Raw genomic sequence first — 144,179 nt, 5'->3', positions numbered from 1 at the left:
AATCATTTTTGTATTAGTAATAAAAATGGCAACAAATTATTTGTTATTATGCCTAAGAGCCTGTTATTAAAATCCTTCGGAATAAAAATGTCAATACCAACCACTCTATATACAACCTATTTCTATAAAAATAGCTATTATAACTCTATAAACTATTGAATACTATTATATTTCAAAATATAAAATAGATAATATTCATAAGACAAGTAATTATGTACAATAATGGTTAATAATTAATATTCAAAAGCTATTAAAAACTTTATATATCTGTAAATAATGAAATCAAACATACTAGTTATTTGGAAAAGTTTAGTGTCGGGGCAACAAAATTCTATAGCCTATGTCTGCTATGATTACAGATTAACCGTTAATGTTTTTATAGCTACAAATATGTTAATTTATAATTTAAAACTAATAAATTTCAATCAATTTATACTTTCATGAAATATGTTAATACTAACATTAAGATCAATATGTATTATTGATGTTATAATAAATACAATTTTACTATGAAAAAAACTAGTTAGTAAAATTAATCATAATTGATAATTAAAAATGGATAATTATTAATTTTAAATTATAGATGTAGCTTAATAAGCTTTAATTATCAGTTTATCAGTGTCCATGACTAAATTTACATAGTCATAAAATATATATTTCAATTATAATAAAATTAATAATTATATTATATTGACCCATATATGGCCGTATAAGAATTGAAAATTCAATGAATACCAGAACTTAGAATAATAGTTATTGAAATGTATTAACTTGAGTCATAGATTTGTACCGAGTAGAGGTTTCAATGCTTTAAAAAAAATTTAGTCGATCATGAACATTTTTGTTATTAGAACGAATCACGACCCAATTCTAATTATATTCTTTTTAATACTAAACCTATTAATAGATCCACTTAACATTGTACACGTTATATGTAGGCAATGACGTATCCAAGGGGGTGGTTAGGGGGTTGTAACCCACCGAAAATTGTTAAATAATAATACAATTTTCATTATTAAATTATTTTCAATAAAATTCGTCAAAAATTAATTTTAACACCCCTACCCCACCACCAATCAAAAAAAATGCTATTTTCCATTATCGGGGTGAAGCATAGCATTTTTATCTCTCGCTGGAACATCAATTATTTAAGCTTTTTCCTTTTAAACGAATGAACTGATTTAAATGAAATCTTAAATAAACAATCGCGATAGTCTGAAAAGTACACGGATTTAAAAATTATCTTTGTAGGTCAGTTTTTATATATATTTTTTTTGGATCACTGGTAGTTTTGACAATATAGATAAATCCAAGCTTCTGTAGTAACAAACAAGTTATAGGCAAATTATTATTTAAAATAAAATATTTTCAATTTTTGCTAAAACATGTTGTGGTTTAAACTGTTTTTTGTATATTTATCAATTAGAGATTGTGTATAATAATTTAATTTTTAATACCTAATATATTATGTCTAAAAGAATTTAAAGTGGTGGTGGAACAGAACGACAAACCTATAGCAAATATTATCACCAACAACAATAACAAAAACAAACAGAAATTCATCAGAGGGCTCATGAGTCATGACTATCCGATATGAACAATGATAATTTAAAATATAATATAATCAATGACGATAATATAAAATTCAGCCACTTACAACAACAGTATATGAATCATAAGTTGGAAATCTCAAATTTACACGTGTATAGAAAATGTTTGAGATAAATCATGGCGATCAATAGTTTATATTATATTTTATGATATACCTAACCTATATTATTATCACCTAGAGTCACATAAAATATTATGTTTGAGTACTCAATGTGTCAATCTTGAATCACAGTATAAAGAGTACTCTTTATACTGTGCTTGAATCAACACAACTGACAAGTGTCAACACGGTTTGATGGCAAGCAAGTACCTATAATTAAAATTAAATCTGAGAATTACGTCCTATTTACGGTGTGTGCGTCTACCAAAAAATACGACTACCTATTATTAACATATTTATGATTTCTATTAGACGGCATTGCGTGTACCTGCTTCACAGGGCCTGTAGTAATTATTGTTAGAGGACATTTACCCATTTCAGGTGTACATTTAACATATCCGTGATGAATAATATATTATAATTAATATAGCGTGAATGTCTCGGGCGAGTCGTTGCGGTATCATCATAATATATTGTATGGATGACAGGTTATTTTATTATTTTTTATTTTCTTTACGTACGATCATTACGAGAAAACAATACCGGAGACCTTGAACTTGTGTTTACATTCCGTTTCTATATGAGCACGCGTTAAAAATAATTACCTCTCCTGAGTGATGGTTTCTTGTTTCGGGGTCTCACACCCACTGTCAATCTTACGAAATGTTGTTTTTGTGCTCATGTCCGAACGAAAACAGTAAGTTGCTACTGGAATCATTTATACAGTGTTGAGTGTGACTCGGCAGAATGCTTTCTTAAATTTTCACTCAAAGCCGTTAAAGGTGTACCTACTTATACTTTTAGTACCAGGTTGTCAACAAATATTTTACCAGAGTTTTTTTCTTAACCTTGTGAACAAATTGATTATCACACGTCCAGCAAAAATATGGGTGTCTGTATATCTTAGTTTTTTATTGTTAAATTAACATGACATTTCGAATCATATACACACAATAGGTCGTTGTAAATTATATTATTCGCGCAAATAAATCTTTTTAATTATTTTAGTAGCATATATTTAGAGAGAGTGTTGAGGGAGAGAGCATAGAGGGAGTGACTGAATCGAATTTATTGAGCCTGGCGATGAAGGATTAATCGTTTAAACACTTAAACTGTTATCGTGTCCGGCAACAAAACGTTTTACGTTAAATTTCTGGGATTGAGCCTACATTCATAGTTCAAATTAATAAAAGTACATTTTAGATTCTGAGCGAAGCGATGTATGTATTGATTTTACAATGATGTGTGTTTTTACTTTCATCAACTTTTGGGAGAAAAATGCTTCAATTTTCGTCAACAGCATGTTTTCTGGTAGGAAAGTGAATCTAGTTGATACTTTGGAGGATAAAAAGTAATAAATAGTTTTCAATAACGTCAAGTAATACAAACAAAATATTAATGTAAATTGCAAATTTTATGTAAACCCAGTTTTCAAAAAAATCGATTTTGTTTATTAGTGTAACTCTAAAAAAAAGAACCGAATATTGATACAATTTTTACTGAATGTTCATATTAGTAATTTCTATACACCATAACATTTTCGAAATATAGCAACTCTTTTTGAGCAACTATTTTTCATAAGAAATAAGTCATAAGAAAATTTCGTGTTTTATTAGATTTTTTTAAATGTATTATTGTTGATACAAAATTGTTCACACTGTCGAAAATCTTGAAAATGTAATACAAAGTTGCTCCAAAAATTTTGTTGGTGTAAATTAAAAAAAAAGTTTATCGTAAATCCACAATAATTTTTATGAGCGTGTGAAGTTAAAATGTTGACAAATTTCGTCAACATCACGAGAATGGGCAAATTATTTCAAGTTAGAAATTCATAAAAACTTTTCTTTAAAAGCTTTGAAAATGTAATACAAGAAATTGTCAAGAATCCCCTTAAGTTTTCCTGCATTTTAACAAAAAAAAATGTTTATTGAAAAGTCCTATACATTTTTACGAGCGTTTGAAGCTGGACATAGGATATTCACTAGTTATAATTAACAAATTCTCATATAACGATTATCTTATATTTTATCGTTATTCAAAAACTAATAACCGAAGATACTTGAAATTTTCATCAAATGTTTATTTTATAATTGTGTATACCTACGTCCTACATGATCAAACTTTCTAAATATTTAGACTTGTTTTGTGTTGTTTATAGACATTTTCAATTTTCAACTTTTTCAACAATATTATGTTTATTGGGTACAAAAGCTTAAAAGTTTAATACAAGGTAGAAAATTTTAAAGATCCATAGGTATGATTTATTTTATAAGTATTTAAAGTTCTAATTTTGACAAAATGATTTTGAATATTTTAAAACTATTTTGTAGTTAAAAAATTAAAAAATCTTAAATTTTTATAGCTAAAGATTGAAAATTTAAAACTACGATTCTCATAAATAATTTGAACTATAAACAAACAATTTAAAAAAAATTAATATAAACACAGTTATTTTTTACAGACATTTTAAGCTCAAATTCGGACGAAATTACATAATAAAACCAATAATAACAATTTTAGTTATTTTGTTGTATCTAATTTAAAAATATTATTCGTGGGTATGATATGTAACTTTTAGAGTATATAATTATATTTTATACACACAATCACATTTTTAAATGTAATTTTTTTCGGCAAAAATAAATTGTAACTTACTGTTGACTAGTTGACTGGTGTACTAATGCCTAGTAGTAAAATAAATTACTTTTATCACAATAATATCATAAAATATACTCGGTTATATTATAGGCTGACAGACTAGCCGCCTTCGCTTAGAATCGTTTTTCGTATACAATGATTTTATATCATTGAATTCAAATTTAACATCATCAATTACAGTGACTCACTTCTAACTTGCTGTACAGCAGAGTGACACCGACTTACCAGCTTTTTATTTATAAGTCTAGAAACTTGAGAATTTAATAACAGGTTAACAATAATTGATAAATTGATAAATTTCTCTTTCAGCAATATAATCATTGAATATATAGTCGCAACCTTTTTTTTTAAAGCTTTTGATGTTATAATTTTGACGAAATTTGATATACCTAACTCGTACAAGAACGATTATTATTTTTATTCGACTTAGTTTTTATACAATGTTAATGTACAGTGTACACTGTTATTATTTATTTCAGAATGTTTTGAAAGTAGGTATATCATTCTATAGTTTCTAAAAATGAATAACTATTAATTGTAGTGTTCAATTTATCGTTTGAGACTATATAATCAAGAAATCTCTTATTTGAACTTTAAAAGTCAAAAAGAAACGCGCGTCTGTCCGGAAACACAAACCTCTCATAGTATATTACTCTTACTCTCGTGCATATTATTATTATATTGATATTCTGATAGTTGATACCTATACCTACATGACCACTGTACAGCGATAGACAGAAAACATTTTACACGATTTACTTACCAGCAAGTATATACCTATATTTACGTAACCGTAAACATTTTTCATTTTATAGCGACTAGCCGGAAACATTCGACCGCGTCATGGCTTTTTCCCAAATGCGCAAACCACACGCCGACTACTTTCTCCCAAATGCGCAAACCTCTCGCAGGTCTGTAGCTTCAGGGTCAATGGGGGCATTGCCACACCACACCTGCATCCGTTGCTCCCCTTAGCAGATTTTTGAATTTGAAATTTATCGATTATTTCTCCATAACGAAACGCGTAAGCGATGTTCTAGGTACGTGATAAGACGATGTATTGTGAAACGTATAAAATAATACTATACGTGTAGGCACGAACGTACCGCGAGTGCTTTCATCATACATTTTTATAGTTTTTGCCTCTTTGATATTGATTAATTAATGCGATCATAAACTATGGGAACTATATTTCAATACTATGCAAAATTTAAATAACAAATTGGCACAGTTACTTATTTTGAGTATTTCCACTCCCCAAAATTCGGTTTTACCCTCCTGATAATTTGGTCTGACCCCTACGATACGGCACTCCAGACTGATAACGTTCGCAGTTCACACTTCACTACAGTACCTGGATAACCTATAATATATATAGGTAACACCTTGTTATCGTAGATTTCTGGTATTGCGACACTCCGATGATGATATTAAATATTATATGTCATAAATTCCCGGTAATGGAAAAACATTACAAAAAAAAAAAAAAAAATCGGTACAATAGTTTTTCCTTGCGCACGTTCTCCAAGAAGCGTTCGACATCGCGAGACCGTCCGTCCACCGGACACGCGTCATGTGCGCTGGAATGTCGGCGCGGTGGGGGCGCGGTGGAGCAGCTAACCGGTCTTCGGACCGTCGGATCTCCCCCACGCGGGCCGAGAGCGCGCCGAGTTATTAAAAGACTTGGCGGGCCACCGACGAGTTGCAGTCAAGTCCAAACGCGGCGGACACACGCACACCGACCAATCTGTATAATATCGTCCGATATCCTTCGGCGACGGGCCATTTACGACTGCGGGACAGGACACCAGCTACAACACCCGTGAATTCCGAGGATCAACAGGTGAGTCGGCCGACGATGTGGCGAACTATACATGTATACCGGCTTTGTGTATGACGTGAATTCGACAATTGCCGCTCATTCGATTTGACCCATAGGCACCTCTCCCATATTGAAATATCGTAAAATCATCCAAACCACTCGGAAATAGTTTTGTGTGGATCACTCTCGACATTTCGCGGGCTACTGAACAATATAATATTTCGTGCTCACCGAAAGATTTATTATTATTATTTTATACGCTGGAAGTTAACTATGTTACAATATATTATACAGTCAGTGTACAAAAAAACAGAGTAAAAATATTTTTTCGCAGTCTTTTTACCGGTTCGTTGACGGCGACTTGCCCGAACAGTGTATACTGCCACTGAAACATATTATTATGCCACTAGACGATTATAATATACGATTCGTTTAATCGTTTGTTACTAATATAGAGGCAAAAGCTTTATAATATGATTATGATAGGTAGGTAATAGTAATATTTTCGATTTTTAAACCTCTTCCAGTATGACAAGTTTATGAGTCGATAAGATTTTAATAAACTAATTCACATTTAATCGAAATAAAAAAGTTCAACATTTAACTCGATCGTTTGATCGGAAAAAATTATTTGTACTATCGTATTTAAATGAAAAGTGACCCGGTGTTCTATATTATTATGTATATTGTATATTATCTACAGTGCTGTAAGTATACTATCAGATGACAGATTTATATGGTCGGTACTTCTGCGGGCGTTCGTTTATATAACTGTCAGGAGATGGCTCTTGCGGAACTTATTTGAACTTTGACATGGTGCAGCTGATTGTTATTCTAAACATTTAAATAAATAAATAAATAATGTTAAAAATGCACAATAAATGAACATACGCAATAAGGAACAAACGGTTTTTATATAGTTTAATCGAATGCAGTTGTTAAAAGTTAAGCGACTTGATCCCAATGAAAGCTATTTGTACCGTTACTTGTAATTATAAAACTATAACATATATTATAGCTGATTACTTAGAAACTATAAACATTAGATAGGTAGGTACTTTGAAAATATAAATAATTACATTTTTTTTATTGATATTTTTTATAACTACGTTGGCAATTACCATTAGTTGCATTGTATTTACAATTGATGTTTGGTTAGATAATATATTAAAATACTAATACTTAATACAGTGGAAAAATTGTCATTTAATTTTAAATTACACAACAATAATATATTTTGTATTATTTGTGAAACAAGTTTTAAGTTGATAGTTTCTAGCACAGTTAGGTATGAAAATAACCTCTTTTACTTCAAGTTTTTATTATACGAGTACCTACCTATATTTAGTAGTATTAGTTATTTACATACATGTTAATATCATCTATTATAATATAATATATCAATACAATACGTGTATAATATAAATAAAACAAAAGGATTACTGAATTTGTTACTATAATAATTATTAATTAATAAGCACCTAGATTTAATTCACTTCTATTTATTTCTTTTTTTTTTGAGAAACTGTAAAGACAAGAACATTTTTAAACGGCGAACATAAGCGAATACCACAATTATTAGTCTACATAAAGTCTAATGGCATTTTTAAAAACATTGGATTTTCGAAATCAACACTTAATATGTATGACGTATTGACATGTTATAACTTATAATATATAAATAATTTATTATATTATATCTTTATAAATATTTAAGCAATATTAATTAAAATGATCGGTGTGACTTATAAAATCAAGGTTGTCACGAAAATTAATTGTCCTTCTAACTTAAAAAGTTGAGTTTTCTGTACAGTCGTACAGGTATAATAATATGGTGTACCTATACCATTATGCTATTCTTACAACTCCAAGCTTTGCGGACGTTGTCCCTCTTATTTCAAACATTTTTCGTATTTTATTATTCATATATTTACTAACCTATATTATTGAAATCTCACGACACAGTGGCATTGAACTAAGTCAGGTTATATGCGCATGACCTTAAACGGTCACTGGGTCGTCTACAGCATCGTAAACAGGTCGGTGATGAACACTATACTCTCATCTAAGGAAATATACGCAGGTGCGAAACATATTGCGTTGAGCACTATATTGTATACAATGTACCTATATGAAAAATTATTTCTATATAACAAACATTCAACTATTGTGCGTGTCAAGTTTTGGTTTACAAATTCAAATTTAAATCGTTAGAAATTTATGAAAATAAAATATATTATGATCATAAAAATTTCATAAAATATAGTTGTATGTACGTGTTTGATATTTTACTATATCAATCAAAACTATAACAACAATACTTATAAGTTATGATGTATAAATGAGATATTTATTTACATTCATTATACATATTTATATCCACGACACTAAAATGTTTTAAAATGTTGAAAAAATAAAATAAAATGTGATTTATATAACTATAGGTAAATAACCACCTCATGATGGAAATGTGGAAATCAACTTTATTTTAAATATTATAATAAAAATATTTTATGACAATAATTTATATTATTGTATTATTATTATATATAGGGATTCACTACGTTTATATTTGTTTTCTTCAATATTATGTAGATAATTGTATAACATTATTTAAACCATATAAACATTCAAGTTTCTGACGTTTCTGTACATTTAAACGTATTTTTAATAAAAGCAAAACGATTTTTATAAGACTTTCTGTTATATACACATCACGTGATTTTTTTATATATTCAATGATTGAGATTTATAAATTTTAATTTTTGTTTTCCTTTCAGAAATGCATATCACTCTGCACTTGGCATTAGCCGCAATAATTGGCTTTGGACTTTCAGAAGCCCGACAACAAGAACATGACATAGGTAAAAATGTTTTTACAATATTATTTTACCGATTTTAATAGGCTTTAATCATTCGAATGTTTTGTGGACTGTGATTAATAATTGCTGATTAGTGATTATCAATTACCAACTACTATTGCATCGATTTAATTGAAGTGGAATTATATTTTTTTTGAATATTTTACTTTCTGTCAAACATATTTTAATGTCAACGATTAAAACACTGTTGCGTGTTTTCAAGCTGCGCCAAGCCGTAATATTGTAGTATTTGTAAAACGAATGACAAATATTGACGACTATTAATATTTTAATAGTAAAATTATAAAATAATTAATGGATTTGCTTGGTTTGTGTTGCAGCTTATTACATTCATCCATGCCAAAAGTCTGGGCCAAACATAAATGAATGTTTGACTTATTCAGCCAACCATTTGACCATGCACCTCCGGAAAGGTGAGTTTTTGTAACGAGATAAACCAACAAGTACTTATACTACAACTGCACAGGCCATGTCCTCAACATCGCAGTCAGTTTAGAATATCGACGCGATGATGAGTTTTGTATTTCGGTCGAAACGTCACGGTCGTTTGTAGCGCAATAGGTGGTTTCGCCGATTTATATATTTGTAACGAGGGCGTATAATGCGTACCTATTTAAGTGTTTAAAAATGTAAAAGTGACCCGTGGCGACTTTCTCAAAACTCGACAAACTGTTACTGGCCGTGATTATAGATACGGGAAGTGAAATTCGTGCCGGCGCGTGAAGAAAATCTCCGAAATACATATTATCTAGCATCACGTATTTTGTCTTTACTTGGATCGTCTGTGCCGATATAATATGTCGGGATGGTCTTAACCTGTAGCCATCTACCACTCATACCACATCACCGCTATATTATTATATTTTACTATAAAGCCGGATTCACAGCTATGCGTCGTGAGTGGTGTCAACCAAACCGCATTGTGAATTGTGATTGGACGTTATACTTTTTTGGTATCATGTTATAACCAAGTTGCAACCGAGTATACCAAGAATTGACTACAGCTCAACTTTTAAACCAATATATGGTTACCAGTCGTAACCATATGATTACCTACCACACCATTGTACGACACGACACTACACACGACGTAGATGTGAATCCGGCTTTGCACGCGGTACAACGAAATGTATTGTATGCGGTCACGATGAGTTAGTACAACAAACATTACATAATAGTGTAATACCTTATAATACAGGCTTAATAATATAATAATATTACATGTGGGTGAAACGAAAACCTAACTGCGGAAAACGCTCGAACGGCGGACAAAAGTCTGTCCACTACAGAATTCAGCGCACGCACCGATGGTTCTTTTCTCTCTCTAAATTCCGCTCACGTAAGAAATGAGTATAGGCACACCCTAGCATACCGATCGGGTTCTACCGTTCGGTGACCAGACTACCTAACCGCGTATAACACGCGCGATATTCGGTCGTATATTATATTATACGACGCGATGGTTAGGCAAACGCCAATTTCTAGGTATAGGTAACCTATAATATATACTAGGTCAGAGTTTCCTGCAATAACTGTTTTGTATGTATAACGTGTACACTTACGATACGTCTCGTTTGGTCCGCAGGAATTCCCGAGTTGGGCATCGAAGAGGTGGAGCCCATCGTGATCGACGAAATCAACTTGTCGCTGGGCTCCGGCCCGGACGGGTACAGGGCCACGTTCAAAGACATCCAAGCGTTCGGCGTCAGCAACCTGACCGTCAACCAAGTCAGGTATATACCCATCGAAAGCCGCATTAATAATTTATTTTTATAACTACCGACCGACCCCGTGCCGCGGCCATCGAAACCATAGACGTACACAATATGTTTTATTGATATACGAATAGTAATATTGTTATTATTATTGTGACGCTACACGGTTTTCATAAAAGACGCAAAAAAATAAAATAAATACATTCGTAGGTACTAGGTTAATGTTTGAGCGTAAACAAACGCGAAAAATCGCAACTATTTTATAATATATATATAACGGAATAACACGATCGGGTGGGATATTTAATTCGCAAGACTCGACGTAGGTACAACAATGCTACGGTTTACAACAATTTATTATGCGCCCGAGTGATTTGTATGTGTATCCAATATCCATAATTTATTGCGTCCAGTCACGTTGTCACTGCCTCGGTTGAATCGAAGTGATGATATTAATCGGAGTGGAAACAATATAGTAAAATGGCCGCAATATAATATAATGACGTCTTGTTTAATCGGTTCGATGATGATGCCAAGTACTTTTGCATGACGCGTATAGCTGAATTACTTAAATCGTAACACGGACGCGATTTCGTAACGCATATTTCACTGAGACAAAAACTGTGCGAGTTGATATTAATATTTTACTGTCCTGTCCATCCGTTCGTGTGTAGGTATTATTGATTTTATTGCAAATTCTATACGAAATGTTTAGCAAAACGAAGACCAGTCGCTAGTCGTAACAAACCGTTAACCTACGCGTACTATATTATTGAAATTGCATGCAAAACATTTTCTCAGAAACTATTGACTATACGTTTCATTGTATGTTATAAGCTATAATAATTCTCAACGTCAATAACTGCTAAGTAAATAAAATATATTCACTATTCAGTAAATTATAATCAAGAACAATATATAATGTTGGGGGGACGAGGTGGCCGAGCGGTCTAACGCGTCGACTGCGGCGCTGGCAGTCGCGGGTTCGACTCCCGGCCACTGGGCGGCATTTTTCTTCGGGCAAGTCACGGTGTCCGGAGAACAAGTGCCGCCATCCCCCCACCCCGGGGCACGGCAGAAACCTACGGGTGCCCCATTAGAAATTCTGCCAAACACAACACACACGTGTACCAACCTACCCAATATAAAACCTACCAAACCTACCCAATATAAAACCTACAGTGCCCTCCCCACACCCAATGGCCTATGTTGCCGCGGGTTACCCAATAAAAAAAAAAAAAAAAAAAAAAAAAAAATATATAATGTTGTATTATGTTGCTCTCAGATCTCTAATATTATTTTCGTTGCGGTTATCATTATTATATGCATTAAATTATAGTTCGAACCAAGCAGTCAGACAGTTTTAGACATTCCGTTACTTTTGAATATAGTAATTTTATATTATTTTAAATAATTAATTTATGCTAAGAAATAAATAATAAAAATTATAGTTTTCAAAATACTCATTGCCGCGTTTTAGGTTATTTTAAATACAGCCTATTTAAGACTTTTTTTGTATTTTATTATATTTAGTTTGCTTCAACAATTATTAGTATATCAAAGAAATTCAAAGAGCAATATTATTATATAATATTCATGTCTTTGTCTTATAGATCTGATTTAAATACACTGCAGTTCCAACTCACCTTCTCGATCCCAAAAATTTCAGCTATTGCGCATTACAGAAGTTCGGGAGTTCTTATTATGGTCCAAGCTACCGGCGGTGGTGAATACTGGGGCGAATACGGTAAGGAACACACGGCGAGAAACTTAATACTTATACCATCAAAATATATACTAACCATAACCTTACATTGTTTACAGAGGGCGTTAAAGCCAAAGTCTACATCAAGGCCAGTGAAGTAGAACGTAACTCTCAAAAATATTTGCATTTAGAAGATTTGAAAATGGACTTTAGCGTTAAAGATATTCAAATGGGTATCAAAAATGTCCACAACGGAAATGCTGTCTTAGGTAAAAGCAATATTTTAGTATGAGATTTTTTTTTTACAAACCAAAGATGGATCTTGGGGAGGGCCCAAGACATATAAAAGCGCCTACTACTGGATACTATATGCATACTAATCTATAATAAATGTATATTGTATTTGATTTATTGTTCCCTCCCCCCCAAAAAAACAACTGTGATCTGCATCCGTGCCTGATACACATACAGATTTAACAATTAGAATACTTATTTTACCGATACATTTTTTTTGTGGTTAATTACAAAATAAATGTATATGATATAACTATATACTATTATATAGTATATTATTTACATTATTCTTATTTAAAAAAGTTAACAATGAATCGGTTAGATAAATGTTCATAATATTTATTTTTATAAAGTGAATTACGAGTAAATTATACATAGTAACAATATTAGTCGTTATTAGTAAAGTAATATACTTACGTTTTATGTACTTATTATATTATAATAGAAGCCGCATTGAACTTGTTCATCAATTCAAACTCACAAGAACTGCTCAAGGAAATGAAGCCACACATTAAAAAGAAGCTCATGGTTGGCATGAAGTCATTCATCGATAACTTATTCAGCAGAGTGCCTTATGACAGTTGGGTCATTGATTAAATACCTGGACACAGCACCCAAATGGCGTCCGACTAATAATTGTTACTTAGTGCTAACGTCGTTTCCGAAATGAAAACGCATCTCTTTGCACATTGCAACGCTCAATAATATGTCGAGTGCAATATAATTTATAATTTATCACGTAATATATTTTTGTATAATATTAATTTTAATATGTATGACCTATACATTGTGTATAAAAGACACATAAAAAAATAAAAATAACAAATGCTTGATCTCGACTGCACATTTATATTTTGTATTATGTACCAAAGCGTAACCGAGTATTGTATAGGTACGCATTGAATATCAAGCATTTATTTCTAAACACATTGTGATCCGCTTTTTTATTTTTGTAAGTTAAACATTTAATCTTGTACACTTTAATACAGACTTAGATTTTATGCTTAGGAATAATTATCATCCGAGTTTTTAATTATATAATTTCAATATCCGTTAAAATTAATTACGAGCAATTGTTTCAATAATTGTTTTTATTTATTGTATGTTCCTTTTCTTATTATGGCTAAATGAAATAAAATCATTTAAAAATATTTATAAATATCTTTTTATTACATTTTATGTAAATAAAACACTGTTTATGTAGAACTCTATTTGTTCGCCTACGAAAGACATATTTGCTACTATACAACAATGTAGTATTATAGATAGGTACCTAAAAGCAGTAATGTTATAAAAATAAAATACAAAATTATTCAAAAACTCTAGTAGCATAATGTGTTTTTACGAAATACTAACTAATCGATTTGTTAAGTATTATTTTGTATTGTTTTTTATTTTTTGACTTAAGTTTTTGAAAAAGTGTATGCCGCTAAATATTAACCTTTATACAGAATTGGTACGTCATTACACTTTTTTAGATTTATTAAATGTATTGTGCGTGTAACCGTTTAGGTAGATTTGACATCTTAGAAAATGATGTATAAGTATTGTATTTGTATGTAAGGAACTTATTTGCTTAACTTTTTAAATAATTGTAACGAATGATTTCCGTTTACTCCTACGTATTCCAAATAATGAGTATAAGTAGATAACACACAGATATAATAAATAATGCAAATATAATTATTACAACAATGTAAATCGAATAAGGAGAATAAGTAATTAACAGACAGGTGTAATAAGTAATAGAAATAAGATACACAACTAAGATAGTGAGGAAGGTTAATTGGCAATCCATTATAAACCACCAATTACATTACCTAAAAAGTAATATTTAGAAAAAACCACATCAGATATACGAAATTGTCAATCGCCTATAAAACAATGGGAAATGGGCATACATATATATGTACATGACGCATAAATAGAAACAGGAAAGTAGTATCTAATAAATGATTGACAACCATGGACACAGAGATAGGACTTTTTGCACAACTAAGCGTGCAGGATATAGATAGCACTCTGTGAGCAATACGGATAAGTCGATAAGCAAGGGGGAAGGTAGGGGAGTAGGAGACCCCTATAAAAGACCTAAAAACGGCCTGTAATCAGACGTGTTCACCCATTTCCATTACAAGCATCTTCACGACACTCAGCACCAGAATTATATAATTTGGACTTATAATTTATACACCAGAGTAAATTTCTTAATAAACGTCTTTTACAATTCAACGAGTTTAATTTTATTCAATCAACAAGAAGAAATCCTCATCACAACGGTCTTGCTACCTACAACCCGGTAAACCACACAATCAACCCGATTGTCAGTTTACCACATAATTATCAAAGCATTAAATGTTTTTAACAATAGAATATTGTCTACTTATAATTTTACAAACATTAATTATACTATTTTAACATAAATATGTTTTTGATAGCGGGATAAACACGTTTTTTGTTTCTGAACGATTTTTGTAAGATTTTTGTTATCAGCGTACTTATTAAGAAAACATATTCATGATTCATGGATTTTCTTTGTAGATGAAAAATATCGAGCGTGCTAGGGTTTTATTTAATTTACAAATCGTAAATATTGAGAATATAGATCAACAAAATGCTGTGTGATAAAATAGTTAAGTAGGTACTAGACAATAGCCTCTCGAGTTTGTATAGATTCTTTCGGCACAATATATATTTTAAAAATTTCACTGTTTTTGGCCGTAACCCCATTCAAAATAAAAACTTAAGTCTAAACTAATACAAATTACTAATCGATATAATCTATGAGGTACTGTTATTACTACTACCCACACATAATTTGTCAAGTACCTATATTCGCATGCATTATAATATATTATATTTCCTACCCATTCATATAATCATATAATAGACATATTGAAACCAGCTCATATTTTTAATGTTATCTATGTTCACCGACCATTATTGCAACAACTTAGAAACTAGAAGATGAACAAGCATTTTTATTTTGTGCATTTCAATTGACAGTTTGAACATGAGTACAAACAATTTCACACAATATATTCACAGTCTCCGCTCAGAAGCGTTTTTGCGGACCTGTACAATGATATTTTATCATTGAATTCAAATTTAACACATACATTATAATATTGTGACTTACTTACTGATGAGGTACACTCGACACCTACTGTACAGTAGAGCGGTCACCTACTTCCCCTTTTTCAATCATACTGACTGCAAATTGGCACATTTTCATTAGTAATTTCATCATAATATTAACTCTAATATTGGTTATTACCCGTATGCAGTAGGTGCCTCAATTCTATCATATGCAAGAATTCCCCCGGTTGAAAATTATTGCTCTAAATAGTACATTTTAAATTATAAAGATATTTACATTATTAGGTTCACGGGGATTACTTGCATTATATTACCTATATTTTATTATAATTCCATACGATTTTCAAAAAATATTCTATAAAAAATATAGTCAAAGTAGATAATTAAATATTCAACTAAAATACTTATGCAATACAATAATTCCTGTGCTCACTTGCCTAACAAAAATAAATTATCATGTTTCACGAAATTATTGTAATCAATTTTTTAAAAACACACCTACACATTGGTAAATCATTTTGAATATATAATATAATTTTATTTAGGTAGGTACTAAACAATTTTTTTAAATACAATAAACAAAACAAAAAATACTTTAATAATATTATGCTTATTCATTTATTATAAATAGTTGTCTGTTTTTAATTCTTTGACAACCAAGTATTTGCTTAAATATTTTACAACACTGCATGCAAATATGCATATTTCCTTATGTGTATGAAAAAAAAATACTATCATCGTCACGCTAATTTATTTTCTTTAAAAATGATTATTCATTATATGTTTATTGAACTCTAGTAAACTGGTAAATTAAACATTAAAAATTACAATTTAATAACAATAAAATGTATATATTGTACTTACTACTTGTAAAGCAGGGAAATAGTATTATGCTTATAAATATTATGTTGTTGCAGTATTTTTGAACTTGAAAATGCGTTTATTTGGCTATACCTATTATATTTTAATAGTTAATAACATAGGTTCAGTTGCATACAGAGTATTTTCAAATCGTATCACGAACTTAATTCCCACCTAACCACCCAGCTCAAAAGTAATTATATTAATATAATAAATATATAGTTTTATATAACAAGGGTTCGCGACCGGGACACAATAATACATGGGATGTGCACCACTGCACAGGTTATATACCTATATATTATTATCATCAATATATTATTATATAACCAATGATAATACCTAATCGTCGTTTCAAAAATCTATAAAAAATTCATAATGTTTCAGAACTTGTATGAAAAATGATATCCAGTGTGATTGGGCCGAACTTACAAAAACCATCTGCACGTCTTGCTGGTTATAAACCATCAAAGAAAAATAGTATAGTGTAGAAGAATTATGCTGCGTTGATGTAAATATTCACAATTCACATTCAACCATACTCATATCTCATAGGTATATAAAATATAAATATAACTTTTAATAAATGTATAAGTACATCAATACGTCATTAATATGTTATGATAGAATAAGTGACAATGTGATTTTAAAATTAAATTATATTATTATTATTATTATATAATCAATAATATTTGCAGTCTGTAGCCACAATTTTAATAGGCAATTTTCTCATTTCTGTGAAGGGTATTTAAAAATTCGATAACATTATCTGACAAGAAGTTAAGATTTTTTTAGTTAAAAATAATTTAATATTCTAGACACTGGTATGTGGCAGTGTAAATCATTTTCGTCCATCCAACTCAAAGGTCATGTTAATTTTATAAGACCGCTCCCGCACAACCGGGTGTTAATCTGCGTGTAGACAGATTTTATAAATCGTATCAAAGCTCTATGGCTATTCTGTAATTATTGACTATATAGCTTTTTTGTTGTATGATTGTTATTTAATTAATAAAAAACAATTCTTATGAAAATGAAAGTAAACATTTTTCAATAATTTTTTGACAGTTTAACTACTTACTAATAATAGCTAAACGTTTACAATAATTGCATTAAATTCTTAAGAGTAAGCAAACAATGGATTTGTTAGACATTCGATTTTCCATTATTTTCTTATCATCACACAATAATATTATGTTCTAAGAAGTAAGAACAATTGACCAAAATCGACACCGACAAGTTTTTCATTGTGAAACCTGTCCAATACGATCCTGAATTGCAGTTTCTTAAATTGTCTACAAAGATAAATATTTGTGCATTAATTGTATATTTTAAAGTAAACTCATGACTTCTTATATGGAATTATTAAACTATACCTACTGTGGTGTTAATATTGTGTTATTAAAACTAATTAAATGTTTTATGTTGTATGAATACCTATAAATATTTACACTGTACGTCTGTACAGTACATACCTATACCAACCTACCTATACTACAGTGTAGTGGTAAAATAATAGTGATTTGTAAATTGATTGAAAATAAAATACTTCAAAATCAGTCCCAATTGATTTTATTAGAATATTTTACTACCTATATAATACAAGGACAGAACACACAGGTGAATTATAAAAAAATATAAGACAAGTAGTTAGATGCAATCACGAACGATTTTATGGATTCTACCTAATTTAGTAATTATTTTATTGTGATCCTCTAAATTCTGTATTATCTATGGTTACAACATAAAATGTTAGTTTTACACACTTCACCATACAAAACTAATGGCAAACCTATGTAAAAGGTATTAAAAGAAAATATTAAATCTCTATTATAAACAATATAAGCTATTATATCTAGATATACTCATATTATGTGGAAACACAAAACTTACGTAAGTAGGTGTTGGTCTGCTAAAAATAAAACATGTTTTATTGCATATTATTAATATAAGTATTATAATTAATTATAATTTACAGTATTATTATTTGCAATAAACGTGTATAAAACTATGAACACTAAAAATGAATTATACAAAACTCATTTATTAAGTAACGTTTCAACATCAAATCGATGCCTATCAAATAAATGTATACAAACAATTTGTTGTAGGTAGTCAAAAATCTAAATTATGCACATGCACATGCACCATATATCCTCAAATCCCAATATCAAGAATATTAGAATATCTATATATTTTAAAATATATGTATACATAAGTATAGTATCTATGTATCTATAGTGCCTATAGTATACATCTATGGGTATTGTCAATTTAACACAAAGGAACTATTTTGATTTTGAAAAATAATTGATGAAGACTTTAAATTAATGGTTAATAGTGTTGTTCTCTATTGGTAACTATAATTAATATTGTTAAAAATACATTGTCAGTAATAAATCATTGCATGATTAATTATATTTATAAATAAACAAGCTATTAATTCAATTTATGCGGAAGTAATAATTTCAATTATAAACATCCGTCAATAGTGTTACTAAATTTATCGACGTGTCTGTATTGTATAACTAATCGATTGATTTATTTTGCTTATTTCACTGCACTCGGTCGATGGTACAATGGTACTATGATTTATGTTAAAATCGAGTAAAAATACAATTGAATGTTTGCAGAATACCATTTGTCATCACGTATTTCCGGAATGGCCTGTCTTCATCGTAATTTGTAAGTACAGAATAGTTCTGATTTGGATGTAGGTATCCTGCACGCACTACATAGTATATTCTTACCTATTTTTAAGTTTTAACTTCTGCAGTTTGTCGTTTTTAACAACATGTGCAGTTTTAGCCAAGAATTTTAGAAATATTGATAAATTTCAATTACTAGATTAATGCTAAGTTTATGTATAGTACATTATAATTCATACATAAAAACACACGTAGTTAATTTTTCATAATATTTGTATTTTATCTACTAAAAATTTAAATTTATAAACCTTACTGGTTGATGAAATTTCATATAAATATATAATTGTAAATGTTCCTGGCTATCTTTAGCAGTTTTATAATAAAAGTTAGTTGATTTTGTCTTTCCACATACAACATACATTGTATTTACTATTTATACTTCAGCTAAATTTGCAGTATTATGTAAAACGCATATATTATACTATATAATAAAAAACTGAAGGTCATTATAACAGTGCGTGATTTGTAGATTAATTTTTAATTTCTTTTAATGATAGCATGTACAGTGTTTTTATTTTTCAGAATTTAATGTGAGGAATGTAAAAATGGCTGCTCATCGATGCCTATCTTCATCTAAATTATAGTCATTTGGCTTCAAGTGACTTAATTACCTTCGAACAATATAATGTTGAACCAGAATACTGTGAAATGTTGTATTTATGTATAGGTACCTAATTTTGAACTAAGTATCGAAGAGGCGAGACCTATCAATAAGATCGTTTTGTCACGTACAAATAATCAACTTTATTGAAACATTATTTTATTTGTATATCACAGATAACGTGTTATACTTACGTGTTTGTAAGATTCGAAGCTAAAATAGCTAAAATATGTATTATTATTCATTAGAGTTGCTGAAATGAATAGAAATTAACAAAGATTTTTTCCATTTGAATGATTAAAAAAGTGTATTTTTTAATACATCACTTTCAATATTTTTAGTTATATTTTATGTTTTTTTTTTCAGTTTCATTTGTTGTCGAAGTGTGTGATTTCAGCTTTTTTTATTATTCTATTCAAATATATACAATATATTATATTACAATCAGTTTCTTTCACCAGCAATTTTAATGCACCGAGAAATGAATCTTGCATATTATATTAAAAATATACGTATAGATAGTACCTACAATCATTGTGGAATAATTGATCAACAAATGGCTATAAACTGAATGCTATTTATTCATGTCGTGATTTATGTATAAAATTTAAATTGAGAGCTGAATAATAAATACAATTGATTATAATTTAATACAATATAATACATATTATATTAGTATATTTGTAATTTTGTAAGTTTAGTGGAATTATTAGGTAAAATTTAAAACTAAAACTTGTTCTTGACGTTGTTTCTGTATGTACCTTACACTGTACATATATGAGATCATGTGATTTCCTCGTTCACATACTATAATAATAATATACTCTTATACCAGCTTAATGCTAAATCGTTAATACTTACTTAACAATTATTTGAATAATAAGCAAATAATAAATTTATTTTAAAATATTTAAATAAATTAGCTTTATATAAATGGGCTATATTATTATAGATTTTCAAAAGACATGAAGAGTTGAAAACACCTATCTAAATTTGTGTTAGACGTAAGAGTTTACAGTTCCGTTCAGTATAATACAGGTATACTGTCGTATGTACAAGGATGTCCTGTTGTTTTTAGACTCTCGAGCGGAGAGATGAATGTACCTATTTTCTTTTAAATGTGTGCTAGCCGTAAGGTAGTATCTAATCCTTAATATAATTTAATGTTAGGTACAATATTATTTATTTATACTACAATAATTATACATTTAAGGTAAGTTATTATGCGTATTAATTTAGTGTTATAAATAAGTTATATATTATTAACTAAAGATAATATTGTAATTCCAACATTAATATTCACATATCGCATATTATACGCGATTCGTTCACATCTCAAGGGCACGTGTGGCCGCGGGTTATTAAGATGATGTTTTTCACCAGCATGTGTTGTCTCTGTCTTTACGTGAAGAAAAATCTGTTTTACTCTGATATATTTAATATTAGAGTGAATTGACCATTATCGAACAAGATAATGGCATCATCTAAGGTACCTAGGGAGAAGTTTTTTGATGTTTTAATTTTGAAACAAGTCGTGAGAATTTTAAAAATTACAAAAACTACAATTGAGCCGCAACTACCAATTTTGTATGAAAGGTTTATTCTCTAATAAGAAACCGTGTAAATATCAAGCAATATTATAATTAGATTTTTTTTTTTTGCAATATTCTTTTACGCATCAATTAAAAATATAGACTGTTTTTCCTCTTAAATCCTGAGACATATAATTAATTAAGTCTGATGCTCTGATAGATATCTTAATAATATATAGTAATGAACAATTTAGTATACATAAATTATTAACGGGTGACAAACCGATTACAGTGCTACCTAATCAAAAATATTCATCGGTATTAGGTATACCATAGACGTATAATCAGTGGCGTATATAGGGGGGAGGCCCCCTAGGCTACGTGGCGGATCCAGGGGGAGGGCAAAGGGGGAATTTGTCCCCCCCCTAATCACCGTAGTTTTCCTTCGTTTTACACTGTGTTTAGCCAATTTTGGAACTTTTCATACTTTATAGGTACACCTGTGATCTAAATCGTATACGATATACCACACCTGTATCATTTCAAACATTACATTTTATGAAAATGATTTAATATAATATTATCTTTTATTCGATTTTAAATCCTCGTGATAGTTACATATTTTATATTAATAACGAAACACTGGCCGATCAGTTGTTTGGAAGTCCAAAAGCTGGGTAATCCCAGTCGTCCCTATAGCTGCTATTGTATCTAAATGCTCTGTTAGTTACTACTGTAATTTTTTAGGGAGTTTCATCATTAGGTACTTGCTGTGTTCAACAATAGGTAGTTGTGTATACCTACACACTTTTTAAATGTTATATAATATATACCTAATTAAAATGTACAAATTGTATAAATATCTTCCTGTTACGGCATGGTTTAATGGTTATGTACCCAATATGATAATAGGTAGGTATACGTTTTTTGTTTTTTGGAATACACTTTTTGGTAAAGTACCTACTTTAAATTATTATTGCTCTCAGATAAAACGATTTGAAATTGAATAGGTACATATTAAACTTTTAGTGGGTACCTTAAAATATGCTTAAAATACTGTGAATAAAAAATACTCGAATCTCTGTAACTTTTAACTGTGAGAGCGTGCGGAGCTTAGAAACAGTTAGATCCATATTAGAACGCCATACGCTGCTTCATTATTGCTTTGAATTGAGTAAAAATAACAGTTTATAATTGAGCTAAGCATCTGCAGAGTTAATGAATATCTATGGATGTGGGTGCTTGTAAGGACATATTCCTGCGTCAGCGGCTCCACTCACTTAAAAATACACTTAAAAATCGTTAAAGAATTGGCGTAAAGATGCAGACATACAGTAACCATTAGTTACAGTCTTAGACCTAAGTAAAATATGATTAGGGTCACAATAGCGTTCACACATATGGCTATAATGTATTAAAATATCGTTGATCGCTACCTAAATATTTACTTACTTATAATAGTTTTGACCAAAATTACTTAAAAAAACGGTTTTTATAAGCGATGAAAATGTTCATCAAGAAACGATTGAAGACATGTTGGAATGTAATTTCTAGTAAACTAAAATTGTCTTAATAGTTAATTTATAAAAATAGTTTTAATAAAATATTAAAATATATTCAATTATATAAACATCTACAAACAATATTTTGTTAAATAACATAATATCTTTCCATTTTTTTTTTATATATCTGCAGCTGCTAATGACGTGATTGCCATTATATTAAAAATATATGTCAATTTTGACGTGGTGAATTTAATGACACTATACAACGTAATAATATATTACTGTTTTCTGTTGTATATTTATATTATTATATTTCATTTTGGATTGACAAAGCTGACCAGGAAGTAAGGTGCTTGTCGAGTGTGGTTGTCGTTACTTGTTTTTTTTATAAAATTATTTTGTATAATTCTTATTGAACTGTACAATGTTTAAACATTATTTATTCGTTCGATATGTTTATAATGTAACTTTTTATTAACCTTGAAATTACATTTTTTTATTTCCTTGAATTATATTTGTTAACGTCATCGTGAGAACTGATTCGATTAAATAACAATAATTACTAAAGACTAATCAATATATAATTCTTAGGTACAAACATTTTAAGAAAACTACAATTACAACTGTCCTTAACCATCAAACTTTGAGCTTATATAAAAGCGATGGTTCAATATTTACTAGTTAGTAACGTAGGACACTTAGGCGTCCAAATCCTATTTACAATCGAACTATTTGAAGTTACTATTTGACCGGTATATTATTTGTTCGGTAGAAATGGCAAATTCTGTGTATGGCACCGTTATTATTATAGTTTTTTGTGTGAATAATGTTTTTTCAAAATTGAAGCCCATACGTAAGTTTTAAATTAGAGTAAAATACATCTAAAAATAATTTTATAAATACAAGAATTAATTTATCTTTTGTAATTAAGAATGATGATTTAATTGTATAACGTGTTGATGGACCAAACATAGTTTAACTATTTTTTATTTAAATGCCTTTTTTTTATATCTAATTAACGTATGGTTTAAATTATTATTACCTACGTATTTTAATAATATGTTACCCATTTAATATTTTACACGTTGTACAATAAATTATAGGCTATAATGTATTTTATTTACGCAATATATTTTTTAGTTACTATTATAATATTTGATAAATAAAACTTTTAGGTGTTATTTAGGTATATCGTACAACTTTAATAGTTTAATATCATATCGATATTTGAATAGGCACTTTAGTCTTAGACCTTAGTACAACTACTGTAAGACATTTTTAGGTATAATTCTTCCGAATATTCAATACCTTCGAAGTCTTATTTTATTAGATACCTATACTATTTTGCTAAATAATTTTTGTTAGCCCTTGGGTATATAATACTGTTTATAACTAGGAATTTAAACAATTCTTATAGCCAATTTCGAAGCTTTTGAAATCATTCCAACCAGCTTATTTAATTGGTTTATTTTTAAATTACATTCTATTATTATGCCAGTAGCTTAATGTTTTTCTTTAATTATTGATACCAAATTATTATAGCATGTACCTATCATAAATACTTAAATAATAAATCTATTGATCTTATCAGAAATTAGATGCTTAGTATTTTCATTTCGTTGTTGATAAATCGAAATTTGTTGTTTATCTTACAGTTTTTTCTGCAATCTGCATATAATAATAATCTTTAATACATCAACCAAACCTAACATAACCAAATAGTAATTAATCATCAGATAAAAAATTCGGTAAAACTGTAACCGATAGACGTTTACCATGTAAAATTTATTGTATATAAATATCAAATGATTAAGTGTGGTTTAAAAAACAAATTTACTCGATTTTAGCTGATTACTTACATATTTGTCATCGCTCAGATCCGGACATTCCAAAATGTATTATAGAATCAGCATATTTTTTAAGACCTAAACTTGCAGAAGGTAAATAATAAACTTATTTTAAAATTGTATTATGCTATTTATTGCATTTACTGTACTTTCCGTAAAGCGATCCATACACGATCAATATTCGATATTGATTATATTATTGACCCTGTATTGGTTATATTTAAAATATCAAAACCGTTTGGAAATTTATTGACGGGTTTTTGTTGATATCAATAATATTGACCGTGTATGGCTTGAGCGTTGTTGAACAAATCATTTAAAATTTTATCAAACGTTTATTTAAGGAATTCCCGAATTCGGCGTCGCCCCTATGGACCCAATGTTAATTAACACTCTTATTCCAACGGATGGGAACGGGCTGAAAATAGAGACCACCAATTTATTAGTCACCGGAACCAGAAATTTTACAATTAGCCATCTTATGTAAGCATAGTACAGTAATTAAACCACACATAATTTTTCCCTTGTCCATTGCATTTATGAGAATATACAAATATTTACTAATTGTTGGGATTAAAGAGCTGACATAGACAAACAGAAGTATAAGTTTCAAGTGAGATTTCCTCACATGCACATACTCGGTAATTACAGCATCGACGGAAAAATCGCAAGAATGATCATCAAAGGTCAAGGAGATTTCGATTTGGACATATGTAAGTTGTGGTACTTTTATAGTTTTTTAATATATAATTAATGTATAATATTCATTCCGGTGTATTGTGATGTTTGGGAAGTTAATTTTTTAATTGATTTTTTTGGAGCTGTTTTTTTTTCTTCAAAAAACTAAAATGATTTGGATTTAAGATGGGGTGAAATGCAACGTAACGCTACTTGGAAACGTAATCGATATCGACGGTTTGAATTATATACGTTTCCATCATATATCACTTAGAATTGCAATAAGCAGAGGCAGTATAGAACTAAGAAATTTATTCGGCGGCGATAAGAACTTGGGTAAGATAATATTGAATTGATTATAAAATAATCTGTAATTCGCACAACTCATAGGATGTGAACTAAAACAATATTGAATACGCATCAAATCGTTTTAAATATTAATTATAAATTGTATTTATTAAATCATCGAATAATAAGGTATTTGAAATACTAAACTCACACAAAATATTATTTTAAACTTATTGACGTAATGGTATAAAAAACATCCCATAATTATATAAACTGAAAAAAATATAAATATTATATAATGAAATATTCGATATCTATTGATATTGAAATAAATTAAAAATAAAGTACCTGACTTAAATCCTATTTATAATTAATCTTTAGTATTGATTTTCTCTTAGGTGAAATACTCAATATGGCTATAAATGCCAATTTCGTTATGTTTTTCATGGAGCTCAGGCCAATCATTCAAAAAGTGCTCGAAGAGTTCGTGTTAGACACTGTGGAAAAGCTTACGCAACACTTTACCTACGAACAACTGTTTCCAGATTAACAATATGAAATCACCAATATTTTGTTTTTTATAAGTCTGATATATGTTGTAAAATATTTTTAGAGGGCTAGTAAATTTGCCATTTTTAATATGATCACATTAATTGGTAACAATAATATATTATACTATTTATTAAAAAAAAATACATTTTATACGAATAAGCTCGTTACAATTTTCTCCTTAAGCTACTAATACACAGAACAGAAAAAAAACCAAGAATAATTACATTGAAGGTGAACCATTAGATTATGGTATAAAACCAGACACTACTCTGTTACGAAAATTTCCTCAAGCGGTAAACCAGTCAAAATCTGATTTATCATAGAGAGCACCATTTTACCGGCTAGTTCTTCAATCATTGGCATCGTTAGTTTCCTTAGCTCTGCTTTTTGGCTCTTCATCATATCGTTCAATGCTCTGTCTAAACATTCAAACATCATTCGCAAACGTTAAAATATTTCAATAAATAATGTTATTTTCATTAAAAATAAAATAAACAACAACAAGATAAAATATGTTACTTTTTAGTTATCGTGATATGAATAAATAAATAAATTAATAAATTATATTATTCACTATCTAACTTACTTAGGTTTTGATCTTTCTTGAACAAATTTTCAATCACAATTGCGTAGTCTTTGAAGTTAACTTTGATGTCAATGGTGTCGAACAGTAAAAGAGACTCGTTCTTCCTCTTTATCGTCTTCCCGTTCAATGTAGCTTTGACTGTAATGTCAGCTAGAATATTATCATAAGATTTGTTTTTATTAAGGAACAATCATTAACCCTAATAATACCACATAAATCATAATATATAGTTATGGCAATAGTTCTAACTACTGGTCTATAATATTAAATACTGTAGACCGTAGATACAATAAAAACATTGGTGTCATGTTAAATAAGTCATGGGTTATTTTATTATTTTCATTATTGGACGATTGTAAATTAAATTTCAACTAACTAAGATAAAGAGTGTTTAAATTTAAAAGTTATTTGATTCATGCAGTATAATTGTAAAATATCTAAGTTGCAAGTTTGCAACCTTATGAGATTTTCATCACAATATTATCTGGTCAATTTTTTGTTGGATTTTTAGTTGTATGATTAGCAAAAAAAAATTAAATCCATAGTTGGTTAAAATGTTTTAATACTTACATAAAGTTTTAATTACTACTTAGGATTATTGTATTTCCTCGTTAACTTGACTATTGTTTAATTAATTCAAGGTTTTATATGGGTTCAAGGTTAGGAATAGTAAATTACTTTGCACAAGTGGTTGATTACGTAATTTATACTTTTTACTGAATTCATTAAAAATTGATCTGGTAAATCACGTAAATTATAATTTTATTTAATGTTGTGCTTTTTGTCATTTAATAATGCGAAAAAATAGTTCTATCTACCAACTCAAGATTATTGACAAAATTTTAAATTGATTTGATTTTTGATTTTAATTTTAAATACCAAGTATTTTGTACAATTTCCGTCTTATGAAGTTACCTATTTATACATTTAATTTAATTTGAAACCATAAAAAAACTATAATTATTTTGTTTATTTATTATAATGCTCACAAACAATAATTATGAAAAATATTATTTCTGATATCTATATATAAAAATATTTAATTGAAAAAGTATTGATATAATAATATATGTTAAAATGAATTATGTTTAATGTGTGGGAAAAAGTGCTTATGAACTGATTGAATTTGAATTTATACAAATTAATAGTGAGATTTATTACAACCACTATAGTAGTGTTGAAGATTTCTTTAATTAAAATATAATTATCAATAATGATATTGAATTGTGCAAGATCTATATATTTAGAATTTTTTTAATTTAGTTATTTCACTATTCAGTATTCACCAATGGTGAAATACTCTTCATTTAAGCAATATTTATACAGTACCTACATGTAATGTTTTATTTATGGGGGCTGGTAAAAATAATGAATATATATACCAAAAAGAGAAAAATATTGAAAACACTTAAGAAACAAAATATGGTGTGTAAGAAAATTATACTACCTACTGAGGGTTTATAAAAAGAGTACGACAGATATAAGCAAAAGCATCGTAAAAAAGTTCTGTTTATGATTTTTGAAAATTTTGATTTTTTTCTTTTTACCAAATTATTGTCACGGAAAAATAATGTAACCTACTCAAAATTTTAACTTAAAACCATGTATCAAATCATTTTTGCCATTTTATGAACCATTATAGTGCTTGGTGGTTAGAAATATAAAAATAGCGTAAAACACAACATTAATGTCTCATTGTTTTTATTTGTTCATAAATTGCTATTCATAACTTTACTTTTAAATTTTTGAGTTTAAAAAAATATTTAGATAATCTTATTTATTTTCATGTATATTAAAACCACAATTAAATTTATTGTATTCTAAAATAATGAATTCTGATAATCTTTATAAATTTATAAAAAAGTTATTTTAAACACAATTAGTAATGATTTAGAGTAAATACAATTTGTGGATATTATCCTATAGGTACAACAATTTAAATTATAGTTTTACTAAAATAATTTAAATTAAAAAAATAATCATAATTTTATAAACCTATTTTTCGTAAAATTTAAAACTGAAAACGAAGAAACGTATAATAGCACGCGTAGACAATTTTATCCTAAAATGTTGCGACACAAAAATATTTAGTTTTGTTATTACCTATAAAGACGCAGAGCAACGTATCGCTATGGAATTTAATGGTTGACTACCGGAATAGAGCTATTATCATAGGTATTAGGTGATATTGGTCTAAACTCTATTTGTATCAGAACAACTTTTGGACAATTTTTTTTCTAGAAATGGCAATTGGTAATGGAAATAATATACTAAAGTTAAATATTGCTGCCGTAAATAAATACTAGTAATAATAATAATAACAATAATAATAAATGTAATTCTGATGCATAAAAAAAACTTTTTAAAATGTTTTCAGACATTTGCAGTTCTTTCAGCCACTCACCATCATCAGTATACATTATATGGAACAGTTATTTAAAAATTGTTACTATTTGATATTTTGGATCATCCATAAATATATAACAAGTATTGACTTTAGTTTTCCTCAACAATATTTAAAAATTACTTTACAATATTATCATACTCACTGGCATTTATGTACACAGGTCCTGTGCTTTTAATTGGCATATTAAACATGATTAAATTTACGTCATACTCTCCTTCTATTTGAAGTTTTGGGAAAGAGAGGTCGATGAAGAATTCGTTCTTTTTAACATCCACCCTGGAAATGAGTAAATAAAATATAATACAATAATATATAACTATAATATATGGGTTATGATATTATAATAAGCTATTGGTTAGTGGTTAAGTTTCATGTTTATAAAGAATCACTTAATGCGCTTTTATAAGATGTTGATACTTACTTAAGGTCGTGAATATCAAATTCAGATGAATGATGGACAACTAAGTTACGTGCAAATGCCCTAGTTTTATTAGATTTTTGAACAGTGCCACCGAATAATGTGGCACCCAGGCCTTGGAATATTTTTAAATCAATTTCTGGAATTAAAAATGGCTCCAACGCCGGTATGTTAAGTTCAGGTATACCTATGAACAATATATTATTATGAATTATGGTTAAACGTGTATGATCAATACAATTTATGTAATTTAACAAATACCAATATTTATATATATACAAATATACAATTAATTCAAGTTAAACAAACATTATTACAATAATAAACTTATAACTTATACATATAGTTTGTATTATTAGGATAAGTCTTATAAGCGTTATTATAAACGTATTAAGATTTATGATATTTAGACCTATAATTATATACCTATAATATTTTGCACTGTTTTAACTAAATAATATGATTACATTGCCCCTTATTAATATCGTGTATTTTAAATTATAATTATAATATAAGTTTACCTGTTTTAGAATGCTTTAAAATATCTTTCATTAAGCTAGTTAAACATTGGCTTAATTTTGGGTCCGAAAGCTTGCATAGCGTCGTGTACTTAGCTGAAATCATAAATTACATCACGATATAAAGATATATTTAAAATACATCAATTCAATATACTAAACGTATATATTATATTATATATACGAAGTAAAATATAAATACAAAGTATCACATCTAGTCTATTTGTATGGGAAAATACGGGTTTCTATTCTACAGATTCTTTTGGCGAAAAAAAATCTGATTATTATTTTTACTGTGGTCATATAATAATAATGTGGACTGAAAATATTGTTGATAATTCGTTTTTTTTTACTGAGGAAACCAGCAAAATATTATTAAAACGCATATTATAGGTGTCATTATTGAACTGGCGGGTTTCTATTCACAGGGGTTGAAAAGTAAGCCGTATACAAACATACTATAACATAGCCATTAAATGATAATATTATAGTTGCATTGATGAATCGAATACTTCACATGGATCCTCCAGGGAATAGCACTTCGGGTAGCACGTCCCGCTATAAGGGCTACGATGTATAGGTTTATAATAATATTATATTTTATTAATAGTCGACACGTGTTTGACGCAGACATGAAGTCGTGTCGAAAGTGCCATCGGTTCCACGAACCGTTAGTTCGAAAGTGTTTTAAATTCAGCCGGACACGTGCTGGTCAGGAATTCTAAATAATTGGCAGACGATTCAAAACCCTCGATGACGATTCGAACCTCCCGACGACAATTCGAAATCTCCGATCGGTGTATAAGTATATAACCACCAAACTCGCACTTACCCAGTCTGCTGGATTTCGCGGGCTTTCCCGCGACCGTGCAGACGATGGCCGCCAGAACCACGGCCGTCAACACAAACTTCATCGTCTTGGAGCTCACGTGCATGGCGGTGACGATATAAAATACTATCACGAATATCGACTATATGTGGGTATACGAAAATACAGCAATCGCCACAAGATACTCGCAACGGACGCGAAAACGATCGGATGGATACCCACGCGAAAAACTTACTCTCCCGGGACTGACACTGCGTCGGAAAAACAAGACTATGATAATATGCGACGGGGGGTCGGATCGGAAACGACCCAGCAGAGACCGGAAGACGAACCGCCGCGAATTGTGTACAATGTGCGGGTAGCTTATAGGATATCGTCTAATATAATATAAAGTTTGTTTTGTAATATTATATTATATTATTACGATCTACAGACCACCACGAGCACACGACGACACTGCGGCAGCGACGGTTTTCGGCGTCGGAGTGTTGGGCTGCCACCCGGCGACCGGCCATTTCAACTGCTGCAGAATCAGCGGCGGGGCTCGATTTCGACCTTGACAATCGCGCGCGTCGGCCGAGACACGCGCTCGGATTCGGCGAGAGCGAGAAAAAATTTAATTACAATAATAATAACGACCGGCGATTACCGTCGCCGCCGTCGCGATGATTATTATAATAAAACAATTGTGCCACCCGCCCACTCGTAATAATATTATGAATTATGATAGTATAATGATATACATATTATAATATAAGCAGGTGCGTAAGACGTTACGACGACGTCGTCGTTGGTGTTGTTGCTGTTGTTGTTGCCGGGAAAATCGGTTTTATTTTTTAAATATTTTAAATTGTTTTTCCCTCTCGCCCGAAACTCGTAATAATATTTAGCCAGCTGCGGTTCATCGTCAGACGTATATAAATTGGGTGCGCACATTATTGGCAGGGGGTATACGCCGCCGGTCGCGAATTCTTCCGTGCCAAAACGCGTCGTAATAACCGTCAATTATTTTATTTTCATTCGCCCGAAACCGGTTGTTACAATATTATTATTGACGTCAGTACTACTACCCGAGCGATAATATCATATCAGTCTCCGACCATGATGGCGAAAATAATAATAATAACATTGTTGTTGTTTTCGTTCTGACGGTCGGGAAATTCGCTCAGCAGGATGCACCGGATGAGGCCGAGAGGTTTTCTTGAAAAAAACCGCGAGACGATGATTATGATGATGATGATGATAATAATATGGTGTAGCACTGTAGCTGGTATAGTATGGTACGAGTCGCGGTCAGGTTCTGGTCGGTTTATCTCGCACACGCGTCATCAACTTACAGATCGGCAGTTACAACATTATTATTATTATTGTTATTATTAATCATGATTCATGGGTAGTAAGCTGTAGGTATAAATGCCATCGCCGTATATTATTGTATTCCGGTATAACGACGGACACTTAATTATAATAAGTACATATAAATTATTATTATAATTATAATACACATGACGTCGTTTTACTCGGTGCTCACGACCGGTGCTCGGTGTATTATAAACAAATTAAACGTCAGCCCAAAACGCGTATAATGTAGGCGCACACGTCTTGCCTTGATCACTGTGCGTTTTTATTATTCTACTGATTCGTTTTCGTTAGCTACACGGGTAATCGTTTTATTTACGACGATGAGTCCTATAATATAAATATGGTGTATACACTATAGAGTATAGATATACACTAGCCAATATAATATTATAACGTACAAACGACTATGTATATTATTATTATCTCGCGCATCACGGGTAGGTACTGCCGCTGTATTAGATATACCTGATGTACAGGGTGATTCACCGATTGTGATCAGTGCTCACCCCTTCTTCTTCTTCGGAAATGCGCAGTCTTACAAAATCTGATTTTTAGAATTTTTAATATACTCACCTGAAGATATTAATGATACTCACTCTCAATTTCTAGAGATTTCGGTATCAATATTATGAAGTGTCAACTGGGGAGACACAAACTTCTGTTTTTCAAACGACGATCCTTCTTTTATACTGTACATTATTCACCGGATAATGTTTCTGAAAATTCAAATAAATAGTAGTTTGAGTTATTTAACTTAAGTCCATGGTAATGGGTTTGGAAAATATGGGGCCTATTGTAGTTTTAAAATGTTATTTATTAATATTGTTATATATTAATCTATCAATGTTTATAATTTATAAAAATGGCTCAAGTACCTATATTTTAAATTCACAATTCTAGATACAAACATAAAATTTATTTTATATTTTTGTAAAATCATTGTTATACAATATAAACGTTTTAATAACTGAAAAACTACTCATTCAAATTTTGAATTAAGCACCTACATCGAAATTTTCATAAAAATACACAATGAATAATATACAGTAAAAAAGAGGTTATCATTTGAAAAATAGAAGTTTACATCGCCATAAGACACTCCTTATGTAGTAGGTAAAGCAAAATCTGAAGAATTTGAATAAATTCATCATTAAATGAAATAATGGTGGTGTCGTGGTGATCGTGCTTGGTGAATCACACTGTACATACGATCGTAAGGCCGTGACAATATGGTAAATCTTAAAACTACCGTCTTTCGAATAATTGTCTATCTCTTCAAAACAATATAATCTCAAATCATAAAAAACTCAGATTAAAACACATCATCACGATAGTGATTAATATAGACGCTTTAAATTTGTTATAATACGTAGGTATGACATACTGATTATATGCAGTGGCGCAGTGCATTATATCCGACTGTCCCAGAAGGTATTTTGTTGCAGGTTGAACCACATAATATGAGGCTTCATGTGTCTGAAAACCTCTTCGAAGCCCTTAGCTCAATCCAAGACAACACCAACAAAATCATCATATTTCAAAAACTTATTGATATATGCACAACATAATCTAAGAAAACTATTGTATTATTTATATGTAACGAATCTTTTTTTTTTTTTGCAAGCTAATAACCTAGTAGTTGATGCTGTACAATGAATAATAAAAAAAAAAAGCTGATAAGTGTACTTATTAATTATATAGATAGTTCTCTGAGTGTGTTGTGGATTTATAAATGCCTCTGATCGCCTTGTACTGCATGTCCGCTGTTCAACAGGACATACTTATTACCTAGTCTATTACGACATACCTATACATTTCAAGTCTGTGATTAAGTGTGTATTTTATAAATGTTTGCTTACACGGAATAATTGACGGAGTTTTAATAATTAGTATATTATTTAATTACTTAACTGACAAATTATTACAAGAATAATGAAAATATGGTAAAAATACAAGACGATGGCCTAAAAGAGATTTTCACAACATCATATACATTAATACATATACCTAATAAGTAATAATATAGTTTGATCTAAGTACCTAACCTACCTTATAACGAGATTCCTTAAAAATTATTTATTATTGTGTAGTACCCGTACCTATCCTTTTTATTGTTTCTTTATTAACACTAAGTTGAATTATTATATGTTAATTTATACATTATACCTATATTTTAAATTATTACTATGGGAAAAAACATGCCTGCAGCTAACTGTAAAGGAGTTAAGAATCAAGATATTCAACAAAAAAGTTATTCTAAGATTGTTACGTTTATTTAAAAGTAAATATACTTAAATTCTGTTGAAACTATTTTGTCGAAAAAACACCGATCACTAATATAGCATCAATATTGGATAGAGTCACACTATTTTGATCAAAATATGTTGCCTACCTATAATAGATAACAGATATTTTATACAATTTATCAAACACAATATTGTGTCTATTCAGTTAGTTTTGTGGGGGTCGCCATTTTCCACCAAAATCGACCTTTACGTTTACCGCCAGTATAATCAGTATCATCTAACGATGATAACCTCCCACCCACCACCAAAAATTTGGCGTATCATGTAATTTTGAGCCTATTTAATGTGGTAAATTTTAAACTCCTGATCTTTAGAAACATTTCTAGAATTTCTAAATGTAACAATGAAAATAGGTATCTAATTATATAATAATGCATACATATAGTAAAATTAATATAATAATTTATTATATGAATAATACCTACAAATATAATACTATGTATTAAGTTTTAAAACATTTTCATATTTTTGGATCGTTTTGTATTTTGACAGTTGTATCGTACTACAGAACCCTCTTGCTTGCCAATTATTTACATTTGTAATTATATTAATACTCCAGAATTAGTATTTTATTATCTACTATGGATTGATAAATCTATTGTAATATTATACTAAATACTAAAACGTATCATAAAAATATATAGCTAGGTATTTAAGAGTTTAATATTTAGCTATAAATTATTTAGACATAGGTAATATTAGCTGAAGGTCGTTCGAAATACGCACCTAGTAAACTCGTAGTTTAATAGTAGGTACCTATAAATATTATATAATGATTATACAGTGACATTAATTTCAGATTTGAATTACTGAGTACATTCCTTTGTTAATTTAAGTTCCTCTCAATATTAAATCTACGAGTACTTAAAATTCAGCAAAAGTACCTATAATATACCTACCTACTTAAATTTTTAGAAACAATAAAATTATTAATATTATATTATTATCAGGCATTTTTGTACGATGTTACCTATGCAAATGTATTTATTTAACCAATTGATTTCCCATGTCATTCAATTTTGTAGCTTGCAATAACTTTATAAAATCCAACTATCTGTGTTTAATTTATAATCGATATTAAGGCAGATTAAAATACTCATTTAAAAATATGAAAATATTATCTCCATTTCGGTATTGCACGTTGGAAACACTTGGTAAAATATGGATGGATAAGTCCGATGATCATTTACCGTGTTTTGGTAAGATCACTTGGATATAAAATCTTCCAAAGAATTGTTAGAGCTTTCATTGTACACACACTCGCCTGCACCCTTTATCCGATAATAAGACTTTACTGTTCAAAGTTGGGATGGTAAAAAATAAAACCATACCTAGGTAGTATAGGTAGTAGTCATTAACGAATTCATCAGAAGTGTGCTACCACATACTTTGTACCTATAAATGAAAATCTTTTTAATTGTTAAAACCATACTTCGAGTCATAGCTGTTGCAATTAACAATGCATCGAAATAATTGAAGGTAACATTTAAGAACAATATAATTATTAATATAACCATTATAATATTAATCGATAATAATATATCGTCTTGTATCAAGTGATTTTATAATGCTTAAGTATTCTATATGAAGCTTAAAGTGAGCATGTTGATAGCATGTCATACTTGGAAAATCAGTAAATGTATAATAATGTGGAAGTAACTTGTGGTAGTATTACATTTCTTTTTTAAATATTCACTTCAACATAGAGTAAACATCGTAGATTCGTAGAACATAATACGTATTATACGGACAATTATTTGTAAAAGTCTACAATTTTATTTTATGATTAATATATTAATACTCACCGTCGAAAATGAGAGTTAAACTTTAAAAAAATCACTTATTGTATGTGTCAATAAAATGTTTTTTTATTTTGAGCACAATACCTACATTTATAATTTATATATTATTAATATATTTTATTGGTACATGTTATGAGTTTAAAATACGTACTATTTCCTATATAAATATACAGCACGATTCATCAAGCAAGCTCACTACCATTTTTTCACTTAATGATTAATTTATTCAAAATCTATGGAATTTTAAGTATAGATATTTGTACCATATTTTCATATACTTAATTTTTTTATACCATTTAAGGTGTGTCCTGTGTTGATGCCAACTTATTTTTGTAGATAAGAATCAGCCTTTTATACATTAAAGTTTAAACTGTCAATCAAATTAGTTTTTTGAAAATTTATCCAATGAATGATATATCTTAATTGAAATTCGAACAAGGACTTAGTTTTTGAGTTATTTAATTTTGCGGACTAAGGATTATAGGACATTTTCACTCCACGCTAATAGGTTTAGAAGATATAGGGGCTCTCGGCTATGATGATTTTAAAATATTTTTAATTAATATTTTATAGATACCTATTAATCTATTTGCATTTTACATACTTTGTTTAAATTGTAAGTAGTATAATAAATACTAAGAGATCCAATATTAAATATATTTTTATATTTTTTAAACCCATTTTGAAGCAATACCTATTATCATTAGTGTGTAGATAGGTACACTTAAATAACTTAAAACGTATACTATTGTTTGAATTTTAAATTAGGTACGTCAACATTAAAAAAAAACACATCTGCTTAACAATTATGTATTTACAATTACATTCTCAACAGATCTAATAAAGGTCGGTTATCATTTGAAAAAAAGAAGTATATTATTTAATCTTTTGATCTAACCTTTCAAATTTCAAGGATTACTCAAATAGGTAAATACTCGTTTTATTTTTGAAAAACTATTATTTTATATATTACCTTGGTCCTTGACACTTGGTCCATGGAATTGACAAAATATATCGTCGAATAATATATTATTTTTCATTGTAATTTTATTTATATTACCTTGACAACCAAAATGATGGCTTTCTGCGGAACACTCGTAATTCGTATTTAGATAGGTAGTTTTAGTTCGGTTAGTGCCAATATATGTTTATTTGATTTTGATTTTTAATTCAATAAAAATATACTCAACAATAATATATATTTTGTATATAATATTAAAATAATATTCTCTACCTATAACCTATAAAGTGGAAATAATTTTGTATAATTTTAATGAAAATTCTTAGTAAAAATAAGTACATAAAGTTTAACAATTTGAAACTTGATTTGAAACAACTAATACAAAAAAAAATAATTATTGATTCCCCCGAAATGAACATTGATACAATTTCATAACAATATAATAAAGTAAAGCATGGTGTTATTTGCAGGGGTGTAGACGTGTAGTTATTGGCACCAAGTAATTTTGTTTTTCGTATATAAAATGTTTGATTATGAATTTTAGGGATACTTATACTGTCTTATTATCAGTCTTGATGTTATCATATTTATTTGATAATTTGCTATTCGATTTCGTAATGGAGCAGGTTAGGTTCCAATAACTACCAAAAACGAATTCATAAGGTCCCAATAACTTTACTCATGTATCACAAAAATACTACAATCGTATTTTTATTTTATAGTATCAGTATTTTTTATATCAGTAGGTATAGGTCTATCATAATATTAATATGTTGTTCAGGCGCGTATCGTAGTGATCGACTATAGTTTTTCTTCTGTACCTACTTAAGAATCTGATCGGAGCAAGGGATGTAAACATATAGTACATTAGTGCCCAGTTGTTGTAGGCAGAAGTAGTTTTACAAAGATGCATGTTTTTTATGCCTGTATCGTTATCACGTATTACGTTTTGCAGCAATACCATGAGGGGTACAGTCATACGTATTGTATGTATTACAATACAGTTAAACAAAGAAAATATTAGATATAGTACTACTTTTCTATGGATATTGTGCACAATAGGTAGTATACATAATATAGGAAAATATTACAATAATTATTTTATTCGCTTTAAGTGTGCTTTTTTTCTAGGGTGTGGGGAAAATCTATTTCCCACCAAGCGCTAACTTTCTGATTATATGGCATGTAAAGGAACTACACGGTGATAAAATAGAAAGTCAATAGTCCTATATATTATAACTCACAGGCTGAAAAATTTTGATTTAACATTCTTGTAACCTACGTTATAGCATATAGTTACAATATAGTAATCTGTAATATTGATATAATAATTAATAATTTGAAGTTGGGCTGATTATAATTAAATGTAGGTATGTCTGACATACTGTTAATCAATCAAATTAAAATATTCGATATTAATTAATTAGTAAATTCGTGGATTTAATAAATGTTCTAAAAAGTTAAAAATATAGTAGGCAGACAAAAAAAACGAACAGCTGTTAAAAATAAAGATTAAAAGTCTTTAGTAGTGTTGTAGGTAGTCATTAAATAATAGCAAATTAGAAATAATTGTGACATTGTTATAATATACTCGTAGTTTGAACCATTATTCGTAATAATCCTATTATCATCTATTATACTCGACCTTCTATAGAGTACCTACAGTTCACACTTTCCTTAAGTAATTAATGTATTTTTCATAGTTTTTCCTTGAAATAAATCAAAATTTTTATGTCATTACTAATTTTCCAAATTATTTTTTCTTTAAAATATTCTATATATATATATATATAATATATATAAATAAATGATTGTCTGTGTGTCCTTATGCATTCCTAAACGGCTGGACCGATGTTGATGAAATTTGGTACAGGGATAGATTAGACCTCTAGGCAGAAGATAAGATACTGATAGGCTAATTTAAAAAGGGAGAGGATCAACCCCATGCGGTGCTCAAACAGGGATTTTGATATTTCCGATGGAAATTTTTGTTTATAATTTGTTAAGTAATATAGTTATATATAAACTATAAAGTAATATATTACGTTTAATTGAAAAATATATACTATATAACGAAAAATAGTAAAATTGTTGTCTTTGTTCGTCGATAAATTTAATGTTGTATGAAATTATTATGATAATGTGACATAATAATGACATCTTTGATTATGTATATTATGTTCTAAATTCATTGTTAGCTAGTAAATTAATATAAATGTATTATGATCGGTACCAGTTATTTATAGAAATCTGCAGTAATGACTATTGTAGAAGTTCATAAAATACATTATATTTGTGTTCTATTCAACAAAATGCATATGATAAATTAGGGAAATTAGGTAATATTCGAATATCCTTAGTCATTGAGTTACTCAGTGTAATAGTGTATCTGTTGAATTTGTATTTAATTTCAAATCATTGCATACGAATAACAATTCTGAGCAAAGATGGTCGGTGGCCCGGTTGTATTATTATAAATATATTTTATGATACATAATACACATATATATTGATATATTGCTTATTATTTCTATTTCCAATAGAAATGTATATTACTATTAGTACTAGTATTCATTTTATCCAATACATTGGATTTTAAAATGTCATTATATAAGTTAATAGTTTCAATTACCCCAGATTGTATTCTTAAATAATAACAAAGTATCTAAAACCGTTATAATTTGTCGTTTAAATAGCAAATGTTGGCAATTTTCAACGTATACTTAATGTCTATAAAATAAAATTGAGTTTAAATATAGTTTTAGATTTTTTGGTTACAGTATACTACTTATAAGAAACCTTGTAATAAAATGTCAATCCTTAGTAATGATAACAATTTATGAGAAAATTTTTATTACATTTTTAAGCTTTTTAACCCAGAGAAACTTTTGTTATTAACATTTATAGAAAAAACTAAAAAAAATTGTTCGTGTATTTATGCTCCACTTTTTTTTTTAATTCCAACAATAAAAATGTTTGAGGAACCTTGTATTTAATTTGAAAATTTAAGGTGTATAAATAATTTTCAAATGTTGGCAATTTTTACAAAATTTGTCAACATTTTAAGTTTAAACGCTTATAAAAAATATTGTGACTATGTGTTTTTGTTTTTTTTTTAATTAGTATATAAAGAACTTATGAAGAACCTTGCATTAAGTTTCAAGGTTTTTGGACCAGGTTTGACCAGACAAAATAATTTTTATCCACATTTATACAAAAAAAAGTCAAATGTGCATATATAAATTGAAAAAAATCAAAATATTTAAAAAATATTATCTCATCATGTACATAAAATACAAATATATAATATTTACATCTGGTGAATAATTCAAGTATCTACGATTGTTAATTTTTGAATTATATCAAAAACAAATTACATTTTGTCAAAAGCTGTTTTTCCATAATTTATTTTATTTTTTTTTGGTTATAATATTTGGAAAGTACTATGATTTTATTTTACATTTGGCTCCTTCCTTCAATTAGATCCTATTCACTACCAGCAACCACTATCAATGTTTTACTACCCTAGAAAATAATGACGGACAGAAAAAAAACACGCATCTTTGTAATATTAATACATTCATCACTCCGCTCAGACTCTTAAATAAAAACAAAATGTGGAACGTGTTTTATGATGACTGTGCCCACTAAGGACATACCGTTTAAAAGACTACCGTCATAAATAACCTAATATAAACTATTAGAAAAAAAATATATATTAAAAAAACATCGACGTCAAAGCGTTAAATTATATAACAACTTTTAAATGATTCACTCTGTGTATTTCATATGCTCAGAAAAACATATTGAATAAACCAGATTTGTTATTAACATTGATGCTGTACGTATACCACTGTGTTTTAATATTTCTTAGATATCTTACAAATTTTTTTTTTTATAGACTCTTTATTATCTTTATCGAATACCTAAAATGTTTGCACAAAAATTAATTAACCAAATAAAACTATTTTATGAACAAGTCCAGATGACAGGTCCCGGGGCCGATATTTAGTTTACCACTTCTCAGTTCTCCCCTCCCATCAATCGAAAGAAAAATACAGTCTGGTGTCCTTATCCCTGTTTGAACATTATAATAATATTGGCCACCTAGGCGTATACTTATAAAGTTATAACGCGTTACTTTACTCACTGTTACGAAATAATATTATCATTGATTAATTATACATAATAATAAGTAAATGCAATCAGTGATACCTATTGATCTCATTTAATTTATAAATAAAAATACTAAAATATTATAATTTATTAGGTTGGATACGTTGTTATTGCTTTAATAATTATATATAATTTTACTTAAGTGTACTACATATTAAAAATTATTTTATATGATTCCATTTTTATAGCACTTCCTATATCATATAATTATTATTTTCTGTAAGATAGTATAATTTAAAAGTTAACATTTCCGTAATAAAAATATAAGTATAAGATATCATAGGTATGTGAAATATCACAAATTAAAAATGCTCATATATCGCTTGAATATTAAATATCAAATAAAAGCCGATGCTTAAACACATATTATAATGTTCTTACTTAAAAATTTAATAACATGTCTCTCTAATATAAAAACTAATAGCACGTTATTGAAACTAGTGAACGAAAATTTGCAATGTCGAACATGTGTAAGACAGAGAAAACAGATGTATGGGTAGCGTCCAGTTACGATTTTTATAGTACAATAAGGATCATTTAACAATAATAATATAATATTATCGAAAATCATTAATTTTGTGGTTTTGTTTAAATGGACATAGTACCTTTGGCAACTGTTTGACCCATATATTATAATAATATATAGGGCTTACAAATACAAACCATAATATGTTTTTCTTATTGTACAACAGACAAAGAAATTTGTTATTTTTATTTTATTTAAAATTGTAATATTAATTTGAAATTTCTAACGCCAATTTTATAATATGCGAACAGAATATTGTAAATTTTTAACCAAAATATGAACTTTTATATGTTGGTCACAGATGTAAATATTCACTACCATATTTTTCAGCAAAACAGAAGTAGCAGCATTTTATGGCCATAAAATATATTATATTATTTTGAAACTGTCTACTTCGATGACTGTCAACTATGTCTTCTTAAAATGTTTTGATGCTGTACATTTATATGTATTTTATGTCATCAAGTTCCAACTTATATACATCCTTAATATATTTGAAATTAAGTTCACCAATTAATATTGTATTATCATTTTAATTTCCTGTTGATTAACTTAAAAGATAATTTGATTTAAAAAAAATTATCTCTTAATTAAATATTATATTTAACATACGTCACATAATTAAATGCAAACTATTTTCTGATTTGTATAAAACATTTTGTTATGAACAATAGTTCATGTATCAATTAAATTAATTTAATTTTAATAACTAAATTTGTAAGTTGTTGTACGTTAAGTAAGTTTTTTAATGGTTATTGATTGTTTTGTTTTTTTTTTTGCAGAACAATAACAACTTGTAAATATTTATTTTGTATTCCAAAAAAAAAAAAAATGTTATTCATATTAAACAATATAATTTAAATTTGTTACTAACGTCTGATTATTTTTCATTCAGTTGTAACTTAAAGATAATAACTATAATATTATGTAAGTTAAATTATGATCCTTGTTACCTATATTTTGTATTTCTTTTCATGTAAATTGCTAGTACCTAATATTTGATATCCGTTCAATTGTATGGGCTTGGATCCATAATAGAACGGAAAACACTGGTATATTTTTTTTGTTCTATACAGTTAGAAAAACAGTTTTTTAGAAAAATAAGTCACTAAGGTACCCTTTAGTAATATAAGTAAATTATAAATGATAACACTTCCTTAGAAGACTCACTGCATGAATCTGCTCAGAATCTTTTTTCGTATTTAATGATTTAACATTGATTTCAAATTTTCAAATAATTTAACATCTATTACTTATTACAGTAAATTTTTAATGAAAGGTACCTAAACTCAAACCTATACTATAATCAGCCTTGGGTAGTATTTCGATGTCCGAATACAATATTCGGAATATTTTTAAGTATTCAGAATACTTTTAATTTTAAAATGCTTTTCCTAAAAGTATTCTGAATAACTATTTAGAATACATTATAGAATACATATAAATACATTTAAATGAATAGACGTCTAAAGTGATTATAGAATCATATAACTCTAAATATTGACATTATAGTCATATTATAGTTGTTAATGTTATAATTTGGCGAGGCAGTTTTATTTGATAAATTAGGAATTTTAGTAAGACATGTTGTGTTCACTAGATCTATCTTATTTGAATTTACTGTTTTATCAAATAGCAAATTTAATTGAAATGCACTGTTTTCGCTTTTTTTATTCAACGTCGTGTTTGTTGTGAAACTAGACTTCTGTAAAGTAATTTGGGATCAATTTGTGTATAATATATTATTTGTCATATCATTCAAACTTTTGAATTTTTTTTTTAGGGGGGGGAGTAAACGTCAGGTGATCAGGTATGGGTCTGTGCAGTGGTATAGGCAGGATTTTTCAGTGAGGGGGGAGGGCTTGAAAATTAGCTAAATTTTTAAAATATTTTGATTTCTTTTGAACTGTTTAGGAACATTTTCTGTTTCCAATTTTATTAGTCTTTTTTCCTATGAATGTCAATAAATCTTTATTTGTTGGGTAAAAAACTTGAAAAATTAATTCAAGGCTACTACTATATTGTTACAATAATTTGAAAAATATTAAAAATCCTTCGGCACAGTTTTTATTTATAAGCATTTAAAGTTCAAATCTTGACAAAATACTGAAAAAATTAACAAATTATTTTGAGTTGAGAATTCATAAAAATTTTTCTTTTTAAATCTAAGATTTGAAAATGTAATACAAAATTCCTCATAAGTTTGTGTATCTTTAGTAAAAAAAAAATGTCTACGAGGAAATCAAATTAAATTTTTATGAGCGTTTGAAATTCATATTTTTACAATACTGGATATTCACTCGATTCTTCATGTAGCGGTTTTGTTATTCAAAAACAAATAATCGTAGATACATGGAAATTTTACTGAATGTTTATATTTTAATTTTCTATACACCATTATATTTTGACTCTTTTTGGGCTGTTTACGGACATTGTCAGTTTTCAATTTTTTTAATTTATTCTATATATATCAATAAAGTTTTATTTGTTGGATAGAAACGCGTGAAAATTTAATGCAATACTCCTGATATATTGTTACAATAGCAGTTGAAAAATATTAAAAATACATAGGCACAATTTTTTTTATAAGCATTTAAAGTCCGAATTTTGACAAAATTCATCAAATTTAAAATTTAATAATTATTTTGTAGTTAAAAATTTACAAAATGTTTAACTTTTATAGCTAAGGATTGAAAATTTAAAACAAGATTCCACGTAAGTAGGTTATTCTGTAACCAAAAAATCTCAAAAATATAAATCATGGTTTTTTTTATAGTTATTTTATGTTCAAATTTGGAGGAAATTACATAGGAAATAACCAAGAATAACAATTTTAGTTATTTTGTAGTAATTTTATAATATTAATTCAACTTACCAGCTAACGTATTAATAATAAGTTATAACAACATAAATCTATATCTATATACTTATATAAAATTAAGTGTACATTTTGAATAAATTTTATAACTCAAGATCCACCAAACCGGTTTTGATAAAAATTTCAGGGCATATTAATATTGATGTGTAGATGGTTTCTGTGAAGTTTGTACGCTGTGCAATTAGTGGTTCCGGAGTTATGGCCTCTTAAGTGCACACCTGGCGACATGGCCAAAAACAACACCAGCGTCTATATCACGAAAACGGTTGCTCCAATCGGATAAACTCCGAAACTACTGAACCGATTAAAATTATTTCACCAATAGAAACCACATTCTTTGTGAGTGTCATAGGCTAATTTAAAAAGGGAATTAATCACCCCCGGTAGGTGCTCAAACAGGAATTTTGAGATTTACGATAGAAATTCTTGTTTATTAATGGTTGTTATGGGTTATATATATTTATATATAAATTAATGTTTGTGTGTAGATTAGACTTCTGGGAAGAAGATGGGCAAATTTAAAAAGGGTTAAATTTGTTTTTTTATATTCATCGGATTTTAGTACGGTTATAGGTTAGGTTAGGATTTTTTATTAATTGATTATATTAATCCACCTTAAGTGAAATTAAGTAAAAACGACAAACTCGGTATAACTTTGATACTTTAGAGTTAAATCCATACAGTTATGTACAAACAGCACGGGGTCCGCGATCTATTGCAGGTAGATTGCCTACCTGATAATATACTGCTGTGAAACAGAATTTTTATTCCAGGCAACAGAAAAGTTAAGATAAATTTTGAACACCGTACACCGAATATTAAATAACGAATTGAACAAAGTTCATATAGAGTTGGTACATTTAACGGGCAACGAAGTGCACGGGATCAGCTAGTATAATATAAAATATCCACACTGACAAACCGTCACCGCTTAGAATCGTTTTTCGTATACAATGATATTATATCGTTGAATTCAAATTTAACACAATCCATTACAATAACACACTTATAACCTACAACTATATAGCAGAGCGACATCTATTGACCCACCTTTTAGGAGTATTGGATTTTACCTATTATATTTTAAAATAAACTCGATGAATATCTAATGCATAAAAATCACATAATAACATAATTAAAATACTGCAATATACTGAGTGCATATTTGAGACTTGTATATGCAGTACCTACAACCTACCTAACTTAATTTTTATTAATATATGATGATTTTAAATTATGCCACACCGATTTTACATTGATTTAAATATGTAATTTCCATGGATGAAGTTGAAATAATTTATGAAAAGTAAAGAGGCACACCAGAATTTCAAGTTTCAATTTATTTATTTTAATAGGTATCAAAAAAGCATGGTACCTACTCAACATTTTGCAATAGTTTTTAAGATTAGCCATATTTGATTACTGAATAATTTTCAAGAATTTAGAAACCGCACTGTTGTTGTCGATAATTATTTATATTTTTAAACCTCCTCGTGACTGTCTCGATTAGGATAGTACATTAAACAGTGTTTTTATTGTTATTAAGCAAAATTATGTGTCTTGTACTCTTGTACAGAATCAACCTTGGTAGCTTAACATTGGAAATAATAAATTTTTTGCTCGTAACTATCCATGTATCAACATATATTAATAAAATGCATTCATAGTTAATTCGGTGGATTTAATGTCTAGTGCCTAACGCCTATCATAAAAAATATATTATGTAATGCAACTTGCACCTATGTAAAAATCATTATTTCAAATTAATTGTTTTATACCTACTAATAATATATTTAAATTCTTACGTAGCCTCTTTTAGTCTTTATAGTTTATTTATTATATTTTTATGCCACAGCTATAACAATATATCAAACAACAGGGGCGGTGTTAAACTGTGGCCAAGGGGGGCAAACGACCCTCTATATTTTGTTTTGCCTCATACCTTATGTCACACATATAATTTGAGATATTGAGCTTATATAGTTATATGCTTATAACTTATAAGTTATAACATTTTAATTTGTCAACCTATATTTTAGAATATAAGATAGGTACTAGCTGTTTAACCTAACACTTCGTCCGTGAAAAAATGAACTAATGTAAAATATCTCGTAGTTATATAGGTGACAGGTCTATCTCGGTCTTATTGTAGGTACCTGGCAGTTCACGGGCAAATCGGCGTTGGACTTTGTGAACAAATTTTACAGAGATGGACTATCTGCTTATCATGATGGATTTGATATAGCACTTGATATATTTTTGATCGTGGTTCAAATTACACTACATTTTCCTGATATTTTTTTAAGAACAATTTTAAATTTTATACAATTTAAATTTTATACTCAGAACAACATTAATATTCTATTCGGAATTTTACGACAATATATGAAAAAAATTAAAAGCATAACTTTATAATGTTGCATAATATTTTAATGAGTTATTGTAGGTAATGTTGATTTAATATGTTTTAGTTAAACTAGTACAATAAAAAATTTGAGAAATGATAGCCACCGCACGGTCTGTTACCTCTACAACATTATTTGTTTCATAAAAATGTTTGACATTGTTGTTTAAGCCTGCAGACGACTACCAGTCGACTGCTATTATAGTAGGTACTTACCCAGTACTCCGGAAGTATCAGTATCAGTATACACCGATGCTTAGCTATTCAAATTTAGTTTTAGATTCGTATTTCTACACATCCAGACACTGAGATATGTCACAAAATAAACGTCGTAAACATTTCTAAGAAAAAAAATATGAATATAATATTACATTATTTTGCTGAATGTATTTAAAGTACATAGATACTATATTCTGTGCTTTTAAATTCAACAAAATAATGCTATTTCGTTTTATATGGTTGGAAAATGTATTCCCATAGATTGTGTCAGCTCCGAATAAAGTAAAGTCGTAACCAGTGTATTAATCAGGTGATAAATTACGTCTTGGTCGTAACAATCTCTGACCATGCGTCCATGCCCCACATACATGCCCGCCTATCCCTTATCGGTGTCCTGTATATCATAGTTCACGAACATGACTAAACTAACTTGAACAAAACAGTTTATCGACACTTCTCGGTAAATTTTTTATTTTGCTTTAAGTAGAAAAACTTGTTAGGAATCTTCTATTCAAATTTATAAAGTTAGTTATAAAAAGAAAAACATTTATGAATTTTTAACTGAAAAATTTTCAAATTTTCTTTTCACAACAAATGTCTTTTCCATCTTTCTTTGCTACTCACTCACTCGCCATGTCTTTGAGCTCCCTGTAAGTAGTGACTCCTGCATCTTTCATTATTTGGCTAATGTATTTTGTTCTTGGTTTTACTCTTGATCGTATTCCTTCAATTACACATACCTACATCAGCCACATAATTTTTAAAATTTGAAATAATTATCATGGTTATAAATAGCTCAATAAAAATTTAAAATAGATTAAAAATAGCACGATGTATGGAAAACGCTAGTATAAATATTTGGTGAACATTTCAAGAGTCTACGGTTATTCGTTTTGGAAATACAACAAAATCTCAAAAACCAGTTAATGGGAATTCAATCATTCACCCCTGAATATTAAATATCGTATACAAATTATAAGTTCCAAAGTTCATAAAAAATTAATGTTTCGTTTAAGTACACTTTTTTTAAAGGTAGAAATACTTAAGTGAACATTTTTTTAATCTTAGCTATGAAAAAAAAACTTTCATGAATTTCTAACTGAAAAATAATTTACAAAATTCGAACATTTCTCATGGGTAGAAATAGCTCAGAGTCAAAATAGTTTGAAAATGTTATCATGCATGAAAAATAGTAATTTTAACAATTGATGAAAATTGCACGTATCTAGAATATTATTTGTTTTTAAATTACAACAAAATATCAAAAATTGATTGATGAAAATTCGTTAATTTACCAATGAAAATCCAATATTGTAAACATTTTTAATTCAAAACACTCATAAGAAATTAATGTTACTTTCCGGTAAACTTTTTTTTTTTTAGGTAAGAACAATTGTGGTGACTCCCTATAATAATTTATTACTAGATAAAATATATTATTCTTATTTGATTATTTTAAATTATCAAAAAACAAATAACTATATGAAATCAAAAACCCACGATAAGTGTTATTAGACAGATTCATTTCATTGAACTATGAGTTATTCGAATCACTTTTTTCATTAGAGTTTTTACTGTTAACTGTAGCTTTCTTTTCCTTAGACTTTTGGTCTGTTAAATTATAAATTAATAAGTATTAGGTAAGTATTAGTAATAAGTATTAGTTTATGTATTGTCAATACATAAAAATAAAAATGCAACACAAATATTTAAAAAAAAAACTGTACTAAATATTAATCCAAACTTACTTTTCATAAAATCTGCAAATTTCGATTTTACCACTGGACGTTTATTTACTGTTGGTAGTCTATTAATTACCTGTTTAGCAATTGGTTTCAAATTTTAATGGAACCCAATTATTTTTTTCCAATATGTCAAGTTCATTAAATTGACCTTCTAATTTCGTAAAAATTCGTACTTTAAATGATTATAAAAATACTAACAATACATCAGGAGCCTCGTATTAAATTTTCACTCGATTTGACTCAACAAATAAAATTGTATTTACTTTTATAAAAATCATTATTGAGAATTGAAAATGTCTATAAACTGCTCAAAACGAGTCAAAATATTTTAAAAATTGTATCAAGTATAGGAACTGATAAAATAAATATATGGTGTAAATTTCAAGTATCTACGGTTATTTATTTTTGAATTTCAACAAAACACGAAAATCGTTACATGATGTTGTATTTTACAATGTTGTAAAAATTTGAACTTCAAAGTTCTAACGCTCATAAAAATTTAATTAGAATTTCCATTAGAGATTTACGGTTAGCGTAAACCTTATAATATTATTATTTTTTATTCGTTGTTATGGTGATAGACAAAGCGTTAGAAATTAATATCCCATTTTTAGCAGTTTTTGTAATTTGTCAGTAGTTTTTCTCGACGCTTTCTGAAACTACTTGGAATTTTAACTTTGACCATTTAGGGTCACTTTTCTATCAGAAAATATGCTGATTTCAAAAATCGAAGCATGCGCTTACTATCCAAAATGTTGCTGACAGACACACACATCATTGTAAAACCAACACACATCGTTGTAAAATATTATTCGTCACACCGCTCCGAATCTAAAATTATTATTTATTTTATATTTCAGTGTAACGTTTTTTAAAATATTTTCGTAGGTAGTTAAAAATGTCGCTTACACGTAATATAAATTGCATATGCTAATCTCCTTTTAAAGTTTTTATTTTCTCTCAAATAATAATATGACTTTTTTTAATAGGTACTTGCCTATTAATTTTTGTAAAACAAATTCTGAAGTTGTAGGTTTGTAAAACTGTATTATACCTTCTGAATGATAACAATTTAATTATAATTGTTGAACATTTATCTTACGATATTAGATTTATTTATTTATAGTTATTTAGTCTATATACATAGACTATATTATATACTATATTACTATATAATATTATAATGTTTAGTATATAATATATATTATTATATATACTGAATATGCCATTGTTTAAACCACTATGGTCATATGCAGGACTTACAATATTGTGCACAGATGACTTTAATATTCCATTTGGAATTTTATGACTATATGAACAAACGTATAATTTGTAGCATAATTGTATAATGTTGCATAATACTTTAATGAATTGTAACGATGATTTAAAATGTTTTAGTTCAGTGCTTCAGAACGTTATTTATAACGTTATAACGGAAAATAATGAAAAAAAAATAAACGAAAAACGAAAATAATATAATATTATTAAACATAATATATCATTAATCATAATTAATTATAAAAATAAACAATAAAAGTAAAATAAAAAAAAGGCGGGTATAAGTGCCAAGTGGATGTCGCTCTTCTGTACAGTAAGTTACATGTGGGTCACTGTATAATGGGTGAAATCAAATTTGAATTCAGTGTTATTATATCATTGTATACGAAAAACAATTCTGAGCGATGACGGTTTGTCAGCGGGGATATTTTATATTATATTTATATTGTTATTACTTATTATTAATATGGTATATTCGGTAAGTTAATATATAAAAAATCGTTATTCTTGGTTAGAAAATGCTATTATAAATGTTAAGTAAAAATGTCATGTATCTACGGTCGTTTGTTTTAGAGTTCTGAGTTACGCTAAAAACCAAAATCGATTTTGTCGAAAACCGATTTTACGTAAAAATTTCAGATTTTCCTTAATTTTGATGTTGTTTTTCCCAGCGCTTTTGAAAACTATTGTGTGTTAATTTGACCTCCAGAATGCACCAACTAGATTCACTTTCCCATCGAACAAGATACTGTTGAAGAAAATCGAAGCAGTTTTACTTCTCCAAACCGTGATGACAGACAAAAAAAAAGTAATTGTAAAATCAATACATTCATTGCACCGCTCAGAATCTAAAATTGCAAATAATTATTGCAATGTACTATAAAACATAAGAATAATTAGTTATATTATTATTATAGTATCTACCCATTACTCCGGAAGTACCTATTATTAGAGTCTAAGATAATAATAATATAAAGGCAAGAGAACGGCATTTATTTCGACTCATCAATGTTCCACTGTAATAACTTGTCTTCTATATTATAGACTTATTACGTTTGTTTGAAACGAATTTCCCAACTATAAAGGTATTGCAAACAAAAATGTATTATTATGAACCCGAATTGTGCATAGGTATTTCGTGATATTTCAATATAATATAATTATGTATACCGTTCAAATCTAGATGATGAAACTATAAATCGATAACCAAACAACTAAAACTGTTTTCAGTCTATTACGGTATCAGATAACGAGTTAATAACAATGAGGTAATCTATAGCTGTACTACCACGGAGCACGTAATTTTATGAACAAAACTCCGGTTGGCGTAATCCCATTTGTCACGGGAAATGAAAGATTTATTTTTTTTACCAAAAGAAACTGTGTATTATAATAACACTTCACTGTCAATATGTGATGTTGTACGACATAATATTATATTGTATAGCTCATAGGTACGAACTATGGTCTATGATAAGGAAAACGTTGGAGATTCAAATATTGTCCTATACTATAGTATAGTATCCATGACGTATGCATGAGACGTATGAATATTCCTTTAAAATACTTCCTTAAAGTTTATTAGTTTATTACAATAATACCCGTTTTGTAACGGGAAAAAAACAACAAATGTACAGGACAAAGAATGACAATGTAAATCTACATAGAATATACTCATTCAAATTCAAAATATTGGTGAATAATTCATCCAATAGATAACCAAAATTTATTTCTTTAAAAATTAAATCATTTTTTTTTAATATTATTATTTATTTGTAATTCTTCCTTAAACATTTGTTAAAATCCTTATGGAAATTAAATTTTTACCCGATTAGGTTAGGTTTAAATTAATACAAATTACAAAAGTAAACCAACCAAGACACCACTCCTTCAAATCATATTTTTTTGGGACATATAATTCAAGACATTATTGGAAATCAATTGCCTAAATAATTGGCATCGAAATAAATCCAAACGAAAGGAAATCAAAGACGTAATATACACGACTGGCAAAACTCTGAATTAAAAATAAAATAAAAACAATACTTAATTAATTAAAAATTGGACACATCAGAATGGTTTTGTAATGTTAAATGAAGATTCGTCTGTTATATGCGAAATCTGCGGAGTAACACTGACGGAATGTCGCAAGTTCAAAGGGCTCTATAGAAATACAAAATAAAGACCCAAGCTTGAAAACAATCTACGTTTACTTTTATTATTTTTATTCTTAAAAAATCGTTCTGTGAGAATTTGTAAATTTATGAACTGATTATCCAATGTCTAACTTCAAACGCGCATAAAAAATGGATTTTACTTTCCAGCATACTTTAATTTTTGTTAAATATAGGAAAGCTTATGGGAAATTTTGCATTAAATTCCCAAACCTCAGATGTAAATAGAACATTTTTTATGAATCTGTAACTCAATATAATTTCCAAATGTTCGTGATTTTGATGAATTTTGTCAAAAGTCTGACTTCATACGCTCATACAAAATTATTGTGTATTTACGCTGAACTTTTATTTTAATTTCCACTAACAAAAACTTAAGGAGGAACTTTGTATTTAATTTTCAAGTTTTTTGACAGAGTGGAAAACTTTTTATCGACAATAATTTTAAAAAAAAACTGATGAAAATCAAAATTGTCTTATGCTTATAAGAAAGTTAATAACTAAAAAAGTGACATTTTTTTGATAGTTTTTTGGTGAATATAAAATGCTAATATAAACATTCGGTGAAGATTTCATGTATCTACAGCTATTTTTGTTAGAGTTACACCAAAAAATCTCTGTTTTTCCTTAATTATTTTTTTGTTTTTACTGACGCTTTCCAAAGCTACTAGAAATGTTTTACTTTTATTTTTATTTAGTGATTTTCTTAAAATATTTGCTATATTGCAAAAAATTAATTTTATTTTAGGCACTTGTTTTACCATGATATAACAAAGAACATGTGCACGCAACACGCTAATGAATAAGGAGGACACAGTATACAGTCTTTTCAACATAATATTATAATTATTTAAATTTTTCATCATAATAATTAGATACTATTCCTTCCACCTAATTTTTGTTTTTAATTGTATGTTACTAAATTATACTTTTTTGATACATCGATCATATAACCTAACCTAGCAACAAATATTTTTGATTTTGATAATTTATTAAATGTTTACAATTTATATTTTATATAACACAATAAACAGCAAATTTAAGCAGCAAAAAATATTATACATATATCCACCGTCTGCTGCCGTCATACAAAATATGCCGGGTAGATTATTTAAGAGCAGGGAATAATAATTGCAGTGCACTTATTTCGCTTCTTAATAACCTCGACACAGGAACACAGGATTGATGATAAACGGTATGTATTTAAAATATTGAGGAAGAAAGAAAATATAGTAAACTATCGAATTCGAATAAAGTTAAAAGACTCGCTGGTTGGCATTACAACAATAGTCACTTAACAATTAACAGGGCTCCGCAGGAGAAGGAAGTCTGTGGACTGTGCAGCCTGTGCTAATAGGCAATAGGCAATAGCCAATAGGTCAGTACACGGTACATTGGTTATTAATATTTTCATTTTCCATGATATTAAGTAGGTATGCCTACTGGCTACCATAGTTATTAGTTAACTGCTTTTGGTTTACCGTTTAATCCGAGGTTTGCACATTTTTAATTCTCTTTACCTATGAACTGCAATTTTTCGAATACAAGACGTAGCATAATATGAGCTATAAAGTTCAGAACATCGACATTTGACTGATTTTACTAACTTGTTTATTCATATCAATATGGTAAGTCCATATGCGTTGGTCGGGGGGGGGGGGGGAAGTAGGGGCAGTTGCCTCCTTGGATTTTTCTGGGTTGATTATCATAATTATTATTGATAATTTTAATGTAGTAAAAATACTTAAAAATGCCATAACAATTTTAAATAGTGCACTAAATTATTTTTATTTTTAATATTAAAGATATACATTTTAAAATAAATTCAGTATAAATTATAATATACATTTTAAACTTTTAAATGATTGTATAAAAGTTTTACAGTCAGAACTTATCATTTGGACTACTTATTTAATCTGAAAATAAACTATTTTTTTTTCTATATTTATAGGTTTAGACTTTAGATCATATATTTATTACAAAATTCATGTAAAACATGTGCAAAATTTAAATCATAAATTTAGAAAATACTTCAAAATGCCCCAAAAATCTTTAAATTCAAAAAATGACCTTAATATTTTAAATCGTCAAAAAATTCAATGTTGGTATGTTATAAAACGAGTATCGCGTAGCTAGATTCGGAAAACAATGCAAAGTGCATCGTAATCCCAACCTCAATAATTACCGTTGTAATATAAAATATCGCAAAATAAACTTTTTTTTAAATTAAAAATAAAAATTTTTTTTTTATTATTCAGAGTGATTTTTATTACGCTCAATGAACGTTGTTTTTATAGATTATGAGATGTAGTGGTGGAATCAAGTGCAAACTGCAGTATCAGCCATGTTTTAACTTTTTTGATAATGAAATTAAATGTTCATAGATGACATACCTACAATAGTTTAAACTTTTCAAGTTTGTGGTATCAATGACTGAATAAGCAAGAAATATTTAATTTTATAAATAACCTTAAAATTATAAAATTTAATGGTAACATTTTATTTATAAAAAAAAATTTATTTGATTATTTAAAATTACATAACAATGAATTAAAATTAATACTGTAAGATCAAGTTTTAGCTAACTATCTACGTATAATTCATAAATAATTTTACATTCCTTGTCCATATGAAAGAAAACATGTCACAAATATACTTTATAAACAATAGAATAGTGAGATAAAAAATGTAAAAAAGAAAATATTTTGCCCTCCCCTTGACAAATTCCTACGGACGCCCTTGATGGTAACTCACCACTTATAGTTGTCCTACTTTCTAATTATTAATTAATTTAAATTTGTTAATTCCTGTGAAATATTAGATATATACGGTTACTCGAAGTATAATATAATGCATACATTTATAAGTTCAGAGAACAATTTATTTAGTATGGAGCTTCTAATTAAACTATTATGTTTACTTATTTGTTTAAAAAAACAATTATTTTGTAGCTGTAAGAATACTCAATAAATAAAATTATCTGATAGTTGACCATTTTTTAGTGAGCCTATTACCACTCAAAACTGTTTTAATATTATTCAATATAAACGCAATGATTCATTGTTGCTTTCAAATTTAATGTTTTAATAATATATATTAATACAATACTGACTTGTGCCGAGGTGAGCAAAGCTAAAATCAACACCCAGAAACCCAATACCCAGTCTCTGGTCCTGTCCATACATTATATTTATTATATATATATTATCTTTAATTACCAACACTTTTCAAACCTGTTATTCGACGTACGAATGATTTAATTCAAACGGTAAAAGTCTTTTTCAAGGTATATAATATTAATAGGTATCATGTGTTTGCGTACCTAGGTATTAATAAATTATATTGTGATATTTCATTAATTGCTTAGATTTTAATTTGTTATCATTTGACCCATAATAATAAGTGAAATAACCATAAGTGTAATCAGTGGCGTAGCCAGGATTTTTTTTAGGGGGGGTTTTTTTTTGTAATCAAATGTAACTTGTGGAGGATTTCACACTTCCTGAAATGTACTCATAAATTGTTTAAATAAATTATAATATACGTTTAACTTTTAAATATTTATTTAAAATATTTATTTTCTTTTTTTACAAATAGTATTAAATAACATATTATGTTTTATAACAGTCTAATGCGGCGACTCTTTCTGGCCATATTTTCAATAACTTCTTCAACTGTTACTTTTACATCACGGTGAATATTCATTAATGCTAACCCGTTCAGTCTATTTTCAGTTATTGTGTTCCTGAGATATGTTTTCATCCGTCTAAGTGTTGAAAATGATCTTTCACTAGTAGCAGTGGTAACTGGTAAAGAAGCTAAAATATTTAAGAGTGTGTATATTGAAGGGTATATGTTTTCGTTACATTCGGCTAAAGCAGATACAACATTTGTTATGGGTTTTGATTTTATTTGCTGTTTCCATAATGAAAATTTAAATAATGAATTAAGAATCCATAACAACAATTAGCAAAATATTAAAAATTATTATAAAAACTAAAGAAACATCCAAACATGTGTCCATGTATTTTATAATGATAATATTATTGTTCTGTGATAATCTTCATATTGATAACAACTAGACCGCAGAACTGTAGATAAATCTACAACCATGGTAAATTAATAATAAAATAATTGAATGATAATGAATATTATCATCAGTGCAGTCGATAACGTAAATTACACAATATGATGGTGTAGTGTAAATATTATCTGCACGAATGCAATTATAATACGACACTGTGTGCACTATTTAAGATAAAGTTTATCTTAAACCGTGGTAGTGTGTGAATAACAGAATACATTTTACCACGACCAAATGATTGTATTCCTATATTATAAACATTATATTTTTGATATAAATACGGCTGAGGGGGAGGGTTTTAACACCCAAACCCCCCCCCCCTGGCTACGCCACTGAGTGTAATAACGGATATGGGGTTCGAGAGACTACTGTGCATTCTCAATCAAACATGGATGAGCTCTTTTAATTGTCCATAGTTTTAGTGGCCCCGTGTGAAAATGACAATGATGGTTGCTGCAAAGTGTACTGCGGCGTACTTGTTTTGATAATTATCCTAGGTAATAATGTAATATGAAGTTAAGATGATTTTAAAATTTACTCAGAGAGTAGACCCAGTAGATACTTACTATACTTTTAAGTTTTAATTAATTTTAATAAATAAAGATAAATTAAAATACGTTACCTACTTACACGACTACACAATTTCTGATACGAGGTCATAAATGTATTATAACATAAATAGTAATTCAAAATACAATTTGATCGAAAGCATATTGTGTTATTAATATTTATCAATAATAATATATTCAATATTTGAAGTGTATGGGAATGTAGGCATATTAATTTAAGTCTGATTTATTAAATTAAACAGTTTGTTCATATTATATAAAACATCAAAGTGTGAAAATAAAAATAATTACTTTTATTTAGGTCATATGAAAAATACCAATAAGAGAATATTTTAATCTATTTATATAAATATCTAATTTCATAATATTAAACTGGGAAGTGTAAAATTTTTATTCTCAATTAGTGCTGTCAGGTAGGTACATTAATTCTCCATTGTCATAATAAACAAAAACTAATTCAGCGTAGGAATTAGATATGTATCTATGTACGGAAAAAACACAAGTATGTGTTAGAAATATTTTCATAGTTATTAAATATTGATGCATCTTATAAATACTAAAACAATAAACACTATTGTGTTCCACCTTGAGCTATTTCCTACCACCAAAGTGAATGCGATTCATATTTATAATAAAATGGAAACAAATTGAATACGCAGATGCACATTTTAAGACAAAGTACAATAATTATTACTATTAGCTATATAATTATTATTACACAACATGAACTTCCGAATATGTATATAATACAATCAAAAGATCTAAGTACTAATTTTCCGAAACAACTAGGCTAAGGCTAATAACGATTTGTTTTTACGGGAAAATAATCATGAATCCCAAAATAAATTTATACTTTCATGGACACAAAAGATTTATTTCTCAAAGTAAAACAATTCAATTATCCAACTACTTTTTATATTTTATGGATAAGCTAACAAAATATTGTACATATAAATAAATAATCTAATAGATATTTCGTACTTTGTTAGTTATTACAATACCTACTACCTAGTATAAAATATATTGATACTAATAAATAGTTTTAAAAATTGACAGTCGTTAACAGTTTTATTAATTAGCCCATCTAGTCCTCAAAGATTTTAATATTCATTCAAGGAACATGCATGTATATATTCATCACCACCGATTACAAAATACAAATACAATCAATGACACTCTTACCCAACTTATAATATACCTACTTAGTACTTGTATATGTAATATATTACATATATTATAATGACACATTTTATGGTGTACTATGAATGGTCATAAGTATTATACTGTTATTATAGATACTTAACTTTTAAATTAATAAAATCATGATCAAAATTTTTTTTAAATATTTGTGTGTCAAATTAGCTTAAGAAGTTATATCACACTGAAAACGGACTAACTGCAAGTAACAGATAATATATTTTACAATAATTATAATATCAATTTTATAATATAAATTATTTATAATAATCCATTATTAAAATATTGAAATATCCACCTAACACTGTATGTTGTATGTATTGTAAAGGCATAATTCGACGGAAGGCTCCGTGTTTAGCTTTGTAGACCCGTGTTAAACAGGACAAACTCAAAGTAGGTCCTGTTTTAAAAACTAGTCTTCAATGCATACTCCCGGCTACCAAAATGACGCCACAGACAGCGAACCAGTTAAAAAAAATTTAATTTACTCAATCATTTGGTACATTTTTCTCTAAAAATTGCAAATTTTACATTAAGTAGGTATCTATTTAAGTAGCTACTCGTATTGTCGTATAGGTAAGAGTAAAATGTAGGAATTTTATGTGAAACATAAGAAATAGCCAAATATATAGGTAAACAGATTATTATATTTTATTAAGATAATCTTGTAAAAGCTGGCGTGCATTTAAGTCGAGATTTATTGATAAGTCCTTACAATTTGACATGAAATGGTAATGTTATTTTCTATTATATCATATTATACCAGATACCGATACCTACCCAAACAATTTAAACTTCCAAAAATCAAAAACATTGTATTTCAATAACCAAAATCGTTTAATGATGTTAATTTGCGATATTCGAAGGAAATAATATTGTACCTTGTGGTTATTCGATGTATGAACATATTCATTATACCCGGTACTGGGTAGGTATATCATTTATTTTATAATATATATGCATATTCAAAAATCGTAATGAGTACCTAGTAAATAGTATAGTCGATTTAATATTACTCATCATACCATTAAGTAGGCATACACGTTTACAATTTACTTTAGTCTTTGTCCATAGTTATTTAACATAATTAGACAATATAGACTAAAATAAATTAATAAATCATTAAATGAATATAAATCTAACGATGTTATTATTAAAGAATAAAGCACAAACATCATAAAATATTTGAGTGTGACAGTCTATAGATTATATTAAATATATAGAAATAAATATATGGGCTGTGATAATAAAACAAAATAAAAGATGTTTTAACGATTTATAGTGTCACATTTTATTGGAAATGAAGCAAATAATTATTTATTCTCAAGGTTATAATAACAAGTTATTGACCCACTTGGAAAATGGGTTTGTTTTTATTTAATTTTTATTATTATTACACAATATAATAGCGTATAACAGGATTTTATTGAATATTTAATAAATGCACTTTAAAATTGCAATTAAAAATTTTATAATTTTTATAATTTTTAAAAATAACTGAGAAAATTATAAATAAATATTATATTATAATTTTACAAAAACGTTATGTTGGTATCTATAAATATTTTGTTGTATTATCTAAGACCTATTTGTTTAATTTTAACTTTAAAAGTACCTATGACGTATATGAAAGCACATTTTTGACACCTAACATGTTCGTAGCTAAATAAAATTTAGTAAAAATATGTGTCCGACAATAATAAGTTTTGATAGTTAAATATAAACATAGGCGTGCGTACAGGAGGTGCCGGGTGTGCCTAAAATTTAAGTCCCAGATCATAAGGCCCGTATTTTAATTAAGGTTAGGTACTAGAATTAAATGTAATTTTTTTAATATACCTACCTATGTGGTAAAAAAAAAAACCATGTTTCAAGATAAAAAAAATAATAAAACGTACATATTTTAAATTTTTGCGGAATAAATACTTATGATGATAATAACAGCTAGGTGTTATTGACTAAACAAGTAGGTATAATTAATAATAAATAAACAATGGAATTATCTTAGAAATAGATATTGATTCAAGGAAATATATAACTATGGTAATTACTAATTACTAATTAGTAGTTGCTACTGGTAATTATATAGGTACCACCGATTAATATTTACATGTCTTGTTAAGAGAGGGCCTAATAATATTGTAGGTACCCCCGAAATTCAAATATGTGCACGCGGCACGCCTATGTATATAAAAACTGTGTAAAACTATATTATGTATAAGTACATATGTACTAGGTATGTACTTACGAGTTGAGAGCATTATAATAATACAATATGTATGTAGTATGATAATACCTAATAATATGATCTCTTGAAAATCTTTATGGATACAAAATATGTATACGTTTGCGCTGGTGTGTGTAGCTATAGTAGCTACGATCCATTCTCCTAACATCGTATTATTTACTAACTCATATTACTTATACATTATAAAAACTTATTTTAATCGTAAATTCGTCATTAGTCGTCATTTCGGCAAGTAACATACATTCACAGTAATTACAACAGGCGCAATATCAAAGGAATGTGATGCACTATATGTGACGAAGTATATCACGATTCACGACTGACGTATACGCTCGTGTTTTTATTCGAAATGCGGGATAGCCTTTCGATAACGGAATCAACAACCCGTTGAACCAGCTGATGATTAAAATTTCTCAAAATTTCGTTCTTCAAGGTGTAACCCATTATAGTACCCCACGTCTGACAACTGTGCCGCACGCACCATAATATACACAATATATAGAGGGACCTACACGTTAGATTCTGCAGACGTCCACTGTTTATCATCAGGAGCCGCACACTCGTATCAAAATACACGTTTAAACGATTTAATAGGTCGTGCCTGCAGCTGTATAGTTATACAATCGGTCGTAATAAACGAGCGTGCGATCTCGTCCGTATTTGTCGATGCGCGCGAGAGTCTCTCGACGGACGGCAAACGACATCATAATAATATTATTACGACTACCTATTGGTTATTACATTACCTATATGCATACACATATATATCTGATATTGGTAGAATAAAACTGTATACAGGGTGATTCAACAATAAACATGCTCAACACCACCTTTTTTCCTCCAATAACGAATTTATTAATACTCAAATTTTTGGAATTTTCAAGTAGGTACCTATTAAGTATACTTAAAGGCCATATTTTCAAATGCTTGGATTATTTGTACCATTTCTGCTAGAAGTGTCCTGTGGCAATACCATCGTATTTTGTTCAAATGAAATCCACGTTTTTTACAGTCAATGATTGAATATATATTTATTTTTTTTGGAAATGTTGACGAATCTAAGTTAAAATTCAAACGAGTTTTCAAGTTATTAAAATGTATATACGATAATAAGGGTTATGTCCTTAAAAATGGTTTTATAAAAATATAAAATGGATCTGATATTTAATCTAGTACTTAGCATACTCGTACAATTTTTACAAATTAATACATTATAGTATATTTCTACAATTTTTAAATCATTTAAGCCCCCTTTATATCTTTAAGCCAGTTACCACATGGACTATTATCTTTATGGTAAGTACATATAATAATATGTCTATACTAACTACTCGATCTGAGAATTTGCATTTGTATATACGTACACCAAAATTTCCGAAAATTAATCATCTGATAAATAATTTATAGGTAGTAAAAATAGGGTGGTTCTCGCATTCGAAAAACAAAAGTTTTGTAAAAAGGAGGGTGAACATGCTTGGTAAACCACCCTGTATGTCACGCGACATGCGTAGCTTACACTATTATATAGTACAGCACGCACGTTTGACCTTTCTTCGCGGACCCAAAGAGTCTGCAACAACTGCAACGTCACCTAGGTCATAATATCCTCCGTTTCCGAACGGCATAACGCTAGAAAATATTTCCCACCCCATCACCACTCCCCCACGGGATGACCGAATATACGTCGTAGTAAATGTACACGGGCGAGCAGCAGACTTGAGTCGTAAAAAATGAATTTGCTAGCCCCCGTCGGACGTATACGTTATTACTGTGATTTATATATATGTATGCGTATTGGCGCTATTGCGGACGACGCCGATTTCGCAACGAGTCTCCACGCCACGGAGTGCTGTCGGTCGTCAACGTGTGCGAAGGAAATGCAAGTGACCACGGACGATCTAAGTGGATTCAAGGAGAAAGAAACGAACAATATAATATGTAGGTACGTTTACCTACATGTAAAACAAACTAACGCGAGGAGAGGGCAAGAAGTCACATATTATATTATTATGGTATATAGGTATTATAATGCATTATATTATTATTATTATTATTATGATGTTGCTCAACAAGCCGCCGCCTCCGAGGTCCTCGGTAATTTATATAACGCTGACAAGTGAGACCGGCCGGTCATTGATATTATATTATACGACCACGCCGCAACGACGAAAGGATAATACCTATTTATATTATCCACGTTGCGAGGTGATATCGCAGGGCAGCGCCGGACACGCAAAGGAGCGGCACACATGACCATCGGTGTTATCGATTTCATCGTAAGACGTTTTAGAAAACGTAAGTATGACGCTATTATACCTACATTTTAGTGTTAAACCTACGCCTATAATATTTACAATATCAGATACCTATGTATCAATTGTTAGACAAACGGAAATATTGTCGCCGACGACCGTCATAATATAATATATATACCTAGGCAATAATAATATAGGTATTAATGTATTATAATAATGTATAAATGATAAATATACGATATTTCACGATGATTTTCACGATTTTCTATATCCTGCATCTATATGTCCTTACTCCTTCGGCTTTTGTCGACCACATTTGATTTATGTTTTAAAACTGGTTTCCCATTACATTGTATTTTATTTCCTCTAGTCATCTGCAGACTTCAAAATTGAAGAGTATCTTTTAAAAATAACACTTTATAATATGCAGTCCTATATTATCCAAGTTATTGTTTTTACATTAGTCAAAAATCAAAATGAAATTAATTATGTCTAGTTCCCATGTATATTATATATATAGACATTAAAGTCAAACTTTAAAGATAGCAATAAATTATAATATTAAATAATATAATACATATATGTAGTACTATTATGATGAGGTTTAACAGGATACAGGGAATATCTTTGATAATATAAATTAATTATAGTAATTATTCATTCATCAATATTGCGGTTCAAAAAATGTGATTATATTAAATCATACAATTAATATAATAATTTTTTATGAGATCATTACTAAAAAATTGTATAGTTTGTATCGAATCATTGTATACGTTTTATTCGAAATTCGATTTCCTACACAATTTTGGAAATACAACAAAGGGTTAAAGGGAATATATTTTTTCACCATTATTCTTTTTTTGATTTTAAAATAGGTACCTAGGTTAAAACTTGAATGGATAATATATAATTCTAGAAAATTCAAAAAAGAATGTCTTTTTAAAAAACCAACTAAGAATTTTGTGATTTAGAACCTACCTACCTATTTCTCACTTCATACACAATAAAAATAATATTTTTAATTAATAATTTCAGTTAATAATGGGAGGGCAAATGTTCCTGTTAATAGCCAGCATAGTGCTAATCGCCCAACAAACTCAACACACAACAGCAAAAAGGTTACGTGAGTAAATTTCATTTATTTATTATAAATAAACATTCAATGACAATGCAGGATAATCAACGTACGCGAGATCTTATGATGTCAAATTTACATTGATATAAACTTAATAATATATTACTAATTGTATATACTTACCTATATAGTTATATAGGTATTATAATTAAATACATGTTTTGAATATATTTTAATAGTACTTACATTTTTCAGCCAACTTCGTGCACGTGTGTAAAAGAAGTGATCCTCAGATAGAAAAATGTTTGCTGCAAACTATCGAATCCCTGAGACCCGAGTTACCTAATGGTAATTTATATGTGTTTATAAGATAAGATTTTAATTCATTAATTAATTTAAAATGTTTAATGTAGATAATACCATACCATTGATTATACATATAACATATAGTATAATAATAATAATACTATGTATAATCAATGATAATACCTACAAATTAGGTAGTTTCAAATTAAATTCGTCTTTATAATATAGGAATACCCAAAATGCAAATCCCGGCTTTGGAACCAATGGTCATACCCATGTTGGTAGTAAATAGAAATGAGGATGCTCTTAAAGTTAAAGCTACTATTAAAGATGTACAAGCATGGGGTGGATCTAAATTTGTGATCAATAATCTCAAGTAAGTATTTCAATTGTAATTGTTTTGAACAGAGCCTTCAGATAGGCATATATTTATTTTTAACTATTAATATTTTCCGTGAAAACGTTCAAAACGTTAACATACAAGCATTCATTATTAATTATAGTAGGTACCTATATACCGCATCATGATATAAAATAATCACAGCACTTGTTTTTAATAAACATTAATACATTTTTACAGTAGTATTAAAAAATTAGAATTATAAACCTGTGCATTAAACAATGGATTCTGATTTCACGTTAAATATGTTTTCCTATACAACAAGAGTCTTATATAATCATATGTTTACTGCAAATTAATTTAATTCATATGATAATATGATAAATATTTCTATAATTTCTTAATATTTATTTAATATGAATAAATATGTACATTTCACATTTTCACATATATGACAAATTCAAAGTATGACATAATATTTGAAATACAAAATCAATACAATAATGTATGTCATCGATTTTTAAATTGACAAATAAGAAAAAAAAAATTAAATACAACTTTAATATTTAATCAGTCCAAACACAATATTATTATTATTTAGTATATTATTTATTTTATAACATGTCGATCTGTAGATATATATAGTTAAATTATTTAATTTCCATGGTCTTAAAATATAAAATATTATGTTGAGTTATAAATAGCACAGTTATTTTTCAATTTAAAAGTCTAGTCGGCATTTTTTTGAAAATGTTTAGTTATTCATTTATTGAAAAAAAAAATAATAAGATGAAAATAATAAAATGAATATCTATGAGTTAGAATTCAAATTTTTAGTAAACTGAATATAACTTAAACCTTTTGAATACAATTAGTTGAAATTAATTGCAGTATAAAATGTACAATCAAAAGATTTAGTGTGTGTGACACACTATGACACATAGGTAATTTATTAAATAATTATTATAAGAAATTAACGAATTTTAGTTTTTAATATGTAATTCAATCAAATTTAAACTTCTTTGAATTTCATATTCCAAAGTACACTCTTAATTGAACAGAAAATTATTATGGTTTTAATATTAATATAATATACATACAGTAAATATGTGTAAACATGCACATACCTACTGCACATGTGTTACAAATAATCGTTGAAAAAAGTAAAAACACGTGATTAGGTGAAAGTGGTAACTCAATTATTCAGTATTCACAGTGTGTCGGTATTTACAATGTCGACGCAGTAGTTGACCATAACAATAACAACATCCAAATTATTTTTTTTTAAATCCATTCATAATTTATAGGTTTTATAAAAAAATATTCCCCATCTTGATCATTTCTGCCTTTATTCATTATTGCACAACACAAAATTGCCCTGGTGTAAAATGTAAAAACTGGACCAAACACATAACACTACTATTATCGTTACGCAATAGCTTTAATTACATCTTGGCGGAGGTAGACGTTTATTATTTCCAAAGAACTTGACACCAATTACAACATGAGGCCGAGCATAATTTTATACAAATATTTGATCCATTTGTGTCATTATTTTGTTTCAGGATAAATTTTGAAAAGTTAAACGGCGAAGGAACTGTTCTTCTCCCGAATCTATTTGTTAACTGTACGTACGACATTGATGGTCGTCTAATGGTTGTTCCACTCCAAGGCCAAGGAATATTTAGAGGGAACATAAGTAAGTCGCAAAATACATGAAGTCGTGTTATCAATTTATAATATGTTAATGCAATATTACAATATGTTCGTAATTACTAATTTCGTTTACTTAAAAGAAACTTCAAGACTGACATATAATAATAGCTACCTAATGAATAATACAATTATTATAACAAGTACCTATGTCGGACGGTGTATTATTATAGGTTCGCCTTGTAATTATTTAATGAAACTAAATGAATAATATTCGTTTGTTTGAACCACAACTTATTTAGGAAACATATTATTATTATCATATTATTATATCGATAAATTAATTAACGTTTTATTCACAGCTAACACAAAAGCTGATGTCAAAGCGAGTCTTGAAGTATTAAAAGACAAAAAAAATCGTGAATACTTCCAAGTAAAGGATATTCGAATCAAACTCAAAGTTGGAGATGCTAATGGAAAAATAATACCACAAAACATCAACAAAAATAACGATGTCTTAAGTATGCTCTATATACCTACTAGTCTTTATGATTAATTTTTATTAGATGATTTAGCGCTTAATTGTTTTTTTTATATAAATTTAAAATCAATTTTAATTCTTGAACCAATGATTGTACAACGTACATCAATTGAATCATATATAGATACATATACATTATTTATACTTATTTAAAATATGTTTTTAGCGGAAACTGCATCAACGTTTTACCACCAAAACCGTCGAGTTGTTTTGGATATCATCACTCCAATTGCAGAAGAAATTGCTGTCGAATTTTCACTGCAAATTGCCAATACTATATTAAAAACTATACTTTATGATGAAATTCTACCCAAAGAACTGCCTTGATAAACTACATGTATTATGTAACGTTTATTTTTTAGATTTAATATTTTTCGTAATTTATGTTTAAAAAAAATCAATTATTAATGATTTTCATATATTTCAGTGTACCATACTCATAAATCATCTATCATTAAATACACAACCTATGATCACAATCATTTGTAAACTATTTTATATTATAACTTGTTTTTTTTAAGTTAGAAAATATCATGTATAGGTTTAAGTATAATAATACTGAATACTTATTAGTAATTTAAATACCTATTTCACCAATTTATAAAATTATGATAGTATGATATCAAATTGTGTATTGATAAAATAATTTTAAACAGTCAACTAGGTGTCAAGTCTTATAATATGATTCATTACAGATTTATCCTGAATGTATTGAAATGTAAAATGTATGAAAGATGATTGTGAGTCGGGAAAAATAATAAAATATATATTATTATAAGTTAGTAATGTAGTGTTTTGTATGTGCTAGTTAGTATGGCCAGTTACATATAAAATTCACATATTTCATAGTTAAAACTGTAGCAGTAAAAATATAAGAATAGAAAAAAATGGCCTCTATGGTGTGAGTTGTATACGTACCTTGACTACATCGATACTATACGATATGATACTATGATACTAATATACTACAGTAGGTACCTATGATAATTGTAAGGTTTAGGTACACAGTTTTATAAATCGATTGGTTTCAATTTCAATGATATTAATAGTCAATTTTGAATAATTTATACATACTGCATTGTAATCACGAAACATAGGCATTTGGGTCTCTATTGACACTCAAATCATTATTTAAGTATTTTTAATCAATCACCATAAAATGGTAAAATTCTATTATAGTACTATTATAGTACCTAAGTGCAACGAGCTATAATGATCAATGCACTCTGCGATCCGTAATCATCGGCAATATTTGATTTCAGTTTTTGCAAAATTAGTAATTACAATATTACATAATGTTCCATAGCAAACGTGATATTTTTCATAATTATTATTCAAAGTTGTTTTCATTGAAACAAGTAATAGTTTTTAATTCTTAATACAGTAATTCTAACAAATTATAGTATAACTTATTGTTAATACAATTAAATTAGTAAAACTTACATAAATATTTTTAAATTTTAAATCCATTATGAATTACAATTAATTTAATCTATAAACTATTAATTCAACACATAGTAAAAATCTTTAAATTATAAAGTATAAGTATTTATATTTAATACACTACCTACTAACTAAAAAAAAATCAATAATATTAATTATAACATAACTTTCTCAAACTAAATGTATTATATACCTATTATCATATCTACAAATAACCATTAATTTATATATATATTTTTAAGACATTTTGCAAAAAATATTTAAATTAAATTAAGTTTTAAAACCTATATTACGTAATATTGAGTTTATATTTAAAACAATTCAAGATATTTTTTCAGTAAATAATAAGACGTACTAAACCATTTATTTTAAACAACATTGAAAGTAAAATTGCATTAATTTTAATCAACATCTTAATAAAGCAGTTGAAAAAATTGAAAAAATCGAGGGAATTAATAATTTGAAATGTTATCAGAAATAAATCAACAATATTATTTACTTATATACGGTAAAAACTTGTTTTGTCAAAACTCAAGGGGAACAGAAAAAACTTTCGAGAGTTTTATGATATTTCTTTACAGGAGATTTCAATAGAGTTAGAAATTACAAAAAATTCGGTATATCAACGTTCGACAAATTAATAATGTACCTACTGTATATGATAAAACGATTATGGTTATACCATTTTGTAGTAAATTTAATTACAATTATTGTGAATTATTACATTTTTGTTTTATTCATCAAAGCTTTCCATAACATTCTTTTATTATATCACTTCCTTTTTCACCAATCATTATTGTAGCTGCGTTAGTGTTTACAGAAACAATTTTCGGCATAATTGAACTATCCATCAACCGCAAGCCAATTATACCTTTCACTCTTAATTTAGTATCAACAACAGAATAACAATCATCTTCTGAACCCATTTTACAAGTACCGACGACATGATAAAAAGGAGCTGCTAAGTTCTGAATGATACAAATCCAATACTCTCGAGTGTCCCAAATACAATCGGCACAATTTGATAATTTCAGCTCCTCTAATACGAGCCCAGCATCAATCATACTTTGAGTTTTAGATAATTTGACAACAAATTCAATACCCTTTAATAGGGTTTCTATTTCTTTGTCATATGATAAATAATTTAAAACAATTCTTGGATCGTCTAACGGATTTACTGATTTCAACATAACTCGACCTGTACTTAATGGTTGTAACATAACTGGTGTGATTACTATAAGGTCACTTAACCAGTTTAACTCGTCATATAAATCTGTTACTTCTTTAGCATATCCAAACATGTTTGTAAATACATTAATTTTATTTGGAAAAGAGTTGGTTGAGTTGAACGGAATTCTGAAATTTATTAATTGTATATCAGGGTACTCTAAATCATCGTTTGATTTATAAAATGTCATAAGGTTAGTTAGACCAAGTGTTGATATATTTTTTGAATATAGGCTCATTTCTTTTTGCAACAAATCACTACTTTCATTTTTTATGTCCTCAATCGATCTATATTTGCGATCTGTAAATACAAGCACTGGAAGCGACACATGATCCTGTAAGTTATAACCTACGGGTAGGTCTTTGATGGTTGTAATACCGTGATCATTTAAATGTTCTTTTGGTCCGATTCCAGAGAGCATAAGAAGCTGTGGACTTTTTATAGGTCCAGCACATATTACCACTTCTTTCGTACAAAAAACTGATTTAATTTCTTCTGATGAACATTTGAAGTTCACTCCCACTGCCACATCATTTTCGATTAAAATCCCAGTAACAATTGTATTTTTTGCTACATAAAGATTTGGACGATTACTCGCTGGTATTAAAAACGCTTTTAGTGTACTACAGCGATGGCCATTACGAGTGGTTGAATCAAAATTACCATATCCGACAGCTACAGGATCCATTCTATTCAAATCATTCACTTTAATTAAATTTAATAATTTTTGTGACTCAGCAATCACCTTATAAGCTGGATCGAATGTTTCTAATGGAGTTACAGTGAGAGGTCCTCCTCGTGAATGAATTTCTGAATTATATCTACAAATATCTACAAAATCTTCTGACTTTTTAAAATACGGTAAAACATCTTCATAGTCCCATCCATGACAACCATACTTATTTTTCCATTGACTAAAATCTTCTACGGTACCACGCAAGTACACCATTGCATTAATTGAAGATGATCCACCTAACATACAACCCCTAGATATAAGACACCTCTCTTGTTCCATTCCTTTAAAAAGTAAAGGGTGTTTTTCCGACAAAAATGCCCAGTCACATTTAGTCTTTAAATTTTGGTTCCATAAAATAGGATTTTCGGTTATTTCTGGTGGATCACCTCCAGCCTCTAATAGTAAAACATTCCATTCTGGTATTTCACTTAAACGAGCAGCTACAGTTGCACCAGCACTTCCACCTCCAACAACTATAAAATCAAACGTCACTTTTGTAGGATCTGCGCATAACATAGGTGCATAATCGAATGGATAAATAAGTGCGTTGTATCCATTTAGTACCTAGACACAATACATTTCTTCATTTAGTTCAAAACTAGCAACTTATAATTCAGTTTTATTTACATAAAAATGTACTTAAATAATATTCATATATTTGTGTACTATATAGAATACTCGTTAATCATTTCAATAAGCTTTTGGTTAGTGTGAAGTATTAATGTATATTATATGATCGTTTAATTTTGTACTGTTTTGGATTTTCATTTTATTTTGACAAACTGATTATTTTAATGCGAAAATTATTGATCAATGTTATTTAAATAATAAATTATATTTTATTGAGTGAGGCAGATATCTAAAAATGGAAAATTAGGTTAAATGCAAATAACAGAATGAGTTTATATACCTAATATAATTGTAATATGTTTATAAATTTTAATAACTCAATAAAATAATTGGACTATCTAGTAAATCATATGTTATATTATATCATTCAACACTTAATTGTTTCTATGATCTATCCTCAAATAGTACAAAACAGGACTAATAGTGTCCTGATCTGACCAACTTTTATTATATTAATTGAAACATTCAATAAATTACATTTTGTGTTATTCGGGGATTGATCATAGAAATAATTTACATTGTACATTTATTTTGTACATGGTATAAAAAGTAAGTTTAGTAAGATCTACTATAAAAAAAGAGTTTGCGTTAAAAAAAAATTTGTAGGTACAAATATAGTGAAGATATAACTTTTTTTTACATAAATTAAATATTAATAATTAATATATAGACACATACCGTAAATAATACAGTGACTGCAATTGTTTTAACATTCATGATAACAAATTCAAAAATTTGTTTAGTTAAATAGTGAACAGAGAAGCGTAAAAAATGACTATTGTATTAGTTATATTTTTCAGACTTTTTATAATTTGAAAAAAATATTTTGATCCACACGTGTGTAATATATTCCAAATATATTAAAGTCACGATTGAAATTTAAACATAGGCAGTTTAAACTATTATATAATATTATATTACTTAATATTATATAATATTATGTGTGTGTCTAACATTAAATTGTTAGTCATAACTAATAGTTATTTCACAAGTCAACATGTGTTTTGTAGTTGTCAAATAAGATTCTACGATTGTATTTGCTTATTTATATGATACAGAATAAAGTTTTGTTTTATGATTATTCAATATGCATGATTTTTTATTGTATCAACTTTTTTAAGAACAGTAAACAAAAAAAAAACTCTACATTTATATGCAGTAGGTATCTACTTATTAAACTCGTTGAGAACAGAAATTTAAACATAGAATGTGGATACCTATTAGTAATAAACCCTCAACATTTATTTTATTTTACCGAAACTCGTGGAATATAATTTAACTAGGTAGATACTAATACAATGTCAACACTAGCTGTAAATAATTCAAAACCAACTTTAATAAAATTTTGATCGTTCTGTGTAAATAATGTTTTACATTACATAAAACTTTGAATTGTGATTGATGTAATTTAAATGAAATTATTTATAACACGTTTTACTTTTTAGTATGTAACTATAAAATGGGCACGATGTGCATGATTCCAGAGCTAACATAGTTTTTAATATCACAATTTACATTAATATACACCAAATAGTTAATAGTGAAATCTCAAGTCACAGTCAAGGCATTTAACGCTGACAAGTGACAACAAAATAAGATTAACTCCAAATAGAAAAATGCAAATTAGTGTAAAAAATTACATTAGCAGACAATTTTAATAAAAGTAAGTTCATTCAAAATTAATAAATCTATTAAATCTGGATAAAACGTCTCTAGGTACCATAATAAAATTAATTTAGCAAATGTATATCATATCAACATTTAACCAAAACCATAACAACACATAAAAACCAATAAATAAATTAATAAATAGGTATTCGAAAACCATAATCGGTCAACTACATCCATAACGAGGAAATAAGTCATTACTCGACCCAATTAATGGTATTTGAGTTGAACATCAAATTTTAATTTAAATACAGTAGAACCTCGATTATCCGAACTAATTGGGACCGCACCTAGTTCGGATACGCAAAAGTTCGGATATTGGAAATATAAAATAAAAAATGTTTATAATATTATGTATTAATTATTTATTATTTTTATAATTAAATATTTATTATTATTATAAATATTTTATTAGAATTGCATTACATATTACATTACATTATCAGAAATGCATTAAATTATTAGAAATACATTAGGTACATACATACATTATTAGAAATAAATAAATACATAATTAAATACATGACATTTATTATATTTTTTCGACATAATTATCAATACCTGCCGGATACAAGTTTTCATGTTCGGATAACAGAACGTTCGTATACGCTAATTATAGTTCGGATAATAGAGGGTTCGTATAACGGAGGTTCGGATAATCGAGGTTCTACTGTATTAACTTAATATGTTTGATTTTACATTATTAATTTTATTTTTTGTGAGATGAATACCAACCTATTGTTTAACAAATAATTGATTTTTCTTTATTATAATTATATTCAAATATTAGCACAAAATAAGTATAGATAGGTAAAGAGCCATATAAGTTCAACACTTCAACTAGTAAGTTAATTGCATAAAAATACTTCTGGCTGTGCCATATTATTTACTGTCGATTATTTCAGCAGTGATTGTCGATATTCATTACAGACCATAAAATCGTGTTTAATAATTGGCAAACTTTTTTAATTTAGTTGGTTGTTCCAACTTGTATAATAATCCGTATCTGCAATTATTATTATTTTTTATTACACCTACAAGTATGAACATAACCATTTATTGTGGCTTGGCGTGGCGCGTTGGCTGCTACCAGTCGCGGAATGCGACTGGGAGTAAGTAACGGCCACAGCTACTAGCTCCCGGATGGGTGACCACCCGGGTTCATAGTAGTTAAAAACCTTGCCACACATACACGTGTTTGCTACCTACCGTAACAACCGTTAAAAAAAAAAAAAAAAAACAATCGTAAAACCAACCTACCTTACCAACCTTACCCCTACCACAGTTCATAACCCCTACAACAGCTAATGGCTATAGTCGCCGGGCTCAAGTTCAATAAAAAAAAAAAAAAAAATAACCATTTATTATACGACGCCATGACGGTGGTTGTTCAACTTAGAATTAACCTTAAATCGTAATACATTTATACATAATATCATTATATCTTTTTAAGGGGCTCCAGCGTATCATGTTTTGAGGAGTAATATTTAGGCAATAAACATGACATGAACTTTTGGGCTGTGTCTATGTGTGAGTAGTAAATTAACATTAGTGTGTGTTTCCGAGAATCGCTGTATTGCCGCGTCGGGAAACCGGATGCAATTCGCGCACGCTGCACATGTCAATATTTCGCGAAAAATGAAATATAAGTCGTATGCCAAATAAATGTGCTGCGATCCGCTTAATAGATCTTTTTATTGTTAAATAATAAATTATTTTATAAGAACAATTTTGCTTAAAATATTTATAAAAATAAATTGAAATAAAGATAAACTTTTACAGTAAAATCATCTCAATTTTAGATGTTATTATTTTTATATGGGGGTCTAAATGAGATTTAAAATAGCACTTTTTTTGGTTCATCTACACTTCTATACATAAAAATTAAAGTTCTATAAACGTTTCTATTGTAGCTTTGTTTTTATCAAGGTGTACATGTACAGATTGACTTTAATATTGTTATCACTTATCAGCAATACTAACAACCTATCTATTTAGTGTACTACATCGACTACCATCAATAATAGTGGAATAAACATTACCATAACCGACAACTGGTTATTTCCTGTTTAAATCATTAACCTTGATTAAATGTATTGACTCCTCTGATTCAGAGATAACCTTATAAGCTGGATCAAATGTTTCTAGTGGTGTCACAATCAGCGGTCCTCCGTGAGAATGAATTTCCGAATTATATCTACAAACATCTATAAAATCTTCTGACTTTTTGAAATACGGTAATACATCTTCATAGTCCCATCCATGACAACCATACTTATTTTTCCAAAGCCTAAAATCTTCTACAGTACCACGCAAGTATACCATTCCATTTATTGAAGACGATCCACCTAGCGCAAGACCTCTAGATATAATACACCGCTCTTGTTCCATTCCTTTAAAAAGAAAAGGATTTTTTTCTGACGAAAATGCCCAATCATATTTTGTCCTTATATGTTGTTTCCGTAAAAGAGGATTTTCAGTTGATTCCGGTGGATCACCTCCAGCTTCTAATAGTAAGACATTCCATTCAGGTATTTCACTTAAACGAGCAGCTACAGTTGAACCAGAACTTCCGCCTCCCATTAGGTACTATAAAATCGAATGTTACTTTCGTAGAGTCTTTGCATAACTTAGGTGCGTAATCGAATGGATAAATAAGTGCATAATATCCATTTAGTACCTAAATAAATTAAATTACTTTTTAGCTTAAAAAATATCATATTATAACTTAGTTATTAAAAATTAATTAAACTAAATGTTTAACTATACACGGTATAATTAAATTTTATTATTTTTTAAAATCTTTAGTTGTTCTACGTTTACTTCTCTCTCTCTATGATCTAACCCATATTATACAAAATAGAACCTACTTATGTAATGTAATGTTAATTTATTGGTATATTTTCACAGTTTTCATTACATTTTGTTTAATTTAATTTAAAGACTTCCCTGCTCACTGAGTGGAAAAAATGTAACTCAGATTCTTCACCACCAATCAACTCATTTGCAACAGCTCTTGCATCCCCACAAGGTCTAACATCTAGGAATTCACCCTGAAAAACAGCCTTCGACCTCAACAATTTTAATTTCTGTCACAAATTGACATATAGGGAGGAGTGGAGGACATCGAACACCGCCCAACTATACTAGAACACGGATCTAACACAATTACCTGCAGGATTCAATTTAACCTGAAAAGAGTGGAAAACATTATACAGAATTCTAATAGGCCATGGAAGATGTGGATAAATGGAGATCACTTCCGACCCCAAACAGTTAGGTTAGGTGTATTATGGTTATGATACACAAACAATTTCTCATATAGTACCTAAAAGACTGTCCTATGAGAAAATATTATGGCTGCTGGAACGACTTTATGAATGCAACCACGAATTCCATAATATGGATACGAGACCAGCTTGATCTGAATTAAAAAAATTATTATTATGCTAATCTTTTTTATTCCTATTATTAATCATCATTAATGTTATTGTGTATTTTGTAGTTATCATTGTTATTGCCTACTTATTGTTTATCACACATTGTTTCTAAATGTCTGTATACTATATTGCATGTATTTATAGTTTATAATAATTAATTATGCCTTAGCAATAAATAAATCTAATTTAAAATGTAAATTTGTCAACGACAACAAACCTTTGAGTGTATATTAAATGATTTATAGTAGACAATTGATTCAATTTTAAGCTCTGTATGTGGTTTCTGATTGCAAATTTGAAATTGAGTTTGGAATTATACATATATACATTTTCTTTTCCAAAGTCACATATGTACATTGTACAAACATGATATAAATATCAATTTTTAAAATAGGTAACTAATATTAAGAGGATGTCACACCCGCATATAATGTCTACGTCTTACAAAATATGTACAACATAGAAAAAACTGCTTTGCGTGGGACAACTTTTCTCGCACCATATTTTTTGTAGAACAACCTAATTTTTACAACACGTAAAGAAGAACTTTATCTGTGCAACAGCGCGCTTTTTTTTAATAGCACTAATTTTTTATAAGCAAGTGAAAAAAAGAAACCAAATGTTTAGAAGCTAATAACTTTTATTGTATTTATGTTATCTAAAATATGGGCAGGCTGTTGCATAGATGATTTTCCACCCTATAGGTTCAGAAATTTTGGAGCCACTACTACAAATACAGAAAGATAAAAGTTGTCCCGCGCAAAACAGTTTTTGCTATGTTGTACATTAATTGTAAGACGGAGACAACGCATGAGGATGTGATATCCTCTTAAACTGATAATGAAACATTGAAACACAAACACCGTTATCCAGAATATGATAATTTTATGTTATAGCATAACCATGTCATTCTACCGATTAAAAGTTATACATTTATAATTTTCAAGCAAATGAGAATCTAGGAGGCTTGGCTCGTATTTTTATTACATACAAATTATAGATAGCCAGATAGGTAACAGTTTTCACGTTGATCATGTACCTACTACCTAGTAATAATTATCACAGTAGCCAGTAGGTGCCTACTTGGTTATTATGAAATATGATAATTGATAGGTACGTTGACGATCAACTGTCTATAGATATATCTATATTCTATATGAATAAAAATTAAATGATGTTCGTTGGTAATCGCTTCACTTAAGAACAGTTTGACTGATTTGGCTAATTTTTTTTAATTTTCAGAATAATGATACCGATTAAAAATGTTTGCTGGGTCATAAAACTTTTAAATCTAATGCAAGGTAACTCATTAGTTGTTAAAGTGGCAGCTCAAAAATACACACAATTATTCGTGTGTACTTGAAACTTTTTAAGTATATTGTTATATTTTGTGTACATGATTACATTTTTAAATGCAACGTTCTCGGAAATAAATTACTTTAATTGCAATAACCTCATCAAATATACTTAGTAATATAGCCTGATCTCCATAGCTTAGAATCTTTTTCCTATACAATGATTTTATATCAATTTCGAAATATTTTCATACAAACGCTTTTAACGTGAGTTATAAAATAATAATTTATAGTGATGGTTGCCAGTAAAAGAACAGTTTGCTATAAGTAAATATACACTTTTATACAATTTATGAAAATACCTATTTCTTATAAGTACAAAAAAATATTAACTAATATAGATATAGGTACATACCATATACAACATAATATACAACATAATGACTGCTTATCATTTTAACATACATTATAAAAATATAAAAAAAAAAATTAAAATTATTTATGTTACACAAATTCAATAAATAAACTATTATCACATACCTAAGTTATATTCTCCAAAAACTTTTTTAGATTATGAGCGGAGTCATGAATGTATAGATTTATTTTATAATGATGTGTGTTAAAATAATATTGTTTTTACGATTGAAATATTAATGAAATACCTGTCATATTAACATATTATTATTAAAAAATTTATCATTACTTACTCGTTAGTATTACTCATTAGTTAGTACAACTCGTGACATGACAACATGTGTTAAAAAATTACCAAATAGGAGTTTATGATTGTAATGATTATTTACGATTCTATTTTTCTATATACGTCACAAAGTGGTTTAAGTATTGAATATTTTGTATTGTTATTTTAAAAGTTTTTTAAAACCCCCTTACATCATTATTTAATGCATGTTTTATATCAGTATAAAAATGCATCACATAATATAATAAAACAAACCTAGTAAAGGTGATAGATTTTGAACTTAATTAAGGTAAATAATATAATTTTTTTATAATAAAAATAATTTAAAAACTTTAAAATTTAATTATTTGAAGTACAAAATGCATATTTTAAATATTTGCAGTTATTTTAGGTTAATATAACATTTTAAACTATGAACTTTACTATCAACAAGCTTTTATTTTAAACTAATTTAAATAATTGAATAAGCAATAAGAATCGTATAAAAATTGGTATATAATTTTCTTTCAAATAATGATGCTATATTTAAAACAACATTTATAGACAATAGAACAAAAATAAATCAACAACTTCTTATATAAAATAAACAAATTATAGTTATTTCTATTATGTAGTAGATTAAATTACAATTATTGTTAATTCTAAAATGTATGTTTTATTCATCAAAGTTTTCCATAACATTCTTTTATTATATCACTTCCTTTTTCACCAATCATTATTGTAGCTGCGTTAGTGTTTACAGAAACAATTTTCGGCATAATTGAACTATCCATCAACCGCAAGCCAATTATACCTTTCACTCGTAATTTAGTATCAACAACAGAATAACAATCATCTTCTGAACCCATTCTACAGCCACCAACGACATGATAAAAAGGAGCTGCTAAGTTCTGAATGATACAAATCCAATACTCTCGAGTGTCCCAAATACAATCGGCACAATTTGATAATTTCAACTCCTCCAATACAAGCCCAGCATCAATCATACTTTGAGTTTTAGATAATTTGACAACAAATTCAATACCCTTTAATAGGGTTTCTATTTCTTCGTCATATGATAAATAATTTAAAACAATTTTTGGATCGTCTGACGGATTTACTGATTTTAACGTAACTCGACCTGTACTTAATGGTTGTAACATAACTGGTGTGATAACTATAAGGTCACTTAACAAGTTTAACTCGTCATATAAATCTGTTACTTCTTTAGCATATCCAAACATGTTTGTAAATACATTAATTTTATTTGGAAAAAGGTTTGTTGAGTTGAACGGAATTCTGAATTTTAAAATTTGTACATCAGGATACTCTAAATCGTCATTTGATTTAAAAAATGTCATAAGCTTACTAAGGCCAAGTGATGATATATTTTTTGAATAAAAACTCATCTCTTTTTGCAAAAAATCTTTACTCTCATTTATTATGTCCTCAGTTGGTCTACATTTTCGATCTGAAAATACTAATGCTGGAAGTGACATATGATCCTGTATGTTAAAACCTACCGGTAGGTCTTTGATGGTTGTAATACCGTGATAATTTAAATGTTCTTTTGGTCCAATTCCAGAGAGCATAAGAAGCTGTGGACTTTTTATAGGTCCAGCACATATTACCACTTCTTTTGTACAAAAAACTGATTTAATTTCTTCTGATGAACATTTGAAGTTCACTCCCACTGCCACACCATTTTCAATTAAAATTCTAGTCACAATTGTATTTTTCGCTACAAAAAGATTAGGACGATTACTTGCTGGTATTAAAAATGCTTTTAGTGTACTACATCGACGGCCATTACGAGTGGTTGAATCAAAATTACCATATCCAACAACAGGTTCTTTTCTGTTTAAATCACTAACCTTAATTAAATGTATTGACTTCTCTGATTCAGCGATAACCTTATAAGCTGGATCGAATGTTTCTAATGGAGTTACAGTGAGAGGTCCTCCTCGTGAATGAATTTCTGAATTATATCTACAAATATCTACAAAATCTTCTGACTTTTTAAAATACGGTAAAACATCTTCATAGTCCCATCCATGACAACCATACTTATTTTTCCATAGTCTAAAATCCTGTACAGTACCACGCAAGTATATCATTGCATTAATTGAAGATGATCCACCCAACATACAACCCCTAGATATAATACACCTTTCTTGTTCCATTCCTTTAAACAGTAAAGGGTGTTTTTCCGACAAAAATGACCAGTCACATTTTGTCCTTAGATTTTGGTTCCATAAAAGAGGATTTTCAGTTGATTCCGGTGGATCACCTCCAGCTTCTAATAGTAAAACTTTCCAATCGGGTATTTCACTTAAACGAGCAGCCACAGTTGCACCAGCACTTCCTCCTCCAACCACTATAAAATCGAATGTTACTTTCGTAGAGTCTTTGCATAACGTAGGTGCGTAATCGAATGGATAAATAAGTGCATGATATCCATTTAGTACCTATATAAATTAAATTACTTTTTAACTTGACAAATAGTATATTATGGTATTTGTTATATTAAACACAAATTAAATTAAAAATATTTAAATTTATATTTATTCATTTATCTTACAATACGTTTTATATTAGTGTGATATAAATCGTTTCGTTAATTTGAAATATTTAATGTTTATATTTATTTACCAAATTTATCAAGAATTGAAATCACTGATTTTTTTAAAATTAAAGTTTGTATATATTAAATATTTGAATCAATCAAGCAATTATCAGAGTTTTCTAGAAAAATTAAAATAGATTCATACCTAAATATATAATAGTATTTCAAATTGTCGATATAATTAATAAGACATAGGTACCTCCTATTATACTTAAGTAATATAATAATAACAAATAGTTATTTGTAAAACAACAGTTTACTTTTTCTAAATAAACTTTTACGTAATGAATAGACACATACCATATAGAACAGAGTGACTGCAATCTTTTTAACATTCATGATACAAATTTAAAAAAAAAATTTATTTAAATCGTATACAATTGAGAATTTAAAACTGTTCTTATATAATATAAGATATATTTTTCAAAAACTTATTTTTAATTTGAATATAATATATCGTTATCCAAAACGTGCATCGAAAAAATTGAGGTTTTAACATCGTTTGGCCTATTATATAATATTATTAAATTAATATAACCTATATGTAAGTTTCTATTATTTAATCAATATTCATTACTAATGGTTATTTCACATGTGGACTTTTGTTTAAAAGCTGTCAAATAAAATGTCATGTTTGTATTTGTGATTTACGTATTACGATACAGAATAATGTTTAGTAACTCTAAACAAAAAAAGAGGGGAGTAGGTAACAGCTATGCTATACAGTAGGAGTCAAGTGTACATCGTCATTGAATAGGATACTGTAATAGATGTGTTACATTTGAATTCAATGATATAATACCATTGTATACGAAAAACGATTCTGAGCGGATACAGTTTGTCATCAGCCTATTTTCATACAAATAAATTGAAATAATAATATATTTTTATTAATAATTATTTATTTTAGTAATTTGTTTTACAATCTATAGTTATCTATATATATATATATATATATAACTAAATAGAGTGTCCTGAGTGATTCATAACATCACAGAGGCGAACCTATTAGAGCTATCGATTTGAAATATTGAGCGTAGATTAATATTAAAATTTCACCGTGAACTAAAAAGGGATTTAGAATAATTCTGATTTTGAGGGATTAAAATAGGCAAAAACAAAATTCTACGTATAAATTGTGTACCTATAGGTATATAATACGCATTTACGCAGAATCATTTTTTTTTATGTTTTTAAGTAATCTAAGAGTAAAATCACCAATAACAAGTTTTTTGAGGGTATGACTTCGATTTATCTATATTTTGTTTTAAAATAATAATTTAAGCATCATTTAAATTTACAAATTTTTTTTTTTTGTAAATCGAACAACAAGATCTTTGTTCTTTTTTGTAAGATTTTTGAATATTGCACGGACATATGGACTAGCCGATGCTAAAACCACTTTGTGTCCAAATATTATAGTATCATCATGTGTTTCTAGTTTAATATCTAACTTTATCTCTAGAAAAAAAAATATGTCACTAATATTTTACGTAAACATCAGTGTGTTCATAGAACAATAGTTATAATTATTATTTTAGATTCTGAGCCGAGCGATGACTGTATTGTTTTTAAAATTATGTGTGCGTGTTTTTTAATTCCCTTTTCTGCCTGTTCTTACATTTTGGTGCAGAAAAAATGTCACCACACCGGTAAACATATTAATATACTTTCACGTGGCCAAAACCTTCAATATATTATTTTATTGAAATTTTGTACGTAACAAAAAAATGTTATTGTTAAAATTGCTATTGTTAGTTAATGTTCTTAATGGGTCCCATTCAGTGGGTCCCACGCTCCTTGCACGTGAACATAATCATGTTCAGGGGGGGGCATTATGATGTGGGGGGGGTATGTGATGGCGAATGGGTGGTGATACAGATGATGATGGTCACTGATGGTCATCTACATCGTTCTCACGGCTGGTCCTGCGGGGCGAAGTTTGGCCACGATGGCTGCGAGAGCGACGATGTCAGTTGGCGACGAGAGGCTAGTGCGCGATGTGGGCCGGCGACGACGCTGACCAAAGCTCGGAGCGAGCGGCGAAGACTATAATATCGGCCGACGGGATCAGACCGTTTGGCGGAAAGAGGAGAGAATCGGCGGACATCACCGAAACGCGCCGCTGTCCTGATACTCTCCGTGGTTTTTTTCCGGCACCGCCGTGTCTGCCACAGCCATGAACTAAGATAAACTAAGATTTATCGTTTCGTTTCCTCGAGCCCGGCGCTGCTGACGTCCGAGTTCCTGGCCACCCTGTAATTATAGTCATCCGTCACTCACCCGTGAGCTCTATGGTCTTCGTCGCCGCCGTCACGAGTCGTCTTCGTGCAGCACTGCAGCAGTAGTCACTGGTACCGTCGGGGCGGTGTCGATATCCACGCCGGTACCGCTAGCCTCCGTCGTCGTGTTGTCGCTCTCAAGCCGAAGCAGCCGGGCGCCCGCCGCGCCGCTAGAGGATCTCGCGTGTCACCGAACAGCGAACGGTGTACGACCGCGTGATGGCGGCCGTCAACGACCAACGTGCGGTGTCGAAAACTTTCTTCGTCGACGGACCAGGAGGTACCGAAAAAACAAGATTTGAACAGAAAACATTACAACGTTTTGAATTAATAAATAATGTCATATTGTATATTTGCATATTCTGTGGTAATAATGTAATAATGTAATAACGTAATAATGTATTAATGTAATAACAATGTAATAATGTAATAACGTAATAATGTATTAATGTAATAACAATGTAATAATGTAATAACGTAATAATATATTAATGTAATAACAATGTAATAATGTAATAAAAATGTAATAATGTAATACGCCATTCGTGTCGTAGATCCACATTCTGTAGATATACATTCGGTTTTTTTTTCAACCAGTGAAAAAATCTCACGAGAAACATTTGTATTGAATTTTCATGTTTTTGACCAAAGAACAAAAATTGTTATCAACAGGGTACATAGAAAAAAACCAAAACCTCTGCGATATCACGCCAAGAGTTATGATAAAAAACATTTTAAGACCCCTTATAATAATATTATAATAGGTAATAATATGTGTTATTAATAAAAATAAAATATTTTTATAACTGGTTTCATTGAACGAGTATAGACCAAAATATCTTATATTATATTATATGAAAATTGGATATCAACTATTAATTTTGACGTAAGACAGTTATATAGGGTTGCATAAACAATTTGTTAAATTTAATGGTTCGCTTTCAATATAAATGGTTTGCTAGCTTTCCTTGGTTAGTGTATATTCTGATATACCAAGACAATGGAAGCGTTTTGTATATTTTGTGTAGCATTTCAACAAATTATGCTGGAATGAATACCTAACCAAACATCAATAAATAAGAGCTACTTAATAACACCCGAAGAAAGAATTGATGAACTGCAAAAAAAAAAGATGTTTAATTACCTTTTTTAAGCGAAACATCTTATGGCGCGGTACGGTAGTGAGACCAACTAATGGCGTGGCGACGCACCGTTCGTGGCTAGTCAATCCACCTCAGCTCAGCGATCTCCTCTTACCCACTCACACTGCTTCACATGTGTCTATTTATATACAGTGTTGTTTCGAGCGAAGCGTTGACATTTTACATGTAAACTGCTAGTTTTTTTTTCTATTCTATTAAAATATGAGTGACAATTAGAACCCATATTGTTTGGCAAGGGCGGGAGCCAGGATGTGAGCTATTTCGCGGGCGGCGTGTGATCTTTTGTCACGCCTCTGCGTTCATCGATCACGGCAAAGGTAAATCCAGGGATCTATGCGACAACCAGACTATTCCACGAAAACAATTTCATGAAAGAAATTATTTGGTCTTATGTATTTTAAGCGTCATGTATAGAGGTTATAATATGAATATAATATATCAAATAAGGTGTAACCAAAAGTTTATATTTTGTAAAGACCGTGGTATAGATTTCAATATAAATAATAACTAAAACAAGAATAAAAATATATAACTACTATAATCAATATAGTGATTACTATTGGTCACGGCAAAGGTAATGCACTATGCTGCAGGCGTGATCTATGCAACAACCAGATTATTCTACGAAAGAAAAATGTTTATTGTTTACGCGTCACGCAAGGAGTTTATAAGATGTAACCAAAAGATTTTTGTAAGGACCGTGGTATAGATTTCAGTCTCCGGTTGTGTAGGGGATACGCGTAATATGTGTGCCAAGCACTTTTGGGGATTTCCATTTTACCGCCTGGTTTAATATGTCTTTGTATATTTTTTTTTTAAGTTGTATTTAATATTTATGAGGAATCTTGTATTCAATTTTAGCAAAGTGATAGTAAAGTGACGCACGACGGGGGAGAGGAATCTACCGAACGGTATGACAGTCGGTGCAATGCCGGAATACTCTGACTATTACACTATTGACCGATATAAATACCGTCCGATTGGCGTTCGGGTGTGGAAGTTTCTACCTGAAATGCGCAAGTTTACCCGGGTGGGTCTTGCTACAGATCAGGTAAAAGACTGGTGCTTGGTCGTCGGTCGTGCGGCCTTTTATATGCGGTCTATCGGTGATTTTTTCAGCCGGTCTCGTGTTCTGTGACGGACTGGTGAGTTACCGGTGCCGTGTTCTATGACAGAAACCCGAAACCGCAAAAGTGCAATCGACGATAGACGCATAGATATTAATATATAATTAAGAACAGGGCGTACTAATAGTAATAATTATAATAATAACAATACGATGATAAGCGTGAGGTGGACGGGAGGGCAGTAGTGTGCGTTATCTTCGCGACTGTGTGTGAACAATCAGTATAACTAAAAAACAAAATTTTAATAAATAGTTATCGTACTCATATAATAATTAGGTATATGTTAAAAAATCTAGATACTTTCAGATTTACACTAACAACCTAAATCCCGTTGCCATGTACATGAATGTTTGAAAAATCTACAATTCGTATCTGCGTGTCACATAGTTACCACTTGTCAATAATATTCATTTCTTGAGTTCATTACGAATTATTTTTCGTATATCCGTATAATCTTCTCCGTTAATTATTTGGTCCATATAATATTATCCGATAAATATGTCATATAGATGTGTATCTATACCTAACACTGCCGTGATGAGTGAAAATTCCTCAGTAAAAGCAACAGAGATTGGGTGGCGGTCCACGCCAAATCTGAAGTTCAACCTCACCAGCGACTTACCAGGACCGGAATCGTCAAAAAATTGTGATTCCAAGAGTTTGCTGGACGGCAGGTTCTGGGTGTCTACGCCGAATATCCCCGTCGGCGGTCCGTCCATATTTAGCTGGAGAGGAAACTGCAGAGATTGGGTGGCGATCAACGCCAAATCTGAAGTTCAACCTCACCAGCGACTTACTCGGACCGGAATCGTCAAAACATTGTGATTCCAAGAGTTTGCTGGACGGCAGGCTCTGTGTTTCAACGCCGAATATCTCTGCACGTCCGTATTTAGCTGGCGAGACAGCTGTCGAGATTGGGTGGCGATCAACGCCAAACCTAAAGTTTTCGCAGGTCACCAGCGACGTACGGAGACCGGAAAGTCCGAGACACAGACGTCCACGTCGTTCATTTTGGCGGCAGAAGAAGAAATTTGTCAGGCGGTTATTTTGTTGCTGTGGTCCTATTGACATGATAGACTAGTAACGTCGTATATTATAGAGTTTAAACGGTTCTTAAACGTCCCCTCCCCTCCCACCGTTATTTCACTTCCATGTTCGCTGGTACTATTGTGTCCGGCCAGGATTCTGAAACCGTTTATCGTGTCCTCCATTGTCGTTTGTACCCAGTAAGTATATGTTTACATCACGTATTTCATGCACTGTATGTCTGTACCATCGTCGGCTCTTCGCCACCTGTTGTGTGCCGTTTCGCGGTCTTAAATCTTATAGCTGTTTCCGCTACCTCATTTTTTTCCCTTCAACAATATTAGCTAAAGTTAGTGTGGTCTAGTTGTAAATATTAGTAAACCCTAACTAATGGTAATGCTTATGTAAAATTTTTATAAACTGTATTATTGTACCTATAAATAACAAATTATAAATGATGCTGTAAATTACATGAATAAACGTTTTTGTTATTTGTTATATATTTGGTTTTTATTTGATAATATTATCAATAAATGTGTCGACACGTTTGTGTAAAATGTATTTATGTAGCTTGCGGAAATTGTGTGTACACCTTATGATAGTTCTAAAACACGAGACTGATAAATAATTATTTTGTTTTGTAAAATTATTATACAAATGTGAATTTTATTTTATACTTTAAATATGATGTATGTTTTAATATTTGTTAAAATCGGTTTTTCCTTGTACAGTTACATAATTCTTAAAATAGATTAGATGTGCGCGATACAGCTGTGCGTATGAGAAGGCGATATACGGGGCCACACGGGTCATTCCAAATAATATGGTATTATATCTAATAGAAGTTGCGACAAAACGTCTAGCAATTATAGGCGTGCGGGTACAAGGGGAATGCTAATGTGAGTGGGGTTTACTATCTAAGCTATGAGACAAGTCTCGCCGTTCGTAATTACCCCAGTTTTCAATATTATCGACGTCGCTGTCGCATTGTCACTATATTGTGTGTCGTATCTATACGTGTATCTTAATATTTATTGTTTTATATTGTAATTTGGCCTCATGGGCCATGGCTGATGATTTAGTTAATGCCATTTTGAACGAAGAAATTACTAACCACTCCATACGAAAAAAATGTGTACATTTGTTATTATATTAAATTATCATTTTAAGGAAGTTGTAACGTTTTTAATTTTTTTAATACAATATTTCAGTTTGTTTTAAGTTTTTGAACATTATTATTTTATTTCTTAACGTATAGATAAAATAAAAAGGGGTCGGAGAGCCAAGGCGTGTTAGTGCCATTTTTTTTTAGTGTCTCCCCAACCAAAAACCTCACGCCTCCCTACTGTACATTAGGTATTATAAGATACGAAATATAATAAAGTAGTTATACGTACCCTTTAAACCAGGGGTCGGCAACCTTTTTAACCATGCGGGCCATATTTTTTTAAGGGCCGCATTAATAAAAAAAATTGTACAGATGATAAAATACTAATAATTTATTAATCGACGATATATACATTATATATGATTAGATTACGACCTAGATTACGTTCTCCCTCATACGTAATCTCACTCTAATAGTCATGATTCGATTTTATTTATTACAATTTAAGATATAAAATTAAAATTTTAAACATCATGAAATACATTTAGAGGGCCACAGAAAAAAGTTCCGAGGGCCGCATGCTGGTGCCTGCTTTAAACTAATGAAATAAAATCACTAATCAACATTAAATAATATCAGAACGCATATACGCGTATCCGGATTACGGATTTCGAATTTCGTGAATCCGGATTTTCCCAACACTAATACCTACCCATAATATGTACATCTTTTTATATCCTATTTTTACCATTTTTACAATTTATTCTTACCCTCTACTTTTCGTATTTTTATTCTACTATACATATCATAGAGAGTCATAACTCAAGTCTGTTAAAATAGGAAGAAAAATGTTAGTATATTACGGTACTCGCCAAAAACTATAAGAGACCCAACTACAGTGTAATGTCTAAAATAATTCAGGACCCAACTATAGTGTAGTAGCTGAAAAAAACCTGGACCCAACGGATGTAGTAGGTGTTTAAAACAATCCCGGACCCAACTCGGATATAGCCAAAAATGTAATGAGTACAAGGTTCCTAATATGTAGTTATAATAGCAGTTAAGAAATAATTAAGATCCATGGGCACGATTATTTTCTAAGTACTTACCTATTTAAAGTTTGAATTTTTCAAAATTTATCAAATTGAAAATTTACAAATTACTTAGTTTCTAAAATGTTCAACTTTTATAGCTAAGGATTGAAAATGTAAAACAAGGATTTTCATAAATAGTTCATAAGCTGTAACCAAAAAATATATAAAATATATTACTTTAATCACAATAATATCATCAAATATACTTAGTAATAACTAATATTATAGGCGGACAGACCGTCTTCGCTCAGAATCGTCTTTTAGATTCTGAGTGAAACGATGAATGTATTGATTTTACAATGATGTGTGTTTTTTTTTTTTTATTTTTTTTTTTTTATTTTTTTATTTTTGTGTCTGTGTACACGATAAGTAGTCGAAATAATGCTTCGATTTTCGACTTCAGTATCTTGTTCGATGGGAAAGTGAATATCGTTGGTGCATTGGGGAGGTCAAAATTTTAATTTCCCAGTAGTTTTCAAAAGCGATGTGAAAAACAAAAGAAAAATTAAGGAAAAACGGGAATTTTTACGCAAAATCGATTTTTAACAAAATCGATTTTGGTTATTGGTGTAACTCTAAAACAAATGACCGTAGATGCATGAAATTTTCACTGGTTGTTTATATTTGCATTTTCTATACACAATACAATTTTGAAAATAATTTGACTTTTTTTGAACTATTTACGGACATTGTCAGTTTTCAGTTTTTTTAAATTTTTTTTCTATAAATATCAATAAAATTTTATTTGTTGGGTAAAAAAGCTTGAAAATTTAATAGAAGGCTCCTAGGTTATTGTTTCAAAGGCAGATGAAAAAAATTAAAAATCCTTAGTCACAGTTTTTTTTTATACACGTTTAAAGTTCAAATCTTGAAAAAATACGGAAAAATCACGAAAATTTGCAAATTATTTTGAGTTAGAAATTCATAAAAAATTTTCTTTTTAAATCTAAGATTTTAAAATCTAATACAAGATTCCTCATAAGTTTGTCTAACTTTATCAAAAAAAAAATTTCTACAAGAAAGTCAAATTAAATTTTTATGAGCGTTTTAAATTCATATTTTTACAACATTAGATATTCACTCGATTTCTCATGTACCGATTTCCTTATTTTCTTGTAATTCAAAAACGAATAACTGTAGATACATGAAAATTTCACTGAATGTTTATATTAGCATTTCCTATACACCATACAATTTTGAAAATATTTTGACACTTTTTGAGCTGTTTACGGGCATTTTCAGTTTTCAATTTTTTTAGTTTTTTTTTCTATAAATATCAATAAAGTTTTATCTGTTGGGCCAAAAAGTGTAAAAATTTAATACAAGACTCCTGATATATTTTTACAATAGCAGTTGAAAAATATTGAAAATACATAGGCACAGTTTTTTTTTATAAGCATTTAAAGATCAAATTTGGACAGAATTTATCAAATTTATAATTTAATAATTATTTTGTAGTTAAAAATTTATAAAATGTTCAACTTTTATAGCTAAGGATTGAAAATTGAAAACAAGGCTCCACGTAAATAGGTTATTTATAAATTACTTTATTCACAATAATATCATCAAATATACTTGGTAATATCATAGGCTGACTGACCGTTTTCGCTCAGAATCGTTTTTCTTATACAATGATATTATATCATTGAATTCAAATTTAACACCATCCATTACAGTGACCCACTTGTAACCTACTGTACAGCAGAGCGACATCCACTTATCCACCTTTCGTAGGTATACAATGATTTTATATCATTGAATTCAAATTTAACACCATCCATTACAGTGATCCACTTGTAACCTACTTAACTATAATAATGACTATTGTACAACAGAGCGACTGAATAGGTTTGGCATACCGCATACCCTTAGGACTTAGGTCGTAGGACTTGCCGTTTTAATATATTTTATATTATTATATGTGATTCCCCGCGAATTTTGAATAAAACAGTGTTGCAAACTTAATTTGCCCAAAAGACACAGCACTGGCGCGTCGTTGTTCGCATGCAGCTACCGTGGTGGTGCCGCCAAGGTGAAACATAGTCGGCTTGAGTACACTAATCAGCTGCGGCAAGTTTCCCGCCAATTTTTTGTTTACCTACAAAGCAGTTGTAAATCCACTGGTGTTCCACTCTACCACAGCCAATCAACGTGCGTGTTTCATCCGTTATCTGCCTCTAGTTTATCCAACTTCCGACTTCCCAAATCCCGAGTTCCGACACTGCGAGTGGCAACACGTTTGCCGCCGATTTTCTGCCGCGATTCACAAGTCGATACTCGCTACAAATAACGTTACAATTATTGTTGTCAGTCTTTTTTAAATCGAACAGTCAATAGTAATATTACAAATTTTACAAACTTACAGCTGACACTCTAAATCATGGCTAAAGCTGGCTTCAGGGACTACGTAGCCGATAAAGGTAAAAAATATCTTTTTGTTTTCTATTTTTTTAAATAATTTTGTTTACCTACTCCTGCGTGTGAAATACGTAATATTCTCCGTCTTATTTGCAGTGAAACTCGCGGAATTCCTGCAAAACTACAAGACGTTGGACGCGAATAACCAGAATCATCCAAAGTATGCTGTACAATTGGCCAAACTCGCACATCGTGAACAGGTAAGTGAACTGATTTGCGTTGCCACATTATGTGTCATAATGCTCTTGTTTATTTTGCAGGTGTCTTTGCACATCGAACTTGACGATTTAGACCACTTTGACAACTCGTTGGCCGATGCTGTGTCTGCCAATTGTCGTCGGTACTCATCCATGATAGCTGATGTTGTGCAAGATCTATTGCCAAGTTACAAAGATCATGAAGTAAGTAAACTAATAACTACTCAATTATAAATTATTTCTTAAAAATTTCTTAACTTATCCATTTCTTTTTATTCAAGCCTGAAAACAAAGATGCTTTGGATGTTTATATTCAACACAGAATATTAGCCCAGCAAAGACAAAGGATGATACAAGCTGATGAGAATGTTGCTCCTACAAATAGATATCCTCCAGAACTAATGCGAAGATTGTAAGATAATGATGACAGTATTATCAAAAATATTATTTTATCTTTTTGTTTTGTTATGTTTTAGTGAAATATACTTTAAAGATCTAAGCACTAAAAAAGAATTACCTATACGTGATGTGAAAGCTAATAACATTGGTAGATTAATATCTGTGCGTGGAATAGTTATGAGAAGTACAGAAGTAAAACCTATGGTCGTAGTTGCTACTTACTCTTGTGATCTGTGTGGTGGGGAAACATATCAACCAGTATGTATTTACATTTTTATTGTAATTTTTCTACTTTAAATATTAATTCTATTACGTTTAATAGGTAAATTCACTGACTTTCAAACCTTTAGAATTCTGTCCAAGTGCAGAATGTTCAGCAAATAAACCAGGTAGTCGCTTGTACTTACAAACTAGAGGATCTAAATTCATAAAATTTCAAGAACTCAAAATTCAAGAACTAGTAAATTAATGCTTATTAAAATATAGATGTAATATTATATAAGTTAAATATATTTTATGGTTTTATTTAGAGTGATCAAGTTCCAATAGGTAATATTCCACGTTCACTAACTGTGTTATGTAGAGGTGAAGCTACACGGCAAGCAGTACCGGGGGACCACATATCAGTAACTGGTATATTTTTACCTTTGATTCGTTCTGGATTCGGACAAATTCATCAAGGTTTATTATCTGATACTTTTCTTGAAGCCCATGTGAGTAACCTAGATTATAATTTTAATAAAACAATTGTAATCTTGTAAAATTTAATATAGTTTTTAATCACTTAAAAGTTAAAAGCAATATTTTGAAATAAATTGTTAATATGAAAAATCCAAAATTATTTTTTTTAAATTATTGGTAGGAAATTTATAAATTATTATATCAGTATATAATTAATTATTATAAATTATCATAATTTCTTAGTTTATATGTTATTTCTTATTATAAACTACTTTTTAGTTTAAATCAATTAACAAATTTATTTGATTTAAAAATTTACTGTATAGGTTAAGTTATTATAAAATTGCATTATTTTGTTTATCTGTATAAGTTTATACCTTGAGTCATATTATATTTTATTAATTTCCTGGTTTTTTTTTATTATTATAAATAGAGACCAGAATTGTATGGATTTTCATATTCATACTGACTGTATGCACAACTATGAGGGTTTGAAACCCCCACGTTTTTTCAAATCAAACTGATTTCATAGACAAAATTTTCTTTTGCATATTGATGCTTATTTGAGGGGTCAAGGCATATTTTTTAAATTAAAACATTTAACTTGTATATTTTAAACACTTAATAAAAATGAGAATTAATATGTTGATCAAAAATAAGTTTTCAATAATCACCTAAATCATTTTGATAATCAAAATATATTATACATATTTTATGTAACTGTATTTATACCACTATGTTACTCAAAGAATAGAAAAGAAATAATAACATGGTTACTTCCACGGTTTATAATGGATCCACTGAACTAAATATAATAAAATAAATAATATATTATTTTTTGATTAAAAGTTTTTATTTATTGTATTACAGAGATAATTTGACAATACAGTTTACTCATATTATGTATTAATACTCTGTGCTTGGATTAAAAAAAAAACAAATTTATAAACTTTTTTTATTGTAGTAAAAATGTGTAATGCATATTATATTGCATATTTTGAATTTTTTTTGTGAATATAGGAACATACTTTGGTAAATTTATCATGCATATTTAGCACCTTTTTGTAAATATAATTCGGTCTCTGATTATAAAGAATAAATTAAGAATAATTCTTGTATTATTGAAAAATTAGTAGTAAAAATAATACTATCAAAATTCAAAAATGTAATTAAATTAAATTTGTAAATAGGTACAACTATATACACCACCATTGTATTACTCACAACTATGCCATTAATAATTTAAAATATTAAATGTCTAATATTATAGATACAAGTATATTTGTATTTACAATAAAATTTAATATTAATATTGAATGATATTATTTATGTAACAACTATTAACTAAATAACTGTTTTTATTATGGATTTTAGAATGTTGAATGTTTAAATAAACTAAATGAAGAAAAACTTGGAGAAGGTGAACTATCCGAAGAAGAAGTTTTGGAATTGGCTGGTGATGATTTTTATACAAAATTAGCTGCAAGTTTGGCACCAGAAATATATGGCCACGAAGACGTAAAAAAAGCCTTGTTATTACTTTTAGTTGGTGGTGTGGACAGAGCACCTGATGGGATGAAAATTAGAGGTAAAAATTTGTTGTCTTAATAGTATTTATATTTTATCATATATTATGAAATTGGTTATTTTTTCTGATATTGTTTACATGTCCTTGAATTGACATCTTAAAAAATTTTAAGGTAAGATTTCTATATAGGCAATGTTATAGGATTTTTATTTTAATGCGAACAAAATGTACAATTTACAATTTTAAAATACTCATAACTCGCTTTAAAATTAAAGTATAATAAATGCTTATGACACTGTCTAGATCTTACCTTTAAATTTTATAAGAGGTCAATTCATTATAATTTTTTAACTAACGGAGCTAAATGTGATCTGCTATGCGTTAAATGTCTATGTTGCACACTTGTAAGATGGACGAACACATGCGGGTGCCACATGATCTTAAATAATAAATATTTATCTAAACTACTTATTATTTAATTTTTTCTAAATTAACATATAATTTATATTACTTTTACCAAAGTCAATTGAACTATTATTTACCTAGAAGTATTCTCAGCTTAAATTAACATAATATACATAAGTGAAAATTGAGTTTTAAATTTGGAGAGGGGGCCGGGGGGGGGGGCTAAATTATAAAAATCTATCAAATATAAAATATTTTAAATCAAATAAATAAAAATAATTTATAAAATATGTGTGTAATTAGACAGAGCTATAAATTTTAAAAAACATTCACAAATCTTATATTATTTTATTGCTAATTAATTTTGATTCTATTCTTATTAGGAAGCATTAATATTTGTTTGATGGGAGACCCTGGTGTAGCAAAATCTCAATTGCTCTCCTATATTGAACGTCTTGCTCGTCGTAGTCAGTATACTACTGGTCGAGGTTCTTCAGGTGTAGGTCTCACTGCCGCTGTAATGAAGGATCCTTTAACCAACGAAATGGTCCTAGAAGGTGGTGCTCTTGTATTAGCTGACCAAGGTGTATGTTGCATTGATGAATTTGACAAAATGGCAGAATCTGATCGAACTGCTATTCATGAAGTGATGGAACAACAAACCATCTCAATTGCCAAAGTATATTTTTCAAAAAAAACAATTTGTATAATATTTATATCATTAATTTAATTTAATTTTAAATAGGCTGGAATAATGACACGTTTGAATGCTCGTGTGAGTATATTGGCTGCAGCCAATCCTGCTTATGGAAGATATGATCCTAAACGTTCAATTGAAGCCAATATCCAACTTCCAGCAGCTTTGCTTTCTCGTTTTGATTTGTTGTGGTTAATTCAAGACAAACCCAATCGTGAAAATGATCTTAAGTAATATTACTTAAACCCATAGAATTAATAATATTAATAATAATTATTACAAATTATTTAAAGTTAGTAAATTACATTAATAAATTATTTTTTGATTAGGTTGGCTCAACATATAACATATGTTCATAAGCATAGTTGTCAACCGCCATCTGAAGTACAAGCATTAGACATGAGCTTAATGCGTCGTTACATTGATTTGTGTAAGAAGAAGACTCCTACTGTTCCTGTAGAGCTTACAGAATTTCTTGTCGATTCATATGTCGACTTGCGTAAAGATTCACGTAACAATGGCGATACAACATTTACCTCGGCAAGAAATCTTTTAGCTATACTTAGAATATCTACAGCTTTAGCTAAGCTTAGATTATCAGATTTGGTGGAACGTGAGGATGTAGTTGAAGCTATGAGACTTTTAGAAATGTCTAAAATGTCTTTAATGCAGACTGATGAAAAAACTGGAAGGTTTATTAATTAATAACAAATAATTTTACCCTGAAATTTTGATAAAATAACGAATTTGTTTTTAGACCTCAAAGTGTTGTGGACCGTATATTCAACGTAATAAGAGAATTATCTGGAGGACGAACTGTTGTCAAAATGTCTGACATTAGAGAATATTGTACGAGTAAAGGATTCAACACATCACAAGTTGATGATTGTATTGAAGAATATGAAATGCTTAATGTGTGGCAGGTGAATCAAGCTAAAACTACAATTACTTTTATTTAGGTATTTTTCTTATATTTAAATTTTTTATCTCATTTTATGTAAGTATGTAATACAGTTAAAAGATTAAATGACTTTTTGTAATCAATCAATTTGAAAGTTATGTTATGATTTATATTTAATTTTTTTTATTTTAAAAACCAAGTAAAACTTATTTTAGTTTATATATAATTTAAATTTTTATTTTGTATCTTAAAAAAATGTATGTAACTAATAAATCAAATGCAAGACTTGATTTTAACATAAATAGTTATGACTGATGCATTAATAATTGATAATGTTAGACAAACAGGACTTTATTGTGGAATAGTCTTTATTAAGAATTTATGCATACTTAAAATAAACTATATAAATAATAAAGTACATAATTAGATTATTACGATATAACATAATAAGTTGATTCTGAGAGATTCCGTGTAATATTTTACAAGCATTATGAATACATACATAATATTTAACCACGGGAAATGGTTATTTATATTATAAACAAAGACCGGATTTATATGCATTTAAAATGTTAAAATATGCACTTAAAAAGTTCTGAATATGCACTTAAAAATCATAAAACATGCAAAATAATTTTTGATTATTACAGCTTTTTATTTATGGTAAAATTATAAAATCAAAACATTTATGACGAAAATATGCACTTAAATATCACAAAACATGCAAAATAAATTTTTATTACCTATTACAGCTTTTTATTTATGGAAAATTTATAAAATCAAAACATTTATGATGAAAAAAAAATAATAAACTACAATATTATATACAATATATTTTATGAATTTATGATTGTGATAAAAAATATATAATTTATTTGTTATTGGAAAAACAATAAGTAACAATAATATGTTCCATATTGATCTCAGTTAAATTATGACGGCGATTTGTGACAATATGTTTGTATGCAGAAAAACTTCGTTCCACATCAACACTTGTTATGGGTGCATATTTAAAACTTGACAACATTTCCGGGGAAAAGTGTTTGATAGAAGAACTTAAGTCAACATTCTCACCTTGGTGTATTTTAGAAATTTCTTTTAAAATTAGCAGGCCTTTGTTTTTTTTAATAATGTCGGAACATTTTTTTTTAATTAATACGCTATTTTCATTTTCTGAAAGATTATTGATAGCATTTGTAACTTGTTCAAATATTTCTAAAGCATTTATGAGTAGCAAACCTGAAGTCTCAAGCTTTTTAATACTTTCAACAATAACCGAAAAATTTGTTTTAATATAAGTTAAATCGTTAATTATATTTGATTTAGTTAGAATTTGCTTACAGTTTTTAATGCTTTTTACATCGTCTTCTGGTAGGCTTTGTATAACATTTTTAAAATTTTCGAAATTATCTGCATAAAATATTGCTGATTCTAACCAAGCACCCCATCGTGTTATTATAGGTTGGGGCGGTAATGGTTTATTAGGTAGCATTTCATGATATAATTGAATTCTATAAGGAGCTTTCAAAAAAATCTTTTTTCCGTTGTTAATTAAATCGTTTATTTCATGAAAAATATCCATAATATTTTCTGCAATCCGATGAATCCCGTGAGCAGCACAAGTCACATGAATAAGATTGGAATAAAATGGTTTTAAATTTTTGGCAGCCTTAACCATATATGGGGCTGCATCGGATAACATTAACAAAACTTTTTCGTCATTACCTCCCTCTGGCCATAATATTCTAAGACAATCATTTACAAATTTTGCTATAGTATTATTGTTTGTTTTTTCAAGAACTTTAGATGCTAAAAGATAAGATTTTGATGGTGAATCAACATTTAACTTTCCAACAATAAAATTCGCAACATATTTGCCTCGTGGGTCAGTAGTTTCATCGATACAAAAATATATGAATGAACTTCCTATGTTTTCTCGTATTTTTGTTAAAATATCTGTGTAACATTTGATTACATAATTCTTTCTTAGGGTACTTTCATCAGGTATATGTAGATGAGTATATTTCTCCAAAAAAGACCTAAAATTGGTATTTTGTAATTTATGCAGTGGTATGTTAGAAGAAATCATTGCTGAACAAAGTTCTTGGAAAAATACTGATTGATTTTCACTTGAAGTTGACTGTTGGTTAACGAATGTTTGTTTAGAAGTTGGAGTTTTTGAATATTTTTCGTGTGAAAATGACTTAACATGCTGATCAATTTGAAACTTTTTTTCTACTACGACTACTTTATTACAATACTGACAAAAAACTGAATTATTATTTAAGGTTTTGAAAACCTCACCTGATTTATTATACGGTTCAATCCATTTTCTAAGTGATGGTAATTTTGAACTTGGAAACTTTGGCATTGTAATTTAAAAACACAAACAATGTTATATAAAATTAATATGTGTTTATTTAGAACTACGTTGACGTCGTTGACTATTGCCGAATGTACACTTCGAACTACAGTCGTTAGTCTGTCAGTCTGTGTTCTGTAGTATAAATAAACGATAGTCGATAACTTGATAATGTTAGATAAGATAAAACTATACGACGGGAAAATCAGTATACAATCTGCCTATTATATTTTTAAAAATATTTTCAATTTTTGTGTTTTGAACAAATTTGTGTATAATAATGGTACATACAGTTATAAAATTAAATAAAAATATTTAAATATATACGTAATATGCAAAAACATGCATTTTTATGGAAAATATGCACTTGTACCCGAAATATGCAAAAATATGCAAAATAAAAATTTGTAACATTATTTATTTAACTATGATTGATGAAAATCCATTTACTGCATGTAATAGCTTATAAAAATATGAATATGCATAATATGCTAAATCCGGTCTTTAATTATAAATATTCTGGTGCTTATTGTACGGTAAATATACATTCTCTATAAAAAAAATTGTGATCCTTAACTCATTGCATTGCGGCGTACTGTTAGAGTTAAAATGAGTAGTTTTTAACTAAATGTATGACAGCCACAAAGCACCTTAGTTCAGTTCATGTCACTATATTTTTATGTGAACAGTATATTCTAATAGATTACGTAATTGAAGATTGTATAACACAAAGGTTAGGTCAGGATTTTCAAGGTATTGAAAGTTAGTATCACATTCACACTGTCAGCAGTTTGGCAAAATCACTAGTTGTCAATACCTTGTTTTCTATATATTAATTATTATTATATTATTTAGCTAAGAGCTTTTATTGAAACAACATTACCTGCAACTTGCAACTAAATTTTACTTAATTATAATATAACTTAATACCTATGTTTAGGCAGACAAAAACATTTTAATGCCGAAAAAACACCAAAATTACTCCTAGAATAAAAAAAAATAAATAAATTGAAACTAATTGATGATACGAGTTTACGATCAACTTCAAAATTATTTTAAAACTTGTAAGCGGAGTTATGACATCACGTATATAATATTATGTAGATACTCAAGAGTCTTGGCTATTCCTATAATTGTTAACAAAACCGTCTCAACGAGATGACCATTTGATGGACCCTCGTCATCCCATAATATATTGTTCTATCAAGAGTGGTTAGAGGCGGCTAAAGGAATTAGGTTAATGTGATACTTATGATATTTATGTATATCAAGGTGACTGTGTTTCAACTTGTAATCTTAAGTTCAGTTTTCAAAATTGAAATTCTCAGAATAACTAGGCAATTGAAACTTTATACTGTACGCCTCTTTACATAGCACCATTTTCTTGGATGTTTTAAACAGTTGGGAGTCACTTTTTGAATTATGTTTTTTTCCCAAAATCTTATTTCACAATCATAGAATTTATATTACTCTAGGTTCCCAACACAAACTAATAGTACATACTTGTATATTGTTAAGTATTGAGAGCAAACAACTTTTTTTAATAAATACTGTATTTAAGGTCTTAACAATCATAGAAATATTATTTTTAGATTTTAGAAACCTATATTTATCCATACACACTATATATTATGTATAACTATACTCCTTTTCAAAAGAGAATATACCGCTTTCACGCATGTCGAATGATTCAATTAGTGCGTCAAGAACCACGTGATCACACTAACAATGAGAAATTGGTGGGGAATGCGCGCCAGACATAAGTTGGTCACCGACCGGTATATTCTCTTTTGAAAAGGAATACACAATAAATTGTGTAAAATAGTCATAAAAGTGTTCCTTATTTTATGAGGAACATGTGAATACCTAATATCATTGATAGCAATTAATCGCTAATCACAGACATAATTACGTCAGTCGTCTCAATTTATAAAGGTAGGCACTTGAAATCATTTTTTAAATGTGTTCATTAACATTTTTAACAAAAACAAAATGTAATTGTTTAATATTATACATATTAAAAGAATAACATATATATATTTTTAAGACTAAAAAGCACTCATGTAACCTATAAAACATTTATACTTTTTGAAATAATAAATATTCAATGATAAAAGAATCACCCGGTATACTTTATAGCTTATGTAAGAACTTAAAAACACTTTTTAATTTTAATCAACGGTATCTATTGTATTATTAATACACTTATATTCATACCGTTATTTAAAAATATATTATAAGTTCACTGAGTATTAATAATTATGTCAATACATATGGTAGATCAATGGTACTAGAAATTATAACAATATACAAGTACTAAATTGTAATTTTTTCAAATATTACACACCAGTTACCCTGATCGTAATAATAATCAACCACTTTACAGTTATCAATTTGTTCACACAATAATTTCAATTCAGATTCTTCAAATACATGATAATATCTTAGATGTGTTTTAGATTCATTTTCTTTTTCCTTCTTTTGATTCAACTTCCATGGAACTAGCAAGTCATTATGTACAAAATTGGAACGGTTTGTATGTATTGGTAGATTAATGTCAATTGATTCCACACAAAATTCTTTAGTTACTTCGTGTGTTAAATCAGCCTTAGGTTTATTAATCTTACTCTGTTTTAAATAAGTAGATAGGTTTTGATTTCTGCATTGCTCTTTAGCCCACACATATACAAGTGCTTGGCCTCCGACTGCTAGTACTCTGTTAATTTCCTTTAAAGCTTTTAAACGTCGATCACTTGTGGCCAGATGATGAAGAACTGCTATACTAATACACAAATCCACGCAATTCGAACGTATTGGTAATTGAAGACAATCACAGTTAAATACTTGATGGTTACGATTTTTGCATATTTGAGCTAATTGAGTACTTCGATCACAACCTAACTATAAATAATTACATTTAATGTAAATAATAGAATAATTTAAAAATATTATTATTTACACTATATACCTGGAATATATCAGAAGTATTAGTAAAATATTTAGCATTTCCACAGCCAACATCTAAGACAATTGAACCAGGTTTAGATTTGTTTAAAAACTTGACAACATTCGGCCAAGGTTTTTGTCGAGTTTCACTAAAATGTGATGCTATGTTTTCATAAACCTATAAAAACCAAAAAGATCAAAAATTAAATCACAAGGAATATACCCATTATTAAAAGTAAAATATATTTAAAATTTAAATGCCACAATAGGACTCATAAGTAAATATCTTTTTATATTCATTCTAATAATTTAGTAATATCAACAAATTCCTATCAATAATATAACACTTATGGCGGCTTGCATGAACAATTACTAAAAATTTAACGAATTAATAATGAGCTAATGGTCGCTTAAACATAATTTAGTAGCCCATGACTGGCTGTTTAAAATTTATTGAAATGTTAAATTAATACTTTTTTCATACAACCCGACATTAGCATTGTAAATTGAAATTGATGTTTAAATTAAATTATCATTAAAAAATCTTTGTACTTTGTAACAACACTAATATTAACCTTTTCACTGCTACCTATTTATACTCTTTATCTGTGTATGCTACATAAAATATAATCTTTTAATTTTAATTTTGAGATATATGTTTATGATCAAATTATATAAAGTTAAAAAATGTGAGCCAGGGTTTCCTGAAGTTGTACAGTTACCAGCAAATAATATTATAAAATACAGGAAGATAATAGTACAGTGAAAGGGTTAAATATATAATACATGTATTTATATGTACGCACATCATGAACATGTTGAAATTCAAGTGCTGAAGCATTTTTTTCATTCAAAGACATAATAGCATTGGTAATCAGCAAGCGTAGGTAGTAGTTTAAACTAATATAGTGTATGTCTTAGCTGTATAATTGTATAATGGAGATGTTTTTTGAAGAACTAATTTACAGTACATTAATCAAATTCAAAATATTTATAAGTATAAAAATTAGATAATTTATGTCCGGAAATAGAAATAATTTTAAAATAAACTATTGAATATTTTGAAAAGGAACTGTTGCTCAACAATCATGAATGTGAATTGTGAAAAACGGGACTAGGTAAATAAACTATATAGGGGCCACTTGCAGAAGCAACTTACTGATTACTACCATAGAATATTCTATGTTACCACCATGATATAAAATTACCCACGATTTAAGTCGGGCTGATTACGGAATCCGGGGTTCGTAGGCTGTGATAACAAAAACAGGATTGCCAAGTCTGAAATTATAAAATATAAATCCACTTGAGAACATAAAAATTTAAAAAACCACTGAAATTAAACTGTAGTTATCAAATTACTTATCAAAGTAAAATTACTGAACAAATTAATTAATCCACTGAATTTTTTTCATAATAATATTAAAAATAGTACGATTAGTACGTAGGGACTATGACCTGCAAGGGCCGTACATTTTCGGGCCGGTCCGGTCCATCAATTTTATCCTCAGGCCCGGCCCGGTCCAAAAAAGATAGTGAAAAAAAATATAATATTATTCTCTCCCAATAAGTACCTAATACTCGTAGTTCTAACATTAGATTCCATTACGATTTTAGATATTCTGACAATGGACATCGTAAATTCGTAAACTAAAATAATTAATATTTATTCTACTAAATATTTTATTTTTATTATATTACAAACGACATTATCGACTATTTTTGCCGCCCCTGCCACCCGGAGCCACTGCTCTTTTTGCCACCCCGCATTGGTGACTGTCAGTGTCAACAGAATAAATTGTATTCAATCAAATAATAACACATACCTACACACAGATTAAGAATCAAAACTTCTACATAAGGAATTTCTGGTACTGTAAAGTAATTTTTCTCTATATTATATATGTTATATATTATTATATACCACAAGTTGTACTTTATTAGTTTTTGTTGTAACTCTAAAACAAAGGAACGTAAATACATGCAATTTTTACTGGTTGTTTATATTTGCATTTTCTATACACGATAAAATGTTAAAAATATTTTGATTTGTTTTGAACTGTTTAGGAACATTTTTAGTTTCCAATTTTAATAGTATTTTTTTCTATGAATGTCAATAAAACTTTATTTGTTAGGTAAAAAAGCTTAACAATTTAATACTAGGCTCCTACTATATTGTGACAATGATATTTGAAAAATATTAAAAATCCTTAGTCCAGTTATTATTTATAAGCATTTAAAGTTCAAATCTTGACAAAATACGGAATAATCACGAAAATTAGCAAATTATTTTGAGTTGAGAATTCATAAAAATTTTTCTTTTTAAATTTAAGATTTTAAAATGTAATATAAGATTACTCATAAGTTTGTCTACCTTTATCAAAAAAAAAAATGTCTACAAGAAACTTAAATTAAATTTTTATGAGCGTCTGAAATTTATATTTTTACAACATTTGATATTCACTTGATTTCTCATGTAACAATTTTCTTATTTTATTGTAATTGAAAAACGAATGACCGTAGATACTTGAAAATTTCACTGAATGTTTATATTAGCATTTTCTATACACCATAAAATTTTGAAAATATTTTGACTCTTTTTGAGCGGTTTACGGACATTGTCAGTTTTTAATTTTTTTAGTTTTTTTTTTCTATAAATATCAATAAAATTTTATTTGTTGGGTAAAAGAGCGTGAAAATTTAATGCAAGGCTCCTGAATATATAGTGTTACAATAGCAGTTGAAAAATATTAAAAATACATATGCACAATATATTTTTATAAGCACTTAAAGTTCAAATGTTGACAAAATTTATCAAATTTAAAATTTAATAATTATTTTGTAGTTAAAAATTTATAAAATGTTCAACTTTTATAGCTAAAGATTGAAAATTTAAAACAATGCTCCACGTAAATAGGTTATATATAAATTACTTTATTCACAATAATATCATCAAATACTTGGTAATATCATAGGCTGACTGACCGTTTTCGCTCAGAATCGTTTTTCTTATACAATGATATTATATCATTGAATTCAAATTTAACACCATCCATTACAGTGACACACTTGTAACCTACTGTACAGCAGAGCGACATCCACTTATCCACATTTTTTACTTGTATTAAGTAGAAAAAAAACCATACCAACAAACATTTAGGACAGTGAATAAGTGATGAATCTATCTTCATGCAACCATTATAATGACAAACTTCTCCAAATTCTGATAAAGGCCCATAAATGTAAAAATCATCTATGGCCACAACATCACCTAAAAATGAATAGGTAATACCATAGACACAAATTTAATATGGATGGGAGGGGTTATCATAATAAATTACATAAATATAAATTAATATAATAAATACATGGATGTCCTTGATAAAAAAAAACTTAATTTTATTTAATAAATAAAATTATATAAAGGTACCTAACACTAGTGCCTAAGGAACACTTATTTTTATTTATTTATTTTGTAACGTTTGTCAAGGTCCAAAAATTATATTAGTAAAAAAATATCCGAAGGCAAAAAATAAAATTGTTGAATTAGGTATACAAGTCGAACATATCCAAAAATACTTCAAAGCTTATCGAAGCTAACTGCTATTTGCTAAGTGTTATAATATTATAGTATAATAGTATTATTATTATAGCCAAAAGAGCTTTGAATAAAAATCTTTGTATATTATGAGAGCGGCCTAGTTCTTATGAATGATTTATTTGGACGATAGTTTGCATTATATCACTAATCTCGTCAGAGGCAGTTTAAGTCACTAATGCAAATGATTGGTTTAGGGATGATTATTTTTATCATGCAAAACATTTTTTATAATTACTTATATTGTAAAAGTAACAAAATATTTTGTTCTTAAACTTTCCCGCCTACTCCGACTTCTATATTACCAAAAAGAGCTTGGGTACATAAAGTACCTACCTACCCACATATCATTAACCAGGGTTAATGTCGTGAATAGTATAAACACCTCGTCCCATATTCTCGGACATTTTTAATTCCACAAAGGCTGATAGTGCAGGGATATTTTCGTTTCTTCCGCCAACCAGCTGCTCGACGCAAGGTGTTTCCCTCGAAGTTGTCGACTTAGTCGGCTGTTCCTCGACTTTTTCGCACTTGGTCACTTCCATTTCCACCTCCACCCTGAACTTGCGCTTGTTCTCCGCAGACATGTCCGCCTCGTCTAGTCGTTTCAGGCACAAGGCGTAGCTTATCTTCGCATGTTCGATGTAGCCCAAAATGCGTTCTAAGTGCCCGATTCGCTTGTGCAGCTTGTACGCGAGCTTGGATGGGTAATTGTCGGACTCCATGGCACAGAGCGCGTCCTTTAGGCAATGTTTCGTATTCGCCCAAGTGGAAGTACGCGGCCGACCGGTTGGCCTGCGCGAGCGCATGGCACTCAGTGTTCGGCTTGTAGGCCTTCAAACGCTTGTTGTACGTCATATCGACGGCCTTCCGGTACAACCTAGCCTTGAAGAACACGTTCCCATTTTGTCATCATTTTGTCATCATGTAGAACTACAAGCCGTAATTATATTACAACCCATTGTTTTTGAGAACGGATTAAACCTGAACATTTTTGGCTTAAACAAACAGATGAATTTTATTATGAATCGAACCGAATATCCCAAATTTGGCTCGTTTCGAAAATCTTATAGTTAGTGCAAAAAATCGTGTTAATGAAGATTTATTGACTCATTATATTGCCATTTAGAAAACTAAGAATGTTTAAATTAATATTGTTTTTTAATGGACATGCACTGGCTTTGTAAAAATTCATAGATTAGTATTTTTTATTATTTGTATTATGTTAAGAAATAATATTTAAGAGAACGCCACACCGGCATGTGTTGTCTCCGTCTTACAAACGTATAACATAGTAAATTGTACGTTAACATAATAATCCATTTTACTGTTATTTTTAAAATTAGAGGGATTTAACCCATGATACAATTTAAACTTTAAAGGTAAGATTATAATCTAGCATCTCGGAGGATTTTATTGATATAATTATTTTTAAGTAAGTTATGATCATTTTAAAATGTACAAACAATGTAGTAAATGTAATTTATTTATCAATAAAAGCCTCCGAGATGCTCTAGATAATAACGAATAACCTTCCTTTAAATTTTAGAAGCGGTCAATAATTCACTTTAATTTTAGAAATTACAGTGTAAAATGTATTATTGTGAACATACAATATGCCATGTTGTACCTAAATTTGTAAGACGGAGACAAAACATGCGGGTGTGGCGTCCTCAATAAAAATGGTTTTCACATTTTATATTTATTTATTAATAAAATATTCATTGTATGTTCCATTTAACAACAAATTGTTTTGTCTTGCTTTTTATGATAAAATAAATGCATTAATTTATCAAGAAAATATTTCTAAGTATGATAATATATAGGTAGGTATATAATATAATGTATTTATATATTTTTTATGCGTGCAATACTTGGGATAAAATAATATAAATATAAATTCTCTTACATGATATATATTTAAATTTTGAAAAAATAACCTAGAGTAGGGGTAGAATTATCTAACCCCCCCCCCCACTCCCCATCAGAAAATTGTTCCTATTTGCGCCATTGTGTAGTGGCCACTGACTGACAAATACAGTACAGTTATACGCAGGACTTCAAATTCAAAGGAATTTTTATCAATTGCGTATTTTCTCTCATCCCTCACACCTCTACTATACCACTTATTAAATAGCCAGCAGGCGGTATTAATTCGCAATCGATGGCGCCACGCTGCAAATATTATATGTATAACATGGATATTGAAAACACGATGTTCATTTTAAAAATATAAAAAATAAAAATTATAAACATAAAACAATCATCAGCTTATTCGTCGATCGACGAAAACGTATGTTATGTATAATCATAGGCGCAAATTGAGTAAATTTTTTGGGGGGACTCAAGCCCCCCTCCCCATAGGCCACAATGCTTAGTACCACAGAATATAAAAAAAGTAGGTCAGCGCATTTCGGTGGTGGATGAGGTCCTTCGGGCCTCGGACAGGATAGTGTAATTTTACTGTATTCGATTTGAGTGCAATGATTGCATTCGATAAAAAACAATTCTGAGCGGACGAGGGAATCTTTTTTATTTAATTTTATTCGTTTCTATGGTGATAAACAAAGCGTTTTAAGAACAGCTTAAGAACGATTTATATAAATAGGTAATTTATATAATTATAATTAGGAAATATCATAAAAATTAATAAAAATATAAAATAAAAGAAAAAGCTCATAAGTCGCTCAAATATTTTAAAAATTTTACCATGTCTAGGTATGGATAATATAAGTAAAAAACCCAAATTTCAAGTAAACCGTAAGAAACAAAATCCAAAATACAACAAAAAATATCTCTTGTAATTTTTCATTTGAAGCAATATGTCTGGTAGAAAACGTCGTCCGTAAATATTTAATATTATAAAATCGTGAAATCGTATGTTTTTTTCTTTTATTTCGAATAGCGTTTCGAAAATCGAAAAATGACCTCTTTAAAGTACCAGCTCAAGAACATTACCTTTCAGAAAAGATGCTATACTTGATACTTTTGAGCAATTTTAGAGGGAGAAAAAGTGTTTACAGAATAAAAAAGAAATATACATCATTGTAAAACCATTACATTCCTCGCTCCGCTCAGAATCTAAAATTAGTACTTATTACTAGATTTTGAACTGGGGGGACTTGACCGACATTTGGGGGAACTAAGTCCCCCCAAGCCCCCCCCTATTTGCGCTAATGTGTATTATTAATATTATTTGATACATTAAACTATTAAAGGGACAAACTATAAAATATATTCGTACATTTTTCTCTCTTTATGGCTTTATAGTTTATAACTATTAATTGTTTTCAGTTAAATATATTTACAGCAAAACATTCATATATATTATATATTTTGACATTAATACCTTAATAAACGGGCGTCAACTAAAAGAAAAAAATACTTTAATTACTATAGCGTATTACTTTAATATTATAATAACAAAATTATTGTCCGCGCACAATCATAAAAAAAAATAAAATACTCAGAAATTTTGCAAAAATCATTTTTCACAAATAGGTACCACAGGTATGATTAGTATGTAACTACCATTCTATAGATGTATAGAATACAACTGTCAATTATGCAAAGTATGTATAATATTATGTTTTAAAATAAGATCTACTAATGTATAATAGCCAATAGGAGGTAGTACCAAATACTGCAAAATATAAACATATTATTATAAAATATTATAGTATATGCAAGTGCATAGTTCGTAGTTCCACGATATTTTATTAAAAACTACAAGGTACACTCCTCTAATAGATAACCGCTGTGTTAAATTTCTAATTTTTCAAAATTTGGTGATGTTTTGATCAATAATACACAGTTTAATTTGTTGTCCACACAATCGATTAAAGGCTATTATGAAAAAGCTTTTATGAAATATACCTATGCGTATTAAAATTATAGTAGGTACTAGGTAATGAATCGCATGAAATAGTTGATAATAGCTCAGACATATGCGTTAACCGAAAACTCACATATTTATGTTATATAAATCCTTGGTGCCTATTTCTTGTTGTACAGTGTAATGGCTAAATATCAAGATTGATTTAAAATAAATGTGCTGAAAACGTGTTTAATCTTATTCTACTAAAATTATAAATTTGTCTGCCTACTATAATTAAGGCAACTATGCAGTGTAATGTGTAAACATATGTTGAAAATTATTAGTAATTCATAGTTATTTTACTTCAAAATATTGTATAATTCTCTAACTATAGATGAAGTAATATTAATATATTATCTTTAATTGAAAAAACCCCATACGTATAAAACTCATATCTCATAAAGTCATAAACCATAAGGTATCTGCAATGGCCTCCTAATCCTAATTTTTTTTTTTAATATTAATTATTTGCAAACAATTTTAGCAAGTGTGGTTTAGTGAATTTGTAATATTAACAGCTTATGACCAATTCGGAAAAAACTTGGGGGTTTAGTTTATAGTAATGTTCCCCCTGACACCATAAATTAATTTATAAAATGCATAAGTGCACCATAATCGGCCATCAGTGTAATTTTGTTAGACTATTTTCTGAATTTGTGCGCAATACCTATACCTTCTTGTCTTACCAGCAAAACCCATTTATTCAATATTCTGCAAAGTTTTATAGTTTTTAGATTACCTATAATCGTGGTTTGAGCAGTAAGCGTTATTCTTCGGCCAGATTGTATATGGTATTAGCGCAGACCTACCAATCTACTTTATATAATAGGTATCTTTAGTATAATATATAGGTACATTTTTTTGGTATAGTAGGTAGGTACATATTAAATTAATAAAAATAAAAATATTTACACCTATTATTATTATATCATTTAATTTTAATAAAAATAGGTACCTATGTCCTGTATACATGAAACGTTAAAAAATGTAAAAACTAAGTTGATTCAAATTGTACACTCGAAGTGTGTATGTTTTAATTCGAGTACATTTTCATACTAATATTTAGGACAAGGCTACAAATTGTTGCATGTGATAAATTTTACAAATAACATAATTGAAGAAAAACAAGTCTATCCTCTGCAATTCTAAATGATTTGGTATAAAATGACTGTAGTAATAACTATATATTATATTATACCATAATATTATTAATTATTATAATATTATATTGGTATATATTATTATATATATCAAAGTTCAACCAATGGTAGGATTTTTCATTGTGTTAATGATAAAATTGTTTTTATTATCCACGCCTATATCATCACATTTGCTCATTGTTAGATTTACAAACAGATTGTACAATTTTAAATTAAAAATAAAATATATTATATACCTAACCTATGTATAATATAATATTATATGCACACATGGGTTGAGATTTTGAGCATTGTTACAGCCACTTACAGACTATAAATGAATATGAATTATCATAAGTTTAGGTACTTTATTATAATATTCCGGAATGCTTTACGTGGGAGTTGAAAATAAAAATAAATTATTTATTCATATACCTACCTATATGTGATGCAAAATAATTGCACATAAATTGTACATAATTTTTTTTGAAAATATAGAAAGTTTAATAGATACCGTCGGGCTATTGGTTTGTTTTTGTAGCTATGTAATTATATAATAATTATCTTATAAAACTTAAAATATCATAGACCATAGTGACATGGTGTTACTTGTTTATTTTGTTCGTCTATTTGTTACGATTTGGCACAATCTTGTAATAATTTGTTTGAATACGGTTGGTGTTTTTCATGTTCTTTCTCTCTAAGTATTTTATTTTATTGTTTATGAAGTATACAATAAAATTATTCAAAAATCAAATTATTGCAAGTGACTATGTGATCAATGTTAAAAATGAAATAATCAAAAATTATCTATTATTATAATATTATATCATAAGTAACTTTTACCAATAGTTCCAGCAGTTCGATTGACAATTCATTTTCTTTTATTCAAAATACTGACCAAATATATTATATTTAAAATAGATACTTCGATAGAAAAATTAATAGAAATATGGAATCTTGTTATACATTTCTAATCCTTAGCTATAAAGGTTGAACATTTTATAAATTTTTAAATTTTAAATTTGATACATTTTGTCTAAATTCGAACTTTAGATGTTTATCAATAAAAATTGTGCCTATGTATTTTTAATATTTTTCAACTGTTAAAGAAACAATATATCAGGAGTTTTTCATTACATTTTTACGCTTTTTGACCCTACAAATAAAATTGTATTGACAATTATGGAAAAAAAAACTAAAAAATGTGGATACTGGAAATGGCCGTAAACCACTCAAAGCAAGTCAAAATATTTTATAAGTTTTATGGTTTATAGCTGTATAGGAAATGCTAATATAAATATTTAGTGAAAATTATACGCCTCTACAGTCATTTGTTTTAGAGTTACACCAAAAACCAAAATCGATTTTGCTTAAAAAATCCCGTTTTTCCCTAATTTTTTTTTTATTTTCCCGGCGCTTTTGAAAACTATTGAAAATTTTAAATTTTGACCTTTTGAATTCACCAACTAGATTCACTTTCCCATCAAACAATGATAATTTACTACGCACACACTTATACGAATCGCAAGCACGCACTAATATTATTGCCTATATTGAACTCCTTAAAATATGTTCGTTTGCATCTTTTTCATAAACTATGTACTAAGTTTATGTACAGATAATTTGTTATGATTAAATGTTTTTTTCAAAAAGAACAAACGTGTTATTGGTATGTGTTTGGGGTGGTGGATATACTGAAAAATATTTAAGCCATGAGCCCCACTTATTATAAAACTTCTGTGCGCCACTGTACAGATTATTATATACTAAACATTTTTCATCTAATATTCTTATTGTATATTTAGAACTATTATGCAGTTAAGATAAAATGCATAAACCTGATTACCTGAATCCAATCCTCAATCATTAAAATTTTGAATTATTTCGATACCGAAATATTGTAATTTGTAATATTTATAAATTATAATTGAAAGTAATTGGTAATTGAAAGTTTCAAGATTTAAGGAATTAAATTAAATTAAATTATTATCTATATTCTTCCAAAAATGCCATTACAAAGTTTTGCTTTGTGTCGAAAAGTTTGAAAATGTATTACAAATTTACCCATAAATTGTTATAATGGTGGTTTAATACATATATATATATATATTTTTATAGGTATTTAAAGTTTAAATTTAGACAAAATTCATCAAGATATAACATGTAAATTTCTTTTTGGTTAAAAATTTATAAAATGTTCAATTTTCATAGCTAAGGATTGAAAATTTTAAACAAGGTTTCTCATAAAAAAATAACCATGTAATCAAAAAATTTTAAAATGATATAATATATGAACACATTTTTTTTTTTATAGATATTTCAAGTTCTAATTTAATTTGAACAATATCTAAACGAAGAATAACGATTTTATTTATACTTTGTTGTAATTTAAAACTATTATTCGTAAATCGTGGGTACTTGAAACTTTTAAACTATATTATTATAATATTTATGATATAACACACACGTCAATACGTCATAATTATTAATAATATTTTGAAATGCAATCCTTTCGCCAAATACATTAAAAAACTATCATCACATACTATCATTGTTATTATAAAAATAAAATATGATAATATCATTGTATTCACGTGATCCGTGGTCACACTGATTATTATTCTTTTTTACTTGATACAGAGTACGTACAGTTGAGATAACATAACATTGCAATTTGAAACTCGCCAACGATTGTAGTATTATACACTATAATACGCTACGGCTACTCGTAAGTCGTAGACCTTAGTCGTTGGAGCTTATATTATCGATATTCAATACTTACGTTTGCTGCCGATTATTTTTGACCGTTTTTTTTTTTTGGTACCTACCTATTCGATTAATTTCTTCGTTATTTTTTAAAACTGTGCATCCGAACAGTAGAAACCTACTTCTTACTCACAAAACACGTGCGCAATTTTAGACGTAGCACTGTGACTGTCATGAAATTAGCACTGGGACAATAATTATTGTTACCTGTTAGTAATGAATTCTGTAAAAAATACTACAAAAAAGTTTGCCAATAGAAAGTTTTACGCACTGCCCGATGATTATGTTAAAGTGACAAAACCTATACAGAAGTCCGCTGACCCGGTGAAGCTTTTAAAGTATGTGGACGAAAATGTCATTGGCAAGAATTCTACATTCTCTGGACCATACGGGAGAAGAAAAGGTAATGAGCTTAGTATATAATAGGTAACAACTTTTAATTTATAATTTAAATTGTATATTGAGTATCAAACCAGCTTCCTGAATTTTTGAAGTATTTTTATCATACATTTAGATAATAACCTAAAATGTATTTTCTAATGTTCTCAATAATTCACTAAAATTTTAATTTTTACTCATTTAACAATTCAGTTTCATCTTTCTTCTCGTAATATATTTTTAAAAAATAAAATATGAATGAATGTTTATCAAATTATTGGTAGATAGGTAGGTAAGTGCCTATATTGCTGTATAGGTACATGAATATCTTGTACATTATCGTATTCATATTAATTATAAGTTATTGGGCTCAACTTGAGCTCATTAATGTTCTCTTTTGTCTTACATGAATCAACATTGTAAATGGTAGGTATCTACATCAAGCCACCACCTAACCTTTATTTTACCATAATTTTTGGAATGTACCCATTTCATTTCATTTATTAAATATTAAGTAATTACCTACATAATATTATTCATATATAGGTAATATAAATAAACTTCAAAACCAATATTAAATTTTTGTATTTTGTATTTTACTTAAGTAGGTACTTAGATTGTTTAAAATTCACAATTTTATCTCATATAAATTGTAATTATTGAAATAAATAATCTGTTTAAATGTTAGTATTCACCAAGTATTTACCTAGTCAAATCACTATTTTTTATGGATTAACATTTGTTTTCATTTTTAATAATAATATAATATTTGGGTAGTAAAATAGGTATATTAGGTAGGTATGTAAAAATTAATAATTGAGAGTAAAATGTTTATTGAGTAGGTAACTAAACATTTAAAATATTACTATTTATACTAATTAGGTATTTAGCAAGAATAGAAAAGAAATGATAATTTTTGTCAATAAGAGACTTCATTAAGGGGATTTGATACCGTGATTTTCTGTTTTTGTCTAACACACACACGACATAATATTTTAGACGTGTTTTTTGTCAAACATATTTTTTTATTGATCTAATAAACCAATAAGAATTCTAAAAACAGATTTGAATTAGTCGTCAAGTTTACTTTAAATCGACTTCCCCACATTTTTATATTATCCTCCTAAATTCCTAAAAATATTATATGAAAAAAGAGTATTTCAATTTTTGAGAAGTTAAAATAAAAAAATCTAAAATGTGGAAAAATTGATTCCAAGGATACTTGACGACAAATTCAAATCTGTTTTTAAAATTCTTATCGCTTGATTAAATCAATTGGTTTGTTTGGCAAAGACCCCGTCTAAAATCCTGTCCCTTGTGAATTAGACAACAGAAAATCACGGTGTCGAATTGCCTTAAGATAATACATAATATTGAGTATATTTTGTCACATTTATATGTGAATGTTATCCAATGGACAATGTGAATACGTCTATTCTACTTTTTAAAGATAAATAACATTTAAGAATAGGTACTAAACAATTTAACCTTACTAGAAATTTAGAATCTAAAAATACACAAATTTATCTCAAAATGAATTGTATACAATTGCTTATACTGAATTTGTTGTCCTTATTAGGTACTGTCAATGTTCATGTTCACAAATACACTTTAGGAAGTGGGTTGGTATTTATTTTAACTTTGAACTAGGTATCAACAAATAATTAGTTTATTTTATAGGAATTATAATATTGTATAATACTTATTGGCTATTGTATTTAAATATTTAATATTTTAATACCATATTATTACTTTTTAAAGTAATTTTATTAACTAGGTACATTTTATCTATCTTTCACTTTAAAATTTAAGTTTGAATGTATACTCTGTCTCAAAAGAGAACAATCACTTTTTGCTCACTGTGAATGATGCGATTGACAAGTCCAGAACCATATGATCACTCTAGAACAGGATAGTTGGTAAAGATGCGCAGCACTAACAAAAATTGGTTGGCCAACTGATTTTTCTCTTTTGAGACTGAGTATAGATTGTAAGTAAGTACCTACATTGCATTTGAAAAATTTTATCATCAAATGCATTAAATAAAAATATCTTACATTTTGAAAAATGTTTACCTATAAGGTACTTGTGTAGTGTGCGACCTACCACTACCACTACCTAGGCTAACTACCAAAAAACTTTAAAAGTGTTTACTGCATTTTACCTACTGATTATTGATTTATAAAAATGTATTAAACTAAAATTTAACTAATATATTGCTGACGTGCATCAAGTATTTCAATACGTTAATATAAATTGTAATGTTGTTTTTATATCTAAAAGTAAGTTATTGTGGGTCTTGGTGGATACATTTTACAAGTTATGGCTTAATAGTATAGACATATAATAGAAAATAAATAGCTATTATAGTATTGTACCACCGTTTTAATATATTGTTTATCTTAATAACACAGTCACAGGTACAGTCCCCCATAGTAAAATGAAATAAAATATAACATTTATAAGATCTAATATTTTTTGGTAGGTAGCACAGTACATGCGTATAGATTTTGGGTAGGTTTCATTTTACGAATGTAGCATGCCACATGAGTACCACCTATAAAACTTATTGTTTTAGAATTAAATATATAACTAATACTGCCCTTAATATATAATTTTAAATTTCACTTTAAACATCCGCCATACTTAAAAAATTTTTTGTACATGCAAAATATAAATACTTAGTGGCATAACATTATAACTTTCATGACTTGTTAACAAGGTTAAATGACTACAATGATTTATAATTTTGTGTTTAAGCTAAAGATGGTTTAACTCATATAATTGAACCAATTAGTATTACCTTCTAGAATTTTACCGGATTTTGACATAATTTTTGCGTTTTATAATTATTCACAATCAACTTACAAAATTATGTTTTACCTACATGGTCATTTTTGAACAATGAACACTTTATATTTTATGTCCCTTAATAACAATCTTCTTTTTAATAACTTAAAACATTAATTCTGTTTTACAAAAACTAGGTTTCCTGACTCCTGGGGTAACTTCCACTATAAAATAATATAGTAAAATTCAAAATTATAGATACCTAGGTACCTTTGTATGATTAAATACATTTTCGATACTCCACAAGGCACAGACAAATAAATATTGTAAAACATATTGTATTCATCTTTTTGCTCGTAATCTGAAAGTATTACTAGATATCTAGATATTATATTTAAAATGTAATTCTACAAAAAAAATCACCAAAAATATAATATTATAAGCCTATATGATTTGTGTAATTATTATATAAATAGGCACAATGTTGATTATTCTATAAATAAATTGTAATGAATCTCAAAATATATAGGATTACCTATAAATTACCTATTTAATATAAGAAGTTATGAGTTAAAATATAAATATCGATAAAATGTAAATAACTCAATACAATGGACTAAAATATAATTATCATCTTAGTTGTAAGTGCTCAATACAATATAAACAAACTTTATCATAATAACAGTTTAAAATTGTATTTTTACTTTTTACCTATTTAAATGATTTTTTTTTATGATCATCATAACTAATAACAATTAACTAAACCACTTGTTAGTAAATAGGTTCCTGCTGAGGTACCTACTTATAAATTAAAGTGGCATAGGTAGCACGTTTTATACCACATATAGTTCATAATTGAGTCTTCAAACAGATTAAATATTTCTGAAATTTTCCAACTAAAAAATTTTACCTACTTAATATAGTAATTTGTGGTTGTACTACACTGAGTGGCCACTTCATTATGTGTTTTTATGTCTATTTTTATTTCTTATATCCGCTGTCTCAGTTTATATTAATTCTGATTACCAATATTATGAAAATTATTTCCAATTTATTATAGATTTTAAGTTTGACTTCTATTTTTAAATACCTACTGAGCAAAGCATTTAGTATTAAAATTAACAATTATTATGTTTTATTTTTGGTATCCAAACATTTGTGCTTAAAATATTGCATAATATAACCCAAACCGACTTGGACAATGCATAAATTATTATTATTTTATTATTTGTTTAATTAGGTATTATCAAGCCATGGTAAGTTATTACAATTCAATAAACCCTGTCTGTAAGCTATAACCTAAGCAAATACATCAACATGTAATGATATTTAAACACAATGTAACCTAATTGGTAAACCATACAGTAAAAATACTAAATAGTATGTTCATAGTTTTACCAAAATGAAAAAATATTTGTGATATTTTAAAGAAATTTATTGAAGAAAAAACAAAAAAACAGGTTCATTTAATGGCCAACTAATTGTTAAATTGTCTGTTGTTTTATTGTTGAGATAAAACATTTAAAATTATATAACTTTACTATCCAACATGCTCTTTCAACAAAAAATAGAGAGATATTTTGATTTGTATAACAAATAATTTCAATTTCCAATCAATCAACAATTTGTGTACCTATTTTAGTTACAACATTAGGTACACTATCACAAATTCAACATTAACATCTGTATTCTAACCATTTAGTTGAAACAATTAAATTACCTATCAGATAATAGATTTGAAAAAATACATTTTTGAATTATTAAAAAATGTATGTATTTCATAGAATATATTTTTTAATTTTTAAAACCATTTTTGATTTGAAATCAATTTGATTATTTAATTAGAATTAATCAAACATTAAATAGTTTTATAAATCTAAAATTATTTGCTTTTAAATCAGAGGATCACTCTTCATTTGATTTTTTTTTATTATTGTTTTTAAAGATGTATTTTTTTTAAAACCAGTTAATTGTGTGAACATATTATAAGAATAATATACATTATTATAATATCCAGTTTTATTTTATTTTAAAACTAGTTTCTTTGTTGATGAATTTAAATTACTGCTTATATTGAACAATATTTTTATTTATTTTGTTTAATAAGAATTTATTTACTTCTAAAATATATCTGATATTTTATTTTAGTTTAGCCGGTTTTAAAAATATTCAATTTTTTAAAAAATCTGGATTTAAGTATTTGAAATAAAATATATTAAGTGCCTAAATAGGCATAATAGTTTCATACTAATGTATTGCTTGTAATCTTTAAATTAATGCTATATCAAACTATTTATAACTACAAATATACATATAGTGTATATTTTTAAAATAATATTGATAGTTAGGTAGAATTAAAATAATAAAAATGGTATATAATTTTAATATTGACTAAGCCCTGTTACTAATAATCAAGTTTCTTGCCATATATTAGATATTCTTGATTATGATGGAATTATAATTTTATAAAATAAACACAATAAAAATAAAAGGTGGGTCTGGTTTCTATTCAAATTCTATCATGAATTAAGTTTTACCTAGAAATACCTACTAAAGTACTAAGTACTAATTCATGGTGTATTTCACAATATAGGTACTTATTAAAATGGTTGACTCTAAATGTTTTAAATTAATGTAAAATTGAATTCAAGCTTTGATATACATAGTGAAAATGTGAATACCTACTCTATAATTTATACATTAACTCTAAACCTCTCACTTATTTACTAAATACACATTCAATTTGTAAATAAATAGATGTATTCTATATGTTATATTAGTGTTAACTAAAAAAAAGCAAATTATAATTTGTTTAAATATGATATAATATTTTATACTAAAATCATAAAAGTTGAATAGGTACCATATGTCTATATTTAAAAATAACTATCTATTAAATATCTTTCATAATATTTATTGCAATTAATACTTTATAAATGTACCTAATACTTAAAAACGTGATTTTTATTAACTTTTTACTAGTTAAGAATTCATCAAGTTATTACGATTAAGAACATCATGTTAAAATAAACAATTCATTTCCTGTTACTAGCGTATACGTTGTGCCAATATGTTGAATTATTTATTCTTAAATTTTTAAATAATCTGCATAACATATAGATTATAGAGTAATATTTGTATTAAACAGATGTACCTATCAATTCAGATGAATGATTTCATATTATAATTAATTAATTTACTTAATAATGGACTAATATTTAATGCTAAATGTGTCATATATAAATTTTAAACCACAACGCATATTCACAGTAATGTGGCCAGCAGATAGCTCTGTTTGTTAAATCCTTAAGGCCTAAATAGTCATTATTAATATTTTTATTATTTCATAATTACAGTTTTAGAAAAATCATTAAAATATTAATATTATATAAAGTAATTTGATCTACCTATAATAGTATATTATGGTATGGCTATATCAAAATAAAACTAATTGAAATAACTACATGTATTTATGCACTTAAACGTTTGCTTTCAGAGTTTCAGCACTCTGTTGTCGCCACCAAATATTGCCAGAAAACAATAGAATTTAATAGTTCAGTACCTTCTTATTACTACAACTTACCAATTATAATAAATAGTTCAAAAGATTAAAAAAAAATTGATTGTTGTCATGTAAAGAAAATATAATCGACAATTTCAAGAATTACCAATTGAGTTACACCAAAAATACAAATCAATTTTGTCAAATACTGGTTTTGCGTGAAAATAACCGATTTTCCTTAATTTTTTATTTTTCCCAGGCATTTCGAAAAGTACTTTGAATTTTTTACTTTTACCCCAAAGTACCAACTACATAACTAACTGAATATAATTTGCTCCCAGAAACTATAGTTTAAAATCGAAGTATTTTTTAGATAAGGTGTTGACGATGGAAAAAAACATATTGTAAAATAAATACATTCATCATTTAGAATTTAAAAATTTAAAAATGCATTTGTTTACAAGTCATATTTATAACCGGGCCTGTCTTGGTGTCTTAATTGTTGATCCTGGGACCGCCTCTGCATATTCAGTGGCCAATAGTGTTTTCCCGTTCGCTTTACCATTAGATAGACACAGAAAAAAATGTATATTTATAATTTATCACACGTGTTTAACTGTATAAAAACTATTTAATCGTCAATAGTTTAATAATAAAATAAATATTGTAGCCTGTAGGTAGGTGGTTAGTGTGATCATTTGAATTATATTATATAACATATTAACCATTGTATGGGTGTGGACGTGTGGGGTTACTGGTTATATTATTATAATATACGGGCTGATTATAAAAAAGTGTAAAAAAATAGTGGTGATTTTTAAGAATCGTATTATGGTATCCTTTCTATTTAGGTCACATGACATTGTATTTCCGAGCGAATTTCTGATCAACCCGTATTTGCAACATAATATTAATATGTGACTATGATGTAGACTTTGTGTAGATACAACTATATTTGATATTTATTGTGTTTGCACCTACTATTCTATAAAATTTTTCCAAATTTTTTTTTGTTATAAATTATAATATACAGTTTCTCCGACGATACCGTAAATAATTACAATAAAATATGTAGATTAACCGATAATTAAATAAATTCAAAAAATACAAGGTAATAATAATAATATCACAGATTATATAAAATAATATAATATGTGAAATATGTAATAAGTAATAATTATATTTTTTAATATTATTTGAAAATTATATTGACATTGGTAACTATAATAGATACGTATATGAAATCATTAGATAACACCAGATCTGTGATAACTGATAAAATATACACGAAACATGTTATCATCTACCAATAGAATTATTGACTAATTATTAATTACTATGTTGATCCCGTTAGCTATTCATCACAACTTTTTATCCGTGTTTCAGCTGAAGTATAATTATAATAGATCTCACTGTATCTAGGCCTTAGCTACTGTAAATTGTTTTATTATTATTAATATTTTTTAAATAAGATATTGAAAATGAATTCAGTTATCTGTATTGAATAAATCATGTTTGTTGTAATTTTAAGTATGTTTTGTATATCTAAAGTAAAAAAATATACTCATTTATAGTTATTTAAAAAATTTTATATTACCAATATATAGGGCTAATTTATCCAAATGTTTTAAGTCAAATATTTAATTTCCATAAATAATAATGAATGCAGTGAATATAGTATACCTACGTTGTAAAGTTTAGTCAAGAGATCCATAAAAAAGGTTTTATAGTAGGCGAACTGGTATGAATATAAGAACACGTAAGCACTCGGTGACACATAATCTAACCTAATCAAACTCCGTAGCAAAAAATTAAGAATCTTAAAAATGTACATAACACAAATATTAATATAATTTTTTTAACTGGGGATACTTTTTTAAATTTGTACGCTCATATTTTTTTTCAAATTATTATTAGGGGTCAAACTGTCATAAAATTGTTTATTAAAATTGTATATTGGTTGTTTTATTTTATAAATAACTTGGCACCCACGTTATACATTTTAATAATATAATCTAAAAGAGAAATTTTATGAATTGGAAAATTATATGCCAGCCAATATATAATATTTGTAAAAATACTGTATAATATTATGTCTATAACACAACAAACATTTGTTAGGATTTCTTCTATGTTTCAGGAATTTATGGTAATATTTACACAGAGGTTTTAACAAATTTAAAGACTTAAAAAACTTGAATCAAATTATTATTTTTATTTAGTTGATCATTTAGTATTCACATATTTTTATTTTTATTTTATTATCAATACGTCATTATAAAAACAATTAATTTAATCGCAATTCACAAGACACGTTCATTTTTAATAACAATGCGAAATCTATATATTTATTTATTTATTAGGTATACCTAGTTAACCATAGTATCCTTGTACCTCTCAAAACAAGTTAATTTTTGATTTGTGATCTCTAGTCTAAAATAAATACAATTTATAATACATTACTATTGTTGTTCTTAAATAATATATATATATTTCCTCGTATTTTTCATCACGAAAAAATAAATATTCAATGAATTAGTTCTTCTTATGGACATAACTAATGGTTATTACTTCTTAATATAGACACCTATACATACATTTTCTTAAACACTAATGTCTAATATTTAAAAATTTATTATTCAAATATCTTAATTCGTATTATTTTAGTAACGAAGGTATTAGAATTTAATCGGTTGTTCATAATATATTATTCAGCTAATCGTAGTGCGCCTAATGTTGTTTAAGTTAACACTGTTGCTTTAAATATTCCAAACAATGTTCGTAGATACGTGCGATTTTATGTGTTTACAGCGATCAACTACATCTTTATCGGAGAAATTTATTTTTCTGGGACATAAAAATAGTATTATTGACGTTTTTTTAAACCATAAGAACGAATTTATGTGTTAGCATAACGATTTAAGTGTGGGATGATCATACGCAAGGTTCTATTACATATTATTATACCTGACCTTTATAACAAATACGTGGGGAATTGTAAGATATTATTCCGCGGTAAATGGCATTTTTCAGTTTTGTGTAAAATACGGATTTTCAATAATAAAATTTTAATAATAGACAATATGTAAGTAATATTAATAAATATAAGTACCTACACACAATTTACCTGTACTAATTTAGCTTTATGAATAAAATATATGCTCGTGATTTATTATAATTAGTAATTATCAAAATAATATGTATTATTATTACATTTAGGAGTTATCAATCAATAATAATAAATAAAAATAAAATAATTTAAAATCGATTGGTCATTAATTTACCTACGTTTGATCAAATTAGTTATTTTATGATTTGTATGCGTTTTCAATTTATATATAACCGTTAGTCACGCAAATAATAGAATTAGACATTTTTAACAAATTCGATATATATAACAACATCAGTAAATATTATTATGACAAATTATGTTGTATTGCTAATGAATAGACCATCGGTCTTTCCGTGTTATTTTATAAATGTACACTTAGTTCAAGGGCAGAAGCCAAAAACCTTTATTAAAACGATTTAATTGTCGTTTCAATTTTATTTCAGTAAAATATTATTGTGATAGGTTTACTTAAAATTAGCATATTACTTGCATACTTATAAATATTTTTGATATTCAACATACAGTATTTGTTTTTGACGTAGTATTTGAAATTACGATTTACATTCACATTTCGACCAGCAGCTTAGACTTAATTTACTTAGGTAGGTTTACTAAGGTACCTATAGCATGGAGACATTTTTTGTTTAAAGGTAAAGGTCGACTGTTGATTAAGCTGTTTACTCTGTTTTTGCTAATCAAGGTCTATTGAGAAATTCGTTATGCATAATATTATAGATGATAAGTAAAATTGCACTATGATAATAATTTATAGCCACTAGACAGTAAACTGTGGTATAGGAGTATAAGACGTTGTTCAAACTCGGACACTCAGTTATAGAATATATTATCAAGACAAGTGTCACTTCAGTCACTTAAAAAACAAGTTGAATTAAGAACCCTATTTTTTTATGTGCCCCTATTATTTTATTGTTCAGATTAATATTTTTTATGTAAATCGATACAAATTATGAAACATAACATTTAGGTATTTTTAAGACAACAATTTTCTTCTTAATTATTGTTTATTATCTATAATAATGATAAAATTGATTAATCTTCAAGTTTAATTTCTTGTTGTTTGTACCTATCGATACTTAATAGTTTTTTTAATCTCAAAATGAAGCATACAAATGTACTTAATATATTTAATAATGCTCTTCACCTTAAGACTTTATTTTTTAGACTTCAGAGTGCTAAATAAAGAACATAATATATTAGGTCAGTGTTAACTATAATTATAACTATAATTGCGTAATTTTTTGTATTTATACGTATATTTTAGTTAGGTACTATAATAATTAATAAATGGGTAATAATACTATTCTGTATAATGACTAATGAAATACCTATGTCAAATGAGCTTACAGAAATATTTTTATTATTTTTCCAAGTAGGTGCCTAATTAAAATTCCTATAATTATTGTGAACTAAATATAGTACCTGAATAAGGATTGTACGGATTTAATTATTTTTAAAACATTCGTATAAACTATGAAATAACAATTAAAAATAAAACATAAATGTTTCGTTCTGATAGAGAAATATATTACCTACTTTAGAATTATAAGTGTATTATTTATGTTATTGAATAAAAAATGTAATTTCTTCCAAAATCTGAGCAGCCTGTTTTTAACGCTCTGTGCAAAGTTTTTAATACATCATTGAATACTTAAAAATTAATTTATGCTATTTGTTTTTCATGTTTAGTTCTAGATTTAAACTTTGAGTATCTAAATCGTATTTCCTTTAATATTTGAACTAGGTGAGAAAATCATTATCATACGATACGTAACTAAATTAAATTATTTATAGTACCTATAATACCACATAATAGATTAAATCTATTTAATCTATTCGGTGTTAATACACTGAAATTATCTACCTGTCTACTTATAAAAATGTGCTTAGAATTTTTATCTTTTTTAGTAACCATTTAAATGTATGTACTTACCTATATAAAATTTGTAACATACAAGATGCGCATACTTATATTTAAAAAACATTTGAAAAAAAAATTAAGTTATGATGAAAAATATAATCCTTTGTATTATAATGTAATTCTACTGTTTCTGCAAACTAAATTATTTCAATGAATTTTTTTCATGACAATGACGGTTATTCATTTATGTAGGTACTTTAGTACTTACCTATAATAATATGTAATATGTCTAAGTAGTATGATTATAATAATATGTATATTGTATTTACTAGTGGGAGGTACTTACTTTTATTTTATATTATATAATTTATAATAATAACAATCAACAAGTCAGATGATAATAAATTGGTAATACATTTAGTATGATATTCTTAATAATTATAAACAATTTTCTTGTGTTATTGATATTTACTTAAGAGTTTAAACAATTAAAAATTATATAAGGTAATCGATTTTTCAGTAATTGTATTTAAAAATACATCAAAGTAGGTTCTATAATAATTGAAATAACGTACTTTAAATTATAAAATTGTTGTTTTACAAACAATTTAATTATTTTTACACGAAAAATTATAGTAATAAAAATACTATTTAATTGTAAACCTCTTTACGTCAAACTTTCAGATTTATTTATACATAAATATTTAAGTATTTATATATATATAATACATTTATAACTTAATTCATAGTTATTAAAAAAAATATATAGGTACCTATGAGTTTATTAGTTTATTATAATTTAAAAAAAAACACTGCTGGTTTCCAAATAGAGTTACCTATTTATTTTTTATAAATTAAAAGATTTTTATCTATAAATAATGATTCTTGTGTTAACGTTTTTAATATACCTACCGGATATTTACTTGAAAAAAAATTGTATTAACATTTTCTAGAAGTATTTTCCAATAATAACGGTGTAAATAAATTGATATTGATCAATAGATATTCAGTTTGGTTGAACTATCAATTTAACAATATTATGCATTCATGAATGTCCGTAACTGAAAACAAATGTCTGGTGGGAGGAGGGGGTCTAACATTTTTTTATATGAATACTGGAAGCTTATCATTTTTACGTTCAAAATATAAAAACTCTTGTTCTAGATATTTACAAAACCTCAAATATTCAAATCCATATTTTGTTTTACGTTTTTCTGTAAAATTGTATTATGTCATATAATAACTTTGAGTAGATTTTAACCTTGTAATAAAGGTATACCTACGTAAACGCAGCTGCTGGTGTACTGCAGGGTAATCGTTGGGAATTGCGCAGTTATAATATAACGTCATATGTAGATACAACGGAGGAAACAGAAAACTTAAGGTTCATGATAACATTAAAATAATTCGACTGGAATGTTTTTTAAACATTCGTAGAAAAAATTGTGTTCTGAATTGCGTAGAATCTTTTTTCAGAAATGATTGTGCGTAAGCGATTGTCAATCTTAATAAGAAACATTGTAGAGAATGTCGTATTATTTTATTTTTATTATCAGTCGGCCGATTAAAATTGTAAAAAAGATCGATGACCACTTTTAATTAATACGTAATTTATATCTATTAAAGTATAAAAACGCGATATTAAGAAATCAATTAAACAATTTATAGGGTTATTATATGCGTATTATGTTATGTATTATATGTAATATAGGTACACTCGTTTTTAGGTTTAATGTACCACATGTCTCTGTTGTAGCTTAAAACAAAATCATTTAGATGAATTTTACTCAATTTTAATTATATAATTACATTGGTATTAAAACATAATCTATATTTTAAAAATGACAGGCTATGGTTTTATTTTAGAATTAATTTATACTTTATACTTTGCGCCTAATATCTTTTTTAACTCAACGTACATATTTAAATTTGTTTGCCAAAGTTGCCATTTAAGTTTTAAAATAATATTGCTGGTATTTTAGATAGATGATAGTATATTCTAGATTTAGGTATAGGTTTTACCATTATATTCTATTATTGACGATAGATGTGAACATTATTAAAACATTAAATACTATATTATATTATGTGGCAAGGGCGGGAAGTGAGCTATTTCAGTCACGGGCGACTGTGACCAAGACTGAAATTGCCTTCCCGCACGAGTCACACAAGTATGTCACGCCTCTGCATTCATCAATCACGGCAAAGGTAATGCAGGGATCTGTGCAACAACTAGACTATAATTATACGGCAACAATATTTCATGAAACGATTTGGTTTTATTTATTTTAAGCGTCACGCATGGAGGTTATAATATGATAAGATGTAACCAATAATTAATGTTTTTTAAAGACCGACGACCGTGATTTTAGTGTCTGTTTGTACAGGGTATACTCGCATGAAATGTGCGCGCAGCATTTTTAGGGATTTCCACTTTACCGCCCGCCGTCCGGCACTATTAGGGATTCCCACTGAATCGCCCGCTGGACGGAAAAGGACGCTTTCCAACGCTTCAACCGCTATCGAAAACTAAACTTTCGGTGCAAGCGTGACAAAAACTACTTTTAATGTAATCTTGTGAGGATATAGCTCCTTTTTTATGTTTATCTTAGTTAATAGTTGTGCTTCTATTACCAATATAGGTAGTAATGAATAATAAAAATGTATTCGTTACCTATAAATATTATAACCTATTAAGTATTTATATTTGGGCATTGGTTTTTAACGCTAATAAAGTACCTAATAAATATAACCATTACAAATACTCAATTATATTTATAATCAATGGTATAACTGAAAATAAAGGTTTGGGAAAAAAACTATGGTCATGGTGTACCTATATACTGTAGTATAAGAAACAATACCACAAATTATGCACATCGTGGAATAAAAATTAACTATCTTTTTTATACCATATACCATATATAGTTTATCATATTTTGTAAAATCATAATAATTTAATTTATGTACTAAAGTATAATATTTCATTAGCATACACGATATAATACGCAGTTTATTATCCTTAATTGAAATCCTTGACTCCCTTTAATTATCTACCCTTTTGAAGTTTCCATGCACTTTGTAAGTGAAAATTAAAAAAAAAACTTTCCAACAATATCATTAATGAATAATTTGTCTATTTGTTTCATCAACAAATAATATAATATGTACCTCGGTATTCGTATTAAATTCTATTCAAACCGATTACATTAGATTTACATTTTATTTAATACATATTCAATGGAACTATGAAAGACACAATTTTATTTAATTTAAAACATACCGTTGTAATACTGAAATAGGTAGTAAATACCTCTCAAGAAATTATTGTCGTTCCCAAAAACCGCCATTTTGGCAATTTGGCATGTCACACGATTTATAAGATTTTCAGATTCTAGCGTCGTCATGCTCATCGTCAGAAATCTCAAAAATCGTGCAACATAATATCAAAATAGTATTTTTGTAATTTGTGGGACAAAAAGTTTTTTTGGACAATCTATTTTTCATTAAAATAAAAATGTAATGACATCAATTAATTAAATAAAGCTATCATAAGCATCCTTAAGTATTCATTATAATATGTCCATGATTTAGATATATTTTAATATTATATAATCTTTTCAATATTTTAATTTTCAAGCAAGAGAATATCTTATATTATATTATGTCTGAAATATAAGTAGGTATTCATATTTTGTTTAAAAATTAAAATATCGAAAAAACCCGTCGCTTAAGCACAAACAATGTCCCTACCTTTAAGTATGATAATATGTCAATTCATCACTCAAATATTTAAGCTAACAACACAAAATTGGTTCTGCTGAACTCATTGGATATTTTTACGCCTGTTAGACGGAGACAACACATGCATGGGTAGCGTCTTCTTAAACACTATTTAGTGGCCCGTATTACATTTTAGTGAATCATTAAATGAATCAATCTTTTTAAACAACCCGGCATATTATTATACATTTATATTTTAAAATAGGAGTCAGAATGCTAGATTGGAACCAAACGGAAACGGTTCATTAGATTATCGGAATGACGGAATTTATTAATTTCCAACAGTATTTTGACGGATTCCAAAACGTTTGTGCGTAAATTTTAAAAACATGTGGCGTCTATGTTATAATTGAATTTTCTGTTGTTTATTCCGTTTATACACTGTACAGTATACTAGTCAGCGTGTATCACTAATTAGATATACGAAAATAATTTTTATTTATTTTTATTAAAAGTACGTTCGTGAATTCGTGATTAAACATTGTAATTAAAACTTTTGCACGCGCTCAATGTCTATAATGCCTAGGTTTTTGGTTTATTATTATGAATTTTTTAATGTGGTTAAAGTTAGAATTGTCCGTCAAGTGGATACCATACATAATATAATATAATATGCACACCAATCAGAAAAGGGTGTTTAATTCAGTCAATTTATAATAAGTATAATATTAATTTACAATAGGTCACTCTGTTATGAGTCGGTAAAAAGTATTTATTACATGGTTCCGTTCTTATGATTTGGTGGGTAAGAAAAAATAGGAGTGAACATTTGTTGTATTCTATCAATGAAATACTGCAGTAGCGTGAGAACCGCAAGATAAGCTATAATAATAACGTATAATGTGTTTACATAATCCCTTTTAGATTATGAGTGAAGCGAGGTATGTCGTTTGGTCTGACAACAATGTGTGTTTATTTTTTTTATCTATCATCACGTTTTGGAGCAAAAATTTTACTTGAATTTTCAAATTTGATGGTGGTTTTTTTTTAGCAAATTTAAATTATTTGATATTCTTGGAGGTCTGCAAAATTAGGAAATTCCAAATACTTATCTTAATAAAAAATTGTGAATATCAACGCAACACTTGTTTTCCAAAATCAATTTGGTTTATTTATGTAGTTCATAAATAATTAATCGTGTAGATTAAATTTATTAACTATTAAATATTAAATATTATTATTTATTAAAATTGTTTTTTGTTCTATTTGAGATTTTTATAGACGTTTGAAATGTTTCTATGTTACTTCATTTTATTTTATTAGTTATTTTGTTGTTTCAAGTCAAACAACTTGAAAATTTAAGATTCTTAGATTTGTCGTAAGTTATTCTGATAGGTACATCTATTATTACTGCAGTTAAAAAAAATCAAAAACACACCTCAATTTTTTTTTATAAGCTTTTACATTATTCCTAAAATACTATTTTAGTTATTTAGTTATATAATTCAAAAAATATTTACTGTAGGGACTAATATTTTCGACATTTCACATATTATTATCTATCATTTTCTATATACACGATTAAGTATTCTAAATACACGTTTCTTGGCTTCTTGCTATCTTCTCGTATATAGTTATTTGGTGTATATATATATATATACAACAAGAACACCTCATCTAACTTATTATACGGCATACGTCGGTATGTGTCATATTTTGGCAAACATTTTAAATTAAATCAACCCTCTGTATTAGAAAAATGTAATAAATTATACACTAATAATATAAATTCATTACAATATAATTATCCTTTTAAATATATTATGCTGATCCCCCACTCGTCTCCTTCGCTCATAATTGTTCTTTCGTGTACAATGATTTATCATTGATTTCAAATTTAACATATTCATTACCGTGACCTACTCACAAAATCCAGTATACTGCAGAGCAAGGTCCCTAATTTTTTTGATTTTTCCCCACTTTTTAAAAGGTATTTTACGATTTTTTTAATATTTAGTTTTAACTTTTAACCATAAAGTTCCGTACCAAAAAAGTTTTTAATTGGTATAGAAAACTGGACAATACATTGTACAAATGATATGATTTAATTTGTTATGCAATTAGTTTCATTTTCACAAACAAATTGAATGTATTCTTCAAAACTAACCATTTATACAATATTATTAGTTTATTCAAAGTTAATTTACCTTTTACCTACATGTTTAGTTCGTATCATAATATGATAATATTTTTTGTAATGAAATAGTTTAATACAATTTGGTTATTTTGTTATCGTAATACGTATAAAGTATTATATTTTTGGTTAACAAAATAATTGTAAAATTAAATAATTTACCCAATATATTTTTTTATTTACTTTATTATACTCGTATAAACTATAAAGTATACCGATGTTTGAAGGTTAAAATTGTTACTTATATAATTATGCTAAACGGCCAACATAGGTACTAAACTCACATTATACAACTGTTACAACCATAATAAATACATTTTTATTAAACTACTCTGTTTAGGTACATCGTATTCATAATTTTCACAATTTTGTATACAATATATACCCAATGCAAATATACTTCTACGACGTATCCGCTCTATTGAATGAATTATGTGCCCTACAAAGGCGCTCATCGTCTTAAATGACATGAGTAGACATGCCGTGTAAACATAATATTACTTAACATGTTATGTTTGTTTGTCTGTTTATTTAGTTGTGTACTGTGACTACGCAGCTTCTGGGAAATCGCTGCAATTTATTGAAGACTACATACTTAAAGAAGTATTACCCGTCTACGGAAACACGCATACGACAACGAACGTCACTTCGCTACAGTCTACTCTATACAGGTAAAAATATGTCCATTAAAATAATTGACACTGAGTATCATAATATACCTGTTCGATTCCGTTAAATATAAAAGGAATACACCCTCTGTATATTATATTACATATTTGCATGTCTGTATAGCGTTCAGTAAACAATTTGTTTACGGATTATATGACAATGGTATTTCTTGGTTTCTCGATAATAATATTAAATTTCCTAAAGTTGTTTTTTATTGGGTAAACAATCATTATTTAAGCTAAATTTAAAACGTTATCATTTTTTTTTTTTTTCATAGACACGAAGCCCGAGATATTGTTCGTAATGCTGTCCATGCTTCAGAAGACGACGCAGTTATATTCGTCGGAAGTGGATGTACCGGCGCCGTTCACAAGTTAATACACGCCATGGACTTCGCTTCTGACGAAATCAAACCAATAGTCTTGGTCGGTCCTTATGAACACCATTCGAATTTATTGCCTTGGAGAGAAATCGGCGCTACGGTTAGTACTTGGAATAGCAGCTCGGTCTGGCGTATCTTTAAATCTTTGTATATAATATCATTGATTATATATGATAATAATATATCCGATGATATACACGGAAGTAATATTGTTTGTCTTATGCCATAAATTGTTTCATTTATATACCGCGTATTATACTCGCTGAATTTTAATACGATTTCGACAACCGTGAAAACACGTATTATACGATATAAATAATATGTCCTCATTCCGTCGACGAAGGTGTCGATGTACATCTATAGATAATTAGATATCTGATGTTGCGGTCACATAGTCTAATTGATTATTTTAATGTAAATCAATTCTATGGCCAATTTGCTTTAGATGAATCAGTCTGTGGAGTGTAATAGGCGTTTAGTAGTGGTATAGTAATTCACTTCGTCACAATAGAATCTATTTTATTATGAGGACAACTCCGGTATTTGGTAATGAAATAAAATATATAACCTTGGTCAAGAATAATTTTGTTTCTACAGTTTGCGCCTTGACGGTCGTGTCTAAAACAACATGTTTCTTATTATAATTGTTGCTCCAGTCGTTGTCAAATAATAAAGATTACGACTTGGCGCTATTTCAATCGTTTAAAATATGTATTATGATATTTGATTGCACGCCAAAATGTCTGTTTTTCGATTGATTAGAGCTGTTGTCTTGTTTCCTTCAAAAATGTTTCCTGTATACGAATCGTAATTTAGATATCAAAATATATATAGTTAAATAAAAAAAATAACATGAAAGAAATGTACCTATTGCTTAGAATACAATGTCATCATAACACCCTGAAAATTCGCCAAAGAAAACAATTTACTTATTATTACTTTCTTATTATTACCCTATTTTATAATTGTTTAAAATATAATATAGTTTTAAATTATACTTGCGGTGCTTTTATTTCCCACGTTACACTCCTGATATTATTTAATTATTATAGCAATCAGTAATAAGAGATTTAAAAATTATTTTTTAACTCCTTAGGTCATACGCATAGCGGAAACTAAAGAGGGTTTTATCGATCTCGTCGATCTCGAAAATAAACTACGATTGTATCAGACAGTTAGTCCAGCAGCTCAAGTAGTTGGCTGTTTTTCTGCCGCCTCCAATATTACCGGAATACTCGCCGACGATATTGCCACCACGTTGATTTTACACCAGTATGGTGCATTGGCATTTTGGGATTACGCATCTGCAGGTAATAATTATAGTCATTGTAGTTTTGGCTTTTAAAAAAATATATATTTATAGATTCTGAATGGAATGATGCCGCTAACGGCCTTAAGGTCTTGTGATTTATTTGCTTATATTTTTATACTATTTCTATTTAAATTTTACAAGTTTATAACTGTATAAATATTTACAATAACTGAAATAAAAAAAAAGAATATTTCATATAACACATAATTCTGACGTGAATCAACTATTAATTAAGTATAAAACACTGTTCTGCAATTGTCGCAAATATATTTTTTTCAAATAATCATAATTTGTGTTTGTTAAATTGTTCCATTTAATTTCACATAATTTTAATGTTTAACTGATCTTGTATTATACTTATTACAAAATAGGAAAAGGGCCAAAATAAAAGAACAATATGTATGATGATCAAACTAATACAAATAAAGTAAACACAATAAAAATAATAATTCCTTTATACCCAATAAAAAAAATTATTATTATTATATTATTGCACAATAAACTGTTACCTATACTTTTTGGAAAAGATCAGCTTCAAAATTTAACTATAGGCCATAGTTACAACAAAGCTATATATTACATTTTATATTTTTAAAACACGTGTGTGTTAAATTGTTTATAGGTTTTTAAAAATTACTTAACCAATATACCTAATTATTTCTTTTAAACAATGAATAAAGCGACAACAATAAATAAGTCATTAGCATAGACATTATGTAAATAATAAATTATAACTTAAAGCGTCTATGATGATAAGAAATCTTCAGAATCGTTATTCGTAAATAAAATGACAATATTGTTTGTAAATTGTAACCTACACCATATCCTAATTTAGTAGTATGTTGTATTTAGTGTAGTAATTTTTATTTGAGACCTGCCAACTTAAGTAGTATGTGTAACTTTTTATGAATTTTTTTTTTATAGCTCCATACGTGGTTTTGGATATGAACCCTTTGTTTCCGGCTAATGACCAAGCCGTTTATAAAGATGCCATATTTTTCTCTGGGCATAAATTTGTGGGCGGAATACAAACACCAGGTTTGAAAAACTATTTGAATATATATTATTCTCCTATAGTTGTTTAATAAAAAGATTTATGGACTGCACAGGTGTATTGGTGGCCAAAAAAAAACTGTTCAAAAACAAGGTGCCAAATGGCAGTGGTGGCGGTGCGGTGTTTTTTGTCTCAAGAAAAGATCACAGATACTTAAAAGTAAATATAGTGAAGTTAGGTTGTGTGTATCATAGGTGGACACCTGGGAAGGGAATCAGCCCACTCGACATTTTTAAAGCCTCCTCCCCAGATTGTATTGAATGTATATCAGTGGTCCTTGAAATAGTAGTCAAGGAGCAGGCCACTTTACTTTATATAATGCTAGCCTAACCTCTCTCTCTCAGAAAAACCCAGTTGTCCACCTATGGTATGTGTGCCTCTCTAAGATATATGTATACCAATGGTGTGTATGCCTCTCTAAGATATATGTATACCAATTCTAGGATACAGAATTGCGAGAAGAAGGTGGTACTGGGGCTATTGTGGAATCTGTACGTTTGGGTTTAGCATTACAGCTCAAACAAAATATTGGGGTACCATTCATTATGGGCAGAGAAGAAAAAATTACCAAGTAAATAATACATTACAAAATATGTTACTAGGTACTATTTATTATTTTTGATAATAAAATTAACAATATTAAAAATATTAGCTAAATGCAATAACTGTTGAACAAATGCTTTTTACCACAATTTTTTTTAGTATTTTTCACATTTTACCAATGTCATACTCATACAAATAATACTGGCTGAAAATTTAACAATAAAACATGCTTAGAAATCTATTATGTACTTATGAATACAAATATACAACACTCAAATAGATAATACATTAAAGATATCAAGCTGTTAGGAAACCTAACAATCTTATTTAGTTTACAAATTATATATTTTTTTAGTTTTCAAGGGTCTTTTAAAATAAACTGCGTTGAACACTATGTAGACAATAATATTATAATTTATTTACAAATTTTAACAATACCATGCACTAAAAGCCATGTAGAGATATAACGTGTACTTAGATCTTAGTGCAGTTTTAATTATTTAATGTACGTTTGTTTTTTAATATATCTTAGACTTTTCTATTAAATTAAGTTTGTTAGTATGTATAAACTCATAACAACTTCTTAAAATGAATACGTTTTTATAAGAATTAATTATTACATTCAGTAAAGTTCTCTTTTAAATACTTAGATTAAAAAAAAAAATAGTCAACTACTGTAGAGTATTGAAGTACTGATTTAAATTGTGAGAATGTTAAAAGCTTTAACTGATAATGTTTACTAATAACTATAATAAATATTTAAAATAATTTATCTTTAACCTATTTTTAAATTATGTATTTAATAGTTTTAGATTTTCATAAAATTAAATCTCATTTTTATTTGTAAAATGGGTAAAGTATACTTTATGCACTACTTCATACTTATAGAATATTACAATAACTATCCTATTTATACACATTCTACAGTTATGTGCAATGACTTATAGGTGTGGTTATGCCGGTTATGGTTTGTTATTTTTGAAAAGTGCATATTATTATTGTCATCGTGTATGTTTTAAATGACCTCTAAAAACAATATCACTGATATATTGGTAGTATTATTAGAAACATTTTAAGTTCATGAATTATTATGGTATGTGATTAGAATAAGAATTAAATATTAGTATTATAGGTATGCATAAATAAATAAAATTACTTTTTAATTTGTACATACAATTTTTTATTTGGTATAAGTTAAAATGAATTAATACTATTAAATATCAATGATCTTAAATTAAGTATAGAAAAAAAATGGTGTTATTTAACACTATTATTTTGATCCCTGTTTATTGTCAGCTAATATTATAAATTAATAATAAACCTCGTATTTTTTTTTATTTCAGAACTGTATTATGTTTTCTGCAAACCATGCCGGAAATTATAGTCTTAGGCAATTGCTCGCAAACGGTGAGACGGCTCCCAATTTTTTCAATGTTGGTGCGCCATCCTCGTGGTGCATTTTTGCATCACAACTTTGTTTGTGCCATCCTCAACGACGTCTTTGGTGTACAGGCCCGTGGTGGCTGCGCTTGTGCTGGACCTTATGCTCAAGATCTCTTGGGCATCAGTGACACTCTGGCCATAGAATACGAGAATATGTTACTAGAAGATGACCGTCTGGACCGTCACCACCTGCGCCGGCATGAAGAACATTCTCCGTTTGAGATGCTCAGGCCCGGTTTTATCCGTATATCTTTGCCGTTCTTTATGTCTGATAACGAAGTATCATATGTACTTGAAGCCCTGAAAATGGTGGCCACTGAGGGCTGGAAATTGTTGCCGCAATATACACTGAATCCAGAAACAGGTGAATGGAAACACCACACAAACAATGTTTTCCGCGATCGTAAGTGGTTGGGATCAATTCGATACACTGACGGTAAACTATCAGTGCCAGAACGTAAGATATCAGTACAAAATACGTGTCCTGCTGATTACGCTGAATGTCTAAAAACTGCAAGAAACACATTTAACAAAGCGAGAAAAGTAAGTTTTTTGATTGTGATTGTTTTATTTTTTATTGATAACAAACAATAATATTTATATGAATAGTTGTTTATTTTTTTATTCAATTTTTTTATAGATGGCAAAACGATTTCCATTGCCAGATCAGAGGAGTATGTTCACAGAAAAAGCTGAGAAGTTACGTTGGTTCATGTTGCCAAGTGAAGCCCAAGACTTATTGTTGGGACATTCGTCTAGCCATATTAAACAACGTGTTCCGTTTTCACCAACAATCTACCATGGATCGCCTCGAACTTCTGAATCATCAAATGTATCTACTCCAAATTCATCTTTAGCGAGATACAACAGTTTATCTGCTTTAGATCATAGGTATTGTTTTATCTATATGTTTCTATAGTGTTCCTTATACTATGTAAAATGAATATTGCCTATTTAATATTAATCTTGCCTAATTTTATACATTATCCATCAAAAAGTTAATATTATGAATGGTTAATCTGTACCCAATTACCCAAATAATCATAACCCCAACCTTTTTAATAAAGATAATAGTGAGAAGAAAAAAAGGTGGATAAGTGGATTTCGCTCTGCTGTACAGTAGGTTACAAGTGGGACACTGTAATGGATGGTGTTAAATTTGAATTCAATGATATAATATCATTGTATAAGAAAAACGATTCTGAGCGAAAACCGTCAGTCAGCCTATGATTTTACCAAGTATATTTGATGATATTATTGTGAATAAAGTAATTTATATATAACCTATTTACGTGGAGCCTTGTTTTAAATTTTCAATCCTTAGCCATAAAAGTTAAAAATTTATAAATTTATAACCACAAAATAATTAATAAATTATAAATTTGATAAATGTTGTCAAAATTTAAACTTTAAATGCTTATAAAAAAAAATTGTGCCTATGTATTTTTAATATTTTTCAACTTCTATTAGAACGATATATCAGGAGCCTTATATTAAATGTTCACGCTTTTTTACCAACAAATAAAAATGTATTGATATTTATAGAAAAAAAAACTAAAAAAATTGAAAACTGACAATGTCCGTAAACAGCTCAAAAAAAGTCAAAATATTTTCAACATTTTATGGTGTATAGAAAATGCTAATATAAACATTCAGTCAAAATTTCATGTCCCTACGGTCATTTGTTTTAGAGTTACACCAAAAACCAAAATCGATTTTCTCAAAAACAGATTTCGCGTAAAAATTCCCGTTTTTTCTTAATTTTTCTTTTGTTTTTCACGTCGCTTGTGAAAACTACTGGGAAATTTTTACTTTTGACCCCCCAAAGTACCAACTAGATTCACTTTCCTATCAGAAAAGTTACTATTGAAGAAAATCCAAGCACTTTTACTGTCCTAAAAGGTGATGACAGACACAAAAATAAAAAATAAAATAAAAAAAAAAACACACATCATTGTAAAATCAATACATTCATCGCTTTGCTCAGAATCTAAAATAGAAAATAATTATTTTAGTAAATAATTATGCAGAATATAGTCTATCTCAACAAATATTATCAAAACAAATACAGGTATAAAATATTATTTTATTAGGTACTTAAGTTAAAGTATTTAAAATATTTTTTGATGTTTTGGAATAAATTCTATTTTCTATGAACATAATATAAATTAAAACATAATTACAATCTATTAACAAAACAAAAAATTACTATATATTTTATTACATCATTACACGATACCTTATTAATGGTTTATTATATTATGTAACATTAATGATAATATATTGTTTAATATTATATGGGTACTATGCTGTGCAACTTTTACTGTTAGATTTGATCGTATAAGAAATTCCCAGGCTGCATCATATTATGTTTTCATAAAAATTATATAGTTTATAATTGATAAGCAAAATAAGTGTATGACTGATATATAATTTTACTTATTTGTACTTATTAAGTATATCAAAAATAAATAACTTTTAAAACCAAATTACATTTTAAACTTAGAAATAATTCAATTTATCTTTTAATTAAATAATTAATTTTTTTTTTTTAGTTTATCCGTTCGTGTGAGATCTTCGAGTGGTAGTTCAGATATGTTACTGCCTAAAAAACACTTGAGTCCTGTTGGACTCGTTTCTCAAAGAGAAAGATGTTATAGTTTAGGTTCAAATCCTGATCAGTTTAGAAGGTTACGTGAACGACAGTGTTCATGCAGTAGTCAAACTGAATTAAGTGATTCTGAATCACGTGCATCTTGCAATGATATACAACACGATGAAAGCATCCAAGCTTATGTACAAGAAATGACAAAAGAGTTTGTTACAGAAATCAAATCTGAACTTCGCGAAGTTATAGCTACTGTTGATAATGCATTGTCGGAGAGTTCAGAAAGTTTAAATGTTATAGATAAGCATAATAACATTTCCAAAAGTGTTCGCAAAACTATACCTAGAAATAACTCTGTTCCAGTAATAACTACCACACCATGTCAAAATGGCCTTGAAGAACAAGTCATCACGCGTTTGTCTGAATTTGCTTCAGAAATGAAATCGGAAATACATGATATGGTAAGCTCTGTTTTAGCTTCTTCGTCTTCTTTGTCGGATGAGAACACAGACACCATAATGGAAAAAGAAACCGATTCAGAAAGTGATAAAGAAAACAATTTAAAACATCCAAATCTTAGCTCAACAGATAGTGGTATAAACATTAAGACAGAACCTATTGAAACTAATTTGAAAAAGTTTAAATCTGAATGTATTGTGAAAATGAATTATGAGAAAAATGTTGATTTTGCTGTGGCTAGGTGGTATTGTCCAGCAAAGCCCATTTGGAAACCAACAATTGAAGTAAGTAGTTGAATTGTATTGGAATACCCGAATACATATAACAAATAATTATTATGTTATGTAAAATGTAAACAAAATACAAAATTTTTAATTGATACTTTTAAATTAAAGGCTATTAGAGAATTTAAGATGATTCGAGACGGGGATCGTATAATGGTTTGTTTATCTGGTGGAAAAGATTCACTGTCATTACTTCATACACTTCATCAGTATCAATATTATGCTTCATCAAAAGGTATACATTTCACATTGGGAGCTGCCACAGTTGATCCTGGCAGTGCGGCTTATAATCCTAAGCCTCTTATACCATACTTAAAAGCATTAGGAGTTCACTATTTATATGAAGAACAAAGTAAGTAATTTTATAACTGAATAAGCGTATACTTAATATATAAATAAATGTGCATATATTTGTTGATAGAGATTCTTGAACAAGCTGCGTCTGCTGAGTGCCGTTCAATTTGTAGTTTTTGTAGTCGTATGAAACGAGGACGTTTATACTCTGCTGCACGATCAAATGGTTATAATGTTTTGGCTCTTGGTCAACATTTGGATGATCTGGCTGAGAGTTTTTTAATGTCGACATTTCATAATGGCCGATTGAGATCAATGAAAGCTCATTATGCAATCAATGAACGTGATCTACGTGTGATTAGACCATTTGTTTATGTCAGAGAAAAAATGTTACGTCAATTTGCAGAAACTAAAAAATTACCCGTCATCTCAGAAAATTGTCCTGCGTGCTTTGAAGCTCCCAAGGTAAATACTGGTGTTAGTTAAAAAAATTTTACTAAATGAAGGAAAAAAGTATTGTAATTTTAAATTAATTGATTGATGATTGTTTTCTGTTAAGAATAATACAAAATTTATATTTCATGAGCTTTTTGTTGAAATTTTAGGAACGCCACCGAACAAAACAATTACTTGCTCAACAAGAAATACTGTTCCCACACTTGTTTGCATCATTACGCTCAGCTTTACGGCCCTTAATTAGTTTTCGGCAAACAGGCGAAGAAACCAAAGCATACCATCGCATGACTGGATTTATTGACTATCAATATGAAAAAGATTCAGAAGAAGAACCATGACATTCTAACAACCAAAAATGACTTAATATAGCCTAATTTACAATTTTTTTTTCTTACTATTACAATTTATAATAATTGAAGACATTTGAAATATTTCCTTCATGTTTATTTGTTATAGCTATTATTTTTTGTTCTTTTATTTATTTATTTTTTCGTTAAGTTCTATTATACTTGTAAAATAGGGATAGTTATTATTTTAACGAAAGATCTTGGTAATATTTACTTATATCTAATTTATAGACATGCAAGTTATTTATTTATGGTACCTACTTGTATGTTTTCAATACAATGTGTAATGATTTGACACTATTGAATCATCTTAATTACATACCTACCTTTAAAAGTGTATAATGGTTTTATTAACCTATCGACTCAAAAGATTTTTAATTGATGAAAAAATAATTTATTGTTATTTTAATTAAATTACCATAAATTAATTTTATAGATCTTCGTAAAAATTTATGATTGTTAAAACACAATATAATACTTGATATTTTTTAGGTATGTTTAAAAATTAAAAAAACTTTTATTTGATGTATACGATTAATACAATTTTAAACAATGTGTTTACCAAAAGTATAAAAATAATATTTTTTGTACCTGTGTATTTTTTTCCTAATTTTGTTATTTTTGTCTTTTATTTGATTTACAACCACTAGTTTTAAGATCATAAAAACAATTTCAATTTATGTAAGTTGTTTTGTTTATGTTATAAACTATAAATTATATTTTTAAAATAATCGTTAGGTACTATAAGAATTTTTGCTATGAAATGTTACAGCTTTAAGTAATTCGATACAGTATTCAATTTTAAGGATCCTAGCTTAATGTTGATTTTAATAATAAATTATTCATTATTAAAATTGTGTGTTGTATACTTATATACAGTAATTTTATATAGGTACCTAGACCTACACTTGTAATCTTGTTAGTGGTTAATATTATTATATTGTATGTTTTAATTAATCATTAGGTGATAATCTTATTGCATATACACGCAACATGAGTGTTTATCATTATATATACACACCCCCCACAAATGGAAGTTAGTGTCACTGAAGCTTATACCTAAATGTACTGTTTGTCACTAAATGTGTTCTTGACTATTGTACTTCTAAAAGTAAAACTAACAATAATCAAAATATAAAGCAAACCTCCACAAGTACATATTTTATTATACTGATGCTTAGTCAATTTATGTATTTATCTATGCATCCGAACATGAGCTCAAGGCAGTTTCATTATTTTTGAGCATAATAATTTGTCATTGATTTTACATTTATAATCAGACAACTTATTAATTTACTGACACTGAAGCTAAACAAGACATCGCTATACAAGCCTCGAGCATGCTATACAAAATACAAGTGTATAATATTAAAAGAAGCATTATTGACGAAAAATCTCAAACTCCAACAACCCATCCGCATAATATATTAATTAGGTAATAAAAATAAAATAAAATAATTTAATAAATTTATAATTGGTTTACATTTAAATTTTCAAAAATAAATTTGAAACCGGTAGCAAAAATGCAAGCAACGGGGTATAAATATCTTTAAGATTATGATCTTAAATCTAAAAAAAGCGGGTAAGTGGATGTTGCTCTGCTGTACAGTAGGTTACAAGTGGGTCAATGTATAATGGATTATATTAAACTTGAATTCAATGATATAATGTCATTGTATAAGAAAAACGATTCTGAGCGGAGATGGTTTGTCAGTCTGTATTTTTTATATTGTTATTATTTATTATAACCTGTAAGTTGAATGAATATTATAATATTATAATATTATTATTTTTTATTCATTGCTATGGTGATACACAGTGTAAGAAATTAAAATTCCATCTTTAGTGGTTTTTCGTAATTGGTCGGTGGTTTTCCCCGTGGTCTTAAATAAGTATTGAGAAAATCGAAAAATTACCTCTCTAAAGTACCATCTTGATCCAATTTGCCAAAATATACTATTTGTTGAAATCAAAGCACTCCTTCTGGTAGAAATTTTGTATGGTACAGGATAAAAAAATTAATAAACGCCATTGTAAAACCACTAGCTAGTAGCTTCCTCGCTCCGCTCAGAAACTAAAAAAAAAAACATCATTGTAAAATCTAGACATTCATCGCTCCGATCAGAATCTAAAAGCTTGAGGCGCTCGGTGCCGATGCCATTTTGTCCTCAAAAATACAGTATGAGGGAATAACGATACCGCCTTGTAGAATCAACCAAATTTCATAATTTTATTTTAATTGCTAGAGGGAAATATTCTACAGCCCGCATCGATCTCTGTTTTTCAATATTTTATTCTCAAACTTTATCTAAAAAAATACAAGATAAAAAGCATTTTTATTACAATTATTTGAAATAAAATACAAAATCAGAGATCGATGCAGGCTGTAGGAAGTGTTCTTCTTTCAGATAAAAAAATAGTCATCAAAATCCGATAATACTACAAAGCTTGAGAGTTATTCCCGTAAAGTCATTTTTTTTCGATATAATACACCCTATCAGAGTATCAACCCTCTCCCCTAAATAGGTATCGGGTAGTAGATTAGTGGAAAAGTCTTATAATTGAGGTGGCTACAAAACATAAAATTTAATTTTCAAATTAACAACGATTAAGGGATCCTTAACAACGTAATAGCTAGGTGTTTATTTTTAAATTCGGTTCAGGAAGCTTTGAGATTTACCTTTCCTACTTCCTAGTATACCTACCTATATGGCTGTATGCCTGTATATGTACCTATACAGATAAATTATAATATTATTTAATTAAACTAATGTGTATAGGTTAGTATAGTAGGTATATGATATCACTTTTTTATAGTATCTCTGTCGGGACCAAGGGATCAGTAAATTAGTTAATATGATTTCGACTATAGTTACCTACCTAATAATATTTAATTTATCAAAACTCATTGATTGTTTAATTGGCGGCGTGGTGACTGCAAGGGCGATATCGATATGACGACAATTTTGCCGATGCGTGCACAGCATAATATTAGAACGGTGATTCACCAAACAATAAGCACGATGTCCCCCCCCCCCTCCCCACCCACCTCTTAAACGTGTTTAACTGAATTTTAACTTTTCAATGTAGGTACCTATGCAACCGCAACACAACTCCCTGAAAAATCTCCGGAAGTTCGACAATAGTGAACGTTATTTTGGGAACAAACTATAAACTTTCTACAGCCTGATTATCCCTCTGAATTGCGGTCACCGCATGATAGCAGACTAAATTTTAACGACAGAGTGTCCGGTATTCATACAAGTTTCGTTGTAATATGAATAGTAAAAAAGTAGGTACCTATTTTAAAAACACTCGTATTAATAGACATTTATGTTTAGGCTTCGTAATCATTTTTGCACCAGGCCTCGCAAATCCCAAGGACGGCCCACGCTCATAACGTACATTATACATACATATAAACATACTACATACATACATACATTTTAGTATATTACATACATGATATCAAGGGCGCAATTTCAACTTTTGAATTGAGGGGGGGGGGCTGAATATATTAAAGGCAAGCAGACCAATACAATAGCATTTTAAAATTGTATGTCCTAGATTTTTGAGTGGGCTACGGTTAAATTTGGGGGGGCTAGCCACCCCAGTTTGTGCCTATGCATCATATATACATACCTATATATATATTATGTATGTATGTATGTATGTATGTATGTATTATATATGTATATATGTATGTATGTATGTATGTATGTATGTATGTATGTATGTATGTATGTATGTATGTATGTATACGCCCCAATATATATAAGTGCTCAATAATCAAATATCTGCCTTTTCAGCTTTGTATTAGGCACTTTCGTACCGTTTATCTACTTATAAATCATTATACATTTAATTACTTAGTTTCACTAAGTTATTGTGCCTACTTTATGTCTTAATTGATATATAGGTAGACCGTAGACCTATTTAGATTTTGGTATACCTGGTGTCGCTTGAACAT

General features: G+C 28.3%; 9 protein-coding genes and 1 pseudogene across 10 annotated transcripts; 5 read left to right on the top strand and 5 right to left on the bottom strand.

The window, feature by feature from the left end:
* The first annotated feature begins 6,051 nt into the window (after positions 1-6,051).
* Positions 6,052-13,938, top strand: LOC132947393 (protein takeout). The gene is made up of 7 exons (XM_061017669.1): positions 6,052-6,212; positions 8,972-9,055; positions 9,394-9,486; positions 10,659-10,806; positions 12,402-12,535; positions 12,613-12,762; positions 13,233-13,938. Exons 2-7 carry the CDS (start codon positions 8,974-8,976, stop codon positions 13,382-13,384), a joined length of 759 nt encoding a protein of 252 aa, XP_060873652.1. The 5' UTR covers positions 6,052-6,212; positions 8,972-8,973; the 3' UTR covers positions 13,385-13,938.
* A 9,858-nt stretch (positions 13,939-23,796) lies between these two features.
* LOC132946870 (putative beta-carotene-binding protein) lies at positions 23,797-26,072 on the top strand. Its single transcript, XM_061016973.1, has 5 exons — positions 23,797-23,946; positions 24,941-25,033; positions 25,285-25,423; positions 25,520-25,653; positions 25,805-26,072. The coding sequence occupies exons 1-5, from the start codon at positions 23,868-23,870 to the stop codon at positions 25,972-25,974; spliced, it is 615 nt and encodes a 204-aa protein (XP_060872956.1). The 5' UTR covers positions 23,797-23,867; the 3' UTR covers positions 25,975-26,072.
* LOC132946869 (circadian clock-controlled protein daywake-like) lies at positions 26,044-31,723 on the bottom strand. Its single transcript, XM_061016972.1, has 6 exons — positions 31,220-31,723; positions 30,391-30,483; positions 29,873-30,056; positions 29,594-29,727; positions 27,045-27,194; positions 26,044-26,877 (listed from the first exon to the last, which is right to left on the bottom strand). Exons 1-6 carry the CDS (start codon positions 31,320-31,322, stop codon positions 26,723-26,725), a joined length of 819 nt encoding a protein of 272 aa, XP_060872955.1. The 5' UTR covers positions 31,323-31,723; the 3' UTR covers positions 26,044-26,722.
* A 31,549-nt stretch (positions 31,724-63,272) lies between these two features.
* LOC132946954 (circadian clock-controlled protein daywake-like) lies at positions 63,273-68,100 on the top strand. Its single transcript, XM_061017080.1, has 7 exons — positions 63,273-63,440; positions 64,439-64,526; positions 64,734-64,826; positions 65,013-65,160; positions 66,690-66,823; positions 67,140-67,298; positions 67,485-68,100. Exons 2-7 carry the CDS (start codon positions 64,445-64,447, stop codon positions 67,643-67,645), a joined length of 777 nt encoding a protein of 258 aa, XP_060873063.1. The 5' UTR covers positions 63,273-63,440; positions 64,439-64,444; the 3' UTR covers positions 67,646-68,100.
* Positions 68,101-69,225: 1,125 nt separating this feature from the next.
* LOC132946953 (glucose dehydrogenase [FAD, quinone]-like) lies at positions 69,226-72,153 on the bottom strand. Its single transcript, XM_061017079.1, has 2 exons — positions 72,034-72,153; positions 69,226-71,289 (listed from the first exon to the last, which is right to left on the bottom strand). Exons 1-2 carry the CDS (start codon positions 72,070-72,072, stop codon positions 69,502-69,504), a joined length of 1,827 nt encoding a protein of 608 aa, XP_060873062.1. The 5' UTR covers positions 72,073-72,153; the 3' UTR covers positions 69,226-69,501.
* Positions 72,154-74,100: 1,947 nt separating this feature from the next.
* On the bottom strand, positions 74,101-78,831 carry LOC132947434 (glucose dehydrogenase [FAD, quinone]-like; annotated as a pseudogene).
* A 102-nt stretch (positions 78,832-78,933) lies between these two features.
* LOC132947433 (glucose dehydrogenase [FAD, quinone]-like) lies at positions 78,934-81,554 on the bottom strand. Of its 2 annotated transcripts, none has more exons than XM_061017711.1 (2): positions 81,364-81,554; positions 78,934-80,905 (listed from the first exon to the last, which is right to left on the bottom strand). In XM_061017711.1, the coding sequence occupies exons 1-2, from the start codon at positions 81,400-81,402 to the stop codon at positions 79,121-79,123; spliced, it is 1,824 nt and encodes a 607-aa protein (XP_060873694.1). In that variant the 5' UTR covers positions 81,403-81,554; the 3' UTR covers positions 78,934-79,120. The 2 variants fall into 2 exon arrangements, with proteins under 2 accessions (XP_060873694.1, XP_060873695.1); XM_061017712.1 differs by having other exon boundaries at positions 78,934-80,814.
* A 9,449-nt stretch (positions 81,555-91,003) lies between these two features.
* On the top strand, positions 91,004-96,520 carry LOC132946492 (DNA replication licensing factor Mcm7). The gene is made up of 12 exons (XM_061016514.1): positions 91,004-91,283; positions 91,378-91,481; positions 91,542-91,682; positions 91,760-91,890; positions 91,955-92,135; positions 92,200-92,337; positions 92,408-92,590; positions 93,933-94,146; positions 94,875-95,170; positions 95,237-95,418; positions 95,518-95,880; positions 95,946-96,520. Exons 1-12 carry the CDS (start codon positions 91,244-91,246, stop codon positions 96,145-96,147), a joined length of 2,175 nt encoding a protein of 724 aa, XP_060872497.1. The 5' UTR covers positions 91,004-91,243; the 3' UTR covers positions 96,148-96,520.
* Positions 96,521-100,613: 4,093 nt separating this feature from the next.
* Positions 100,614-102,573, bottom strand: LOC132946494 (alkylated DNA repair protein alkB homolog 8-like). The gene is made up of 3 exons (XM_061016515.1): positions 102,204-102,573; positions 101,420-101,575; positions 100,614-101,352 (listed from the first exon to the last, which is right to left on the bottom strand). Exons 1-3 carry the CDS (start codon positions 102,255-102,257, stop codon positions 100,768-100,770), a joined length of 795 nt encoding a protein of 264 aa, XP_060872498.1. The 5' UTR covers positions 102,258-102,573; the 3' UTR covers positions 100,614-100,767.
* Positions 102,574-112,685: 10,112 nt separating this feature from the next.
* LOC132946787 (uncharacterized) lies at positions 112,686-141,045 on the top strand. The gene is made up of 13 exons (XM_061016864.1): positions 112,686-113,183; positions 130,894-131,029; positions 131,305-131,509; positions 132,506-132,719; positions 133,646-133,759; positions 133,831-133,934; positions 134,219-134,346; positions 135,662-136,304; positions 136,402-136,652; positions 138,317-139,112; positions 139,224-139,464; positions 139,534-139,871; positions 140,012-141,045. Exons 1-13 carry the CDS (start codon positions 112,997-112,999, stop codon positions 140,198-140,200), a joined length of 3,546 nt encoding a protein of 1,181 aa, XP_060872847.1. The 5' UTR covers positions 112,686-112,996; the 3' UTR covers positions 140,201-141,045.
* The last annotated feature ends 3,134 nt before the right edge of the window (positions 141,046-144,179 follow it).

Source organism: Metopolophium dirhodum, chromosome 6 (assembly GCF_019925205.1).
Source record: "Metopolophium dirhodum isolate CAU chromosome 6, ASM1992520v1, whole genome shotgun sequence".
NCBI lineage: Eukaryota > Metazoa > Arthropoda > Insecta > Hemiptera > Aphididae > Metopolophium > Metopolophium dirhodum.
The sequence above is the reverse complement of the archived record's forward strand: the minus strand, read 5'-3'. Positions and strand labels throughout refer to the sequence as shown.

Bases quoted from the DNA above. Each gene is read 5' to 3' on its own strand.
- LOC132947393 (XM_061017669.1), top strand. From the start codon at position 8,974: ATGCATATCACTCTGCACTTGGCATTAGCCGCAATAATTGGCTTTGGA. The intron at 10,807-12,401 runs GTATATACCCAT...TTTGTCTTATAG, and splicing joins CTGACCGTCAACCAAGTCAG to ATCTGATTTAAATACACTGC. The intron at 12,763-13,232 runs GTAAAAGCAATA...ATATTATAATAG, and splicing joins CAACGGAAATGCTGTCTTAG to AAGCCGCATTGAACTTGTTC.
- LOC132946870 (XM_061016973.1), top strand. From the start codon at position 23,868: ATGGCAAATTCTGTGTATGGCACCGTTATTATTATAGTTTTTTGTGTG. The intron at 23,947-24,940 runs GTAAGTTTTAAA...ACTCGATTTTAG, and splicing joins TTCAAAATTGAAGCCCATAC to CTGATTACTTACATATTTGT. The intron at 25,424-25,519 runs GTAAGCATAGTA...TTGGGATTAAAG, and splicing joins TTTACAATTAGCCATCTTAT to AGCTGACATAGACAAACAGA.
- LOC132946869 (XM_061016972.1), bottom strand. From the start codon at position 31,322: ATGCACGTGAGCTCCAAGACGATGAAGTTTGTGTTGACGGCCGTGGTT. The intron at 29,728-29,872 runs GTAAGTATCAAC...ACTCATTTCCAG, and splicing joins TTTGATATTCACGACCTTAA to GGTGGATGTTAAAAAGAACG. The intron at 26,878-27,044 runs GTAAGTTAGATA...TTGAATGTTTAG, and splicing joins CAAGAAAGATCAAAACCTAA to ACAGAGCATTGAACGATATG.
- LOC132946954 (XM_061017080.1), top strand. From the start codon at position 64,445: ATGGGAGGGCAAATGTTCCTGTTAATAGCCAGCATAGTGCTAATCGCC. The intron at 64,527-64,733 runs GTGAGTAAATTT...TACATTTTTCAG, and splicing joins CACAACAGCAAAAAGGTTAC to CCAACTTCGTGCACGTGTGT. The intron at 64,827-65,012 runs GTAATTTATATG...TTTATAATATAG, and splicing joins GAGACCCGAGTTACCTAATG to GAATACCCAAAATGCAAATC.
- LOC132946953 (XM_061017079.1), bottom strand. From the start codon at position 72,072: ATGAATGTTAAAACAATTGCAGTCACTGTATTATTTACG. The intron at 71,290-72,033 runs GTATGTGTCTAT...TATTGTGTCTAG, and splicing joins CAGTCACTGTATTATTTACG to GTACTAAATGGATACAACGC.
- LOC132947433 (XM_061017711.1), bottom strand. From the start codon at position 81,402: ATGAATGTTAAAAAGATTGCAGTCACTCTGTTCTATATG. The intron at 80,906-81,363 runs GTATGTGTCTAT...TAATTTATATAG, and splicing joins CAGTCACTCTGTTCTATATG to GTACTAAATGGATATCATGC.
- LOC132946492 (XM_061016514.1), top strand. From the start codon at position 91,244: ATGGCTAAAGCTGGCTTCAGGGACTACGTAGCCGATAAAG. The intron at 91,891-91,954 runs GTAAGATAATGA...GTTATGTTTTAG, and splicing joins CCAGAACTAATGCGAAGATT to TGAAATATACTTTAAAGATC. The intron at 92,338-92,407 runs GTAAATTAATGC...GGTTTTATTTAG, and splicing joins AACTCAAAATTCAAGAACTA to AGTGATCAAGTTCCAATAGG.
- LOC132946494 (XM_061016515.1), bottom strand. From the start codon at position 102,257: ATGTCTTTGAATGAAAAAAATGCTTCAGCACTTGAATTTCAACATGTT. The intron at 101,576-102,203 runs GTGCGTACATAT...TGGTTTTTATAG, and splicing joins AATTTCAACATGTTCATGAT to GTTTATGAAAACATAGCATC. The intron at 101,353-101,419 runs GTATATAGTGTA...AATTATTTATAG, and splicing joins ATACTTCTGATATATTCCAG to TTAGGTTGTGATCGAAGTAC.
- LOC132946787 (XM_061016864.1), top strand. From the start codon at position 112,997: ATGAATTCTGTAAAAAATACTACAAAAAAGTTTGCCAATAGAAAGTTT. The intron at 134,347-135,661 runs GTAAATAATACA...TTTTTATTTCAG, and splicing joins AGAGAAGAAAAAATTACCAA to AACTGTATTATGTTTTCTGC. The intron at 136,653-138,316 runs GTATTGTTTTAT...TTTTTTTTTTAG, and splicing joins TTATCTGCTTTAGATCATAG to TTTATCCGTTCGTGTGAGAT.